The sequence below is a fragment of the Cetorhinus maximus genome, chromosome 6 (assembly GCF_964194155.1).
Source record: "Cetorhinus maximus chromosome 6, sCetMax3.hap1.1, whole genome shotgun sequence".
Classification (NCBI taxonomy): domain Eukaryota; kingdom Metazoa; phylum Chordata; class Chondrichthyes; order Lamniformes; family Cetorhinidae; genus Cetorhinus; species Cetorhinus maximus.
The window spans coordinates 89,657,853-89,767,229 of record NC_135884.1 but is presented as its reverse complement, the minus strand read 5'-3'; the positions used below and the strand labels follow the sequence as shown (position 1 = coordinate 89,767,229).

The following is a 109,377-nucleotide window of genomic DNA, read 5'->3' as shown; positions in this document are numbered from 1 at the left end:
ATTTCTCTTTCGGCCCCGCTCTCTCCTGCCTGGATTTCTCTTTCGGCCCCGCTCTCTCCGGCCTGGATTTCGCTTTCGGCGTCTCTCTGTTGCTAACCAATGACGTCAATTACCGTCACCGGGGGGCGTTATCCCCGTTACCAATAGCAAGAGGAGCCGGACTCGAAGATGCTGCAATACCTTCAAGCAGAGGCCATGAAACCACTCAACTAGTCCTCTTGCACAGACCCACAATAGGAACACAAAGTCCCTTCAGCCTGTTCTGCCATTCAATCAGATCATGGCTAATCCGTGAACTCTTATGAATTTTGCTCCATCTGTCTTAATACCTTTGCTCAATAAAGACCTGAGATTTTAAATTAACAGTTGATCTCGCATCAAATGTCATTTGCTGGAGTTTCAAACTTTTACCACCCTAAGTTAGAACTGTTTCCCAATTTCACTCCTGAAAAGTCTGGCTTTAATTTTTTATACTATGCCCCCTAGTCCTAGATTCTCCGACTGACAGAAAAACTGTTTCTATCAACCCTATTTGATCCTCTTAACATGTTGAAAGCTTTAATGAAATTACCCATTAACTTAAACTCCAAGGAATACAACCCTAGTTTGTGTTATCTCTCCTTGTAATTTAAACCATTCAGGTATCATTCTGGTAAATGTACACTGCACTTCCTAAAAGGTCGAGAATGTATCCGATTATGGAAACGGGAACATATCACAATTGTTCATTGGAGGAACTCAAATGTATTCCTAAAGCACATTGTTGGACAGAAGGAGCTTTATACTCATTCTGTGGTGAACCATAGTCAAGATTCCACACCTTGAACACAATTCACCTTAGAAACAGAGGCTCAGGAAAGGAAATAGACCAGAAGGCATCAATACCGGGTGGTTTTTAGGATGGAAGATACAACAGTAAGTGTACCTATGAACGTGATGGGGGAAGAGAGCGGGAAGACAAAAGCTACAAAGATCTGAGAGAAAGTGTAAATAGTGACATTCACAATGCTGATTCCCTAATTGAACACTGCATTGGCAATCATCAGATCATAGAAAAGTTGTGTGGGGAATGAACCTGTCTTTGTGTGCCTTTATGCATAAGTTTGAGGAACAGAGCTTTACTCAGCAAAGTGATTGTTGCTTGCCAATTTTCTCCCAAATCCCCATTTACCCCCCACTTCTCAGGAAGTCCTGTTCTACAGTGCTCTTCAATGTCTTGCTTAAATGATTATGTTTAATATAATTAAGCACCAGGAAGCTATTTGACAGCAGTGTACACCACAATCAAGTGCAAGTTTGCATTTGTGGCACAGCCTGCTAAAGTTATAAACAGCAAGCACCATGACAAGATTTTCCCTTTTCAATTCCAGCTTTATTGTGTCCAGTTGTAGCACCTCTGCTGCCACCCTGAGATCACAGAAGTTTGCAGAACCTGGGATCATACAGGCCTGTGTGGCTCAGCATTTTGCATAAAACAGGAATACTTTTAAGTGTCCAAAATAGTTGAAGTATTCCATTCTATAGCATCAACATCCTCACCTTTAGCACACAATATAAGTAACAGCAGGGCCAATCATTGCAGGGCTGTGTGTGTAAATTACACTTTCCAGGTCTGGAATATGAACTATCCCATGAAAACCCTATTACTGCATGTGTTGAACTGCATTACCATAAGTGCTATTTATTTGTAAAATTAGGGATAAGTGTGTTTACAGAGTACCAAATACTGAATGGGGTATGAGGTCAAGACATGATTAATTCAACATTTGATATAAACAAACTTCTTACTGAGAAGCAGTTTGAAGAAAAAAAGGACAATATCCATTTTGGACAAACCAGAAAATGCATTTTATTTAAATAATTTCATAAAACAAAATATGGTAATAGTGCTTAAAAATATGTAAATCAAACTGTATATTTGAAACTATCTCAAAGGAAAAGCATCACAGCAAGGCCTTTTGCAAAGTCTTACACTTTCACTCATCCCTGAGAGAGTGTTCAGTACAATATGAAAAGGCTCGAAGAGACTGCTCCTTTACAAGTGCACAATAAAGTGTTCCTACCACAATTTACATCAGGTTTGAGTTCAGTAAAAAAAAGTCAAAAATATAAGTAAAGACATACCATTCACATTGCACTTACATTTGAAGGACCCCTCCCCTTCAAAATAGATCTACAAAGCTAATGTAAAGGCGGTATCAGCATCAAGCAGTTGCCATCCCTACCTACCCATAGTCATGTGCAGGGTCTGAAAAACAGGTCAGAATACTGTTCCTTTGAGTATTCACAAAAATAAAATTGGTTAAATTTACCTCAATTCCATATAATTTTGGTTGTACTCAATTTCTAAATGTTGGCCATAGTTAGTCCGATGGAAGAGAGAAAATGTTGGAATTTTATTTGTTTCAAAAAGCAAGATTTTTGGAAAAATGCTGTGCCACTACTTATTTATAACTGCAGTGATTATTTCATGGTAAAGTGTCCAGTCAAACGAAGCAGGGACCACAGTACTCCAAGTGTTTTAGTGTATAATCGGCAGTCATTTAATCTGGATGTCTACATGTTGGAATATTTAGTAGGATTTAAAGGTCAGTACCCCATTATTTGAGATAATACATTTGAGTGAAAATCAAAGTGTGTATTCAAAATATACTAGCTAAAAAAAAAATGGGTGGGGAATAAAAAAAGCAAATTCTGTAATTTGCACGTCTGATTATAGAGATTAAACTGAATGCAAACGTGCAATACTTTATTTAAAATTAATGCTCAAGTTGCCAAGCTGTTACATGATCAGTACCATAGATCCTACATAAAACACCGTACAGCTGGATAAAGCACTTCCAACCGCCCCCAAAGATTCAAAACCATAAGGGCATTTCTGGCAAATCACAGCCAGATTTCCAATGAAACAGATACATCCCTAATGGACAGGATGCTGGCTTTCATGTTTTTCATATGCTACTTACATGTTTAATTTACATGACAAATTATGAGAATGCATGTGGTTGTAGAGGGAGCAGCATGCATGTTTTTAAAGGTAGCGAGTTCTGGGAAGGATGGGTTGAAGTTGCTCAAACCCATTAAAAACAAACCTGGGCTTAATTTCTTAGTGGGAATACTGAAAATTACACACTCTTTGTAACTGGTCATCACAATGCCCCAATCCATACGACTTCATTTCTAGCTAACCAACTGAGTAGAAATCAAAAGCTACTCAATCCACAGCCACGACAAGTGACTTGAAACTGCCTTAGACAGCCAGCTTCTGACAAATACTACTGACATGAACAGTTGGGATGCATCAAATTACAGAAATAACAGTTCAGATAACATGGGTCATTTGAAACAAAGAACGCAAATAAAAATCAGAAACAGAATCAAAACCTTCTTGTTCCAAAAAGGCATGGAAGCTTTGTGCAGAGATGAGACAATTATTGCATATGACCGGCAGAAAAGGAAAAGGAACGGGTGTATGCTGTAGGTATAAAATTGTTCCATGCTTCTTGTACGATGGGAAAACCATGAAGAAACTAAATTGACTACTGAACACCATGGCGCACAACCTGTCAATTTTCAGCACAATTTTGCTGATGGGCCCCAAGGAGCAATGCTGTAGTACCCAATGAGTTTTTGGAACCAGACAGCCTTTCATAATCCACCATAGGCAAACCTGCAGACTGCATACATTCCGCAGTTGAAAAGTTTAAAAGCAGCCTCCAGACACTTACAGCTATTTTTTCTTTTTTTGCAGGTAAAAAGCTGTTTATTGTTTTCACAAAGGCTGTATAAAAAAATAACCGTCCATGCCATTTCCCACCCAAAATACTGTTGAGATCCGGCTCCATTAGTGTAGCCACAGTACATGTGATAGTATAACTCCCCAGCTCAATGGCATGACTTTGCAGAGTGGTTTGGGATGCTGCTCTCCCTGCTCTTGCTGCTGCAAGAACAGAGCCAGACAAGTGATTCAGAAAATATCAAGATTCTAGGTGCCTGATGTTGAATCATCAGAACTAGGAGTCCTGTCGTTGCTGGAGACGTCTTTCGGCTGCAGCTGCCAAGGTTCGACGCCGCAAAGTAAGAGAGTCTGTGTTGAGTGGTGGCTCAGAGGACATGCCTCCATTAGATAAATATTCAGCTTCATTCTGGTTCCTATTTACGTACCGTCTGTGAGAAAATAAATTTACAGACTGTTACAATAAGCAGTAATTTCCATCATCCCTCTCCTCCCATGGATCCCTCTACACGAGTCTTTTCCAGACATGCAGATGGTCAGATTTCTAAACTTGATGTGCTCTTAAACATGATCAGGCAGCCTAGAGGTGGATCACTGAGCACTGTCAGCAGGTATGGCAGCACTCCACTGACCCGACCAAATCAGAACACTAATTTTTTCCCCACTCACTTTCAACAGCATCTGAGGATTGATTCTTTATTAAAAATCTTAATATTGTCCATAAGTGCTAAAAGTCACAGGATATCATATCATGACAAGTTTTGCATCCTAACCAAGTGCACCTATTCACCTTGACATCAAGAAGTGTTGTAATACTTGTATGCAATTGTATATTTTGTTTCAATTCTGTAAGCAAATCAATGCTATTAACTGAAGTGCAATCACTCTCCATTCTCCCCCACTTGTAAATACAACAATGTATTACTAATCGATGTACTGCGTGTTGACATAATGGTGAGATGCAGCTTATTTTAAAGATATCTTATGCAAATTATTCTTCTCCAGACTAATCATTTCCTTGGGAGCAAGAGTGAACAGTATGTAGGTAAAAGATATAGAGTCAGGACATGTCCAACATGTGCAAATTAGTTGCCACATTTCCTACAAAAGTGACTAAACTTCAAGAGTACTCATTGGTTGTAAAGCAGTTTGGAAAGTCCAAAGATCATGAAAGGTGTCATACAAATGCAAGTTCTTTCTTTCTAACATTGAGAAATTAATTACTTGATACCTTTACTGTTTAATGTTATGCAATTGTCTCATTTGAGTTTATAGCAGGCTCTTTAAGACACTCCTTAAAACCTAGCCTTTTAACCAAGTTTTTTGGCAATTAGCCCTAACATCTCCTTCGCTGGCTCCATGTCAAATTAATTGATAATGCTTCTGTGAAGCCTTGAGACAATTTACTACATTAAAGGTATAATATAAATACAAGTTGATGATCAATTCTTTTTTGAATTTATTTTTAATGTGCTATTCATGAATGTTTCTGGGACGGTCTAGGTAGGAATAAGTATTTGCTTTAACAGCCCAGAACTTCAGCCTTTGTGATTTCCTCTTTAGCTGTTGTCACCAGTGAAATAAATCTTTTCTCTCCTTGCAGCAAACAAACTTTGTCCAATACTTGATCGCAAAAAGATTTTACACAGGAAACAGGTGACAAAATTGCTTGTTGCAGAAGATTGGAACACAGGCTGGCTCAGGCCCACAGTGCATGGGTTATGAAGCTGCTGAGCGTCAAGATTAAGAATTAATTTTTTTTTAAAAAACACTTGTTAATTTGTCTAATGTGTCTAATAGCAGGATTAGATGTCCTGTTGCTCACCACAGCATTGCTACAATTCAGTGAGGTTTAGTTTTCATTACTTTTCCAGCCATTTCTTCATTTACTACCACTTGACATAATGCACATGAATTTAAAGGGGCTCTGTTCAGCATTTTAAAAATATGTACCGAACAATCTTGAACAAGAAATAGGAACAATCATTTAATCAAGCTTGTTCCACCGTTCAGAGAGATCATGGATGATCTGTGACTTAACTTCATATACCCCATAACTCTCAATACCCTAGTTTAACAAACATCTATTCATTCAGATTTAAAATTAACTGACCCTGCATCAACTGCCATTTTCAGAAGAGTATTCCAAACATCCATCGCCCTTTGCGAGTGTGACCCACCTTCATTCCTGAAAGGCCTTTCAGACTGTGCTTCCTGGTCCTAGGCTCCCCAATCAGCAGAAATAGTTTCTCTATTGACCCTATCCGTTCTACTTTATCTTGAAAACTTTGATAAAAATCACTTAAAATTCCAAAATTGCCATGCTATTTTATGACGCTCGGAGTCCAGGTATCAGTTTGGTAAATCTATGCTGCATTGCCTCCAAAGCCAATATATCCTCCCTGAGGTATCTTTCCATCCTCATCTTTCTCAACCTGTCTGCAGCCTTTGACATGGGTTGGCTACACTATTTTCCTCCAATGCCTCTCCACTGTTGTCCAGCTGGGTGACACTGCTCTCATCTGGTTCCATTCTTACCTACCTAATTTTAATCACCAGAATAATTTGTAATGGCTTCTCCTCCTGCTCCCTTTACATCTGGTAGCCCCCAAAGATCTATATTTGGCCACCCCTGTTTCTCATTTATAGGTTGACTGTCGGCACCATTATCCAAAGGCACAGCCTTATTCACATGTACCCCACCATCACCTCCTCTCTAAACTTGTCCACTGTAGCTAAATTATCAGATTCCTTATCCGGCATTCAGTACTGGATGAGCAGAAATTTCCTCCAATTAAATTGGTGAAGACCAAAGTAATTGTTTTCGGTCCCCGCATTACCGACTCCATCCAACTCCGTAGCCACAATCTGAGATTAAGTCAGTCTGTTTGCAACCTTGGTGTCACATTTGATCCTCAGTTGAGCTTCCAACCTTATATCTGTGCCATCATTAAGACCACCTATTGCCACCTCCGTAATATCACACCCAACTTCACCCTTGTCTCAGCTTAACTGCTGCTGAAATCATTTATGCCTTCATTGCCTCTAGATTTGACTATTCCAATGCGCTCCTGTGTGGTCTCCCACATTTTACCCTCTGTAAACGTGAGGTCACCCAAAACTCTGCTGCCCATGTCTTAACTTGCACCAACTCCCATTCCTCTATCACCCCCTATATTGACTCCTGGTCAAGCAACATCTTGATTTTAAAATTCTCATCCTTGTTTTCAATCATTCCATGCTCGCCCCTCCCTATCTCTGTAACCTCCTCCAGCCCACCAACCAAGGTATCAGCGTCAGCTAATTCTGGCCTCTTGTGAATCCCCAATTTTAATTGCTCCACTATTGGTGGCCAGGCCTTCAGTTGCCTCGATCCCAAGCTCTGCAATACCCTCCCTACACGTCTCCACCTCTTGACTTTGCTTTCCTCCTTCTAAGACACTCCTTAAAACCTACATCTTTGACCAACCTTTGGTCATTTGACCTAATATCTTCTTACATGGCTAGTGCTGTACTTTATAATGTTCCTGTGAAGCACCTTGGAACATTTCATAACATTAATTGCATTATATAAATATAACTTGCTGCTTGAGCCCCAAGCTGAACATAGTACTCCAGGTGTGGCCTAACTTTGTATAGACATAACAAATCATCTACCCTCTGGCATGCTACTCCTTTCAATCTAAAGGCCAGCATTTTATTAATTAGCCTTTTTGATTATTTTCTGTACCTGTCCGTGATACTTAATGATCTGTGTACATGGGTCCCCAAAGCTCTTTGGACCTCTATTGTTTTCGCCATGTGCAAAGTATGTTTATTTACCCTTTTTAGGTCCAAAATTGGATGATCTGACAACCTGGTTGCATTGAAATCCACATGTCTCATTTGCCCTTTCACTTAACCTATTAGTATCCCTGCAAAATTTTATGCTTCTATAAACATTGTTTACAATACCAGATAACTATGTAATCTGCAAAGTTGGATATGTTTTCTTTCTATTCTATCATTTAAGTCATTAATAAATATGGTAAATAGTTGAGCAGATCCCTGGAGGACGCACTAATTTCATCCTGCCAGTTAAAGTACTGCCCGTCACCCGATTCTGTTGCCTGTCTCACAATCATTTTCATAACTAGGTTAATAATTTGCTTTCAATTCCATGAGCTTCAAGCTTAGCTAACAGTCTCTTATGAGACACCATATTAAATGCCTTCTGAAAATCCAAGTAACATCCAAACTCTTCACTGCTTTAGTCACCTGCTCAAAAAATTCAATCAGGTTTGTCAGGCATGACCTATTTACAAATCCAAGCTGGCTCTCAAAACAGCTAAAAACATTCACGGTGTTCAGTCATACACTCTCACCTTTTGTTAAGACAACAATGTAATCATATCAATTAAACATAACATTAGGACCCAAAATAACAGATTAACATTTTCAAATGAGATTAGTTTTTTTCCAAAATTGCTCAACAATCCGATACATGTTGGACAAGTATCCAGGTATTCCCCATAATGACCGAATGTCCTACTGGTTATCAATCAGGCCCTAAACACAAATTTCTCCCACCCCTTAATAGCCCCCTACCTCCGAGCTTGAAGCAGTAGTTCCTCTTTACGCTGCATTAACATTCGTTGTCTCTCATCAGCCGACTTTGAGAAGCGACTTCCCCGTGCCTCGAAGTCTTCAGTTGGAACATCAATTTGTGGAAATTCAGCGCCAGTTTCAAATGTCTCTTCCACACTTTGGCTAAGTTCAAGGGCTGGATGCTCAGTCTGAGGATGTAAAGAAGACACTGCCACATTAACCATGTACAGTGACATTCAAGCTGATTCATAGTAAAACTATAATTATGAAAAGTGCAGATAAATGAATGAACACTTTGTTGGAAAGCTCAAATCTGCAGAAGCCACTAACATGCAAAGTGTTACTGTAACTGCAGTTTTAACTTTTATTTCATCTGAATGCATTGTCAATGACTTGAGTAGGTGAAAAATGGTAGGCTTTGCCTTGCACTATGTGACAACTTCGCAAATTTGAATCAGCTATTACGCTAGATGCAGGACCAGGGATCTTCCTCTATTATGGAGGCCTGAACATTAAGAAAAGTCAATCGAAATTAAAAGGAATGAGTTAATCAGACTGACAAAGTGTGTCAATTATTTGTCTTCATATTGTTAGCCTTTGTTTGTTAAGTAGGGAAGCATGATTTAATTTTAAAGTAGTGACAACTTAACTTTTGAACTGAGACTGACCCTAATGGACCGGTAGGTTTCAATTTGAAATAACCACAAACTTAGTGAGAGAAGGTAATTAAAACATGCTGGTACATTATGCTTCCTAAGCTTCAGGGAATCTGTAAACAATTACATGGATACAAGGTCAAAAAATTAGTCCTGCAACAGGAAAACATCTGTTTAAATTTTATTTAAGGTTGCAATAGAACATGGGAATTAGCTGTTGCTGAACAGTAAAGGATCAAAGGCACACTGATAATTAAAGATTTCACTTAGCCCATCAGCAATTATGTGCAACAAGGGTGGTATTTTTGTTGACAGCCAAATAGAGGAGTTACACTGATCTCATTCGCTCAACAAAAACAGAGCTCGTTACTAAGAAAACTGGTTTAATACCTCAAGTTATTGATATGGTACAGGTCCTTATAGAGAATATTCCTAAGAATGTGGAAAGCAAGATGTTTGATGTGAGTGAAAATATAAATCAATAGAGGTATTGTTAAAATTATCCATTAGTCACTACTCTTCAGTCTAAAGTTGTGATGCTATCTCATGTGAACATGGATGTGATCAGGTCACAAAGGATTACAAAATATTTACAGCACAGGAACAGACAAAGTGGCCCACTAGGTCCATTCTCTTCTTTATGCTCCACAGAAGCCTTCTCCCACTGTTCTTCATCTAACCCCATTATATATCCTTCTATTCCTTTTACCCTCATGTGTTTATCTAGCTTCCCCTTAAAGGCATTCATGCTATGCGCCTCAATTAATCCTTGTGATAGAGGGTTCCAGATTCTAGGTACACTCTGAATGAAGCAAGTTTTCTCAATTTCTCCACTGAATGTATCAGTCACTGCCTTAATATTTATGGCTCCAGGTCTGGTCTCAATTATATTGAACTACTCTATTGAGTTATCAGAGTCTTCTTCTGGAAACAAGCCCAAGCCTGTTCAAATCTTTCCCAATAGGTATAACCTCTCGGTTCTGATATAATTCTAGTATACATCTTCTCTGCACCTTCTGCAGTGCCTCGCTGTGCTTTTTATGAAATGGAGACAAAAATGGTTTGCAGTACTTCAATTATAGTCTAGCCAAGGTTCTATGCAAGTTTAACAACTTCTCTGCCTCTAAAAATGAAACCTGATGCTTTGATTTTTTTTAAAATTGCCTTATTAACTTGTGCACCTACTTTAGTGATTTGTGTATCAATCCCCAGATTCCTGTTATTCAACCCCATTTAGACATTTATTTTCTGAGTGAGACACCTCATTCTTATCAAAATGTAGTAGCTCACACTTAACTATATTGAATGGCAACTGCACACCCATTCTGCATGCTTACTAAAGTCTTGCTGCATTTTGTTACGCACTCCACCGTATTAACCAAATCCCCACAAATGTCATCCGCAAATTTTGCAATTGTACTCCAAAACCTTTCTGTAACTAGTGGGCAGTAGGTCCAGCACCAACCCTATTGAGCTTTCCACCATTTGCTAATCTGGTTAAACTACCATTAACCTCAATATGGTTTGTGTTTTTGGGCAACCTTGCTAACCATTATTCCAACTCCACATTTTCTGATCCTATTCATTAATCTACTATGTGATACTTTATAAAGACTTCTTCGGAAATCCAAATACATTTACATCTACTAAATTATCCTCAATTATCAAATAATTCACATATAAATTTGCTATTTCTTCCCTAACTTCCTTTAATACGTGCAAATACAATCCACCCAGGCTGGGATTTTACCTTCCGAGTTTGAATAGTTCATCAATTATGCTCTCATCTTACATGTTTTTTGTTTACATTTTCTTCTAATGTCACATGCACCATGTTAGTCTCCTCAATTAAATAATTAGTTAATATTTTGTCATGAGCTTAACACGTGTATCGCTTTATGCTATCCTGATTTTTCTATTGTTACTTGCATCTTTAAAATACCTTACTAATTATATTCCGTGATAATTTAATTTCATACTTTTTCTTGACCTTGCTAATGGTTTTATTGACAGCTTTCCTAACCTGTTTATATTCCCTTTTATCATCTCTTTTGTTGTCTATGTACTTTGTGTATGCCTTTTACTTTAGTTTCAATTTTACCCTCATTTTTTATAATCATCCATAGTCTGTCAATACTGTCTAGTTTGCCCTTGTTTTTTTTAAATTACTTGTCAAATGTATTGATCAACACTAAATATTTCCCACTGTTTTATTCTTGTCAGCAAATTCTCCCTCATTCTATTCTCATCCTGTAGAATCAGCTTTTTCCCCCAATTTATTACTTTGGTCTTTGTCTTACTTATGCATTTTCAATCTTTAATTTAAACCCTATAATGTTGTGGTTGCTACTGCTAGATGCTCTTCTACAATTAGTTCAATGATCTGTTCTGGTTCATTTCTCATATCTAGATCCAGCAATGTTCTAACTCTAGATAAGAAACGAGTACTGCACAAAACTCCAACCCTGTAACGTTTTTGCTACTTTCTGCCAGTTTTTTTATGGATAGTTAAAATGGTCCAGGATTATTCTATGCCCTTTATTTATTTCGTAAGGTCAATGGACTAGTAATCTAGAGACCCAGGCTAATGCTCTGAGGACACGGATTCAAATCCTACCAAGGGATCTTGTTGACAAAATGTCAACAGCATCTTGTGGAATTTACATTCAGTTAATAAAAAAGAATCTAGAATTAAAAGCCGGTCCCTATAATAGTGGCCATGAAACCACTGCAATTGGTGTAAAAACCCCATCTGGTTCACTAATGCCCTTTAGGGAAGCAAATCTGCCATCCTTACCTGGTCTGGCCTACATGCAACTCCAGACTCTCAGCAATATGGCTGACTTTTAAATGCTCTCCGAAATTATCTCGCAAGCCACTCAGTTGTATCAAACCGCTACAAAGTCAAAAATGCATGAAACCAGACTTGGCATTGACGAGGTACCAAAAACAACAATGACACACCCAGCCCTGTCGACCCTGCAAAGTCCTCCTTACTAATGCCTGGGTACTTGTGTCAAAAATGGAAGAGCAATCCAACAGAATAGTCAAGCAACAACCTGATATAGGCATACTCTCAAAATCATACCTTACAGACAATGTCCCAGTCCCACCAACAGAACAAATCCACTAGAGATGGCAGCACAGTAGTATAGTCAGGAGGGAGTTGCCCTGGGAGTCCTCAACAATGACTCCTGACCGCATGGAGGCTCATGGCATCAGGTCAAACACGGGCAAGGAAACCTCCTGCTGATTAAAACCGACCACCCTCCCTCAGCTGATAAATCAGTACTCCACCATGTTGAACACCAAATAGAAGCAGCACCGAGGATGGCAGGGTACCGAATGCACTCTGGGTGGGGGACTTCAATGTCCATCACCAAAAGTGGCTCAGTAGCATCACTACTGACTGACCTGGCCAAGTCCTGAAAGACATAGCTGCTAGACTGGGTCTGCAGCAGGTGGTGAGGGAATCAGCAGGTGAGAAAAAACATACCTGACCTCATCTTCACCAACCTATCTGTTGCAGATGCATCTGTCCATGACAGTACCAGTAGGGGTGACCAGTACACAATCCTTATGGAGAAGTAGTCCTGTCTTCACATTGAGGATACCCTCCATTCTGTCTTGCAGCATTACCACTATGCTAAATGGGATAGATTAACAGGTCTGGCAAGTCAAACTGGGGCATCCATGAGGCACTTTGGGCCATCAGCAGAATTGTATTCAACCACAATCTGTAACCTCATGGCCTGGCATATACTCCACTCTATCATTACCATCAAACTGGGGGAGGTGGGGGAGAACAACCCTGGTTCAAAGAAGAGTGGAAGGCATGCCAGGAGTAGTACCAGGCATACCTAAAGACGAGGTGTCAATCTGGTGAAGCTACAACACAGGGCTACTTGCATGGCAAACAGTAGAAGCAGCATGCGATAGACAAAGCCGAGTGATGTTAGAATCATCTCTCTCAAGATTGAATTTGTCTTTTACAAAATGGAGGGACATGGTATGATCTGGGCATTTAAAAAAAAATCTCAGGTTAGCATCCAAAAGGTCATAAGTTCACCTTGGAACTGTCAGGGAGCAGGCCTCTTCCAAGAAACCACCTGTCCTTTATGGTACTTGAGGAAGATCTGGTTATTTGTTTTGAACTGCAATCACTAATTGATGGAGAAAAAAAAACTGAAAAAGGTTGGCAACTTACTGGAAATCACATTGGAGAGAGGAAAAAAACTTGAGCCTGCTTGTTTTGAATGTAGTCTTGTTGGGGTACAAGCTGATGAAGGAAGGCTACCCTAGCTGGCTCGCTCTCTCTACCTTGCCTAAAATTGTGTGTAGCTATGAACCGGTATCCAGAGAGCCCTCATCTGAGTGTAACTAGTCTGAATTTGGACCTGCAAAGCTGGGACCAGCTGGTGAAAACTTCCAGACATCCACCAGGACCAGCAGCCCATCTTCACACGAGGGAACTCCAGGTCGACAGCGTTGAGATCCTGTGGACTTTATCCTTTATTTTATAATGCCCAACCTCCAAAGCCTATCTGCAGAGAGACTCTGTCCTTTGTTTGGCTGTGTGTGTTGTTGTGTGCACACACGCTGGTGGAATTCTTTAGGAAGAGATAGATAGTTAAACATTTAAATTAAATTAATGGGACGCTTGCAGAGTAGTGGAGCTTGATAATTCACGCACTCCTCCCATCCCGGTTATAATATAAATTGGGAGCACTTGCAGGATTTGAAACGCGGACCATCAATTAAAGTGATTGGACGCGGAATAATAATTGGTAAGGGTTAAAAGGATGGAGACCTGGTTGCTTATATATTGGTAAACTAAAATGGTGGCTGAAGTTGCTAAGACTTTTCAACAGATAGAAAATGTAACCCTGACTGGTTTACAAAAAGTAACTAAGACTCAGCTAACTGAATTGGTAAATAAGTTGGAGTTAGAATTACTCGTAGGGGCAAGGAAAGCAGACATAGTTAAAGTAAAAGTACGGCATTTGAAATTGGAAGAGATACCAGACAGACCACGTACTTCAGGGGGTGAGTCAATTGAATTGACGAAGATTCAGTTGCAAATGAAAAAACTTGAATTAGTGGCAAACAAGAAAGAAAAAGAAAGAATTGGAACTGTAAAGGCTACAGGCAAAAGAAAGAGGAAGGGAAGGAAAAAAAAAAGAGTATTTAGGAAACTGGAACTGGAATTTCAGGCAAGGGAGAAGAGTAAAGAAAGAGAGGCAAAGGAGAGAGAGGAACAAGAAAGGGAATACCAGCTTAGAAGGCTGGACTTTAAAAAAAAAAAGAAAGGCCTCAGATGCTGAAGGTTCTGATGATGAAAAAACCTCCAACCCAAAGCCCAGTGTGGAGATGTTTAAATTTGTGCAAGCACCACCCGCCCCACCCCCAAAGTTTGAGGGAAGGGATGTAGAGGCATTCTTTATTTTGTTTGAAAAGGTGGCTAAGCAAACGAAATGGCCAAAAGAAATCTGGATATTGTTCTGACAGATTAGCTTGGTGGGTACAGCTCATGAGTTTTATGCATCACTGTCAGAAGAGGTTTCTGAGGATTAGAATGCAGTAAAAAAAAAGGCTATTCCACACGCATACGAGTTAGTCCCCAAGGCATACTCCAGGTCGACAGCGAAATTTCGGAATATAGGGAAACAACCTGGACAGACCTATATTGAATTTGAGAGGGTAAAGCAGAGTAATTTTGACCGTTGGATACAGGCAACATATAAAGCTCTTAGGGAAATAATTTTCTTGAAAGGGCTTTAAAATTCACTTTCTCCAATAGTTAGAACCCATGAAGACCACAAGGTAGCAAAAGCTAAGCAGGCAGCCACAATGGCAGACGATTATCAGCTGGTCCATAAATCCAAACCCTTTTTCTGTTACCCCCACAAACCTGAGAAGGACAGGCGGTGAGGAGGTGAAAAGAAGGCAAATAAAGGGAAAAGAAGGGACAGTTGGAAATACCCCAGAAACAACTCCTCAGGCAAAAAAGGAAGGTGCGAGGGTGGAAGTGATATTCGAAGGCCTAAGTGTTTCCATTGTAACAAGGTGGGATTATGTTCGTGCAGAGTGCTGGTGGTTGTGCGGGAAATCCATGGGACTTATTGAGCTACATAAGGGTGACTCAGGAAAAGGAACCCTGACTGAAAATACAACAGATCAAGTTGTAGTGTTAACCGCAACTGTGAAACAGAGTGTGAATACTGCTGAGAGTTCAGGAGAGGTGAACAAGATACATGAGAGTTATAAAGCATTTTTGTCGAGGGGGAAACTAACCCCTTATCCCTCAAATGAGACAGCTAAACCTATAATCATACTGAGATACACAGGGAGCCACCCAAATACTTTTGCTGGGGAAAGGCATAACTTTTCCACCAGAGAGCGCATTAAAAGCCAAAGTTTTAGTCAATGGTTTTGGTGGGGAGCATATACCCATATCTTTTTACTGGGTGCACCTGGAGTGTGACCTAATGTCTGGGGCAGTGATGATAGGGGTTGTTCAAAAGTTATGTGTAAATGGAGTTAATTTATTCCGGGGAAATGATTGACCTGGAGCGAAGGTGGTAGCTTCTCCCACAATTAGAGATAGCCCAAATGAGGTTCAAGAGACAGCAGTTACAGGAAAAGGTTCCAGGGATTTTTCCTGTGTGTGTGATGACCGAAGCAATGGCTAAGCAAAGTCCATCATCGAAGGCCAAAGTGATAACACAGACAGATATTTGGCTGGCTAAAACTTCCTTTAAAGACTTAGATAATCTGAAAGAGATGTTTAACAATTCTTTCCTAATTGAGGTTCAACAAGCTGATCCAGAGTTAAGAAAGATAGCATAATCAGCCCAAACTGTCACTGAAGCTGAGGAAGTTCCAGAATATTATGGTCAAAATGGAATTCTAATGAGGAAGTGGAGGCCTCCTCGCAGACCTGCAGATGAGGAGTGGACGCTTGTTCGTCAGGTAGTGGTACCACCCAAATATTGTAAAGAAATATTACAGGGAGCATGTGAAATTCCGAAGGCTAGACATGCGGGGATACAGAAAACTCAAGCATAGATAAATCTGTAGTTTTACTGGCCAGGTCTTCATGAGATGTGTGCAGCTTTGTAAAACATACTATACATGCCAGATGGTAGGAAAGCCACAACATGAAATCAAACCGGCACCCTTAATTCCCATACGAGTTTTTGAGGAACCATTCAGTGGGGTAGACTGTGTGGGACCATTACAAAAACAAGAGCTGGACACTAGTATATCCTTACTATTATGGGTATGACAAATTGATTTCCAGAGGCTATCCTTTTAAGGATAATTACAGCTAAAGTACTGGTAGAGAAGTTAACCCATTTTTTAAAAACTCTATATGGATTACTGATAGAGATCCAGTCGGATCAAAGTTCCAACTTTAGAGAGTTACCATCAAACTCTCAAAACAATGATCAAAGCATACTGTCATGAATATCCCCATGATTGGGACAAAGGGCCAAATGAGTCTACTGGTTTTAGCCCTTTTGGCTTAATTTACAGAAATTAGATAAGAGGCCCTCTGAAATTAATCAAAGAGAAGTTTTTAGGAGAGAAGGACAAATCCTCTATGTTAGATTATGTACCCATGTTCCAGGAAGGCCTCATGGGAGCCTTCAAAGTGGCTCAAAAACATGTTAAAATTTCTCAAACAAAGATGAAAGAACAGGCAGATAAGCAAGCTATGACCGGAACATTACAACCAGGGAATGAAGTGTTAGCATTATCGCCATTACAGGGGGAACCTCTGAAAACATGGTTCAGAGGCCCATACAAGATAATTAAGAGGGTTAGTAAAGTAAATTATTTCTTAAATACCCCAGATCACAGGAAAAAGAATCAACTGTCATATCAATGTTAAAACGATACCATTGTAGGGAAGCAGATAGGAAAGAGCAGGTATGTCAGGCCGTAAGGTGATAGTGGAGGATGAAAGAGACAGTGAAAGTGAGGTAGAGGGAGACTTCGACAGTTCACAAATTGAACCTCCTACTATCTGGTTAGCTAACACTGAAATATTAGGACAGTTAGATGCCATATTTTCATATTTAGGAGGTAGGACAACGAGAGGATCTTGTGAGGTTACTTATAGAATTTAAAGGAATCTGAAGGGACAAACCAGGGTCTACAACGTCAGCCACATGATGTGGATGTGGGGATCTCTTGAGCATTCCAAATTTTAATTATTCCACCATTTGTAGCCATGCCTTTAGCAGTCTAAACCTCAGCTCTGGAATTCCCTCCCTAAACCTCTCTGCCCTCCTTTTAGATGTACCTTAAAACCTTCCTTTGAACAGGCTTTAGGCCATTGACCCTTATATTGTCTCATGCAGCCTCGTGTCAAATTTTGATCTTGATCTTATCATTCCTGTGTACTTTGAGATGCTTTATTACGTTAAGAATGCTATATAAATACAACCTGTTACTATTATTATGCATAAAAACCATACTTTAACACACATGCATTCCACTAATGAATCACAGCACAATTGTTTCAATGCTGGAATCATTTGTCCCTCAACAAAAGACAGCATAAGAATTAACAGGGGAGGACCATCCACAAGGTGACACTTTTGAAAGAATGACATTGTATTTTTTGGCATCTTAATTCAGACTTGCATGAATTAAGGTTTATAAATCAACATTTAATGGGAAGTAAATATTTAGCATTTCATATAAAAGAGCATTTATCTGAACTCAGTCTCACTGAGCCTTAAATTTTCCACAAATTAAAGCAGGGTGTTTTGAAAAAGAAAAGCTAAAACATGAATAAGTGTAGAAATTCAGGATTTATTTTTGGAAGGCCTTAGACAGTTGACAAGCAAAAGAGTTGCAACACAGGATGCCTTCTATTCATATTTGCCATGTCAAGTTTCAAAGGGTAAAATTACTAAAACCTGAAGGAACTACATTTTTAATTACTTGATTACAGCTTTGGTTAAACAGGCCGTGTCAGTGCCAATAAAGGCAGGTCTCAATGAGTGTCCAATTTCAGAAAATGGTTCTATTTAACAACAGTCTATTACATGTAAGAAAGCTCCACATCCTAAATCTGTTGTAAATTTGTGCTTGGGATACTTAGGCAATGTGCTCAAAGGCAATTGGTTGTAAGTAATTGTGGATCGGTCTTACATTGTGCACAGTCGTTAAAAGCTTATGGTTTGACTTCCTGTACAAGGATAATGTCATTTTCAAGGTGATATGATGTATCATGTGAGCTGCAGATAGCTGATGAAAATTCTCCATACATAGCAAATACCAATTTTAATATCTTTTGTCACCTTAAATTTAGTTGATCAGAGTTTAGTTTGGACAATGCTTAACGCAATACAATTGTGCAAGATCAAGAAAAGAACTGCGCAGGCAAATAAAGATTTCTTGTAAACACATAACTGGATTATCCTCCCAGCTGGTGAATACCAACAGAACATCAACTAAAAGGAGAGAAATGTTTGAGATAAAAGATGTGGCTGGAAAAAGTTAAGACATTGCTTTACAATGGGCTCTTTGGTGCTAGTGGGCTGCTGAAGCTTGGCAATAGTGAACAGGCACTAATGAAGACCCTGAACAATTTAGGAAAGTTCAATCATGCGCTAAGGGTGCCTGACCACAACTGCTTGCAATTGCAAAAATAAAGTGGAATACTTTTTTTCATATTGGAATACTAAGATAAAAGACTAAGGTCACACAATGCAGGATACCACCAGGCTGAAAATTGTAAAAATGAAAAGGTAATTTAGATAGTGCTGAGTGACACCAAGCTTAGCTTTTATAAGCCTGAGGATTGCAGGAGGGAGAAAAGACAAGAATGGATAGTATTCGATGTCCGGTTTTGACAATGTTTCTCTAATACATGACAAACCCATTTGATGCAAATATAGGAGTTTCAGAGGGTAATTCAATCATTAATATTGTGAAAAGCCAGTCAGTAAGAGCAGATTTTTGAAAAGAATGCATTATATACAATGGGATCTGTCTTGATTTCAGTGCAATGTCAGATGAGGGAGGAAGAACATTGTACAAGGTGGTATATCTGAAATTTTGAAGAAGCACTGATTATTAGAATATCAATTAAAGAAACCAAGACCTCATCCATCAAGAACAGATTTTTATTACATCCTGCCCCATTATGAGAGAGGTGCTTGAAGAGTTTCCTCCTACAGAAGAGCAGTATTCCAAGTCTTGCATAATAAAGGTGTACTACAAAATATGATTTACCTGTTCTTCACTGTTTGACTCGCCTGAATGACCATCATTCTCTTCCACAGCTGGACCATTCAATGCTGGTCTACTTTCTTGGCGCTGTTGAAATGCATTGAAGGGGGCAGGGAGATGAGCAATGGACAACAGAAGTTTAAATTAATATACTATTAAATAAATACATGTAAACAAAAAAGACTAACCTGCTGGGGAAAAGGGACCTGAATTCTTCCTTCCAGTATGTTATCAGTGGTGATTTCTATGGAACGCGTTAGCTGTAGATCCTGGAGGACAAGGTGATATGGAACCTGGGGAAACATCTCTTGGATCTGATGAGCCTGTAGGGAGTAACGATGCAATAATTACACTTGAGAAAGGCTACACATTTCCGTAATTCTGCATTAACCCCTCACCACTGGGAAATAAATCTACCGCACCAAATTAATACCTATGGTGGATATCATCAAGACGGTATTTCCTTGTGCAAACAATTAGACATTCAATTTTCAATTAACAGTGCCAGCAGGAAAGCTGCAAAGTCTGATGTCTGTGGAGAATCAAACAAATGAGAGGCTCAATAAAGACAGAAGTACACCATATTTGACGATCTTCGGATCAATTTATCTTTATCCCATCTCAGTGGTCTTATCACAAATTTGCTCAAGATAAAGCTGCTCAACAGGATACCACAGCAAAGAGTCAGTTAGTTGACAATATCTAGGTCCACAACTTAAACAGATCTCCAAATATTAAACTAAACAAATGTGGACCTTGATGCTCCAACAGCACGGGTTCAACATAAAACATATACCCTAGATTGACTCAATCAGTAGCTCAAAAGCTTAAACAGAGCAAAAGGTTGACTAGAAGACACCATTATGTGTACCGATATCTCACGTGTTAACATTTAGGAAAATAGGCCTTTTTTTAACAACAGTGTAGTTAAAGTCACAATCCTGTGGAACGATCATAATCCTATGGATTTTATTTGATGAGGAAATTGAAAAGGCAGAAAAAACACAATAGTAATCTCCATGCTATAACACACTGCTTAGCTAAGATTGGAAGCAGCAAAAGGCAGAGAGCTTACAGGCTTTTTCCATGTTTTTCTTATTACCCTACGCTGCAAAATATTCATATAGCAATCTGTTCTATGTCACTAAGACACCACAGATGCCAGGCTCATTACTGATTGCTACTTCAGGAAATAAATAATGACATAACATCGTGTATTCTTCAGTTGGACTTACCATAGCGTTTAGCTGAGAATTGTTCACCTGTGCAATGCCAAGGATATTTGTAGTATGCATTACTTCTACTGAGAAACTAGGCAGCCAACTGGCAATCCGAGATCCTGGAATGTATCAACAGCAATAATCAGGCTATCAAATTTATCGGAGCACTTCGAGGATGTAACAAGCAGAGTGGATTAAAGGGGAACCAGTAGATGGAGTGTATTTGGGTTTCCAAAAGACATTTGATAAGATGCCACATAAAAGTTACCGCACAACAGCTTATGATGTTGGGGGAATAATATATTAGTATGGAGAGAGGGTTGGCTAACAAACAGAAAACAGTCGCAATAAATGGGTCATTTTTAGGTTGCCAAAATGCAACTAGTTGGGTGCCGCAGGAATCAGTGTTGGGGCCTCCAACTATTTACAATCTATATTCATGAGTATTGCTGAAAAAAAGACATTTTTTGTCAAAGCTTTTCGTCTTGCACTCATCAGGACAATTCACCAGAATACCAATGTAAGGGAAACAACAAATTTATAATGTCTCAGAAGAGAGTGCCAATTGGTTGGCAAGTGGACTCTGATTGGTAGAGTTGTTGCCATGGAGAATGCACCAGTTGGTGAAGGACAGTTAGCTGGCGAGCATTTTTCAAATTCAAAGTTTAAAATTTTGAACAATGTCTCCTTTCTCAGCAATACTTAAGTTCTGTATTACCAAACAACTATCTATATCAATAACTCGGAAAAAGGTAGAGATTGTATTGTAGCCACATTTGCTGATGATACTAAGATAGTTAAGAAAGCAAGTTGTGGGGTGGATACAAAAAGTCTGCAAAGGGATGTGGATAGGTTAAGTGAGTGGGCAAAAAATTGGCAGATGGAGTATAATGTGGGAAAATGTGAGATCACTTTGGTGGGGAGAATAGAAAAGCAGGTTATTTAAATGGAGAGGCACCGCAGAATACTGCAGTATAAGAGATCTGGGTGTCCTTGTACATGAATCAAAAAAAGTTAGAATGCAGATACAGCAAGTAATTAGGAAGGCAAGTAGAATGTTGGCCTTTAATGCAAGGGAGATGGAGTATAAAGATAGGGAAGTCTTGCTACAACTGTACAGGGCATTGGTGGGACCTCACCTGGTGTACCGTGTACTGTTTCAGTCCCCTTACGTAAGGGCAGATATACTTGCATCCTAAGCAGTTCAGAGAAGGATCACGAGACTGATTCCTGGCATGAAGGGGTTGTTTTGAGGAAAGGTTGAGTAGATTGGGCCTAATCTCATTAGAGCTTAGAAGAATGAGAGGCAATCTTATTGAAACTTAAGATTCTGAGTGGGCTTGACAGAGTAAATGCTGGGAGGATGTTTCTTCTTGTGGGGGAATCTAGAACTAGGAAGCACAGTTTAAAAATTAGGGATCTCCCATCTAAGACAAAGGAGGAGGAATTTCTTCTCTCAGAGTCATTAGTCTTTTGAATTCTCTTCGATAGATAGCAGTGGATGCTATGTTGTTGAATATATTCAAGGCTGAGTTAGACAGACTTTTGATCTACAAGGGAGTCAAAGGTTATTGGGGGCAGGCAGGAAAAGTGGATTTAAGGCCACAATCAGATCAGCCATGATCTTCTCAAATGTTGGAGCAGGCTTGATGGGCCAATTGGCTTACTCCTGCTTCTATTTCGTATGATCTCATTCAGTTTTATGCTATAGTTATTTTTATAAGATTGTGGAGTGTTTGCATCACACACAAGAGATAGGCAGGAAGTAATTAACAGGTTACTGTGATACAAATCAAGCCGGGGTCCTGAGAGTGACTGACAAGCTAACAGCATTTTCCAATATAGTGCCTGGATGCATGGCGATTTTTAAAAAATATTTGTTCATGGGACATGCACATCGCTGAGAAAGCCAGCATTAATTGCCCACCCTAATTGCTCTCAAGGTGGTAGTGAGCTTCATTCTTGAACCACTGCAGTTCATGTGGTGTACATACGCTCACGGGGCTGCTAGGAAGGGAATTCCAGGGTTCTGACCCAGGGACAGTGATAGAATGGTGATATGGTTCAAAGTCAGGATGGTCTGTAACTGTACCCTTGTTCTTCTAGGTGGTCAAGGTTGCAGGTTTGGAAGGTGCTGTCAAAGAAGTCTTAATAAATTGCTGCAATGCATTTTGTAGATGTTACACACCTCTGTCACTGTGTGCTGATGGTGGAGGGAGTGAATGTGGTGGATGGGACGCCAATCAAGTTGGCTGTTTTGCCTTGGATGGTATTGAGTTTCTTGAATATTTATTTAGTTGCACTCATCCAGGCAAGTGGAGAGTCCTCCATCCTGATTTGTGCCTTGTAGATGGTGGACAGGCTTTGGGGAGTCAGGAGGATAGTTACTCACTGCAGAATTCCTAGCCTCTGAACTGTTCGTGCAGTCACTATTTATATGGCTGGTCTAATTAAGTTTTGAATATGTATAAACAAAATGCACGGTGAAGGAGACATACTTCACTTATGTACCAACCCCGTTCTACTGCCAACTGTGACATCTTTAAAAACATTTGACCCAATCACAATTTACCTTAAGCAATCCCCTTCATAGGTTAAACATGGCTCCCAAGCCAAGTTATGCACGTACAATATTGCGTATAATTTTGTTGAGTCCTATGCAAACAACATAAGTGGGAATCAGAGTGCTTAATTCAGCTTGTATCTACTCTTGGGAAAATAAATGTGTTAAGCACCTGCAGATCATATTCTTGCTCAGTATTAGCAAGGTGAGGAGATTGAGGCACTCACTCATTTCCAGGGCTCTGCCCATGTTTCAGGTTAATTAGCAATTCCAATAGCGTAGACAGTCTCATCCACTCATTTAACTTGGAACAGCACCCAGCTTTCCCTTCACATCTTTAATTTCTAATGTGCGACAAATTCTTTAAAGCCTGTTCCAGTTCTTTCCCTCTAACATGGTCAATGTCCCCGTCCACCAGCAATTAATACCAAAATATATATTGCATCTCCTTTAGGATTCATTTCCTGTACTTAAGTTTTTTTTTGATGAATGAAACGTTACTTCTGTTGCTCCAATCTCCTAAATTACTATGTGGTAACTAATAATTCGGCAGCTCTTGGAGGATTAAAAAATGTATACAAGATTATTGGAAGTGCTTATTAAACATGAGCAGTTTACCATCAAAATGGAAGAAATGGTTGTGATGGTTAAGATGTGGCCTGCCCTCCACAACTGGTACAGGCCCGATATTCTCATCAAGGTTGTCTCGCTGTCGAGGCTCGCCAGCATGGTTGTCTTCATTAATATTGAGCGACATTCTGCAGGTGGGACAAGAGGTATCCTGCTCAAGCCAGGAACGCAGACAGGAGCTAGTGATGTAACCACAGATGAACAGTCACAGTTGGTACTTAAAAACCTTACAAAGAGTATACAATACACCCACCTTAAATACGAAGTTACTTGATGGGTCCTGAGGCATTGCTAATATCAAATTGACAAAGATGGAATATAATCTGTGGTAAATTCATGGAGATGTAGACCACATTAATGCACAATGATACATTTGTAAATAGCAAAATAGGTGCTCTCTTTTAAAAAAGAAAAAGTTAAGAGCAAAAGGGCATTTAGCTTATTAGACTCATTATTCCTCTAGTGCTCTTACTAATCTGGCATCCATCCATGTACTGAACCCCCTACCATGTCTGCTTCCATTGTCTTGAAGTTAGTCCAAGAGTTAATACTCTTGGAACAATGCTTTTTCCCTAAAACTTGAAATTTATGCCCTGTAGTCCTCTTAATCTTTCCAGAAAGAAACACTCACTCACTTATCTATATCTTGTATAACTTAATTAGGTCATTACTTAACCAACTCTCTGGCCTGCAGAGTTTAAGCTTCTGTAATCCTTTGTCAAAGCTCATTCTCTTTTAAATTGTGGATTGCTCATGTTACTCTCTTCTGTATTCTCTCAGGGAAAGGGTAGTAACTTGCGTTTATACAGCAATTTATCAGGTGTCTCAGTGCTTGAAATGCAATTGATTACTTTGAAATAGAATCATTGTTATTTGGATAAAAGTGGCAATCATTTTGACACAAAAGCCCAACGTCAGTAGAAATCTACGTTCGTTAATTTAGTCTCTTCCTCATTATCCCAACAAGTACCTCCATTACATTGATTTTAGACATAATACAATAATTGGATACAGGTCAACAATTTCCTCGTTGAATACAGTTAAGTGATTCTATTTTAACTTCATCTTTAATTACTCTGCCAATCCCGACCATTACAGTTTAAATCTGCTCCCTAACCATCATTTCATTGTTTTCATATTAAAAACAATTCTACTGTTTTATTTGCAAGACCCAAGTCCAAATAAGATTCTGCAGCAAGATTTAAGGTATTATCCTAAGCAGTCGCCTTGTACTACATCTACTAATTCTGATTCAGGTCATCATACTTCGATTAAGATACCCTGTCTGTGTGGAGTTGGCTGTCATCACCCATCATTACTACATTACCTCTGGAATATTATCCCACTGCATAAAATTGTGTCACCTCATTTTATACGTCCTGGATAATAGAAATCAAATGTCAACCTTGTCCTTTTTCCTCTGTGACTTTGTAATTTTATTTGTGATAAGTTTGCATAGCATTATTAATAGAGTAGGAAGTAACACAAAAATGATGGTTGTAATAAATTGCTGTATACAAACCTTCTAAAATCATATGAAATTTATTGAATATTATAGAAATCTTATAAAGAAAGCTTCCATAGCAGCTTGCGGTGTGAAAAAAACAGGATAGGCCTGCTATCTCTGCCAAGGACATGTCTCCAGTACAGACATTCCTGATAAGTTTGGATATCATGACCATATGTAAAACACCTATCTGAGAAAAAGGTTACAAACAGATTCTCGAGTAGGGGAAAAAAAAAACACCAGACAGAAAAGAGCTGTTTGCAGTGATCCATGCTGGCCTGACTTCTTCAGAGGAAGGCTAAGGGAGACAGAGAGCTTCCGAGTACCTCGGTTAGCTCTAGAAGAATGAACTTAAGAGAAAGTGGCTACATACAGAACAGACAAGACACTTTAGCCCCCAGCTGCAGAAATCAGCTTCATCTATCATTTGCCCTCCAGGACTGGTAAACCATCCTCACCTGTCACAAATTATATGCTTTTCCTATTTAACTTATATTTAAACTGTTGCTTGGTGTCAGCTGTGGCTCAGTTCATAGCACCCTCGCCTTTGAATCAGAAGGTTGTGGGTTCATGTCCCACTCCCGGAAACCAAGAACTGTGAATGTACTCGAAAGAGTTGATAAACTACATAAGAAATTGCTATAAAATCACTAATGAGCTCAACCCCCTTTTTTGGTAATCTTAAGACTCCTTGTGCTGCAAGATGGAGAGGAGAGGAGTACAATTAACGTTTCGAGTTCATCAGAACTGAAGAAAAATAGAAATGTCATTTCTATTTTTCCTCAGTTCTGATGAAGAGTCATATGGACTCGAAACGTTAACTGTATTCCTCTCCGCAGATGCTGTCAGACCTGAGGTTTTCCAGCTATTTTTACTTTTGTTTCAGATTTCCAGCATCCTTAGTATTTTGCTTTTATCTTCTTATTATAACATTTATGGGAATGAGTTACACAACTGTGAAATCCAATATTAGGAAGGGGAAAAAAACAAAATCTCTTTATAGCTTTGTAAATTACCTAGAAATTACTGCAAAATCTACAAATCAAAATAATTCTCTCCACCCTTGATTTCTTCCTATTATCTCCAAATGCTGACACCAGTTGGATTCTGGTCCCAAAGGCACCAAACTAATGACAATCACTCAAATCATCATTTGCAAATTCGGTCCTTAAAATCCAAGCTATTTTACCATGGGAACACTACAATCAAACCCAATACAGTCCATAAGACATACACGTACAATTGGAGCTCACTGTGCAACGACTGAGTAGGAACCATTTCCAACTCCTTCTCTCCTCTAATAGCACTGAGCCCAGATTTAGCAAATCCACTGCTACCCTTGCTCAGTACTACACAAGAGGTCCATGTAACCAGAGTCACCACGGGAGCTGGCAACATTAACCTGCAGCGATTGGAATTAACGTGCAGATAGACAGGACACCCCTACGCAGTTAGCATCTCAGTTTACAGTCTTCATCATGCAGTCTAAGGATACTGGAGTGGTGGTGAGGTCCCTCCATGTAGGAAGAGGATGAGGAGAGATTTTAAAACAAAAAGCTAACTGCACTCATAAGTACACCCAAGCAAGTGAGCAGAAGCTTAGCAGCAGCTATACCCAATTTCATGATGTATGGGGCCTGAATAAAGGGAGGTGGCTGAATTGAGGCAGATGAGAAATAAATTATTGAACGAGGAAAAATAAAGAGATAGCATCTAGCAAAACTTTTTCCACAGTTGTGATATAAAAATCTGTCCAGCCCAATCTATTGCCAATTATAAATGGTGGATAACATACTTGTGAAAAAGGTGGCCACATGGTAGTTTGCGTGCAGACTGCATTGAGTCCCAGCAGATGGCACAGTCATCATTATTGGAAGCCAATTCTTCAGGAGTGGCAGCTGCAAACCTGTCAAATAAAGAGTTAGTTCATGGAATCAGTACTGTAAATTCTGGTGGGTCTGTACAAACAATGTCCCACATCATTTTGGACAATTTTTAAAATTTAAAGAAAGCCACAGTAATTGTGACAGCTCCTGATCCACATCCTCTCCATAGCCCTACCACCATGCATTATTAAAAATAATTTTTGTTCTAAAAGTTTACCAACTGCTCTGCTACCAGGTCCAAATTTACTCAGACTAACTGAAAATAGTATACTGGATTGCTACATATGATGCGTACTTACAACCTTCTTTTGAAACTTGCAAATGAAAGCTGGGAGTCTGACTCCAAACTCAAACATGATCAAAGATCATGAAGATGATGCAAAATCCAAAATAACATACATGTTTCAAATGCGGATGTAAGGAGCTATCTGAAAACATTTAAAATTTGGTGGATTATTTGAGTTTATATTGAATAATTATTTCATATTAAATCAATTGGGTTTATTATGCAGTCCCATCTATTGCAATAAGCATCAGAAATTGTGCTGCAGATGGTGGAATAGGTCACAGACAATGTACTTAAAAACTGAAGTTGTTGTGTGAATAAAGATCAGAAAAACACACACAGAGCTGTGACTAATGTAAAATATTTTATGATAAAAAATGCACTGTGTAAATGGTGTCACATCTTCCCTGCCACACAGAGAGACCCTTGCCCCCTTCCCCAACCTTCTGTACCACACAGAAATGAACCTGCTCACAGGATTTGTAAATACGGTCATTATTTTCCTTCTCAGTGACGTGCCAAACCCTGATTCCATTATTTCTGTACAAAAGTAAAATTCTATGGATGCTGGAAATCTGAAATGAAAATAGAAAATGATGGAAATACATAGGTCAGGCAGCACCTGAAGAGAGAAACTGAGTTAATGTCTTAGGTCAATGACCTCTCATCATTCTTCTGTTAATTCTGTTTCTCCCCAAAATTGCTGCCTAACCCAATGAGTACTTCCAGCATTTGCTGCTTATTCCATTATTTCTGTCTGTAAACTTTTAAGTTCTAGGAATGATCACCCAACCCCCACCATCCCACTTGTACTGCCTAAATTGAAGCACACACTTGTCCCTTATTAAACAGTACTGCAAATCCTACTGCCCAAACTTAAAAACCAGATGTGTCAGACTGCACCCCGAGGTAATAAAAGTTACAGTTTTGGAAGGTGCCATCGAAGTAGGCTTAGCGAGTTGCTGCAGTGCATCTTGCATATGTGCGTCAATGGCAGAGGGAGTGAATGTTTAAGGTGGTGGATGGGCTGCCAATCAAACCGGCCATTTTGTCCTCGGTGGTGTCGAGCCTTGAGTGTTGTTAGAGCTACATTCATCCAACCAAGTGGAGAGCATTGTATTGCACTCCTGACAGATGGTGGACAGACTTTGGGGAGGCCAAAGGTGAGTTACTCACCGCAGAATTCCCAGCCTCTGACCTGCTCTTGTGGCCATAGTATTTTGTTGATAGTGGGGGATTCAGCAATGATAGTGCCATTGAAGGTCATGAAATGATGGCTAGCTTCTCTCTTTGTGGAGATGGTCATTGCCTGGCACTTGTGGGGCATCATCGTTACTTGCCACTTAATAACCCAAGCCTGAATGTCGTCCAGGTCTTTCTGCATATGGTCACAGACAGCTTTGGTATCTGAAAAGTTGCAAACGATACGGAACATTGTGCAATCATCAGTGAACATTTCCACTGCTCACCTTATGTTGGAGGAAACATAATGATGAAGCAGTTGAAGATAGTTGGGCCTAGGAGGCTAACATGAGGAATTCCTGCAGCAACATTCTAGAAAGACAAGGGCAGCAGATACATCAGAATACCAACACTTGCAAGTTCCTCTCCAAGCCACATGCCACCCTGATTTGGAACTATGTCACTGTTCCTTCTCTGCTGCTGGATCAAAATCCTGGAACTCCCTTCCTAACAGCACTGTGGGTGTACCTATACCAGCTGGACTGCAGCTGTTCAAGATAGCTCGTCACCATCTTCTCAAGGGCAATTAGAGATGGGAAACAAAAGCAGGCCTTGCCAGCAACACCAACATCCCATGGGAGAATGAAATAGACCACCCCTGCTTACAATTATTTCCTTGCCATTGCTCTCCCACTGCCCTCCTTACCCTCATCAACTTTCTGCTTCCTCTCATGCCTGCAGTGGAACAACCAGCATTTCTGCAGTTCTCCCACAAGCAGCAAGATACTTCAAGGCACCACACAAAAACTGTGCACATGCAGTAGAGGGAAAACTGAAAATGGTTGAGAAGATGGGCAAGGAGAGGTTTATTAAATCTGGGAAGGAAGGGAAAAGGGAAAAGAGACAAGGCAACTGTATCAGAGGGCAAGAATAGAACTATTTGAAAGTGAGAATTTAGAAGTTAACCTACTGAGACACTGATAACAATTGGAGCTTGTATAAGATAGAGATGATGGAAGGTGGAACTTGGTGAAGCAGAGGTCATGGGATGCAGCAAATTTGACGTGCTCCAATTTGAGGGCAATGGAAGGAGGACCACTGGGGCCCATTAAAGAAGTCGACCTTCAAGGCGACTAAGTCACTGATTAGGGTTTTGGTAGGAATTGGGGGGTAGGAGCCAATATTACAGGGGTGAGAGAAAGCAATCTTGTACTGCAACAAAAAATGGGGATTGGGAAGATGATCAGCATCATGTCAAGCAGCAGACTTGAGTTTCTGCATCTTCTTACTCAGCCCAAGGTGGAAATCAAGGCTAAACTATAACCATTGCCTTAGGGTTAGTAATGGTAAGGTTCAGGCTGTGAAACTCATGGTAATCATATCCAGCACCATACAAATCTCAAGGAATTAAGCTGATTTATCCAATATTTGAGAGGCGAAACATTAGTATATGCTGATATAAATCTTAGTCCTCTATTTCCTTTTGCAGGTGAAATCAATATCATCCAAAAGACAATCTTGAAAGATCTCCCCTCCTGTTAATTTTAGCTAACCGACTCAACAAGACCTACTTAAAATATTTAGTATTCACCTTGCCTCCATGTTGCCCACTACACGCAAGTAGTTCTTGTGGCGCTTCAGCCTGCGCTGCACTTCATGGAAAAGGTAGCGAAGCTGCATGAATATCACCAGGCTTGCCATCGATAACCATATATTTCCGAACAACTGGAGGGGAATATAAAGGTGACATTACAAATAATACTGTTCCCAGCAGTGCAAGGTTGCACAGAAAAAAAACTCAAGGCAGAGCAAACAAATGCCTGCATCCAGAGATATAAGAAAAATACTTGAAATGCTGTGGGTCAAATCAGCATTTGAAATAAATTTAAAATATGTTAACGCTTCCAGCACAGACACCAAGGAATCTATTCTGACAAAGAGTCAGAAAATATCTTACCTAGCGCTTTTGGAAAACACTGAAGAACGTGTGCAATGCTTTTCCAAGTGTTGTAAAATCTCTCCCCGTGAGTTTACTGTGTTATCTGTGACTAAAAGATGCCTTATCCTAAATAAAAGCTTGGGCCAGTGCAGCTTTTAACCATTGTAATTCGAAAGTGATGCAATCAACAAATTATTCTCATAATTTTAGAAATAACAAAACACAAGTTTGAACAAATAAAACTGGACTCAAATGGAATTGAATTAGACTGGACAACAGGTGCCTGTTCTGACACTGAATTAGATAATGGCTGATCTGTATTCTAATTCTATCAAGCTACATAGGCTCCATAACCTTCAATACACTTGGCTGGCAAAAATATCTTGATTTCAAATTGAATATTACTAATTGTGCTACAATCTACTGCTTTTTTTATGGAGATTTTCACATTTTGGATTGCCTTTTGCATGAAGAAATGTTTCCTAACTGCCCCCCTCAATGGCCCAGCTCTGATTTTAAGGTTATGCCCCCTTGTTCTAGACTCCCCCACTAGCAGAAAAAAAATTCTATCTACCCTATCAGTTCCTTTTAAAATCTTAACATCGGGAATCAGAAATCAATGATAATCAGATGGAATCTTTCAAAGTAGTCAACCTCAGCAGGTCCAGTGCTGGATAATATCACTAAATGGACATCTGTTTTTCCAATTACCACATAACTTTAGAATGTTATTTAAAAGAGATTATCTGTACTCTCACTGGGAAGACCCACCTCTTCCTCTTGAATATTTTCTGCTTGATACTTCAACTCAGTTGGTAGAGTCCAAAAAACAGTATTTCATGCAAAAGCAATGCTTCCACCCCGCCAAAGAACGCTGAAAAGGCTGTGGGTAGTTCTATACATCTAGCATCATTGTACCACTGCCAGGAGACCACACATGTGAATATAGGTCCTTTTTTAAAGCATTTGTAAACAGCATGGACCCACAGGTAAATATAGCTTACGCCTCCAGATTATGTACTTTCCTAAATGTCTATCATGAGCAATAACTTTCAAAGTAACTTGTATTCTTGGCTAAGATAAGGTACTCACTGTGAGAGACAGTTTGATATAGGCCACCCTTCCACCTCTGGGGTGCCTGGGCAATTTCTCTCTTCAATTGCACTAAATTAATACAGTGCACAGAGTCCTACTTCTTATCATACTTCATTGGTAATTGCCGAATGTAAACAAGTTATACTGATCAATCTCTGGTCCAATCACTGACTTTTGCTGACATAGCACATTTCAGCCAGGGTGGTAGAGGGGTGCTACTGTTTGCCTCTAAGATTCTGAATAGCAAGGTGAAAACCAGTCAGCCTTACATGTGGATGATAAAAGGACACAGAATCAAGTTTAACCCAAGCTCCTGAGCTTGGTCTGCATAAAGCGCTGTGCAAATGCAGCCCACACTGTCTTCACCTGTCACCGCGCAATTCAAATTGCAGGAACTTCATTTTTTTTTAAAAACTGCAATGGATAGCTGCTGCTGGCTTATACATTCAACAATCCAATTCTTGGAGAAATTATGCTGTAATAGTGTGGCAGCTCTGCTGTAGCAGAATTTCAAGATAACAGGCATCCCACTGCTTAGCCGTAACCATGGTCTGCTGCATGTGCGAGTGTACTCAATGCAAAAACAGGGTCTGCACACCAATCTCTGGGGTCCAAGCAGAGCTAAGTACTACCCACCAACATGTGAATGTGATGCATCAGGTCCACTGACAGCAAGTTCAACTCCATGACAAAATCAGTGTAATAAACATAGGTGCCTTTACTCTCCCAGGTTCCCTCATGATTCAGATCCCAGAGATGGATAGAGTACCTATAACAAAATATAACAGAGTTCACCACAGAACAAAAGAGTCTAGTCAATAATAAACAAACGTTCAACACACATTTCCATTTCAGTAACTTTTTATAATTCATTCATCGGATGTGGGCATCACTGGTGAAGCCAGCATTTACTTATTGCTTATCCCTAATTGTCCTCAAGAAGGTGATGGTGGCAACTGAGTGGCTGGTCAGGCTACTTCAGAAGGCACTTAAGAGTCAACAACATTGTGTGGGTCTGAAAAGACATATAGGCCTGATACCTGAAAGACATTGGTGAACTAGATGCATTTTTACAAGACGCCAGTCATTTCATGGGCTCATACTGCCTTTCCATTCCAGATAAATTAACTGAATTTAAATTCCCCAGCTCCCATGGTGGGGTGTGAACTCATGTCAGCAGATCATTTATTGGTTTCGATCTCTGAATTACCAGTCCAGGAGAATAGTCACTTTGCTATCATTCCTGTAGGCATATTCCAAGTAGTTTCCTTAATTAACAAACTCACCAGATTCACGTGTGTAAGGTACTTGCCCCTAAAGCCTTCTCTGCTTAGTGCTGAGGAACTGAATTTTTTCATTCCATGCTCAGTGATAGCATCAAGCATGAGCCAGTCCATAGTAATACATACAGCACAACAGAAACACATTGGTCTGACAAGGTGTCTCAACTTTAATCACCACAGAGTACACCCCTAACAGGCAATAACTCCACCTTGTTAAACTATTTTGAAGTCTCAGTTTTTACTATTTGGACACAATTGGAGCAGTTTGTACATCAACGACGAGCACTTATTTGCAGCTGGACAGAGGACAGTACTTACATATTAAAAAAATCTCCTACAATGTTTTCTTTTCCCCAATCATCTAAACTGGCAATGACAGCCCTCTGATACCTCAGGTGATCATCCTTCAAGAATGAACCTAAACAGTGGGTACTGGCAGACTGTTCACCTATCAAAATTGAGCCTAATCCGATCATCACCAAGCCCCTACACATGCAAATTTTCTTCAAAAAAAAAAGTAACTAACAATCAAGAGTAGTAAGCTTGAGTATCAGTCTCCTGAGGTTTGGGGCACTGAGGCCAACTGCAGTATCCCTTCCACCATCCTAGCTGAGACAAGCTAACTCAGCACAGAGCAAAGATGTAACTTGGGGATTTTATGGTCCTCTGCCTCAGTCTCACACTGCCTTTACCAACAGAGATCAAAGGAAATGGAACAGTTCTAATTTGATTGAATTAGCACAAGAAAAAAAGAAAATCACCTCAAGGAAGAACAGCATTCTAAAACCCTGCATCACCAAGCATTCAATGATTGCTTTATACTTTAGCCACATGGCAAGCAATGTACATTGTAGTTTTTTTTAACTGGACACATCCACCAAATAACCTTCTACCTACCTAAGAATAACATGCGCTGTCCGGACGGTCACAACAAGGCACTGGAACAGACAGAAGAGGTTAGCGATCTGACAATGCAGCACTGGACAGAAAAACTGACAAAACAGAAAAGGATACCAGAATACATTTACTGCTTATGTATTATTGTTGTTGTTTTTGATGTAAAAATTTATATCAAGTAAAACAAAGGACTTGGAAAAAAACTCTCATGGCTTCAGCTGTCATTACTGTGGAAACAGTCTTTACTTCCACACTAAGTGATCACTGCACAAAGAACAAAGTAATTATCATCTTACCTCAGCTGCCATGAAAGACAGCGTATGCATTCCATGTGAATATCCAACCAGTGCACAAACCACAGCCAGAGCGCAACAAGACAGCAACATGGAAACCAGCAGGGCCAAGACGCGGATGTGGCTACTCATTGGAGTAGTCGGAGAGAAAGACAACTGGATCAGGAGAGAGTGTTGCAATGTGGTAAGAAAACTAAATGAGAAAACAATCAAAGTTTTTTCTCCTAATACAAAGTAGTGTACTAGAAGAGGTGTAGTGCCAATAGGGCAAGTTACTCCAAGAGGCTCCAATAAATTTTAGAATCCTTGTCACAAAGGCACAGATAAAACATGATCAACTGGAATGCAACACAAATATTAATGCCCCGTTGGGGCTATTTGGAGACTGGTACAGCACCTGCCTGCCACACAAACTCCAAAATCAACACTACATTTGGTAGTCAAACTCAACTCTAGTCTGCTCTGTTCTAAACTGTTTTTGACAGTTCCCCAGAGGAAAAACAGCTTGGCCCTCAAAGCAAATACCATTGATGCTGCTTGTGGTCAGAGCATTAGACAAATAAAGTCTTGTTATCTCAAGATTTTAAAACATTAAAATTTCAGTGCTCATGAGAGACTTCATACTTCAGCACTTGAAACATTCCAATATAAATTACAGCTTAACCATGAAAAAGTTCAATTTTCAAATCTCCATGATTTACACAAACAGGCACAGCAAGCATTTCATAGTCCATCACTTGTAGAATTTATTCAATATTTAAGTTTTGGGTTTTTACCACCCGAAAACTAGTTGAGAATATTTACTCAGGGAATGCACGATTTAGGCATAAACATGATGGGATTTTGTATGAGTTTCCCAATCCACATGAAATAAGTCTGAAATAAATAAAATGCAATCTTGTGAGCAGATATGTGGGCTGAGTAACAGCTCCAAAGCAGAAGCTTTAAACATGCATTGTAACATTTCCCTTCATCCTCCTGCCCTCAAAGGAAATACTATCAAAGCACATTTTATTCAGTGTATCCACTGCCATCGTGCTCGGGATGGCAATAGATGCTGTCAGATTGACACCTTACATAGTCTGTGTGTGGTGACTGTTAATTCAGAGTAGCTAACAATTTGCTTAGGTTATTGCTTATGACATGGGGTGTGTGTTAATCGTTGCAATTTAAATTGCTGTGGGTTTGTACTTTAAGTAGAGCAACCTTTGTGTTGACCAGTAGAACACTCCCTGCAGCTGCACTGTTCAAGTTGTATCAGCAGTTTTAAGGGTCAACTCACATATTCAAAGCGATCTTTGCATAGCTGGACCATGAGGTGAAGGAAGACAAGAACAGCAAACCAGAGACACCACATCACCACTTCCTCAACTGTTTGAACATTCAGCACACCAAATATGAAGATAAACTTGTAGAAGATGAAGTTCCAAAACTTATCCTTCAGGTGCTGCAGAGAGAGAGAGAGAGAGAATACACACATTAATCATAAAGGAAGTAAATGGCTCAAAATAGCTGCACATATTACAAGAAGCACATAAGTGAAAAATTCCACTGGTTCCAGATCTAATTAAAAATTACAATGTTCAACACACCAGAAAAGCTGCCACACAGCAACATAGTGCTGGAGTTCTGTCTGTGCTACTATATGATGGATACAAAAGGTTCTAATATACAAACCATAAAATGAAGAACAATGGGTATAATTTATCTGGGAGTCTGAATATCATCTTAAACCTTTGTTTATATAGCCTTTTTTAAATCAAGTTTATTCAGTGTGTATAATTAATTCATCAAGTATAATGGGCAGAAACTTGAACCTTGGTATACTAAAGGCTCCATTAGAACATTTTTATCCTTCTTCACTAGGAGCAAATGCCATACGCTTGCGCTGGGACTTGTGCTCAAAACAGCTGCTGATCTGAAGTGGCTATTGTCGATCTCTGCAAATTAAGTCATGCTGTGCATTGCCACCGAAAACTACAGCACGACACCACTTAAAAGATTGACATTAGTGGTTACTGGCGAGTGAAGATGCTTTAGACATTGAAATACAAAGAATAGCTGAACAAGCCAGGCTAATGATGATCACCCCAAATAATGCTTGCTCTTCACAACTGAAACATGTTTGCCATCAATCCATCTTTACTTCTTACTTGCTCAGAATGCCTAGTGAACTCAGTCAGGCAACCTGTTATTTATCCTCAATCACAGTCTCCCTTGTCAATATGATACACTACTCAACAGTGAGACTGACCAGCAACCTGTCAGACATGTCTGTCAGTGCAATTCAGGAATCCGTTGCCAAGATGAGACACTTTTACCTCTAGGAATATGTGTATCCCTGTAGTTTTTCTTAGCTGGGCTGTGGGATATAAGCTTGTAGAAAAACAGACTGAAATTCATGGTGTGGTAACCCCTGGGGTACACAATGCTTTGCACAGCATATCCTTGGAGACAAAATAACTCCCCCCTCTATTACAATGTTGGTTTCCAAATTCTCCATATTACTTGTTTTGCATGTGATAATTTCTACAATCTAACTTGCAAAGCTCAGGGGCATGAAATGTTTTAACTAGATTACTGATACAAGGGTCTTGTAATAAATACAAATTTGATGCAGGCTTCAGTGGGGCATACTGTTGGATACATAAACTCGTCTGTACCAATCCATAAGACATCTGTTTAAAGAGTGTTCTATACAAATTATAAATTATAAAGTAAGATTGCTTTTATGTGTTTTGTATAATTCTCAAACTATGCCTTAGCAGTAGAAATTAGCAGCATGTGACCTACACTATAGCAAATTTTAATGGATAGAAAGACAATTTGATGTCACACCCACTGATTTCATAAATACTAGCTATAACAATTTTAAAATATTGGCAGGATATTTAGTGGAAATCTTAACTGTGTTGATTTTTTTAGGCTTAGAAAGGCAAGCTGATGTTGCATTAGCGATTTCCACTGATATTACTCTGCACTGGCATTAGAAAAACATATAAATTCCAATACTTAAACAACTTACATTTATTTAGCATCTTTAACATAGTTAAATATCCCAAGGTGCTTCAGAGGAGCAATATCAGACAGAATATGACACCAGGCCACAAAAAAATGACAGGAGACCGAAAGAGGAGCCGAGGCAGGGATGGAGACAGGATATGGAGTCAGAAACTCAGTTCAGGGTCAAATAGGACACTGAGGTTGTGAATATTCAGGTTCAGCCACACTGCAAATAAGGGGAATGGAATCAGTAGCTAGGGAATAGAGTTTGTGGCAGAAACAATGAGATTATCACAAAGCCACTGGCTCCTCCAAACGTGTCAGAAATGCAGGAAGACCGGGATGTCACATGGTTGAGCCAGGAAGGTGTAAAGCAGCTTCAAACTTTACTTGCTCCTGCACCTGTCTGCCCATTGTACAGGCTCCTTACCACGGGCTAGCAACCCTGCTTCACAGACACTGGCAACTAGGCCAAAAGTGAGGGTGGGGGAGTGGAGCTCTGTCTCTTTGTGGAGGGGAAAAGCGAAGGGAAGAGGGGCTGATTATTGTGTGGGGCAGGGGGGTGGAGGAGAGAGGGTCTGATTTCCATGTGTGGGCAGGGAAGGGAAGAGGGGCTGATTATTGTGTGGGGCAGGGGGGTGGAGGAGAGAGGGTCTGATTACAGCGCGCGCCTTTGGGTGTCGGGGGGCGGGGGGCAAGTGGGGCTGATTATTGTGTTTCGGAGGTGGCAACAGGGGCTGATTACAATGTGTGCCTGGCAGTGGGGTGGACAGTGGTTTCACTGAGTTTTCTGTCACTGGGGAATATGGAGAGGGGGAGAGGCGCTGATTACTGCATGTGTGTATTTCTGGGGCCGGGGGGTGGTGGGGGGGGAAGGAGAGAGAGAAAACCATCTTTGAACTAACCTTTTTTTTTAAGTATTTCAATTAGCAAATGGGTATTCCCCTGCTTACAACAACTCGAGGGCACAGATTCAAAATAATTGGCAAAAGGAATATAGGTGATGTGAAGAAAAATCTTTTCACCCAGAGGGTGGTTGGAGTCTGGAACGAACTTCCTGAAAGGGTGGTAGAGGCAGTTTGATCGAGGTATTCAAAAGGGAATTGGATTGCTACCTGAAAAGAAATGATGTGCAAGGTTATAGGGATAAGGCAGGGGAGTGGGACTAGGTGGAATGCTTTCAGACAGCCAATGCAAACTCGATGGGCCAAATAGCCTCCTTCTGCATTCGAAAGATTCTATAATTCTGTGATGCAGCATCTTTAACATAATGTAATTAATTTAGCGTAATTAATGCAATTTAATGAAAATTAGGTAGAGATGGTGACTTGGTGGTCATGTCACTGGGCTAGCTATCCAGAGGCCCAGGTTAATGCTCTGAGGACAAGGGTTCAAATCCTACCATGGCAGCTGGTGGAACTGAAATTCAATTAATAAAATCTGGAATATAAAGCTAGCCTCACTAATGGTGAGCATGCCAACTATCAGTTGTTGTAAAGACCCAAGTGGTTCACTAATGTCCTTTAGGGAAGGGAGTCTGCTGTCCTTACCTGGTCTGGCCTACAGGTGACTCCAGGCCCACAGCAACATGATTGACTCTTAACTGCCCTCAAATGGCCTAGCAAGCACTAGGTTCGAGGGCAATTAAGGATGGGCAACAAATGCTAGCCTTGCCAGCGATGCCCGCATCCAATGAAAGAATAAAAAAAACCCCATGGTGCTGCTATAACACATGGGATTACAAGGAAGCAAAGAAAGATCCATTTCTTCTTGCAGTCTTAAAAGGCAACCCTTACCTGTCTTTCACTGACCCGCAGCGTCCCAAAGACCATGTACTGGATCAGCTTGCCAATCAACATGAGAAAACAACAGGCTGTATTCACCAGCACCTTGCAAATTAAACAAACATCACAATGTTATTAAGAACAGGGCTTTACTCTAACTGGCAGTGCTCCAGGGATTCAGGATGAACCATTTTACAACAAATTCATGAAAAGAGATAGCAGTTAGCATTCAAACCTTGGTTACTGTTTACAGTGCAAGATAATGAACTTAACTCCGACATTATAATGTAATCTTCAAACGCTGGAGTGATGTCGAAAAGAGCCAAGAGTTTAATTGCCAAGAACTATATAAATGAAGGAGACACTTGTGATTTTCAGAATCACAAGTATTAATGACAGTAAATGGCACAGATAGAAAATTCAGAACAATGCTGCAATTTAAGTGACAGTGAGACAAGGGCACACAAGCTCAAACTAGCAATGGCAACCAAATTTGCATTGATGTTCAGGAGTACTACTTCGTACGAGAGTGATTCAGAGTTGTAATGGGCTTCCAAATTGGGTAATTGAAGCAAAAGCCCTGTAAAATAATGGGGTATTGAAGGTTTGCTTTCTGGAGGATCCAAGTTTGCTTCTTTTCTCATGACCTCCCTCAGCTTCCTGGGCTGTCTAACTGCATTGATTAGTGTGCCGAGTGGAATGCAATGCTGGAATAACCTTCAATCTCAGACTTGAGTAATGCATGGAGAAGATCTGCTCTTTCCTGATTAGAAAGCATCTTGCACAGAAGGATTATGAAACTCATCAAGGAATGTATTGAACGGTTCTGTGGCTTGAGCTTCAATACGCTGATGGGGTGCACAATAGTAAAAAAGTTAGATTTTTCATGTTCACCTTAGCTGGTAGCAACTTGTGCATTAATCTACTGGAATATTATTCAAATCACATTCTCTTTCACCCCATTCCTGCTTTTTCAGTGACGAGAGTTAGAATGGGACAGTAATGCATGGAGGCATTGGGAGCTCTAAAGCAATGCCCTGCAACCCACCCAACTAGTTTGTTCTCAGCTGTAACAAAAAGACTTGCCTTTACATAGCGTTTTTCATGATCACCAGGTGTCTCAAAGCACTTTACAGTCAATGAAATACTTTTGAAGTGTAGTCACTGTTGTAATGTAGGAAATGCGGCAACCAATTTGCGCACAGCAAACTTCCACAAAGAGTAATGTGATAATGACCAGATAATCTGTTTTCTATGATGTTGATTGAGGGATAAATGTTGGCCAGGACACCAGGGATAACTCCCCTGGTCTTCTTTGAAATAGTACCATGGAATCTGTTGTAAGGATCAGCCCTCAAAATCTAGCCATGTATATGCACAGACAGGTAGTTATAGCAGTATTGACAGAACCAGTGGGAATTATAATTCATTACACCTTTCCAGGCAGGGGTGATATGTCAAAGGGAAAGTTAGGAAGAAAACAGGTGACGGAAAAGGAGAAAATGTAGGAAAAAAAGTGTTAAAAATTACTTGCTCCTCAAAGTCAGGTCTAACATTTCTATTCACTACAGATTTTATCTAAAACAGTATCTTAAAACTCAGAAGCACAAAATGTTACTCAAGGTTTTTGAGTATTGCAATTTCTGGGCAATTTGGGAAAAACATACATGAAAATCAGTGTAAAAATGCTTTCCACAAAAGTGGACTTCCTTCCTGGGGTACTGTTTATTGGGCCTGAAATTTCCTAATTCCTAGACCAGCATTTATTGCCCATCCCTAATTGCCCTGTTCAGAGGGCATTTAAGAGTCAACCACATTGCTGTGGGTCTGGAGTCACATGTAGGTCAGTCCAGGTAAGGAGGGCAGATTTCCTTCCCGAAAGGACATTAGTGAACTAGATGGGTTTTTACAACAATCAACAATGGTTTCATGGTCATCATTAGTCTTTGAATTCCAGATTTTTATTGAATTCAAATTCCACCATCTGCCATGGCGGGATTTAAACCCAGGTCCCCAGAACTTTACCCTGGGTCTCTGGATTACTAGTCCAGCCACAATACCACTACACCATCACCTTGAAGAGATCACTGGAGCAACACAAGTATGAAGAATCCAGGTTTTATTTCATGAATCAATTCTTCATGCTGCAGATAATCTTTATATAATTGGCGGAACTAGCAATCAGACTTGAATAATGTTCATTGAGTGGTCTGCCAACCTGTAAGCAACTGGCAGCTCATTACTCCGTTGCCTCATCTCACCATTGCATCGTGAACAGCTACACCAACTAACTATCGAAGTTTATCAGCAGGACATGAGCGCAAATACAAGTCTGAAAAAGACGACATCCTGAAGTCTATGGATTTTAAGGAAACCAACCCATCAGGAAGAGTGCTGCTATAGTATGGTTGAAGGCATTTTTGAATATGTTTCACTCTCAAACCATTTTAAGATCAGTTAAGAATCTAAAATTTAAATTTAAATGACTAACAAAATAGGGTCATGGTAAATAGATATGTGGTTTCGAGGCTAGGCTTGCATTAAGAATGTTTGCCCTACTTACAATGAGCAGCTTCCTCTCTTTCAATTAGCCCTAAATTTAAACTGTCCTATTTCCTAAAACTTCTACAAATGAATTTTTGATCTAGCTACTTGGAAATATAAGAGCAGCAACAGTTGATTTTCTTCTTGGCCTCATCCCCTTACTATGGGAGGACAAAGGTAGATAAAGGTGGAAATTCCATAATGACATAACATGGGGAATTTTACATTTTGATTTCATGGACCAGATCTACCTGGGCTGATTAATAGTTATGCTACAAGTGAAACAGTAAAACCAAAACAAGGAACTACTGGTACCAGGAGAGTGGAACACTTTCAGACTTATGCAATTATTAGGGCCGAGGTAGCATCTATTATCTTTGGAGTTGGCTGAGACATTAAAAAAACAAGCCAACAACTGAATAAAGTTGATGTTGTTCTGGCTACTCCAGTAGCAACACCTGTACAAAGCTCTATGTCTTTCTAAGGCAGTCCACTTTACACCCAAATTCCAGTGAGTTACAAAGCAATAAACAGAAGAATTGACATTATAAGCAGATAACAATATTGAACTGTTGCATTCATTCCTTTGGCACATAAAACCACAATTTTTTGCTAATCACTCAATCAACTGATTTTATTACAATCAATGGCCACAAATGTGGCTTATCACCTCCATGGTAAACAAAATAAATCAAAACAGTATATAAAGTATTTAACAATTCCATATTATATTAAGAATTAGAAACAATTTCAAGAAAGCCAACTCATTATGTTGTCCAGAGGACATTCAATCCTCACTCTTATGATTCACGGCTGTAGGTCACTGGTAAAAGCAAAAGGCAAAAGATGGACAGGAAACAAATCAGGCTGGCAAGCTTCAAGAAAGCTCTCATGAATTTTTGTACTCTATCATCCTTGGCAAAAGTTGCTCCCCTCCTCTCGTGAAGGTGCAAAATCTTTCTATGGTACAATTCCATAGTGCCTAAAGCATTCCAGTAGATTGGATATTTATGCAATGTGCATGCATGTGCCAAAGCAAACCTGACCGCTATGAGGGAGTGCATACCAGTAACTCAGTGTGGTTTCCAAGATTTTCACTCATTGCAAGGGAACACCTCATATCTCCTGGAAATTGGGCCAAGCACGTAAAAGGAAATTTCTAAAACGTGGTGTAACAATAGAATATCTTCACATGTTGGCCTTAATTATTCTTCCAAATCAGTTATGTTTTGATCCCTGTGGAGACCAATAACAACAAAGAATCAAACTTCCCAAACGAGCCCAACGGAAGAAACCAATGGTCAACATTTTACTTCTCAAAACTTTTACTGTAACAATCAACATAAATTAACAGGCAAACTCTATTACTAGAAGCTATAAATTACACTTTAAATAGCCAATACAAAAAAAAGATAGATTTCACAGAATTTGCAGGTAGCCCCTTTAGCATATGTTACATTAATCTCAGCCATGAAGTCTAACAAAACACTTTTCTTCCCAGACAGAGTTTCAGTCCCTTAGTTAACAGAGGAGTTAGGCCTAAAGTCCCATCCAACAACAGCTTTACCATCTCAGGGTTCCAAGGGTGCAACGTCCACCAAAAGCACACCTTTCTGGAACCTTCACAGCTCTGCTTCCGGAAACAGCCTTCTCGGCTTTCTTCCCAAGCTGTGCCACAACTTTCCGCCTGTCCTACACTCACAGACATTCCACAGTCCGTCTGAAATGTTCTTCTACTAGAAACTGAACTTTGAAGAGCCCTTTGTCTGTTCAGACCACTGGCTGAAATAGGCCTCTCAGCCTGGTGTTTTTTTCCTCCCCACTCCCCCCAAATCAACTTCCATTTCCCTAGTGACCTAAGCCACAGGTTGATTTCTCAGAAGTCTGATGTCACAGTCAGGAACTCCAATTAACCAGCCCCTTCCCAGAAACCTGGACTTGGTGCCTGTTTCAGTTAGGGACTGTCTCAAAAAAAAAACACAGGCTTTGAAACCGCAGTCAGTGCAGGTAACAGCTTGCAGACTAGCGATTTCATCACAGTTACCACTGAAGAAGGAGCTCAAGTGGCTACGTTGGTAGTGTGCCTGCCTCCGAGCTGGAAGGAAACAAACCATTGAAGAAAATACGTACGGATTCAAAACAAATTTCACTTCAATTGGGGTATGGATGCCATATCTCCATCTTTCAGTTAGGGAGCCTACAACAAAAGACAGACTGAAATAGGAGCATCAGGCTACACTGAAAAAATGGCCATCAGGGATTCAGAAATCAAAAACAACTTCCGACAAGAAATCAGCAAATTTCATTTCTACAATAAAAGCAAAATACTGCAGATGCTGGAAATCTGAAACAAAAACAGAAAATGCTGGAAAAACTTAGCAGGTTTAGCAGTATCTGTGGAAAGATAAACAGAGTTAATGTTTTGAGTCCGTATGACCCTTCTTCAGAGCTTCATTTCTATTTACTTCTCATGTATGCAGGAAGATAATTCTTTACATTAAGGAAATAACATTGAAGGAAGAGCATGAAGGAAAAGGGAACGGTTAAGAACATAAACTGCATAAGAGTTCTGGAAGCAGGTGAGTTGGCAAGTTGAAAGGATCTGGGCAGGGAGTTCTAGCGACAGTCAAGTTGTTAAACAAGTGACCACCAGTTGTAGAACTTGAGGCCAGCAGGGAGGAGTCAAAGAGTAGCCTCGCGTCTAGAGAAGCAAAAGATGTGTCGGTATTAAGATAGATTCCAGTGAGGTCACTGAGGAATTCAAAAGCAAGGGCAAAGATTAGAAGTCAGATTACTGAGATATTAGGAGCAACTGGGGCTTGGAAAGGATGCAAAGAATGAAACATAGGACTAGGACTTTGTGTGGATGAAAATGTGGACTGTGGCATTTGAATCAATTGCAACTAGAGGATGGTTGAAGCTAGCTGGGAGAGTGTTACAATGAAAGGGCTTATATTTTGGCAAGATGGGACAAAATATATGAGTGGTATTAGGCAGTGCTTTGAAAGTAGAATAAAGCATTCTTGTTAACACTGTGGACATGGGGGGGGGAAACCAAGTTCAAAGTCAAACAGTTCACTAAAATTCCATGCCTCCTTCCTCAGCCTGAGGTGACAGCTGATAAAACTGATGCAGTCAAGGCCAGAGACAAGCAAGTGCTGAGAGTGTTGTATAGGTTAGCTTTTGTCTCTCCAACATTGAACTGGAAAAATCATAACTCATCCATCTCCTGATGTTAATCAGGCAGATGGAGTGAACAACAGTGGCCTTTGGACTGATAGGAGAGATATAGATGTATAATTTTGCGCCAACATACATATGGAAGCTAACCCCACACAAAAATTGGTCAAATTTGCCAAACTGTATCGCCAAGAGTAGCATGCAAAAATAAATGAACTTGTATTCGCAAAGCATCAGAGATCTGTCAGAAACATTTGAACTGTTATAGGTACAGCTACTTAGCTTAAAGTGTTTTTATTTGGTGTGTAGGCAGCAGTTATTCTGCAAAGTCCCACAACCAGAACTGAGATAAATAATGTTGCTATGTTGATTGAGGGAAAACTGCTGATTGTGATACAGGGTAAGCTCTGTGCTCTTCTTTGAATAGTGTTAAATGTTTCCAATGGAGTATACATCAAAAATGTCCCTTCAGAAGTGTTAGCCTAGACTGTGTGCTCAAGACTTGGCCCTAAAACTAAAATTACTGACGCAGAGCCTAGAGGACCATCAACTGAATTAAACCAGAGTGAAGGACTGAGAATCAAGGATGGAGGCACATCAGAAATTGCCATGTGGAGAAGGTTGAAGGTAGTACTGGAGGCAATGTCAACAAAGCGAAAGATTTGAATGGATCCCAGACAGTACTACCAGACAAAATTGAAAGAAATGGGGAGTCACTAATGAGATGATGAAATGGCTAATGGTATCAAAGTTGGCAGAATAAGGAGACTGATCTACTATTTGTCACATGAAATGTTATTTCTGACATTGACTAGTGTGCAGCCTTGGTTCTGTGCATGGAGTAAAAGCCAGTGAGCATCTTAAAAAAGGAGCTGGGATAAAATAACGAACATAGTTGCAAGCCAATGACAATTGCAAACATTTCAGAACTCTGATGGGAAAAAAGTTGAAAACAGGGATGTCAATGGATTTTATGGAGACAATGGTAATGACTTTCTCGACGACCAGTTTGATAATGGTGGTTTTAAGAAGGGAATGACAATGACAGTTTTGAAAGAGATAAGCATATCAGAGGAAAGAGAAGTTGATGGCATTTGCAAGCATGGGGCTAAGGGCATGAAATCAGATCAGGAGAGAAATCAAGCAGCTGGGGCAGGGGAGAATCAAGGAAGCAACTGGTAAACTTTGTAGATGAGAGTGTATGCTGAGCACCCTTGTAACCAATTAAATCCTATGGGCTGAGTTTTGGATTACTCAAAATAGCTTTAGATCGCTAACTCTGAAGCACAATTCTAGCTTTGCTTATTTCTGTACTTATTTGCAAACTGTTCAACTGTAATTGCTGCCAGTGCATTTTTTCTCGCACAGCTAACATTAAGTCATGAGAAATCTGTTTCAGAATGTTTCAGGTTTCATTGTTAATTAACTTTCTGAACTGCTTTCCTCTCAGTAGTCTGAGGGGAAACTCAGGCCATCTACAGATATGGGGAGTTGCAGGCATTAAACATTCCAATGCTCTAGCTAACATACTACAGTACCATCTGCATGAGTTTGAACAGCTCTCTTGCAACTGGACATAAAACCTAATCCAAGAACTAAAGTACTGTGTACAGTACCTGCACATGACCCAGCAGATACTAATACTTGGACAAATTCCAATCTAAGAATAGTTCTAGTACCAGAATGCTAATGAGAAAAAAGATTAAACCTGTGAACCGCTCAGGTGCAAAGTCAGAAATGAGATGAATATGAACTTGGGTCACAAGATGTCTTCCAGGGACAGGTGCATGTTTCCGCGCACCATGTAACCCAAGTTAGGCTTAATTTTGGAATAGGTCTGAACACTAACTCGGAACAGGGTTCCCAGCATTGTACAGCACAGCTGCACCTTAACAGGCTAATCCTCTGGGTTCAAACCGTGGTTTCAGTTTTAAGGCCTACTGTGCCAAGAGTCAAACTGCAGTGGACAAAATTACTGCTGCTAGCAGGAAAATATCTTCAGCTCATATGCCCCTTCACCACATCAAAGCACAAGTGCACTCAAGCACACCTGCTCTATGCTTTGCAGAAACAAACAGCTCAGTATATGTATAACATACATTAGGGACTGGAATGTTATGTAAAATAAAGCTGTCACGTTGCACCAAAAATAACACAAGAATGCAACACCTGAACTATGCACTAAGTGCTGTCTCAGTTTATTTTATGTAAAATACTCCCTGGTGTACATTTAATGAACACATTAATTCAAAAAGATTATTCTTTAAAATGCAATTTTTATGATCTCTCAATAGTGCCAAGTATTGCTTAGTCATATTTCCTTAGACACTGGGCACCCTCTGACTGGCAGCTTTTTATTTAAGTATCTGGTGTAATGGGGGCATCACAATAGAGGAACGGAAGGCCTGCCTTGTTTTCTCCTCCTTAATCCAAGGGCAATTATAGGTTCCAGGCTACCAAATGACTGAGATCAGTTAATTCAGTGTAAATTGGAAATCAAACCTGGGATCTTCCTGGTCTGTATGGCTAAACTACTCTGCTCAAACCTCAATTGAGGGCCACCACAACATGCATCTATTCACAACATTATTTACTTTTTACAAAAACATTCTGAAGGCACCTAACACAGATTTAAGGGGCACAAGTGGCAATTCAAATTAGGCAGCCTAAAGTTGTTCAAAGAAAACGAAGCAATAAAATAATTACATTAGGAGGGCTTAATTTCTGGAACTGAACTGAAGATCATTAAACCAGTAGTTTCTGGTACAAACATGTACCATAAAATATTACATTGAAATAACTGGTACAGAGTTAAGGTTGAAATTCAGTCTTGGAGTTGATTTATAATTTTTACTGATGACAACAAAAACAGAAAATGCTGGAAATATTCAGCAGATCTGGTAGCATCAATGCAAGCAAAACAGAGTTAACGTTTCAGGTCTGATGAAAGGTCAGGTTTCCAGCATCCGCACTATTTTGCTCTTGCACTACTGCAGTAGACAACATTGCCAACTAGCTATTTGGTTGATTTTTTTTCTCTGCAAAGATGTACAGCACAAATTTCACTTAGCAACAAGTTAATACGGGCTGCAGAAGTTTAAGTTAGTTTACTGCAACATTAATCTTCAAAGTCAGAAATGAAAGCATACCCCATCCACTATAAGAAGCAACATTTAGAATTCATAGAAAATTGGATTTAAATTTGAAGTAAATTGTTGGATTAAATTCTATACATGATCAAGAAAATGGCATTAGATCTAGAACTATTTGAATACATTACAAACAGCTCCATTACCAATTTTTGTCCAGGAATAAGCCACCGTACTCTCAATTCGCAGTAATCCCCCCCTTTAAGTCAGTGAATGGTCTTATTCCCAGCATGCAAAAAATATTTGATGTAAACTGAACACGTGTTAGATTTTGCTTTATTATAACATTTTAATTTACAACAGAAAGGAATATGGAGGGTTAATGTACTCAAGGAATGCAAAGCAAGTAAGGGTGGACCAATATTTTTCAACCATACATGGTTGATGACTTAGATGAATTTTAATGACAACATTTGGTGAATTGTCAGCTCAAACAGAAATTCATATGTATGACCTGATAGTCATTATGTGGCTACAAGGAAACAAAAGCTGGGACCTGAATATCCAAGGGTATGTGACATTTAGGAAGTAAAGGAAGCTGGGAAAAGTTGGTGGGGTAGCTCTGTAATTAAAGGCGGCATTAGAACTAAGGTTATATCTCATGGTATTGAGAGATGGCTTTAGTTCTAAAGATCAAGGCATAGAATCAATTTGGGTAAAATTAAGAAACAGGACAGGTCAGGAAACATTGGTGAGAGTTGTTTATAGGCCACCAAACAGCAGTGGTAATGTAAATCACAGTAGAAATTAGGAAATTAGAGGTGAGTTTAACAAGGTTAATACAGTAATCATGGGGGATTTCAATCTACATATAGAGTGGGTAAACAATTAGTACTAATATTGTGGAGGATGAATTCTTGGAATGTATGCAAGATGGTTTTCTTGAACAGTACGTTGAGGAACTAATTAGGAAATGGGCTATTTTAGATCCAGTATTATACAATTAAAAAGGGCTAATTAATCTTGCAAAGGACACTTTAGGAAAGAATGGCCACAATATGGTAGCATTTTACATTAAGTTTGAAAGTGTTGTTGTTCAGAGGCTAGGGTCTTAAATCTAAACAAAAGAAACTATGAAGGTATGAGGGGCAAATTGGCTATGGTAGATTGAGAAGCTATGTTAAAAGGTATGATGGTAGCATTTAAAGAACTAATACATAGTTTATCATAAAAATGCATTCCTTTAATGCACAAAAACCCACAAGGAAAGTGTTCCAACTGTGACTAATGAAAGAAATCAAAGGTTGCATTAGATGAAAGGGAGAGTATAAAGTTGCCAAAAAAAAAGGCAAGTCTGAGAATTGGGAGCATTTTACAATTCTGCAAAGGAGGACCAAGAAAAAGATTAAGGAAGGGAAAATAGAATATGAGAGTAAACTGGCAAGAAACATAAAAATGGACTATAAAAGCTTCTACAGGTATGTAAAAAGGAAAAGATCAGCAAAAACAAATGTGAGTCCATTACAAGCAGAGTCAGGGGAATTTATGATGGGGAATAAGGAAATGACAGAGAAACTAAACAAATACTGAGTGTCTATCTTCTGTCATGACACAGCAATTGGTAAAGGCTGAGTTGTTTAAATCCCAGAGGGAAACTTAAACAACTGTCATAACCTATGACAAAGGCAAAATACTGCAGATGTTGGAAATCTGAAACAAAAACAGAAAATGCTGGAAAAGCTCAGCAGGTCCAGCAGCATCTGTGGAGAGAGAAACAGAATTAACATTTAGAGTCAGTATGACCCTTCTTCAGAGCTGAAGAAAAGTGGAAACGTGATGAAATTTATACTGTTTGGCGGATTGGGGTGGGGGGGCGGTGTGCAGGTGGAGCCGAATAGAAGGCCAGCGATAGGTGGGGACAAAGGAGGGATTAACAAAGATATCATGAGCTAAAGGACTAAGGGAGTGTTAATGGTAATGGTTAGTGCTAAAAAAGGTGCTTTAGTGGCATTAAAGGTAAGAAAGCAGAACGTGATAATAGCAGAACAAGGGTAGCACTGTGCAAAAGAACAACATGGAACAAGTAACAGGTGGCCCTTTTGGGGATGGGGTGGGGGGAAAAAAATGGATAGAACATGATAAATGAATAAAAATAAAGTGGATAAAAAATAAAAATGAATGTACAAAAAAAGGGATTAAAAAAGCTTGTGAGGATGGAGGAGAGAGTTCATGGTCTGAAGTTGTTGAAGTCAACGCTAAGTCTAGAAGGCTGTAAAGTGCCTAATCGGAAGATGAGGTGCTGTTCCTCCAGTTTGCATTGGGCTTCACTGGAACATTGCAATAGGCCAAGGGCAGACATGTGGGCATGAAAACAGGACGGTGTGTTGAAATGGCAAGCAACCGGAGGTTCTGGGTCATGCTTGCAGACAGACCAGAGGAATTCCGCAAGGCGGTCACCCAGCCTGTGTTCGGTCTCCCCAATGTACAGGAGACCACATCAGGAGCAGCGGATGCAGTAGACCAAATTGGAGGTGTAAGTGAAGCGCTGCTTCACCTGAAAGGAGTGATTGGGCCATTGGACGGTGAGGAGAAGGGAGGTAAAGGGGCAGGTGTTGCACCTTCTGCAATTGCATGGAAAGGTGCCATGGGAAGGGGATGATGGAGTTAGGGGTGATGGAGGAGTGGACCAGAGTGTCAAGGAAATGGCAGAGAATGATCCTTTGAATGCGGAGGCTGCTGGGATGACAAGTGAAACAACCTATATTTTCAATTGTTATGTTTGAGATGCAACTCTGAATTCAGGAACAAAATCACCAAGCCTCAGAGGTTTCTTATATAAGACTAAATTAAACATTTATTAATTTAACAAATTAAACACATACACATGTCAACAAATTACTACAATAACAACTTTAAACAAATCCCCAAATTAATCACTCCCAGGTAAATCTTCAACAAGGCAACAATAATCCATAAACTTTAAACAGGCACTAAAGCACATTTAACCTGATGAATTCAAAATGAGGTTCCTTTCAATTTGGCCCCTTTGCACAATTGTAGGCTTGTGGGCTGGTTAGACCTACATGCCTCTGACTCTCACATTTATACGTAGCTTTTCCTTTGAATGCAAATTTTCCATTGTATTGCTAGGCTTTTTAAAAAATTTTACCTTTCCAACAATAATCCTTTCATTCCACCAATTTTATTAGTAATATAAACACATTGCTTGGTGAGTCCAGCTAGCTGCAAGATTTTACTCCCACTCTTGAATGCTTTATTCAACAAATGTAAACGTACATTTTGCTTTCTCCTCCTTACATTTATCCAATTAGCATCTCAAAACTACTATACATCAAAGCACCCAGACTAGCTGTCTTTAATCCATTTAAGCCACACACAGACACAGGCCCTACTACAAGTTCATGTTTTACTAACCCACCGCGCACTATCCCCTGTACGTATTACGCTATTACATTACCAGGACCATGGATCAGCCAGACACAGACGCACGCGCGCGCACACACACACACACACACACACACACACACACACACACACACACACACACACACACACACACACACACACACACACACACACACACACACACACACACACACACACACACGTGTCTTTGGCATCAACAGAAATCACTCCAATCCAGTGTCCAGATTTTTTTAAAAATGTCCAATCTTCCCTTTAGGCTTCAAACTCTTGATAATGCATCTGCGAACAGATTTTCTCTACCCGCAACATGTATCTGTAAATTAAATGGCCGTAATAATGGAATCCACCTGAAAAGTCGTGCTTTTGTCTCAAAATTTGTCCAAAAACTTCAAAGGATTGTGGTCTGTATAAACAATTGTTTTGTGAATTATTTGCAACATAAATTTCAAAATGTTGCCAGGCTAACACCAAACCCAAGGTCTCTATTTCAATCGTTGAATATCTTCTCTGTTGTGCATTCAGCTTCTGTGAAAAATACCCTATCGTTTTTTCAATTCCAGTGTCGTCATCTTGTAACAGTATGGCCCCAACGCCTATATAACTTGCATCAATGGCCAACTTAAATTGCTTGGCATAATTGGGTACTACCAAAACTGGTGTCGTAGTTGATACAGTTTTCAAACTATCACATGATTTCTGACACTCGTGTCCATTGAAACTTCTTGTTCTTTTTTAATAATTCAGTCAGTGGAGTAACCACACTGCTAAAATTTGGTACAAATTCCGGTAAAACCCACTCATGCCCAGAAATCTCAAAACTTCTTGTTTTGTTATAGGCACTGGGAAATCCATGATAGCCTTGACTTTCGCATTTCTCAGAGCCACCTTACCATGTCCAATGGTATGGCTTAGAAATGTAACTTGCGCTTTTGCAAATTCACTTTTAGCCGAGTTCACCACCAAATTAGCTTCTTGTAATCGAGAAAATAATTTTTCCAGATGTTGTAAATGCTCATCCCACATCGAACTGAAAACTATTAAGTCATCAATATAAACAGCACAATTGCTTAGATCTGCAATTACTTTGTCAGTCTTTGACATGTCGTAGGTGCATTCTTCATACCAAATGGCATGACTTTTAACTGATATTGTCCATTTGGCATCACAAAAGCAGATATCTCCTTTGCTCTCCCCAACAATGGGACTTGCCAATACCATTTTAGCCAGTCAATCTTTGTGATAAAAACCTGAGAAATAATGGAGAATCAAGGAACTAGTGTAAATGAGGAAGTGCAAGATATTCATGCAACAAAAAGTACTAGAAAAATTAATGGAACTTAAAAGTAGTAAATCCCCTGGACCCGATGTCCTACATCATAGAGTGTTGAAAGAGATGGCTGCAGAGAAAGTAGATGCATTGGTGGTCATCTTTCAAAATTCTATGGACTCTGGAAAGGTTCCTGAAGATCGGAAGGTGGCAAATGTAACACCACTATTTAAGAAAGGAGGGAGAGAGTAAACGGCAAACTTCAGATCTGCCAGCCTGTCATTAATAGTAGGGAAAATGCTTGAATCTATACTAAAAGATGCGATAGCAGGACACTTAGAAAATAGTAGGAATGGGCAGAGTCAACATGGATTTACAAAAGGGAAATCATGTTTAACAAACCTGTTGGGAGTTTTTTTGAAGTTGCAACTAGCAGAATAGATAAGGGATGTGATATGTTTAGATTTTCAGAAAGCTTTTGATAAGGTCCCACACAAGAGGTCAGTAAACAAAATTGGAACATGGGATTGGGGGGGGGGAATATACTAGCATGGATTGATAACTGGTTAACGGACAGAAACACAGTAGGAATAAATGGGTCATTTTCAGCTTGGCAGGCTGAGACTAGTGGGGTACTGCAAGGATCAGTGCTTGGGCCCCAATTATTCACAATCAATATCAATGATTTGGATGTGGGGATTGTTATGACACAGCTGATGGTAAATGCTGAGCTGCTCAAATCTCAAAGGGAAACTTGAAACAGCTGCCACAACTGCTTTGCAATTTGTATAAATTTCAAGATTCGTGCCTTGAATTCAGTAGTAATAAGACCAAGTCTTGTAGGCTTCTTACAAAACTAAATTAAACCTTTATTAATAGAAGAAATGATTCTAAGCACATACAGACATCTACAAATTACTATGATAACTTCTAAATCCCCTAATTAATCTAAACACCCAGTTACACTTTTGTTAAGGCAACAGGTAAGACACAGATTTTAAAAGACCCAGGCAAAGAAACAATACCTTGAACAATCCAATTCAATGAGTTTTCTTAACTTCAGTTCTTTGTATACAGCAGCTTGAGGCGGAGATGCTGGAGGCTTTTTCACACTTGTTTTAGATCTTAGAATGCCTTCCCTTGCACACAGCCTTCTCTCCTTTGCCCATATATTCCCCTTTGAATGCAAATTCCCATTGTTTCACTATGTCTTTGGACTCTACCTTTCTAATAATAAAAATCTCTCATATTACCAATTTTACCAGTAACCTTTGGGAAAAATGGAAACTTTAACTTCTCCTGGTTGGGTGTAATATTGCACTCCTCCTTTGAAATCAATCTAGTCTGGTTTATTTAAAAATGCAAACGTTCCCTTTACACCTATGTTTGCCTACTTAACATTTCAACCCTAGCTTATCTTCTGTTACATCAAAGCCTTCAGACCAAGCTGTCTTTAATTCAATTAACACACACACCACCACGCCAATATTACTTTACTTTATAATAAATTCCAATGATATTATGAAAATTATTATATCTTCCTGACAGGGATTAAATATAATATTTCCAAGTTTGCAGATGACAAAACTAGGAGGAAGTGAGAGTTGTCAGGAGGATGCAAAGGTGCTTCAGGGGGATGAGAGGTCGAGTGAGTGGGCAAAAGTTTAGCAGATGTAATATACTATGGAGAAATGAGGTTATCTACTTTGGTATAAAAAACAGAAAGAGAGTATTTCTTAAGTGGTGAGAGGCTTGGAAGTGTTGGACTTCAAAGAGACTTATGTGTCCTTGTTCATAAGTCACTGAAAGCCAGTATGTGGGTACAGCAAGCAATTAAGGTGGCAAATGGCATACTGGTCTTTATTACAAGAAGATTTGAGTATAGGAGTAAAGATGTCTTTCTGCAATTATTCAGAGCCTTGGTAAGGTTGCACCTGAAGTACTGCGCGCCGTTTTGGCCTCCTTACCGAAGGAAAGATATACTTTCCACAGAGGGAGTGCAACAAAGGTTCACTAAATTAATTCCTGTGATGGAGGGATTGTCATATGGAGGAAAGCCTATATTCTCTGGAGTTTAGAGAAATGAGAGATGATCTCATTCAAACATACAAAATTCTTACATGGCGCAAGAGGATAGATGCAGGAAGGGTATTTCCCCTGGCTGGGCAATTTAGAACCAGGGTGCACAGTCTCAGAATAAGAGGCAGGCCATTTAAGATGGACATGAGGAGGAATTTCTTCACTCAGAGGGTGGAGAATCATTGGAATTCGCTACCAGGGGGCTGAGGCAGCTCAGTCTTTGAGTATGTTCAAGACTGAGATCAATAGATTTCTACTATTAAAAACATCAAGGGATACAGGAATAATGCAGGAAAAATGGTAGATGGAAAATGAAGATGATGATCAGCCATGATCTCACTGAATGGCTCAAAAGGCTGAATGGTCTACTCCTGCTCCTAATTCTTATGTTCTTATTATAGTTGAAAAATGTTTGGTACTGCACCAAAGTATTTGGGGTCAAATTTCAATGCAAGAAACCCCAAATGTCCTATGTCGGGCTAGAAATCTGAAACAGATATAATTTATTTCTTGAATAAATGGGACATGTGACAGCACTATCTGAACATAACAGGTTAGATGAGCAGCATTTGTTGCAAGCAACAAAAAAATTCCAAACCTAGCTAAATTTCCTCCCCTGAAATTTCCAACTCAAAATAAAGTGACCAGTCTTAGAAAACTGATAGTTTTGTGCAATTGAACACTGAAGACTACTACCATCACCTTTGACCCCCATCTACCCTTACCACTGTTTTCATCTCTCTCCCTGGCCATTGACTCAAGTTGAGCCAACTTGCTCGGAACCTTAGGATTCTGTTAAATTCCAAGCAGAGCTTCTGACCCCATATTCTACCCAATCACAAAGATTGCCTGCCAACACCCACCTCAGCTCATCTACTGCTGAAAGCTTCAACTATGATTTTGTCACCTCCAGATTCAACTGTAGCCATGCTCTCCTAACCATCCTCCAAATCTACACCCAATGTAAACTTCAGTTCACCCAAAACCTTGTTGCCCTTATCCTTTACTATACCAGATCCTGCCCACCCATTATTCCTGGCCTCATTAGCATCCATTCCCCAAACAACTCAATGCCAAATTTCTCATCTGTCTTTACATACCTTCACGATTTCAGCCTGTGATTCTAACCTCCTCCAGGCCTAAAACCCCCAGCCCCCAAATACCTCATTTCTCTGAACCTGTCCTACAACAACTGTACTACCCCTTCTCCCATTCTTGCCACTTCATGTTAGCAGCCATGCCATCAGCAGTCTAGGCCAATGCTCTATAATTTCCTCCACACCTCCCTCTCCTCCTTTAAGACTTCTTAGACCAAAGTCACACAACCCAAGTTCCTTCCTTTGCTCAGCGTCAATTCTTTTTCCTAAGTACTTTGGGATATCTTTTCGATGTTAATGGTGATATATCAACCTAAGTTAGTGTTGGTGATTAATTACTGATGAGGCATTATCATCCTTGATGTGGTGGGGGGAGTTGGGAGGCGGGGGAAAGGTGGGAGAGAGAAGCGAAAAAGGGAGAAAGGGAAGTAAGCAATGGGTCCAAGTCGCTCAGAGGATACATCTGTGAAGAAAGTTCAAACCAAATCAAACCTTTGCATCAGATCTGGCAATTCAACACTTGAGCTACAGCATTCAAGAGCACTGTTGTTGATTAACTTTCATAGCTTACTAATGGAAACTGGAAGGAGACACCCATAATTGAAAACTGGGATTCTTCCCACGCAGTTAAAAATAATACTGCAAGCCAATACCCTACTGCATGAGGCAGTTCTGACTGGATAAGCAGCAGCATGTTCACCAATGCTTTACTGGTCAGGTATGCAGTCTTAACTGATTGAAAAATAGTACCCCTGCAAATGCTCAACCTAAGTAAGGACTCTTGCCAATCAGTACATGGCTTAGTTAATGGGGGTATTTCCCAATTGGAAAAGACCATACACAGGTTATTGACCCAGCAGAAACTCACCTGCAGATTTTTCAAACATGGTTTAGAGATTAAACAAAGTTGTCTTTCCGTTTCAGATGACCAGCTGATCAAAAAGAAAACCCCTCCAATAGCAGCAATTGGCAAACAATCTTTATAAGCTTCAGTTAATTATATTTATCTTTGTATTGCATTACAAAAGCAATGAGAAATGCTGCTGGCACATGCCTTCCAAAACAACACAAAAGCAACTCGTGTTATTGTTTTACAATGATTGTAATATATAAGCAGGCAATCTACGTTTTAATCACAAACGCTGACTTTTTGAGGTGTTGTTCTCTTTGATTCGCAATATTTTGAATTATTCCCAACTATATGAATAAGTGTTACAACTAAATGATTATACCTTCTAATGTAATTCCCCCAGGCACTGGAGAACAGATAGGCATATATAATGGCATACTTGGAGTTCTTGAACAACATAGTCCAAAATAAAACTAATCTTGGAGAACCAACTATTTGCCATCAGTTTCAGCAAATCATTAAGCCAGCTCCAGCAACAAACAACTTCAGCTGAAAATGATCAGCCCTTCAAGGATTCACTTTCACACCAACTACTTCCTCAGTATACTGTTGCCATTACAGTGCTCAATTTAGCACAGCTATACTCTGGCCATATAAAACCTGACAAATTGAACTGCATGTGCATTTTCCTGGAATAGCTAATGAACCTAAAATAGCAAGGAGTAGGGAAAGGCCAATTAGCCCACAAATCTGTTTCTCCTGCACACTTATCACCCTACACAATCATTGACTATCATACTTACTTAATCTTCTGCTTAGATATTCCCTAATCACCAATGGTAATTTAAAAGTCTTAAATATTTAATAAAGTCCAACATTCATCCTTGGACAATTGTTACATCCTTCCCCCAGCACTACAGGAACTATTCTGTCTACACGCTTTTTAATTGTATTACTTTATACTTAACCATAAACTTTCAATTCTGTCCTCTAAATCTTAGAATTATGTAGCACAAAAATTGGCATTTGACTCGTTTCTCCTATATCATCTCTGAAAGAGCTATATATTCCAATTCTCCAGGCCCTTTATTTTAAAAAAAAGCTGTTTAAGAAAAGTCTAGAGTCTCAGTTTAATTTAAAAAAAACAGCTTCATCAACTTGTTCCACTACTTCCAAAGATTTGAGTGCCTGAATCATTATCTCTGTTTCTCTGGTGTATTTGACTTCTCCTTATCCTTCCTTCCAAAATGTAACGCCCTGCTTTAAATTTCATCAGGCACCCATTTGCCCAATTCAGCAAATTATCCATGTCTTCCTGAGGTCATTTAGTCAAAGCTCACCATCATACTTCCTATTGTTTTCCAAGCCCTCTGAAAATTTCGACATTGTGTCCCCTATACCCATGTGCAGACCATTCATGTACCTTGAAAAGAGCAATGGTCCCAGCACATACCCCTAGGTTCAATTTTTTTTATATCCTACCAGTCCAAAATACTCAATGCTTCCTTTAAAATAACTTCCTACACATACTGTCATGTAATGTAACTTAATTTTAAGCCTAAAATGTGGCAACTTATGAAATACCCTTTAAATTCCATATACTCAACATGCTCCAATACTTCCTCAAAATAATTAATAAATTTGCCTAGATTTCATTCGAAGAATCTTTTCAGTACATCGTATATTCTGGCGAGGGGTGAGGCAAGTTCATCCGGTCTTAATTGCTGCTTGTTAATATTCAACCCAATTCCTCTAGTTTAGCAATCTCAGCCCAAGTCAGACGAATAACCTTCATGTTAGGGTTAGCAACTACATTTCTCAATTTTTAAAGAACTGTATCACACCTACCAATCTTTTGCTCATGCAAACCAGTTTGGGCCCAATAATCTCCACTCAATTTGAGATTTAGAAACATCCTTTCCTTCCTCTGATCCCCTTCTGGTGCAACAATTATATTTTTAACGTTGGATACCAAAGCCTGGCTTCACAAATAAATCTGTATAATTTCTGAATAACTTTTTTGAGATCTAATCAAAATCCTAGTGTTTGTTTCGGTAGCTGATTAAATCTTCAGATTGGAAGTTTAGTGAGCAATTATAATCCCTTTCATATATTTTTCCACTAGACATTTCTTCAAATACACGTTTATTATTCCAATTTTAATTCCTTACATTATATGTTGGCACTAAATCCATAAACATCCTCAAACCTTCTACTTAATTGATATAAACTCCTTAAATGCTGTTTACCTATTTTCCTTGCACTCTGGTGTCTAAGTCTGCGCTTTCAGAAGGGAAGGGAATACACAACTGCCCGTCAGATGATTAAAAGCTCTGCCAAACTGCAAATTTTAATCATTTTTTAATCATTTTTCTTCCCACTACCAACGCCACATGCTGGCTCTCAACAGAGCAACCCAGTCCCATTCGCCTGCTCTGCTCTATCCCCAGAGGCCTGCAAGTTTCCCTTAAGTACCCATCCAATTTCCTTTTTGAAATCATTGATCACTTCCACTCCCACCAACTTCGTAGGCAGCAAGTTCCAGGTCATGACCATTTGCTACGTAAACAAGTTCTTCCTCACATTCACCCCCCAATCTCTCACCAAAACCTTAAATATGCATCCCCTACTCCTTCAACGACCAACTAATAGGAACAGATTTTCTTTGTCTGCCTTATCCAAACCTGTCAATCTTGTACACCTCTATCAGGTCTCCCCTCAATATCCTTCACTCCAAGGGGAATAAGTTCAGCTTCTCCAACCTAACTTTGTAGCTCGTTCCCTCATCCCTGGAACTATTCTGGTAAATCTTCTCTACACCCTCTCAAGGGCCTTCATATCCTTCCTATAGTGTGATAATCGGAACAGGACACAGTACTCTCATTGTGGCCTATATTGCCTTTGCCTATTCCTTCTGCCAAAATGTATCACCTCATAATTCCCTGTAGTAAATTCCATCTGAAACTTGTCTGCCCATTCTCCTGACCTCCTCTTACAGTCAATTGGTATCATCCTCACTGATTGGTACATGTCTAAGTCATTAGCAAACTTTGAAAATTTTATGCTGCATCCAAGTCATTTATATACATCGAAAAAGCAGTAGTACTAGCAGAGACCTTTAATGACTATATATACTAAATGGGTCAAAAGTTTGGAATGAATTCATGTAACGCCCCATTGTTTCTTTCTTAAAAGTTATATAATAGTTTAGAAGAGCAGTTAATTGCTCATCACAATGCAAGAACCTAAGGGCGTAACATACAGGAACAGGAATAGACCATATGGCCCCTTCAGCCTGCTCTGCCATTCAATAAGATCATGGTTGATCTGATCTTGACCCCAACTCTATCTGTTCCCCAATACCCTTGACTCTCCTATGCTTCAAGAATCTGTCCACCTCAGCTCTGAATATATTCAATGACCCTACCTCCACAGCTCTCCAGGACAGAGAATTCCAAAGATTCACAACCTGAGAAGAAATTTTTCCTCATCTTCTAATCACTCAAATCAAGTCTTTTTGTTCTGGCAGACAGATGGTAAGTGCCAAGCTGCTCAAAACCCAAAGCAGAATTTGAAACCAACTGCCGCAACTGTTATGTAATTTGTATATATTTTGAGGTACATGCCCTGAATAGGACCACCAAGTTTTATAAGATTCTTACAAAACTAAATTAAACCATTATTAATAGAAGAAATTATTTTCAGTTTATGACATAGATCTACAAATTACTATAACAACTTCTAAATCCCCTAGTTAATATAACTCATAGTTACACTTTCGTCAAGGCAACATTAAGACACAGACTTTAAAAGACCCAGGCAAAGTAACACACAATACCCTGAATAGTCGATTTCAAAGTGGGTTTTTCTCAGTTTCAGTTCTTTGTAGACAGCAGCTTGAGGCTTAGATGCTGGAGGATTTTCACACCTGTTAGGTCTTAGAATTCCTGCCCTTACACACAGCCTTCTCTCCTTTATACATATTTTCCCCTTGGAATGCAAATTTCCATTGTTTTACTGTGTCTTTGGACTTTACCTCTCTAATAATAAAAATCTATCATAGTACCAATTTTACCAGTAATCTACTTCTTAACTTCTCCTAGCTAGGTGTAACATTTCACCCCCTCTTTTGAATTCAAAGTAGTCTGGTTTATTTAAAAATGCAAATGACCCCTTCACACCTCACATTCTAAAACTTCGTCCATGTTTACCTCTTAACATTTCAAACCTAGCTTATCTTCTGATACATCAAAGCCTTCAGCCCAGCTGCCTTTAATTCAATTAAATCCCACACACGCACACAGGCAGCCTATTACTCTACTTTACAATAAATTCCAATAACATTATGAAAATTATTATATCTTCTGGACATCCCCTTCCTTATTAAAAAATGAACTGTTGTAATTTAAAAAGCCACCTTCATTTTTTGAACCCATCTTACATTACCTCCTATACTTATTACACTATTACATTACTAGATGCATGCATTAATGTAATATATATACAAATCATTGGTATTAACAGAAATCATTCCAGTCCAGGGTCCAGGTTTTAAATGTCCAATTTTCCCTTTAAGTTTCAAACTCTCGACAATGTATCTGCAATCAGATTTTCTCGACCCACCACGTGTACAATCTGTAGATTAAATGGTTGCAGCAACAAACTCCAATTGAATAACCTTGCACTTCTGTCTTGAATTTTGTCCAGAAACTTTAAAGAATTGTGATCTGTATAAACAATTGTTTCTGACTAATTATTTTCAACGGAAATTTCAAAATGCTGCAATGCTAACAGCAATCTGAAAGTCTCCTTTTCGATCGTTGAATACCTTCTTTGTACATTCAACTTCTGTGAAAAATACCCTATTGCTTTTTCAATTCCACTGTTATCGTCTTGTAACGGTACAGCCCCAAAGCCTATATTGCTTGCGTCAATGGCCAACTTAAATTGCTTGGCATAATTGGGTACTCCCAAAACTGGTGTCGTGGTTAATACAGTTTTCAAACTATCAAATGCCTTCTGACACTCCTGTGTCCATTGAAGCTTCTTGTTCTTTCTCAATAATTGTCAATGGAGCAACCACACTACTAAAATTTGGTACAAATTTCTGATAAAACCCACTCATGCCCAGAAATCACAAAACTTCTCTTTATGTTGTAGGCACTGGGAAATCCACAATAGCCTTGACATTCGCATCTCTCGGAGCCACTTTACCATGGCCAATGATATGATATAGCCTGGATACGCAACTTGTGCTTTTGCAAATTCACTTTTAGCCAAGTTCACCACCAAATTAGCTTCTTGTAATCGAGTAAATAATTCTTCCAGGTGTTGTAAATGCTCCTCCCACGTCTGACTGAAAACTTCAAGTCGTCAATATACACAGCACAATTGCCAGGACCTGCAATTACTTTGTCAGTCTTTGAAATGTTACAGGTGCATTTTTCATACCAAACAGCATGACTTTAAACTGATATAGTCCATCCGGCAACACCAAAGCCAATATCGCCTTTGCTCTCTCCAATAACGGTACTTGCCAATATCCTGTTAGCAAGTCAATCTTTGTGATACATTTTGATTGTATTGAGCAAGTAGGACAATCTTCCAAACGTGGTGTAGGATATAAATCCGCTTTTGTCACTGCATTCACCTTTCAATAGCCACACACAGTCTGTGTTTCATCCGGTTTCAGTACTAGTACAATAGGCGAACTCCAGTTACTGCAACTAGACTATCATTTTGAAGCATGAATTCAATTTCTTTCTGCACTTGTGATAACTTTGCAGATATAATCTATAAGAATGTTGAACTTATCGAAGATGAAACCTGTACAGACACATTTGTCCTTCCCAGCTTATTTCCACAAATATCTTTGTGTGACCACAATAGCTTCCCCAAATCATTTTGACCATTGTCTGGAAGGTAACTCAATCTTACATTTAAATTTTCAAGTACCCCCTCATTATCCAATTTGATTAGAGGAAAATTAATTTCAGAATCCTGCATTATTTCTTCTTTCTCTTATGTATCACCACTTGTACCTCCTTTTTGTCCTCTTCCCCGCCAAAGAACTTTTTAAGCATATTTACATGACACACCCTCTGCTTCTTTCTTCATTCTGGAGTATTTATTAAATAATTGACTTCGCTCAATTTCTTTTCAATCCTTTAAGGTTCACTAAGCCTTGCCTTAAACGAATCACCCAGTATTGGTAACTGAGCTAGTACTTTCTCCCTAGCAACAAAACTACGAGCTGTATCTTTCCTGTCTGCCTTCACTTTCATCACTTGCTGTGATATCTTTAAATGTTTCCTAGTCAATTCACATGCTCTGTCCAATCTCTCTCTGAAGTTTAATACATAATCCAGGGCAGTAGTTTCTGAATTTTGACCCACCAATTTCTCATGAATCAATTTCAGAGATCCTCTCACCTTATGACCATAAACTAGTTCAAAAGGACGAAAACCAGTCAATGCATTAGGAGCGTCTCTAATAGCAAATAACAAGAATGGAATTCCCTTATCCCAATCCTGTACATAATCCTGGCTATATGACCTCATCATAGTTTTTAAAGTTTGATGCCATCTTTCCAAAGCCCCTTTTGACTCAGGGTGGTAAGCTGTTGATTTAAACTGTTTTATCCCCAAACTGTTCATTACTTCCTTAAACAGCTGTGACATGAAACTTGAACCCTGATCTGATTGTATTTCTTTAGGTAAACCATGTCTTATAAAAAATTTAGTCAATTCTTCCACAATTTTCTTTGTTGTAATATTTCTCAAAGGTATTGCTTCAGGAAACCTGGTAGACACATCCATTGTCAGCAAGTACTGATTTCCGCTTTTAGTCTTAGGGAGGGATCCTACATAATCAATCATGACCCTAGAAATTGGTTCTTCAAATGCTGGAATAGGGATTAAAGGTGCCAGCTTAATCACTGCTTGTGGTTTCGCTATCACCTGTTTTGTGAGACATATCCTACAGAGTGTGACTACATCCCTTTGCAACCCAGGCCAATAAAAATATTTTTGTATTTTCGCCTGTGTCTAATTCCTAAATGTCCCCCCATTGCAATTTCATGAACAATTCTCAATCTGATTTCTATATCCAAATAGTATTACAATCTGATGCACCTCCCCTCTAGCTTTCATTTGCTGAAACATGATAAGGCCTACATTTTATAATTAAAACATTACCCTTAAGGTAATAACATTCTGGAATACATTTTGCCTGTTTCTGAGTAAGCTGTCTGATATAACTTTTCTCTGCGTATCCTTTTTCTGTAACTCCATTAATTGTCTTGAGTTAAACACCTCAGCTGCATTGTCTTCCAGTCTTTCTTCATGAACAACCTTATCAAATACTGTCAAGTAATTGGACTTCCACACCTTCCCTCTGCCTTTGAACTTCCTGTTCTTCTAGTTTCAACCTATGAGACTGTGATCTAGTTATCAGACAATTTCGAAACAATCCAGGATGCTTTCTGCAACACTTCCATTGAAAACACTTCTACAGGCTGCCTAACTACCACAGGCATCACCCACATCTGTGATCCAGCGATATCATTACCCAAAACAAACTGGACCCCTGCAATGGGCAATCTTTCCACTATTCCAACAATCTCCTCATCTGTCTTCCACTTACTCTTTAAACATACCTTCCACAAGGGAATAGGTTTATCATCACCTGCTCCTGCAATACTCCCTCTGAACAACAAATGTCACTATCCCACAACATTAAGGATTGACTAGCCCCCCGTGTCTCTTAAAATTTTAAGATCTTTACCTACTCCACCCTGTACACATGGAAAGATTTCTCCTTCACACACACAATCTTTAAACATTTCTGCAACCTGCTCCTCAGAATTCTGAGTAAATTGTGAACATATTCCCACTTCTTTACCTGTCACTGATTTTTCCTGTTTTACCTGTAGACAAACCAATGTTTTTTCCTGTGCCTGAACCTCAGAACCCACAGTGCGTTTACTTCCAGAGCTTATCTGTACTCCAATAATTCCAATAGATTTTCCCTGCAATTTCCTACATACTGGCTTTGTGTGTCCAACTTTATTACAATGAAAACACCTCAATTTTCAAATGTCACTTTTGCCCTTAGCACCTTCCTTTTTATATTGAAAAGGACTTCCTGGGAATTTCCACCTACTCCTTCTCTTCCCTGACTACCCACCCTCCTTTCACCTTCTCACTTTGTATCCTTTCCTGATTTAAAAGGGCGACGAAAAAAAGGTTTTCAATCATCAACTATCTCTGCTGTTTGTCTTACCATTTGAACCCTCTGTTCCGCCACATGAGTTCCCACTACTGAAGGAATTGAATCTTTTAAATTATTCCAAAAGAATTACCTAAGAGCTGTACATGCTGTCTCTATTTATAATGCCCCTAGCCACGTCAAAATTACTTCGTTTTACTCTCTCAAACTCAGTATAAGTTTGCCCAAGCTGTTATCGCAAATTCCTAAATTTCTGCCCGTAAGCCTCAAGAACCAACTCATATGCACTCAAAGTAGGCTTTTTTACCACAACATAGTTCACTGACATTTCTTCTGACAGTGAAGTATAAAGATCATGTGTTCAACCCACCAACCTGGATTGGAACAACAAGATCCTGTTTTCCTGTGGCTTGGTTTCCTGGTTTTTCTGTTTAGCTATCTTCTCAAATGAAATAAAGAATGCTTCAACATCTCTTTCCTCAAACTTTGGAAGAGCTTGTACAAATCTAAACATCTCCCCACTGGGTTTTAGGTTAAAGGTTTTTTCATCATCAGAACTTACCTCAGAACTCTTCTTTTTAAACTTCCAGCCTTTTAAGCTAGTATTCCCTTTCTCATTCTCTCTTTTCTCTTTCCTCCTTTTCTAACCTCGCCATTTCTAACTCCCTTTCCTGTTTTCTTTCTCTCTCCTGCCTTTCTGCCTCTTCCCTTTGAAATGCTCTTTTTCTCTGTCTTTTTCTGCTGCCTCTATTTCAAGCTTTTTTTCCCAGTTCCTTTGCTTCTTCAAGTTCAAGATTCTTCGTTTCTAACTGAAGTCTCACTACCTCCAGCTGTGACTCACTGGTGTCAGGTATCACTTCCAAATTTAAATGCTGTGCTATACCTTCAATTATGTTTGATTTCCTTACCCCTGCAGGTAATCCCAATTGTAACTTATTTGCCAATTCCACTAACTTAACTTTATTTACCTTTTGTAAACCAGCCAAAGTTATAACTTCAACTCCCAAACAAGTCTTGGCAACTGCCAAAGCCATATTGCAGTCTCAACACTTAAAAAAATCACACCAACTTTAGCTCCTTGTACTCGTAACCTTAAGATTCACCAGCTCCAAACCAATCAAGGAATTTCAAATATGTCCCGCAAAAAGCCCCCAATTTCTGTTATGGTAGGCAGATGGTAAATGCCAGCCTGCTGAAATTCCAAAGGGAAACCTGAAACAACTGCCGCAACTGTTTTTCAATTTGTATATATTTTGAGATGCATGCCTTGAATAAGACCGAGTCATAGAGGTCTACAGCACAGAAAAAGGCCCTTCGGCCCATCGAGTCTGCACCAGTCAAACAAGTACCTAACTATTCTAATTCCATTTTCCAGCACTAGACCCATAGCCTTGTATGCCATGGCATCGCAAGTGCACATCCAAATACTTCTTAAATGTTATGAGGGTTTCTGCCTCTATCACCCTTTCAGGCAGTGAGTTCCAGATTTCCACCACCCTCTGGGTGAAAAAATTCTTCCTCACATCCCTTCTAAACCTCCTGCCCCTTACCTTAAATCTATGCCCCCTGGTTATTGATCCCTCCACCCTATCTATGCCCCTCATAATTTTATACATCTCAATTATGTCCCCTCTCAATCTCCTCTGCTCCAGGGAAAATAACCCCAGTCTATCCAATCTCTCCTCATAACTAGAACTCTCCAGCCCAGGCAACATCCTGGTAAATCTCCTCTGAACTCTCTCTAGTGCAATCACATCCTTCCTATTATGCGGATTCCAGAACTGCACACAATACTGGCCTAACCAGCATTTTATACAGTTCCAGCATAATCTCCCCGCTCTTATATTCTATGTCTCGGCTAATAAAGGCAAGTATCCCATATGCCTTCTTAACCACCTTATGTACCTGTCCTGCTACCTTAAGGGACAGGTGGGCATGCACACCAAGGTCCCTCTGATCCTCGGTACTTCCCAGAATCCTACCAATCATTGTGTATTCCTGTGCCTTGTTTGTCCTGCCCAAGTGCATCACCTCACACTTATCCAGATTAAATTCCATTTGCCATTGATCAGCCCATCTGACCAGCCTGTCTATATCCTCCTGTAATCTAGGGCTATCCCCCTCATTACTTACCACCCCACCAATTTTCGTATCATCCGCGAACTTACTGATCAATCCTCCTACATTCAAGTCTAAATCGTTTATATATACCACAAACAGTAAGGGACCCAACACTGATCCTGTGGAACCCTACTGGACACAGAGTCTTATAAGTTTCTTACAAAACTAAATTAAACCATTATTAATAGAAAAAATTATTTTCAGTTTATGACATAGATCTACAAATTACTATAACAACTTCTAAATCCCCTAGTTAATATAACTCATAGTTACACTTTCATTAAGGGAACAGTAAGACACAGACTTTAAAAGACCCAGGCAAAGTAACACACAATACCCTGAATAGTCGATTTCAAAGTGGGTTTTTCTCAGTTTCAGTTCTTTGTAGACAGCAGCTTGAGGCTTAGATGCTGGAGGATTTTCACACCTGTTAGGTCTTAGAATTCCTGCCCTTACACACAGCCTTCTCTCCTTTATACATATTTTCCCCTTGGAATGCAAATTTCCATTGTTTTACTGTGTCTTTGGGCTTTACCTCTCTAATAATAAAAATCTATCATAGTACTAATTTTACCAGTAATCTGCTTCTTAACTTCTCCTGGCTAAGTGTAACATTTCACCCCCTCTTTTGAATTCAAAGTAGTCTGGTTTATTTAAAAATGCAAATGACCCCTTCACACCTCATATTCTAAAACTTCGTCCATGTTTACCTGCTTAACATTTCAAACCTAGTTTATCTTCTGATACAAAGCCTTCAGCCCAGCTGCCTTTAATTCAATTAAGTTCCACACAGACATAGACACAGACCCCACTATTACTCTACTTTACAATAAATTACACTAACATTATGAAAATTACTATATCTTCCTGACATTTTACAGTATATTTCACCAATTTCCCTGAACATTTAGTCCTTAAACTGAAACCGTTCCAACATAATTCACAGAATACTTGAAACCTTGGTCACACTTCAATCATAGTCGGGCACCTTTTGAAACTTAAATGGACACATAATGAACCCAAATTGAATGACAAAATGGGTCTCAGTTTTTACTGAATCGAATCTTGTGCACAGCAAGTTTATAAAGTCAATAAGGCGTATTTGTTTCAAAAGATAATGCTAACGTTCCTTGCATTATTCATTCAGGCAATTTAAGGAGGTTGATATGCAGGTTGTTTTAAAGCAAAATCCCGTCCTAATGACATCTAAAGGGCAACAAAATACAAACAAATACTCCAAGTGCCAATAACCAAAACATTTGTTCCATCCCAAAGTAAAGGCACACACGTTCAGTGAATTATGACCCGAACGTTCAGAAACACAAACCAGTGACAATAAAAACAATGCGTTTTTCCGTTATTAGCTCCCATATTTAAAAATCTTCATCGAAAAAGCGTTTCTCTGTTACCATTTTAATCACACATCAAGTTATTAGGAGAAATCCAAAAGAAACAACTCCTCTTCCTAATAAATAGTTCCCTCCCTTAAAAACACGGGGCTTGGTCAGAAAGTCCTCTCATTGTACAGACTTCCATGGGTGAAGCGGGACAAACACTTACCCAAACGCACCAACCATCTGACACCAAGAACCAGGCCATCTCCAGCGCCAAACTGTGGCCATCGGCCCACTCAGGTCGGTTCGTTGATCCCAGGTCGCCTTCACCATGATCCAGAAGCCCGTGTTGGGCGACGTTTGCCCCGCCCTCCCGGCCGCTGCTGCCGTCGGTTGGCCGCTCGCCGCTTATAACGTCGCTTGGGGCGGCAGCGCCGAGGTCGAGCGGCTGCTGGGTGGCAGTACTGGGCTCTCGGCCCGGTGGCAGGCTGAGGTGCGAGTAGGCGCTGAAGAGGCTGGCGGCCAGCAGCGCTGCACTCAGGGCCGTGTAGGTCCGTAGGCTGGGCCAGGGGAAGCGCTCCAAGAAAAGCAGCGGCATGACAGGGCCGATCTGGCTAAGGGGTGCACTGCCGTTATCCCAGTGACCAGACGCGCACGCGGCCGCGAGATTCCCGTTAACTCTCGGCCGCCCGGAGTTTTCCCGTTCTTCCTCGAGCTGCTGACTCTCCAGCGATACCGGTGACGTCGCCAGGGAGGGGGAAGGGGAGGGGCGGGATGTCTGGGTACAACCGGAAGTGACTATATGAAACGTCATCACTGGTCAAAGAACATCCTGAAGGGTGCTCACCATGCTGTCATGGAGATGGTTTCCATGGTTACTGAGTCAGGTAGTCATGCCTGGAGTCATCAATCCAGCTCGTTGAAAGAGGCTACTAACAAAAATACTGGTTGCACTTGGATTTCCAGCATCCGCAGTATTTTGCTTTTATTATACTGGTTGCACTTGATACTCTTGTGGTAAATCACCGAGTTACAGAAATGACCCATCATATGCTAAAGCAGTTATTAAAAGTTTAATTTATAGTTGCTGGTAGCCTCAGCTCACCTGCTGCTGAAACCCTCATTCATCTCTTTGTTACCTCCAGATTTGACTATTCCAATGCTCTCTCAGATAGCTTATCATCTACCACCCTTCCATAAACGTGAGCTTATCCAAAATTCTGCTGCCCACTTGCACCAAGTTCCGTTCACTCATCACCTATATGCTCCCCGGCCTACATTGCTTGTTTGAAGAGCAAGTTGGAATGTGGTTGCACATCTTATGTTCCCTGACCTCCCAGCCCCGAGCCCGAGTTCCTTTTCAATCCCAGCTCAAGCTCGAGACTTCTTTTCTATTAGGACCATGTCTCCCATTTCCCAATTCCTCATTGGCCTGAGACCATTGCTGCCTCCCAGGCCCAGGCTTGAGTTCCTCTCTTTCTTGAATGAAAAGGAAATTGAAGAGAGAGAGGGATATGGAGGAAATGGTTGAGTTACAGAAAGATTCAGCAAGAACAGCAGAAAAAAAGAATCAGACAAGCAAAGAGATGGAGGAGTGGGTTTTCTACAACTGACATCCTAGTAAAAAGAATGGCGTGCAGCAGCTACGCACCAACACATGCTTCTAATGGCTATTCCCTTCATAACGTCCAGTTCACGAGTAACTACTCCACAAAAGTTCTTGGCATTCATCAACCATCGTGAACTCACAGCGTGGAGTGTGGCTCTTCAAGCACACCTGCAGCAAATTAAGAGGTTGCAGCACCCATTTAAAGGTTTGGACAGGAGCAATTAAATTCAGCCAAATTTTTTTTCAGTGAGCGTATGGAGCATCACCGGTGAAGGAAATGCTGCTTTCACAGATGCTGCTGTAGTGCTGCTATTTCAGGATATGGGTGAAAAAAGGTTAGTCCTTTTCAGTCTTGCATTACAGCATCTCTACACAAGCAGTGCTGAATGCCTGGGTGAAGGTGCTATGAAAGTTGGAAGATGTCTCCAATACTTAAGGACGTGGCAGCAGACATAAACAACATTTGACAACCTGAGAAAATATGCCAAGGTAAGGCCACACACTACTTTTATCAAGTAGATGGGCAAAGTATAAATACCACATGGCATTTTATTACAGCACATTACACATTTAATCTGCCCATTGAAAGCACACAGACAATTTATAGCTCTTTCAATGCCTAACATACACAGCCATACAACAGAAGGTCATAACTTCCAGCTGCAAATGACTACAGGAATTCTTGTCATCATTATATTTTAAAGATATGCACCCAAACAATCCTTCCACCAATCAAATCATGTGGCATGATGCATGTACTCAAGGAAATACAAAATGCACATTGGGGCATTTGGGTATCACTGTCTGTGCTTCTGCCACTTATCAAAATTACTTTTTCCTACAGTACATAGTCACAGCAGGAAGCATATCCACATTAGGGGTGGAACCTGAAATTTGAAGCTCCTGAATGCCTTTGAAGAACCAACATTCAAAAATATCTGTACTGTGAGCATAGAGGGGGAAGGGAAATCAGAGTACCTATATGTCATCAAGCTCAAAGCTAGTATCAACAGGTTCCCGTATTTTCCTAACCAATTCTCACTGTCACAAAGACATACACTCAAACTCAATATCAACACAGAGTACATTACCAAGAAAGTACTAGTATTGCAGCCAGTACTATAATAGATGTTCTTTTTACGTTTCAATAACCATTCCCACAGGAATAAGTCAAAGATCACGAAGCCAGCACTTCACAGCACTCTGCATTACTCATTCTGACATGTTGCAAGCACCAGCTCATAAACCCACCATGGGGACAGGGGAATTTAGATAGCGAGCTTCAGTGAACTCAGCTGGTAGTACTCTCACCTCTGAATCACAAGGTTCTGGGTTCAAGTCCCACTCCAGGGCTTGAGAGTATAAATCAAGGTTGATACTCCAGTTCAGTACTAAGGGAACACTGTCAGAGGTGCTGTCTTTCAGATGAGACATTAAACTGAGATCCCATCTGCTTGTTCAGGTAGATGTAAAAGACTCCATTGCACTATTTCGAAGAAGAGCAGGGGAGTTACCCCTGTGCAAAAACAAAAATAAAAATACCTGGAAAAACTCAGCAGGTCTGAAAGCATCTATGGAGAGGAACACAGTTAACATTTTGAGTCCATATGACTCTTCAACAGAACTAAGGAAAAATAGAAGAGAGGTGAAATGCAAGCTGGTTTAAGAGGGGGATGGGACAAGTGGAGCTGGATAGAGGGCCAGTGATAGGTAGAGATTGCCAAAAGATGTCATAGATGAAAGGACAAAGAGGTGTTGACGGTGGTGATATTATCTAAGGAATGTGCTAATAGGTGACATTAAGGGTAGAAAGCAGGACGAGCCAAGTACAGATAGCCCTAGTGGGGGTGGTTTGGGGGGAAGGGATCGAAATAGGCTAAAAGGCTAAAACAATGGATGGAAATATATTTAAAAATAATGGAAATAGGTGGGAAAAGAAAAATCTATATAAATTATTGGGAAAAAGGGGGATCGGAAAGGGGTTGGGGATGGAGGAGAGAGTTCATGATCTAAAATGGTTGAACTCAATATTCAGTCCGGAAGGCTCTAAAGTGCCTAGTCAGAAGATGAGGTGCTGTTCCTCCAGTTGCGTTGAGCTTCACTGGAACATTGCAGCAGGCCAAGGACGGACATGTGGGCATGAGAGCAGGGTGGAGTGTTGAAATGGCAAGCGACCAATCGTGTCAGCCTGTTCCTGCCCCACAGAACTCATTTCTTGCTATCTTGACTCCATTCTCTCTCCCCTTGTCCAGTCCCTTCCTACCTACATCCGTGATTCCTCTGACACCCTACATCATATCAACAATTTCCAGTTCCCTGGCCCCAACCATCTCCTCTTCACCATGGACGTCCAATCCCTCTACACCTCCATCCCTCACCAGGATGGCCCGAGGGCTCTCCGCTTCTTCCTCGAACAGAGGCCCGAACAATCCCCATCCACCACTACTCTCCTCCGTCTGGCTGAACTTGTTCTCTCACTGAACAATTTCTCCTTAAACTCCTCTCACTTTCTCCAAATAAAAGGTGTGGCTATGGGTACCTGCATGGGCCCCAGTTATACCTGTCTCTTTATGAGGTTTGTGGAACATTCCTTGTTCCAGTCCTACTCTGGCCCCCTCCCACAACTCTTTCTCCGGTACATCGATGATTACTTAGGTGCTGCTTCATGCTCTCGTCGGGACCTGGAAAAATTTATTAATTTCGCTTCCAAATTCCACCCCTCCATCATTTTCACATGGTCCATCTCTGACACTTCCCTTCCCTTCCTTGACCTCTCTGTCTCAATTTCTGGTGATAGACTGTCCACCAATATCCATTACAAGCCTACTGACTCCCACAACTACCTCGGCTACAGCTCCTCACACCCCGCTTCCTGTAAGGACTCCATCCCATTCTCTCAGTTCCTTCGCCTCCATCGCATCTGTTCTGATGATGCCACTTTCAAAAACAGCTCCTCTGACATGTCCTCCTTCCTTAACCGAGGTTTTCCACCCACGGTGGTTGACAGGGCCCTCAACCGTGTCCGGCACATCTCCCGCGCATCCGCCCTCACACCATCCTGTCCCTCCCAGAACCATGACAGGGTCCCCCTTGTCCTCACTTATCACCCCACCGCATTCAAAGGATCATCCTCCACCATTTCCGCCAACTCCAGCATGACGCCACCACCAAACACATCTTCCCTTCACCCACCCGGCGGCATTCCGCAGGGATCGTTACCTCCGGGACACCCTGGTCCACTCCTCCATCACCCGCTACACCTCAACTCCCTCCCACAGCACCTTCCCATGCAACCACAGAAGGTGCAACACCTGTCCCTTTACTTCCCCTCTCCTCACCGTCCAAGGGCCCAAACACTCCTTTCAAGTGAAGCAGCATTTCACTTGCACTTCCCTCAATTTAGTCCACTGCATTCGCTGCTCCCAATGCGGTTTCCTCTACATTAGAGAGACCAAACGCAGACTGGATGACTGCTTTGCAGAACACCTTCGGTCTGTCTGCAAATATGACCCAGACCTCCCTGTTGCTTGCCATTTCAACACTCCACCCTGCTCTCATGCCCACATGTCCGTCCATGGCCTGCAATGTTCCAGTGAAGCTCAACGCAAACTGGGGGAACAGCACCTCATCTTCCGACTAGGCACTTTAGAGCCTTCCGGACTGAATATTGAGTTCAACGATTTTAGATCATGACCTCTCTCCTCCATCCCCAACCCCTTTCCGATCCCCCTTTTTTCCAATAATTTATATAGATTTTTCTTTTCCCACCTATTTCCATTATTTTTAAATATATTTCCATCCATTGTTTTATCTCTACCTTTTAGCCTATTTCGATCCCTTCCCCCCACCCCACCCCCACCAGGGCTATCTGTACCTTGCTCGTTCTGCTTTCTACCCTTAATGTCACCTATTAGCACATTCCTTAGATAATATCACCACCGTCAACACCTCTTTGTCCTTTCGTCTATGACATCTTTTGGCAATCTCCACCTATCACTGGCCCTCTATCCAGCTCTACTTGTCCCACCCCCCCTTAAACCAACTTATATTTCACCTCTCTTCTATTTTTCCTTAGTTCTGTTGAAGAGTCATAAGGACTCGAAATGTTAACTGTGTCCCTCTCCACAGATGCTGTCAGACCTGCTGAGTTTTTCCAGGTATTTTTATTTTTGTTTTGAATTTCCAGCATCCGCAGTTTTTTGCTTTTATCTTAGAGTTACCCCTGTGTCCTGGCTAATATCTATCCCTCAATCAACATCACAAAACAGATTATTTGTTCATTACCGCATTGTTAGCCACATTTATAAATGCTGGTGGAATATGGATGTTATTCTGTGATGTTGTCAGAATCAAACAGAAGAAGCAGCAGTTGGAAGCTCAGAGTCACTGTGACTGAGGTGGAGCAGCTCATGTCCTTCCTTGGTGGGAGAGGCAGAAATTTGCATCTCAATAGGTCCGTTTATAAAAGGAGATTGAAATCTGAGCCTTTATGGAGTTATTTGAGATGATCCAAAGCACCCTGCAAGATCTACAAACAACTACGAATGAGTCAACCAGCGGCTGTGAGGTTATACAAAAAGCCGTTTTGCGGAACACCTGCGGTCTGTCCGCAAGAAAGACCCAAACCTCCCTGTCGCTTGCCATTTTAACACTCCACCCTGTTCTCTTGCCAACATGTCTGTCCTTGGCTTGCTGCATTGTTCCAGTGAAGCCCAACGCAAACTGGAGGAACAGCACCTCATCTTCCGACTAGGCACTTTACAGCCCTCTGGGCTGAATATTGAATTCAACAACTTTAGATCTTAAACTCCCCCTCCCCCCATCCCCACCCCGTTTCTTTTCCCCCCCACCCGCTTTTTTTTTTCAATAATTTATATAGATTCTTCTTTCCCCACCTTTTTCCATTATTTTTAAATCTAAAACTAAAACCTTTAGTCTTTCCACCCCACCCCCACTAGAGCTGTACTTTGAATATCCTGTTTTCCATTCTTAATTAGCACTTTTCTCAGACAAAGACCACCACCTTCAACACCTCTTTGACCCTTTTGTCTCTGACATCTTTTGATTATTATCTGCTCACACCACACCCTCAATGTGTCTCTTCCCCCCCGCCCCCCACCCACCTTAAACCAATTTATATTTCTCCCTTGTTGAAACTATGCTGCAGTTCTGCCGAAGGGCCATGGAGGCTCGAAACGTTGACTAATTTCTTCTCCGCCGATGCTGCCAGACTTGCTGAGTTTTTCCAGGTAATTCTGTTTTTGTTTTGTTTTGGATTTCCAGCATCCGCAGTAGCTTTTAGCTTTTTGTTTTTATACAAAAAGCCTGCAGTCCATCATGGAGGCAACTCCAAAACCTGAACTGACCAGTAACATTAATGTCGAACAAAAACAAAAATACCTGGAAAAACTCAGCAGGTCTGACAGCATCTGCGGAGAGGGATACAGTTAACGTTTTGAGTCCATATGACTCTTCATCAGAACTAAGGAAAAATAGAAAAGAGGTGAAATATAAGCTGGTTTAAGGGGGGGTGGGACAGGTAGAGCTGGATAGAGGGCCAGTGATAGGTGGAGATTGCCAAAAGATGTCATAGACAAAAGGACAAAGAGGTGTTGACAGTGGTGATATTAGCTAAGAAATGTGCTAATGGGGACATTAAGGGTAGAAAGCAGGACGAGCAAGGGACAGATATCCCTTGTGGGGGTGGGGTGGGCGGGGATCGAAATAGGCTAAAAGGTAGAGATAAAACAATGGATGGAAATACATTTAATAATAATGGAAATAGGTGGGAAAAGAAAAATATATATAAAAATTATTGGAAAAGGGGGATCGGAAAGGGGGTGGGGATGGAGGAGAGAGTTCATGACCTAAAGATGTTGAACTCAATATTCAGACGAGAAGGCTGTAAAGTCCCTAGTCGGAAGATGAGGTGCTGTTCCTCCAGTTTGCTTTGAGCTTCACTGGAACATTGCAGCAGTAACATTAATGTATTCATCTGTGATACTTGTTCAACAATCTGCCTTCTTTGAAGTAATACCTGCATATGCAAAAAAGAAGCATTAATAAAGCACCCTTCACATTCAAAGGACATCCCAAGTGCTACAAAAGTAACAAATTAGATTCAAAGTGTCATCACCATGGTTAAGTAGGCAAATACAATGGTCAATATGCAGACAGTGGGGTTCCACAAACAGAAATGACTGATCAGTCAGCAATTTTTAGTGGTGCTGGTTGAGTGTTAAATGTTAGCAACGATTGTGGAAAAATCTTTGGATAGGTCCTATGGAATCTTTTATGTCTGTCTGAACAGGCAATAGCCAGGGGTGGGGAATAGAGGTTGTGGAAGAGGATAAGAGACAATAGCTGCACTCCTCCGAGGTTTAACTGGAGAAAATTGTGGCTTATCTGAGACTGGAGATGTGACACAGTATGGTAGCTCAGAGGTAGTTGAGGGGTTGAGAGAGCTGAGGAGATGGAGCTCAGTTTCATCAGTCAACATGTAAAAGTTGATCCTATGCCTGCAGATGAAATTATGGCCACAGCTGGATAAGACAGGGAAGTGTTTTGGGGCACAGGGTACCAAATTCCACCATACCCTTTGTGTGAAAAAGTGCTTCCTGATTTCACTCTCAAATGGCCTAGCTCCAATTTTAAGGTGACGTCCCCTGGATTCGGATTCCCTCACCTGAGGAAATAGTTTTTCTCAATTTCTGTCTTGGGACTCACCATGCAAGATAGTTATGCACCCTTGCCTCCCTTGCATAGTCTGATCCCGCAATAAAATCGGGGCTAATCTGTCTATGTCCCTTTTTAGCTTACTGCTCCTCCTAACATAATGTCGTCTGTAAACTTGGATATGCAACTATTTAGCCCTTCATCCTCGTCATTGATTTATGTGCCCAGTACTCCAAGTGTGGCCTAACCAAGGTTCAATACAAGTTTATTATAATTTCGCTAATTTTCAATTCTATCCCTCTAGAACTAAACCTTGATTACTGTAACAAGCAAACACTTTTCTGGGGTGGCTAGAGGCTGCTTTTTCACAGGTTTGTTTCACAAAGTCCGCCTTTCAAGATCTCACATGGCCACACCTCATTCAGCTTTCCATCTTTCTTTAAATGTATTTTCTCCCTTTTGATCTGTAAATCCCATTGTTTCACCCTTTCTTTGGAAGTTACTTTTCCTGGAATATAAAAATCATTCATGTTGTCCTTATGGCCAGCACTTTCTTGAAAAATAAACTTAAGAACTTTGCCTTATCTATTTTGCCAGTTGTAAAACATCTTATCATGTCCCTTTGGAATTCAAACAACCTCTCAACTTATCTTCAAATTAAAATGTTAGCTCTAACCTATTTACCTATCTTACTTAGCTCATCCATTTCCATTTCAAAAATGCCTGTTTTTACACTTAACTCCTTTGATGATTCAAACCTTGCAGTATGACCGTCTTTAGCTCAATTAAATTAGTCACACAAACATACACACACAACACAGCCCCCACAAGCTTTTTTTAAAATATCCCACAGTAATGTTAGCAAAAAAAAATATTTCCTGTACAGGAATGGGACTCACTGGATTGCTGTACATAGAACAGGCATAAACTCAATAGGGCGAAGGCCTCCTGCTGTGCCATAATGACTCTATGACCTCTATAAGTGGGGCCAAGGCACATTCTTGGGGCAGTCTGGAGGTAACGGTATGGAGGCAGGAAGAGAAGCAATAGCTTTGTCTTTTGGCTACAATCTAATAGGTAAGAGTGGTACCACATGAGGGCATATTCCCACTGCATTGCACAACAGAGATGTTGAGGGATTACGTTTGCACCCAGCACTTTTTGGTACCATTACTGGACATTTTTTAAGAATCTAGACATTCAGTGAGTGCGGTCTATGTGAACCCAGGGGTACGCAAACATAGCTGCCGATATTCACACAAGGTGCCACGAACAGCAAATAATAACCAAATAAGCTGTTCAAAAGTTTTCTTTAGCTCAGCACCCATTTTTTAAAAATCATGTTTTTTTGTGAAACACTTTGAACATTTACCCTAAATAAATGCAAGGCGTTGCGCTTTGAGTTTTAACCATGAGGTTTTTTGAAGTCATTTGGAACAGGGTTTGGTTCAAAATGTAATCTGAAAGACGTCACTCGTTTTAATGCAGCCTCTCAGCCAGGTCTGCACTAACACTGAAAGAAAAGGTCAGCCTAGGAGAAAGGTTGCAACGACTTGTGTGTGTGCCAAACCCCCTCTGAATAAAGTCCGTTTATAAGAATGATGTGCAGCTAAAGCAAAACCTAGCCTTCACTCCTGAGCAATGATTCACACAACACTGATATACCAAAAAGGAACAACATGCAGCTCTTCTCATTGATTGGCCGGACGGCCTCTCACGTGAGTCAGCGGCTTGGCGCTTTCTCTGACCTGGAAGTGAACTACTGACCCGGAAGCGTAGAGAGCGGGTTAAAGCGCGAATACCCGTGTGTGAGGCCGGTCCCGGTGCTGTGGCCTGTGCCTATCTCCAGCCCGGTATCTGTTGTTATGTCTGTGGTTCCACCGAGCCGCTCACAAGCCGGTTGGCCCCGCGGGGTTTCTCAATATGGGAACAAGTACCTGCAGGCCAAGCCGCTGACCCTGGAGAGGACCATCAACCTGTGAGTAGCTAGCAGATTTAATGTACTGGCCGCAAGCCTCTACCTAACTAGAGTCATTGTACTTTAAAACTATGAAAAAAAACAAGAACTGCAGCCAGGTTCCCAGGATTGAACACAGCGTGGAGCTGAGCAGCCCTTACCCCGAGTAATATCTCCTGATGTGTAGATGTTCGTGTATTCGGCTCAGGTCACCGCAGGTTGACGAGTTTTTCGGGTGTCATTATCTGTAGTTAGTATCTTGAGATTTTGTGTATGCGTTTAAATATGCACCAGTCTGAGTTGTGAGCACTTGAAGATTCCGCAAGTGTCTGATTTGTATGTTATTGATCTGTCGGTATCTAGTCACGCACCTGCAAGCCTGTCATAGTTTATGTGCGACTTTGAACGGGAACGGTTTGGAGTGGGTATAGAAGCATGAATGTCACCAGATGCAACTCTTTCGAGTACAATCACAGTTCTTGGTTTCCGGGAGTGGGACATGAACCCACAACCCTCTGATTCAAAGGCGAGGGTGCTATGAACTGAGCCACAGCTGACACCTCTCACCAGATGCAATGAGACCAGTGGAAATGGCCCAAGCAATTGAGAATAAAGTGGGAGTACTTTTGGAATTCTTTAAAAAAATCTTCAGCCAATTCGGGTGTCTTCAGCCCTGAAGAAGAGTCATACGGACTCGAAACGTTAACTGTTTTTCTCTCCACAGATGCTGTTAGACCTGAGTTTTTTTTTCCAGCATTTTCTGATTTTGTTTCAAGAGCCGTAAACTTTGCTGCTCTGGTTTAGCCTGGCCATCTGAATCACTACCAACCACATCCCATCCCAAGGGTGAAAAGATTTAGATGAAGGTGATTTATGTAGGTAATTAAAAAAAAATATTGTGACTGAAAGGACTAGAGGAAGAGGAGTAGCTGTGATGTTTTTTTTTGGGGGGGGAGCGGGTTGGGGGCGTTGTAACATGGTTTGGGTGGTAAAATAAATGCTTAATTCAAATTCCCAAAACACACTTTAATGTGCACATTTAACTTGTGCATCCTATTATGTATATTACCTGATGCAAACCTTCTTGATGATGGAAGATGGTAAGCATATCTCATCTGTGGGCCAAGCTTATTTAGTAAAGCTAATTTTCTCTTTATAATGTAAGTGATACTGTATGGGGTCATGAAGTATTTTCTGGCCAATAGCTATAGAGGAATATTCAACCTCTCAATGAACCAAAAGGGAATCATCAGGTCTGCAATCTTGAAAGACCCAAGTATCACAGTGACTTTTTGGACTTTGCAAAAGAGGAGCATGCACTTGTTTTTTTTTTGTACTCTGTATGCACTTGTATTCTTTAGAGTCACAGTACTCAAACTATGCATTCACTTTAAAAACACATCTATCTATCTGCAGTCAGTCAAGAGGTGGCAAAAGGGAGCAACCATCCTACCACCTCTCCCCTGTCGGTAACATCTGGCAGTTGTTTGGCGCATATGTTACTTGCCACTTATCAGCCCAAGTGTAAGCGTTGGGGCCTTGCTGCATCTGAGCATCACTCTTTATTATCTGAGAAGTTGAAAATGCGACTGAACGTTGTGCAGTCATGAGTGAACATCCCTATCTCTGACCTATTCATGAAGCAGATGAAGATGGTTGGGCCTAGGACTTAAGGACACTTGGTCCTTCAGAACTGGACGAAGGAATGTGCATTTTAGGATGGTTGGACAGTTGAGAGAAGTGGGGGTGGTGCAGGAGAATGTATATGAGTAACTTGGTTGATCTGTAATCTTAGCTATATGTACTTTCTGTACAGCAAGGGGTGCTTATATGGAATATCATGTTTGGGGGTGGGGTGGGGTGGTGATGGGAAGGAAAGGTCAGAATACAACAAGGCAGAGTCAGAGCTTGTGGTTGCTGATCTCCCTTCCCCTCCTTTTCTTGGAGTGACAGCAACTCCAAAGTTTTTGCTTCTGTTTTGATTTTTAAAAACTGCTCCATTTGCAGTTATGACTTTTTTGTTTTTGTTTCTCATATCTCCTCCATTGTTGAATTTTTGTGTATTGTTGGCATCACCCTATCCAACAATCTTTTACAGTTTATTCAACCCAGAATCTGATTCTGTGAATAGTATTCTCTGCCTTTCCATTACTATTTTTAAAAACCCTTAAATGTGTATTTTTCTTTGTGATTCTAATAAAGGCTTGCACACTTGAATTGTCAAACTTTTTTTTTTCTTACTGAACCTGCTGTGTCTTTCCAGTATTTTCAGTTTTCCCTTTTAGTTTTGATAGTGCTGCATGACAAACTAGAGTAGCAAATACAAATGCAAGCTTCTTCCTGTATAATATACAAGCAATCTGGTACTCTACAAGCCATAGTCCTGGCCTATGACCCAAAAGCGCTTTATGTTCTGACTCTCAAAGGTTAACATGCATGTTTAGGACAAAGTTTGGGGTTCAAGATTAGAGTTAGAGCTTGCTGTGTAGTTTAATTGTAGCAGTTGTCTAGCACTATCCTTAAGGTTGTGAGCAAGAGTGCCTCTGAGTGTCAGACTGGGAAGCACAAACAAAGCTGTCCAATTTTTTTTGCTGGTCACTCCTGCATCAGTTGATCTTGGCTGGGGCTATAGAAAAGGTACTACAATTGACTTGAAAATGATCAGGTGTTTTAACCCACAAGGTTATAAAAGCTGACACACGTGAATTATAGATGTTACTTGTGAGCTACTTGATGGACAGTACAGAAAGCTGCCTTTCAGCCCATTAACCCCTCTAATGACTCTTTGGAAGAGCAATCCTATTAATCCCATCCTGCAGTCCTCTCTCCATATCCCTGCAAATTTATCCATTCCCTTTTTAAAAAATTTATTGTTAAGTCTGCTTCCTCCATCCTTTTGAAACAGTGCATTTCAGATCACTGCATTATAAAACTCATCTTGCTTCTGGTTCTTTTGCCAATCCCTTAAATCTCTATTTTAAGGTCACTAGTTCTTCTGCCACTGAAAACAGTTTCTTCTCAGTTACTCGATCAAAGCCACCATGAATTTTGAAATTTAAAAAAAAATTAAATATCCCATCAACCTTCTTGGCCTAAGGAGAATAATTCCAGCTCCTCTGGTCTCTGCATGTAACTGAAGTCCCATAATCTCTAGTACCATTCTAGTGAATCTACTGCACACTCTAAGGACTTGATGTCCTTCCTAAAGTGTGGTCCCTAAAAGTGAGCACATCCATAACCTAAAAATAAGATGTCTATTGTTTTCTTCCAAAGCAAGGTTTAGCTATTGGCTTTGCTCTGACTACTTTTTAGGTGTGTACATGATTGTATGGTAGTTGAATGAACGTTTGCTGTATTGGGTTAATTCAAAATGGAAATCACATGGTCTTCAAATTAACTAATCTATTTAGTGGTGGGGAAAGTAGGATTTGATGCAGCTGCTCAACTAGTGCTAGGGTAGACTCTAAGAAAGACAGCAAACATTAGAAATCCGAATTTAGAAACTCAAATGTTCTGGATGTTGCAGGTCAGTCAGCATCTGTGTTTTTTTTAAAGTGGGGAAATGACAGGTTAATAATCTGGATTGTGGCCCTTTTTTCATGTGCTATATAGAAATACTGTTCTCATACTTTAATTTGAACTTCCTGCTTCCTTCTGCTTTTAGTTTGGGTTGTGTAATTTGTTTAATTTATGTATTGCTTTTGAATGATTGCCTACTAATTAGCAGCTTGGTTTGTTTGGCAGCACTCTAGCTCAGACAGAAGGCTGTACATCGAGCATCACTTGAATATATAATCTAGGGTAGCACTTTACAGTGCTGAGGGCATGTTGCATTGCCAGAAGTGCCATCCTTCAGGTGAGGCATTAAAAAGTGAAGTGGTGCCTACTTTTGGTGAAAAGGTTGCAAGTTCTCCTGGCCTGTTCTGCATTTCTCAGTCAACCAACCCCACCAGGAACAGATCACCCACTCCTTCAACTTTGTTATGGGCTCTTATTTTCAATTTGCTCCTCAACTCAATAGTATTATTAAATCAAATGTTATTTGTTTACTAAATGTACAGTGCATTAGTACTTGAGGGCAGTTTTGGAAGAAAACCTGATTGGTTGGGTATTGAAATATTCTACAGTTTGGAGCTCGTGTTTTTTCTGTCAAATCAGAAATTTTATACATTACTGATTTGGGACCGGCATTTTATTCTGCTTTGAATTGTGAATGGAATAGATCCAGATCCTGTTGCTGAGTTTCCGTTGCATAGGATTAGGCCTTCTAAGGAGGTGACATGTCCATGCGTTCTCCAACACCCCCCTGCTGAGAACCTAGGCCAATGAATGTATGCTGAATTCGGCTCCATCCTTGTTTAGAAAATGTTCTGTTTTACTACTGTATTTGTCTCTGGATATGGCATTTATATGTTCATTACAATGTGTAACTATACTGTGGGGAATCTCTTTTCAGATATCCATTGACTAACTACACCTTTGGTACCAAGGAACCCTTGTACGAGAAGGACTGCTCTGTGGCAGCTCGGTTCCAGCGAATGCGGGAGGAGTTTGAGAAGATTGGCATGAGGCGCACTGTGGAGGGTGTTCTGATTGTGCACGAGCACAGACTGCCTCATGTACTGCTGCTGCAGCTGGGGACAACCTTCTTTAAACTGTGAGTATGGACAGCAATTGGCTGTAAAAGATCCCCCAATTTTGAAGTGTGAATAATCAAACCCTTGGGTAAACTTCCACAAATGTGCACTAGGTGCAGTTAGTAGTTGATTGCATTGCGCTGTAAGAGAGCATTTCTTTTGGTTTTCCTTTGCCAATGATCTTGCCATGGATCATCAGGGTAAATGCTGACTAAAAGTTAACAAAACAACTTGAATTTATATGATTCCTTTTTAATGTAGGAAAACATCCAATGATGAGTCAAAGGAATGTGAAAAGACAAAATTTGCCACAGAGCCATAGGAGGAGACATTAAGACAGGTGACTAAAGGTTCGATCGGGGTAAATTTTCAAGGAAGTTCTTAAGTAGTTGAGCGAGGTTTCGGGAGGAAATTCAAGTTCAAGGTCTAGACTGCTACAGGCACAGCAAGCAACAGTGGGTGAAGGGAGTAGTGGCAGGGGTGTTTGCACAGGAATCTAGAGTTGTAGAAAGATTAAAGCTGGAGGAGATTTAAGATCAGATGGGGTGAAACCATGGATGGATTTGAACACGTGGTTGAGAATTTTCAAATTGGCACCTAGGCCACCAGCAAATTAATGTAGGTCATTGAGCATTGGGTTGCTGGGTGAACAACACCGAGCATTTCCTAACAATCTTCCTATGGTGTGGGAGAGAGGGGAGGAGGTGGCTGGAAGCAGCTTTTGCTTCCCAATAAAGCATTAAAAATACAGTGAGTCAGTCATTTATGAAGAGATGACAGATTGTGATATTTAACCCTTCAGGTGGGTTAATGCTAGAGACAACATAATCTGTCTTCCCATGCTCACTGCTGTGTATGACAGGTTAGCAGTGTTATCACTTTACACTGTATAAAACCTTCCAAAATGATAGAGGTGAAATTTGCTTTAACTGTAGTCTTAGAGTATGTCCCTTCATTTCCCAGTTGTGCACTGTGTGCAAACAGGTGTAGTGAGCTGGCTATTTATAACCTTCCAACTGCTTTGAATTCAACTTGTCCAGGTAGTATTAACCCTATTCCTGATGGTTTTGGTTCGCAGCAAACAACTGGATATAATCTGTTCTCAACTTGCATTCTTGCAGGAGAATGCATATTGAGAATGTAGATGTTGTGATGCGGAAGGAATGCGCTATCTAGACTAGGATTCCTCCTCCTTCGGCAACCATTCCCTGAGAGGGCATTGGCAACAATGGACTTCCATTAGATTGGTCCATGATTATGCTTGGCAGAGCACTGTCGTGGTTTGTTGTTGCCTTCTGCAGTATGGCTGACAGGAAACACTCCCACTCTTTACCACCTGCCATCCAATGTATTGGAAGCATTTACAGGCTGATAATCAACCTGACGTGGGACTCGAATCCGGAGCTTCTGGCCCAGAGTTGGGACGCTACCACTGTACCACAAGATTTCCCTAGACTAGGATTAAGGGACATGAACCTGTTTCACCTGACTAGAATGTTTCTTGTGGGTACCAGTTTTCCATAATGAGGAAAGTTTTCACTGTTGAGACATTGGCATCTTTCAAATTGCTCAAGATTTTGGATGCGTATTAAATACACTAAGGAGGATATGACATGCATGTTTTATTTTCTGGAAAATTTCCTCTCCTGCAGGCATTATGTTCCTGTTGGGGTGAAGTTCTGCAAATATGTTTGCATCTTGCAAGTGAAGTGATCATTGTTAGCGGGAGCAATCAATTTTCCCACAGCAGGCAGCACAGCTGAATCCAGTCCTTATCTTGCCCAATGTGCATAGCTCTAATATCAGTCACTGGACTGGAGCCACTGAACAGGGAATGGAATCCTTTTATCTTTCTCCCTAACCCAGGGGGGCTAAGGCCAATTGCATTCTATAACTCAGCAGAAAATGGGGATAGTTGGATAAATTTGCTGCTCATAAACTATTGAAGGAGACTGGCTTTAAAGGTTCACAATGAAACTGACTAACAGTGAATCTAAAGTAATGTAACGGTGTAGAGTTTATTCTCTCTCCAGGCTGCAGACTGACCAATTTCTGCCTTCAGGGTTTTCAAGATTGGTAAACAGCTTACCCATCTTTTTTAACTTGCCTCCTAGGTTTTGTTGCTTTTGCATTATAACAGCCTTTCTGTGCTTTTGTTTTGTGGGTTTAGGCCTGGTGGAGAGCTAAATCCTGGAGAAGATGAGGTGGAGGGTCTGAAACGTCTCATGACAGAGGTATGGAACCTGTGCTCACATAGTTGTACTCCACTTATTGGGTGGTGTATGTGCTAAAGGATCAGCTGGTCAAAGTCTGACTAGATTTAATCTCTGGTACTGTCATTAAATCAGAAGATTAAATAGAACCTGATTAGTGCTGCTTTGTCTACTTGTCTATTCCTTTGAGTAGCTTGGGCTAGATTAGAGAGTTTATGGAAAATTGCTGTCTGCTCTAAATCTCTGTACCCCTTTCTGTGAATGGTTTGCTGGCAACCTAATGAATGCTGTTTATGTTTAAAATGGGCCTTTTGTTTGTATTAACCCTTTTGCAACTAAGTAGGGGAAGGGTAGAATGAAAGTAGAGGAGCAAAATGAGAGAATCTTCACAACAGTTGATAATTTTGATTTTTGTTTAGAAGCTAAGTCATTATTAAATGTATTATGATCTGTACAACTGTAGCAAACTCTTTTCTGGGAGAGGGGATGGAAGGCTATCCAAGTCATCGAGTCCAATAAAGCCAGCAACTTTGAGTGGCTTAAAAAGGATGATGTTCTAACATGATTCAAGGAGGAAGTAATGCACCTGTTGAGGTTTTGGAGTTGGGGGAAAACATGTGTTCAACTGTGCATTTCCACAGATTTTGGGACGCCAAGATGGTGTGCAGCAAGACTGGGTCATCGATGACTGCATCGGGAACTGGTGGCGACCTAACTTTGAACCCCCTCAGGTGAGTGCAGAATTTTATCCTCTCGTTGGGGATGACTCACTGTTGTAAAATGAGCTTCAATCCATTGCATGCCATTGTCATTGTAAAATGTGATGTGAAGCTCTGCGTAGATAGGCTTGTGTGGTACTTTCTGGTTTCTTGATATTGAACAAAATTGTTACAGCTTAAGTTAATGTTTTCCTACTTAGCCTTGTTTTCTGGAGCTCTGTAGCTGGATTTGTTTTCACTGGATAGTACACAGGCAGGAAACAATGGATGTGAACTTTTTTAGCTACGGGCTACTGAAATGATGCTTATAGCCGCTTGTGCTGCAATTGATATTAAAAATCAAATAAGTGACTCTCAATAAGAAGTCTTTTTCTTTGAAGAGAATTTCCAATGTTTCTATTTGTCACCTGTCCTTCCAGTTACCTGTGCATCTGTTTCGCAGCAGCTGAGAGAGTTGGATTTGATTGTTGCAGAGAGGAGTAAACACCTGGCAATCTTCCACTTTTTAACAATCATGCAATTTAAAATATTTGAAAACAAATGCAATTTTAATGGAGTTTTCTTCTACTTGATCTTAGTCTACATTGATGGACTCTTGGCACTGACTTTTCAGGATATGTTGCTTGTTTTTTTTGTCCCTCCCCCTCACCCACCTTGTCTTGGGGTGGTTGCCTTCATGCACTTCTCTCCTTAGCATTTCAGCATTTCCTTGCTGGCTGATTTGTAAGAGTTTCCACATGGGCTTGCTTCAGTTTTCACAAGGTCCACTGGTGCTGCCTCTATAATGCAAATACAGATTATATCTGTAACTTGGCCTCAATCACCATACACAGTGTATCATTGATGGCTTCTCTACATGGAGTCATTTCACCCTCGACGCATTGTCACTAAAGCACATTAATTTGTCCCTCCTTTCTCTCCACATTCTCTTTACTTACAAAATTTGGCTAAGTAGTAATTTGGAATGAAACCGTGTTAGATAATTATCTATTCTCCCCTGCCTGCCACAAATGTGGACTCTTGAGGGCCAAGTACAGCCTTCCTATTGCATGAGGTACATGGTGAAAACCAGGCATGAAACCCCAGGTTCTCCTTGTTCTGTAGGCATTGATTGAATAGATTACTTAAGCTACTTTTTTCCTGGACTTTGGTAACTTGATCTTTTCTTTGCACAGCCAAGATTTGAAAAAATGTTTAGCTGAAACCACAAGGAATGTTTCTGGAATGCCATTCACCCATATGAGAGCAATGTGTTTGTAGAAATTGTTCTCTACAGCTATTTTAAGTCATGGTGTTAACTTTTTAATATGGTATAGTATGTTGATCAGAATTATTTTCCTGAGAGCAATTCTGCTATTCCTGCTTTCTCCACCTTAATCTTCATATCTAATATGTTGAGGTTTTGGTACAAACCAGACTGAGGGGACATGATTAGTAAAACAGCATTCATGCTGAAGAGGTTTTGGCATTATGTGAGGTGTGTTTTTATCCACTATTGATGGATGGTATTAGTTAATTTATTCCCTTCTGTAATCAATGGATAATATAGAAGCACACTCCTGAATTAACGATCTGTGGTGAACTTTTTTTTACTGAGATAAATCTCTAGCCTAACCTGCATACATTCTGTTCTTAATATATTTTTTTCCATTTCCTCCAGTATCCCTACATTCCAGCTCACATCACGAAGCCCAAAGAGCATAAGAAACTATTCTTGGTGCAACTTCAAGAGAAAGGTATACAATGAGACAGAATGTGTGTGTAATGTGCCTGGGCATGTGATTGCATTCACATGTGATCTGGTACTTTAACTGAAGGTGCTCTTAAGATGAAGATATTGATCTATGTTTTAGAAATAAGCTTGCATGAAAAAAATATCATTCGCATCCTGAAAGTACTTCACAGCAAATTAGTGGTCTGGCTGCTGTACTTGCTCACATTACAATTTGTGAACAGCTAGATCCAACAAACAGTAATGAGATCAAAACAAAAACAGAATTACCTGGAAAGACTCAGCAGGTCTGGCAGCATCGGTGGAGAAGAAAAGAGTTGACGTTTCGAGTCCAACATGACCCTTCAACAGAACTGAAGTATAGTTAGGAGAGGGGTGAAATATAAGCTGGTTTAAGGTGGGGGGGCGGGGGGAGAGAAGTTGAGGGTACAAGCAAGCAGTGATAGGAGCAGATAATTAAAAGATGTCACAGACAAAAGGATCAAAGAGGTGTTGAAGGTGGTGATATTATCTAAGAAAAGTGCTAATTAAGAATGGATGGCAGGATACTCAAGGTACAGCTCTAGTGGGGGTGGGGTGGAAAGACTAACAAGGTATTAGTTGTAGATTTAAAAATAATGGAAATAGGTGGGAAAAGAAGAATCTATATAAATTATTGAAAAAAAAACAAAAGAAAAGGGAGGGGGAAGAAACGGGGTGGGGATGGGGGGAGGGGGAGTTTAAGATCTAAAGTTGTTGAATTCAATATTCAGCCCGGAAGGCTGTAAAGTGCCTAGTCGGAAGATGAGGTGCTGTTCCTCCAGTTTGCGTTGGGCTTCACTGGAACAATGCAGCAAGCCAAGGACAGACATGTGGGCAAGAGAGCAGGGTGGAGTGTTAAAATGGCAAGCGACAGGGAGGTCTGGGTCTTTCTCGCGGACAGACCGCAGGTGTTCTGCAAAGCGGTCGCCCAGTTTGTGTTTGGTCTCTCCAATGTAGAGGAGACCGCATTGGGAGCAACGAATGCAGTAGACTAAGTTAGGGGAAATGCAAGTGAAATGCTGCTTCACTTGAAAGGAGTGTTTGGGCCCTTGGACGGTGAGGAGAGAGGAAGTGAAGGGGCAGGTGTTGCATCTTCTGCGTGGGCATGGGGAGGTGCCATAGGTGGGGGTTGAGGAGTAGGGGGTGATGGAGGAGTGGACCAGGGTGTCCCGGAGGGAACGATCCCTACAGAATGCCGCCAGGGGGCGGTGAAGGGTAGATGTGTTTGGTGGTGGCATCATGCTGGAGTTGGCGGAAATGGCAGAGGATGATCCTTTGAATGCGGAGGCTGGTGGGGTGATAAGTGAGGACAAGGGGGACCCTATCATGTTTCTGGGAGGGAGGAGAAGGCGTGAGGGCAGATGCGCGGGATATGGGCCGGACACTGTTGAGGGCCCTGTCAATGACCGTGGGTGGAAAACCTCGGTTAAGGAAGAAGGAGGACATGTCAGAGGAGCTGTTTTTGAAGGTAGCGTCATCAGAACAGATGCGACGGAGGCGAAGGAACTGAGAGAATGGGATGGAGTCCTTACAGGAAGCGGGGTGTGAGCAGCTGTAGTCGAGGTAGCTGTGGGAGTCGGTAGGGTTGTAATGGATATTGGTGGACAGTCTATCATCAGAAATTGAGACAGAGAGGTCAAGGAAGGGAAGAGAAGTGTCAGAGATGGACCATGTGAAAATGATGGAGGGGTGGAGATTGGAAGCAAAATTAATAAATTTTTCCAGGTCCCGACGAGAGCATGAAGCAGCACCGAAGTAATCATCGATGTACCGGAGAAAGAGTTGTGGGAGGGGGCCGGAGTAGGACTGGAACAAGGAATGTTCCACATACCCCATAAAGAGACAGGCATAGCTGGGGCCCATGTGGGTACCCATAGCCACACCTTTTATTTGGAGGAAGTGAGAGGAGTTAAAGGAGAAATTGTTCAGTGTGAGAACAAGTTCAGCCAGACGGAGGAGAGTAGTAGTGGATGGGGATTGTTCGGGCCTCTGTTCAAGGAAGAAGCTAAGGGCCCTCAGACCATCCTGGTGGGGGATGGAGGTGTAGAGGGATTGGACATCCATGGTGAAGAGGAAGCGGTTGGGGCCAGGGAACTGGAAATTGTTGATGTGACCTAAGGTGTCAGAGGAATCACGGATGTAGGTGGGAAGGGACTGGACAAGGGGAGAGAGAAGGGAGTCAAGATAACGAGAAATGAGTTCCGTGGGACAGGAACAGGCTGACACGATCGGTCTGCCAGGACAGTTCCGTTTGTGGATTTTGGGTAGGAGGTAGAAGCGGGCCGTCCGAAGTTGGGCGACTATCAGGGTGGAAGCTGTGGGAGGAAGATCTCCAGAGGAGATGAGGTCAGTGACAGTCGTGGAAACAATGGCTTGATGTTCTGTGGTGGGGTCATGGTCCAGGGAGAGGTAGGAGGAAGTGTCTGCGAGTTGACGCTCAGCCTCCGCGAGGTAGAGGTCAGTGCGCCAGACAACAACAGCACCACCCTTGTCAGCAGGTTTGATGACAATGTTGGGGTTGGACCTGAGAGAACGGAGTGCAGTAAGTTGAGAGAGAGACAGATTAGAATGGGTGAGAGGAGCAGAGAAATTGAGACGGCTAATGTCACGCCGACAGTTCTCAGTGAAAAGATCAAGAGAAGGTAAGAATCCAGAGGGAGGGGTCCAGGTGGAGGGAGAATATTGGAGGTGGGTAAAAGGATCCGTTAAACGGGGAGAGGACTCCTGCCCAAAGAAGTGAGCACGGAGACGAAGACGGCGGAAGAAGAGTTCAGCATCATGCCGAGCCCGAAATTCATTGAGATGAGGGCGTAAGGGTATGAAACTAAGTCCTTTGCTGAGCACTGAACGTTCAGCATCGGAGAGGGGAAGGTCAGGGGGTATAGTGAATACGCGGCTGGGGCTGGGATTGGAAGATGGGGTGGGGACGGAGGGACAAGCAGGGGTGGAGGGTCCCAGATGGGTGTTGGTGTCGATGAGTTGTTGGAGCTTGCGTTCCTTAGCACTTGAGAGAAAGAGAAAAAGTTTCTTGTTGAGGCGTCGGATGAGGCGAAGAATAAAATGAAACTGGGGGCACGCGCAGCTTTGAAAAAGGGTGCGGCGGTGCTGCTGTAGGGAGAGGTCGAGTGTGTTCATATGGCGGCGCATGGCACCGAGTGCGGATCTCAGAATGCGACGGGAATGCTACATCCGTGATTCCTCTGACACCTTATGTCACATCAACAATTTCCAGTTCCCTGGCCCCAACCGCTTCCTCTTCACCATGGATGTCCAATCCCTCTACACCTCCATCCCCCACCAGGATGGTCTGAGGGCCCTTAGCTTCTTCCTTGAACAGAGGCCCGAACAATCCCCATCCACCACTACTCTCCTCCGTCTGGCTGAACTTGTTCTCACACTGAACAATTTCTCCTTTAACTCCTCTCACTTCCTCCAAATAAAAGGTGTGGCTATGGGTACCCACATGGGCCCCAGCTATGCCTGTCTCTTTATGGGGTATGTGGAACATTCCTTGTTCCAGTCCTACTCCGGCCCCCTCCCACAACTCTTTCTCCGGTACATCGATGATTACTTCGGTGCTGCTTCATGCTCTCGTCGGGACCTGGAAAAATTTATTAATTTTGCTTCCAATCTCCACCCCTCCATCATTTTCACATGGTCCATCTCTGACACTTCTCTTCCCTTCCTTGACCTCTCTGTCTCAATTTCTGATGATAGACTGTCCACCAATATCCATTACAACCCTACCGACTCCCACAGCTACCTCGACTACAGCTGCTCACACCCCGCTTCCTGTAAGGACTCCATCCCATTCTCTCAGTTCCTTCGCCTCCGTCGCATCTGTTCTGATGACGCTACCTTCAAAAACAGCTCCTCTGACATGTCCTCCTTCTTCCTTAACCGAGGTTTTCCACCCACGGTCATTGACAGGGCCCTCAACAGTGTCCTGCCCATATCCCGCGCATCTGCCCTCACGCCTTCTCCTCCCTCCCAGAAACATGATAGGGTCCCCCTTGTCCTCACTTATCACCCCACCAGCCTCCGCATTCAAAGGATCATCCTCTGCCATTTCCGCCAACTCCAGCATGATGCCACCACCAAACACATCTACCCTTCACCGCCCCCTGGTGGCATTCTGTAGGGATCGTTCCCTCCGGGACACCCTGGTCCACTCCTCCATCACCCCCTACTCCTCAACCCCCACCTATGGCACCTCCCCATGTCCACGCAGAAGATGCAACACCTGCCCCTTCACTTCCTCTCTCCTCACCGTCCAAGGGCCCAAACACTCCTTTCAAGTGAAGCAGCATTTCACTTGCATTTCCCCTAACTTAGTCTACTGCATTCGTTGCTCCCAATGCGGTCTCCTCTACATTGGAGAGACCAAACGCAAACTGGGCGACCGCTTTGCAGAACACCTGTGGTCTGTCCGCAAGAAAGACCCAGACCTCCCTGTCGCTTGCCATTTTAACACTCCACCCTGCTCTCTTGCCCACATGTCTGTCCTTGGCTTGCTGCATTGTTCCAGTGAAGCCCAATGCAAACTGGAGGAACAGCACCTCATCTTCCGACTAGGCACTTTACAGCCTTCCGGGCTGAATATTGAATTCAACAACTTTAGATCTTAAACTCCCCCTCCCCCCATCCCCACCCCGTTTCTTCCCCCTCCCTTTTCTTTTGTTTTTTTTTCAATAATTTATATAGATTCTTCTTTTCCCACCTATTTCCATTATTTTTAAATCTACAACTAATACCTTGTTAGTCTTTCCACCCCACCCCCACTAGAGCTGTACCTTGAGTATCCTGCCATCCATTCTTAATTAGCACTTTTCTTAGATAATATCACCACCTTCAACACCTCTTTGATCCTTTTGTCTGTGACATCTTTTAATTATCTGCTCCTATCACTGCTTGCTTATACCCTCAACTTCTCTCCCCCCGCCCCCCCACCTTAAACCAGCTTATATTTCACCCCTCTCCTAACTATACTTCAGTTCTGTTGAAGGGTCATGTTGGACTCGAAACGTCAACTCTTTTCTTCTCCACCGATGCTGCCAGACCTGCTGAGTTTTTCCAGGTAATTCTGTTTTTGTTTTGGATTTCCAGCATCCGCAGTAGCTTTTTGTTATTATCTCAGTAATGAGAGCAATGTGTTTTTTAGTGTCATTGGTTGAGGGATAATAAACTTTGGCCATAGCAATGGAAGTCCTCTGCTGTTCAGCACATAATTCCATGTTATTTTTTGAGCATTCAGACAGGGCCTTGGTCAATCTCTCCTCTCAGGGTAGTGTCCTCAGCCCCACCATCTTCAGCTGCTTCATCAATGACCTTCCTTCCATCTTAAGGTCAGAAGTAGGGATGTTCATGGATGATTGTATAAATGTTCAGCACCTTTCGCAACTCCTCCGATACTGACGCAGTCGATGTCCAAATGTAGCAAGACCTGGACAATGTCCAGGTTTGGGCTGACAAGTGGCAACTAACATTTGCAACACAAAAGTGCCAGGCAATGAACATCTCCAACAAGAGAGAATCTAACCATTGACCCTTGACATTCAATTGCATTAGCATCTTTGAATCCCCCACTATCAACATCCTGAAACTGACTGGACTAGCCATATAAATACTGTGACTACAGGAGCAGGTCAGAGGCTAGGAATCCTGCAGCGAGTAACTCACCACCTGACTCGCCAAAGCCTGTCCACCATCTACAAGGTACAAGTCAGGAGTGTAATGGAATAATCTCCACCTGCCTGGATGAGTGCAGCTCCAACAACATTCGAAGCTTGACACCATCCAGGACAAAGCAGCCCACTTGGTTGGCACCCCTTCCACAAACATTCACTCCCACCACTACCAATGCACAGTAGCAGCAGTGTGTACCATTTACAAGATGCAATGCAGGAAATCGCCAAGCCTCCTTAGACAACACCTTCCAAACTCACGACCACTACCATCTAGAAGGACAAGGGCAGGAGACACATGGGAACGCCACCACCTGGAATTTCCCATCCAAGCCACTCAGCATCCTGGCTTGGAACTATACTGCTGTTCCTTCACTGTCGCTGGGTCAAAATCGTGGAATTCCCTTCCTAACAGCACGGTGGGTGTACCTACACCACATGGACTGCAGTGGTTCAAGAAGGCAGCTCTCCACCACTTTCTCAAGGAAAATTAGGGATGGGCAATAAATGCTGGCTATCCAGTGATGCCCACATCCATGAATAAATATTTTTTTTAAAAAGGCATTTCTGGCAGGGCAGTGCTATTTTGGCATTGCATTAAAATCAGCTTATGTGCACACGTTTTTTGGGAAATGACATGAGCGTCTGATTTTTTGGCTGATGTTGACGTTAACAAAGTCTGTTCCAAACATAACTCCCAGCATCCATTAGCCCCACTGTAAAACAGATGCCATTTGGCCCAGCAGTTGGTGCATGTAAGTCATGGTAATATCTATCTGAAATAATCTAATTTGCCATTAATTTTGAGTGGGTAAGATATGGGGAATTTTCAAAGCATCGGTGTTAGAATCATCAAAAAGCATCATTCCAATTAAAGAAAAGAGGAACAAAATGGATGACCAATGAAATATTGGCCTTGATGGAGCACAGAAGGAATGTAAAGCAAACAGATCAACAGAAATATCAGGAATTGATAAAATGAAACAAATGTATTGATGAGAATTAATTCAATGTGAATGAGTAGAAAAATGTAAAAACACAGACTCAAGAATAAAGACATTAGGGAAATCACAGGAAAAGTTGAGTGTACATCTTGCAGATTCATCAAAGATAAAACATGGCCCCTTTCCATGATAACTTCCCTAAGTGTGCTAGCAAGATGGACCAAATACATATAAGACTTCATTGAAGACAACTGCCAAGGAGAAAAGCCAACAATTAAGGAAAACATGGACGGTCCAAAGATCATGAAGTAAGAACATCAATAAATAAGATGAAAAACCAAGCCAAAGGTCTAGATGAAATGTCACTGAACAAATTTAATGTTTAGGATACTTGGAATAGATAAACTGACTCTCATCTTTCATGAAGTTTACGACATGGGAGAAATCCCAAAGGGCTTGAGTAAATCAATACTGATTGTGCTTCCAGAGCAGTTGAATGAATGTGACCTCCATTGAACCATCAGTCTGGGTAACATTACTAAGATCCTCCTTCGAGTATTGATGTATAGGGCCAGGAGCAAGATAAAGCCAGAAATTTCAGCTCTTCAGTGTGGTTTTGTAGAACACAGAGGAACGAGAAATGCTTTCTTTATGGCATACATGCTATCTGAAAGAGCCATAGAGATGAAAAAAGATGTATTCATGTGTTTTTGTTGACCATAGCAAGACATTTGATAAGATGAATCATGAAGAACTGATCATGTTAGAATCTCTTGACCTTGATGGAAAAGATCTTAGTGATAAATTTTTATTGGGAACAAACAAAGTGGAGAACTATCTAAGTGATTTTGTGAAGATAAGAGGGGTCAGACAGGGAGTATTTTCTCCCCAGATTTGTTCGGATTGTATAGTGAAAATATTCTTAGCGATTGAAGATCTTACTGGATTATTATATTAAGGTTGTGACCTCCAATTAAGACACACCAATGACCCTGTTCTTATTGCTGATGCTGAAGAGAAACTGCAAAAGATTTTGTTTAGAGTGGTGGGTGAAAGTGAGAAGAAAGGGCTGAGCAGATTTTGTAAGAAAATATAATGTCTGTTAGTGTCCAAAAAGAAAATCGTGCCAGAAGGTAAGATCATTGAGGAATGTATAGTTCAAACTGGTAACAAATGTTATTACCTAGGAAGTATGTTAACACCTGATGGAAAGTGCGACTAAGAAATAAGATGAAGGATTGGAATGGCTAAAGGTTCATTTCAAAAACTGAGAGATTATGATCAACTCAAAATTAGCCATGAAAACAAAGCTGTGAATCCTGGAATGCTACATCACTAGATTCCCTAGATTTGGAAGGTTCCAGTAGATTGAAAAATAGAAAATATAACTCATTTTATTCAAAAAGGGAGACAGTCAGAAAGCAGGGAGCTACAGGCCAGTTGGCCTAATACCTGTCGTAGGGAAAATGTTAGAAGCTATTTTTAAAGATGTTATAGCAAGGCACTTGGGAAAAATTCAAGGCAATCAAGCAGAGTCAACATGGTTTTGTAAAACGGAAATCATGTTTAACCAATTTATTGCAGTTCTTTGAAGGAGCCACATGTGCTGTGGATAAAGGGGAACCAGTGGATGTACTGTACTTAGATTTCCAGAAGGCATTTGATGAAGTGCCACATTGAAGGTTATTGCAGAAAATAAAAGTTCATGGTGTAGGGGGTAATATATTGGCATTGATAGATTAGCTAGCTAACAGGAAGCAGAGTTGGCATAAATGGGTCTTTTTCCAGTTGGCAGGATGTGACGAGTGATGTGCCACAGGGATCAGTGTTGGGGCTTCAACTTATTACAATTTATTTATATTACTTGGATGAAGGGACCGAAGGAATGGTTGATAAATTTGCTGACGACAAAAAGATTGGTAGGAAAGTAAATTGTGAAGAGGATGTAAGGAGGCTATAAAGTGACATAGGTTAAGTGAGTGGGCAAAGATTTGGCAAATGGAATATAATGTGGGAAAATGTGAAATTCTTCATTTTGGCAGGAAGAATAAAAAATGCTTATTATCTAAATGGTGAGAGATTTCAGAGCTCAGATTCAGAGGGGTCTGCGTGTCCTTGTGCATGAATCACAAGGTTAGTATGCAGGTACAGCAGGTAATTGGGAAAGCTGATAGAATGCTATCATTATGCTTCAATTGTATAAGGCATTGGTGAGACCACATATGGAGTATTGTGTACAGTACTGGTCTCCTTATTTTAAGAAAGATCTAAATCCATTAGAAGCAGTTCAGAGAAGGTTTACTAGACTAGTGCTAGGAATGGGTGGGTTGTCTTATGAGGAAAGGTTGGATAGGTTAGGCCTGTATTCAGTTTAGAAGAGTAAGAGGTAACTTGATTGAAACCTTTAAGATCCTGAGGGGTCTTGACAGGGTGGATGTGGAGAGGATGTTTCCTCTTGTGGGAGAATCTAGAACTAGGGGTCACTTTAAAAATAAAAATAATTAAATTTAAGACAGATGAGAAATTTTTTGCAACTCTTCCTCAAAAGGCGGTGGAAGCAGAGTCTTTGAATATTTTTAAGACAGAGCTAGGGGGTAAGCAGGAATGTGGGGTTGTAGTTACATTCAGATCAGCCAATATCTTAATGGCAAAACAGGCTTGAGGCTCAGTCAGGAGAGTTCTTTTGGTCTCAGATTTAATGGTAAGATCAATGGTAAAAGTGATAGGGGTAAACAAAGAACGAGCTTTTTAAAGAGTCTTGCAAACTGGTTGGATGTACCACCAATGAAGGCAGTCCACTCCTTTAGAGCAAGATTAACATGGAGGTCCATGGTCACCAATGCCCTCTTAGAGCATGGTACCGAGAGAGAAGATATGGGAGATTGGTGTTGTATGATCCAATTGGCTTCTTCCTTGCATTTTTCTGAGTTGTCACAGTGTGCTTTCATATTTTAAAAAACATTTTTTTTGTCCTTCCATAGAGACTTTGGCCACACACAACCCCTCATCTCAGATACTGTTTTACAGATGCCCTCTGACACTTCCCCCACAAGTGGCAAACATTTTGATGTGTGTGACTGTCTGAAGACTGACTTGTGGAACATCACAGCCAAGCCCAATCCTCTTCTCGCTTGTTATGCATACATTTTCCTCAAGGTCACTATGCTAGGAGTGATGGCACACGGATTCCATCTCCTATCTCCTTCCTACCCCAGGGTTGCTGCCTTAGCTGGGATCAGACAGCTCAGCATCAATTAAATGTTGGTTTTCCCTGTTTTTGTTTGTGCTGAAAGATGGTTGCTCTATTGTTTTTTGTTAACTGAGCCTAAACGTATTCTCTAGTCAAGATCCACCTTCTGTTACATGTCATATAAAACCTTGATGAAGCAGGGCACCTTACATGTACCATTTTAGATTAGATGTTTTTTTTCCTGGTACACATCAGCTCAAATTTTGTGGCCTTTGCTGGAAGTGATCTTGATGGGGCCTTGGTGAATGACATGGAACATTGATCCTGTCCTTAGCCAACAAGGTTCAATGTTCTGAAAGAAACAGGAATGATTGAGGAGAGTGATTAAATTCAAATCATGTACAGTAAGGAAAATAAAGATTGCATTGAAAAGAGACAAAGGAATGCTATATGCAGGAATGATACTCAGTAACTAAGTTCTTCCCTTTCCAGGCCGGAGGGGGTTATTGCTGTTGCATTATCTCATAATGAAAGGGTACTTGAGCTTTAACTTTGATGCAAGGTTTAATGTGCAATTTTAGTAAATTGTGAAAAAGGACAGATGTCGGGGATGACCTCCCACATGTGCAGCACGAAGAACTGTGGCATAAAGTAAATAGCTTGTGTGTCTCTGCCTTTAATTTTCTGGCTGATATGCATGTTAAGATTGAGGGGGCTTTCCAGGCTAGGCACAAGAGTTGCTTCCCCTGGGTGGTATTTGGAGGACCAATTTTAAATAGCCACTAATGAATCTAATAGGGAAATCGAGGGAAACCCAGGAAATAGTTAGAAGGAATGATTGAGGAAAATAACAATGCACATATATGTAATGGAAACTTAAACATGAGGGAGAAAGGAATAGAGGCTTTTGCTATAATTAGGTGAGTGCTCAAAGTGAGTTTTGCATGGAGTGTAAGTATCAGTATGGATCTGTTGGATGGAATGACCTGTTTCTGTGCTGAACATTCTATAATAATGTGTGTCCTGAACTTGCTGTTTTCCTGCAAGGCTTGGGCTGGTATCTTTACTAGCTAAACCACTAGGATCGCTATTTTAATGGATGCATTTGCTGTACTTGTCATAGCTTTGCTTCTGGTAGTCACTAACATCTGTGTTTGACTACAGCTCTGTTTGCAGTGCCGAAGAATTACAAGCTGGTTGCTGCACCGTTGTTTGAGCTTTATGACAATGCTCCGGGTTATGGACCCATCATCTCCAGTCTTCCTCAACTTTTGAGCAGGTAACATAGGAATATAATTCCTGCACGCTACTGCTTCATTGAGACCTATAGATCATTTGAAGCTTATGTGGTTGGGCTGAGGAGCACTTTTTTTTGTCATTTTGCTTTGAGAAGGTCTGAAGCAGCTTTTTATAGAAATCACCTTGATGAACCTGTGAATAATAAATTTGCCAGTCATAGATCTGATCTGTACTGACTTATTTGGATCCTTGTACGTTAAAAATAAACCTGGAGTGGAGGAGGGGCACAGGAAAATTGAGAAACATGTTGCAGTTTTGTCTCTGTCAACATCTTTTCCTTGTTTACGGGTTAACGGTTTTTGTGGGCAAATTGAAACCTAATTATACTTTGCCCTACTTGGATAAGGGATAGGAGTAGGCAATTTAACCCCGTAAGCCTATTCCACTATTCAGTGATGTCATGGTAGACCTGTGACCAAACTCTGGATACCAGCCTCTGCCCCATATTCCTTAATACCTTGCCAAAATTCTTAGTGACCTCAGATCGATTGTCAATTTTAAGATCAAATCATAGAGTTTCAAACTTTTAATGTCCTTTCTGTGCAGAAATATTTCCTAATTTCACTCCTGGAAGCCTGGTTGTAAAGTTTTAGACTATACTCCTTTGTCTCAGACACCCTCTGCCGCGCGCCCCCCCCCCCGCCCCCCACCTCAAACACCACCTCAACCGATGGAAATAGTGTTTCTCTCTACTCTGTTGCCCTCCAATATCTTGCAAATATCTTGAAATTTTGAACACATCACCCCTTCTAATGGGGAATATAACCCCATTTTGTGTCATTTCTGCTCACAATTTGGAGCCCAGGTCAGTCTGGTAAATCTATGCCACAATAGCTCCATTGTCATTCTTTCTTCCTAAGGTGTGCCACTCAAATGTGCTCAGGACTCATTGTAGTCTGTCCAGGGCTTTGCATATAGTTGTTGCATAACTTTCATTCTTCACCACCCTGTGCCCCCCCGCATCCCATTCTTGCTGTTTTTCTGGGCCCCTAGAGAGAGACCCTCGTTCCATTAACCTTTTTTCAATATTTTTTGTGCCTGTCAAATGTTTTAAACTATCATATTGACAGACTAAGAACGAAACCTGATTGAAGTAACTTACTGGAGAATGTGTAGGATGCTTGTGTCAGATCTTTTGGGCAAAATATATTCTAGCTGACCACTTTTTTTTCTGAATTGCTGTGTTCCAGACTTATTTGCAAATCAAATTTACACAAAGCAAAATAGGCAACCTAAATTGCACTGTATTTATGACCAAGGGGGAGGCAATGGTGGAGTGGTATTGTTGTCATAATCCAGAGACCCAGGGTAATGCTGGTTCAAATCTCGCCACAGCAGATGGAGGAATTTGAATTCAATAAAACTCTGGAATTAAAAGTCTAATGACCATGAAACCATTGTCGATTGTTGTAAATGACCCACTAATGTCCTTTTTAGGGAAGGAAGTCTGCCGTCCTTACCTGGTCTGGCCTACATGTGACTCTAGACCCACAGTAATGTGGTTGACTCTGAAATGGTCTAGCAAGCCACTCAGTTGTATTAAACCGCTACAATGCCTCAAAAAAGTAATGAAACCAGACGGACCACCTGGCATCAACCTAGGCACCATAAAAGACAATGGCAAACTCAGCCTTGTCGACCCTGCAACGTCCTCCTTGCTAACATCTGGGGGCTAGTACCAAAATTGGGAGTGCTGTCTCTCAGACTAGTCAAGCAACAACCTGACATAGTCATCCTCACAGAATGATATCTTACAGATAATGTCTCACCCAGGGATGGTGATGGTGGTGTCTAAGTCCTGTTCCACCGGAAGGACAGACCTAGCAGAGGTGGCAACACAGACGGGAGGGAGTTGCCCTGGGAGTCCTCAACATTGAGTCCGGACCCCATGAAGCCTCAGGTCAAACGTGGACAAGGAAACTTTCTGCTGATTACCACATACCACTCTCCCTCAGCTGGAGGTTTCCCACCCACGGTGGTTGACAGGACCCTGAACCGCGTCCGACCTATCTCCTGCGCCTTTGCGCTCACATCTTCCTCTCCCTCCCAGAACCATGATAGAGTCCCCTTGTCCTCATTTTTTTCACCCCACCAGCCTTTGCATTCAAAGGATCATGCTGTGCCATTTCAGCCAACTCCAGCATGATGCTACCACCAAACACACAAGTTTCCTTCACACCTTCCCACCCAGTCAGCATTCCGTAGGGACCGTTCCCTCCAGGACACCCTGGTCAACTCCTCCATCACCCCCAACAACTCAACCCCCTCCCACGGCATCTTCCCATGCAATTGCAGAAGGGGCAACACCTGCCCCTTTACTTCCCCTCTCCTCACTGTCCAAGGGCCCAAACACTCCTTTCAATTCACATGCATTTCCCTCAATTTGGCCTACTTCATTCTCTGCTCCCAATGAGGCCTCCTCTACATTGGAGAGACCAAACGCAGACTGGGTGACCACTTTGCGGAACACCTTCGGCCTGTCTGCAAGCATGACCCAAACCTTCCTGTCACTTGCCATTTCAACACACCATCCTGCTCTCATGCCCATGTGTCCGTCCTTGCCCTGCTGCAGTGTTCCAGTGAAGCTCAACACAAACTGGAGGAACAGCACCTCATCTTCCGATTAGGCACTTTATAGCCTTCCGGACTTAACATTGAGTTCAACAACTTCAGACCATGAACTCTTTCCATCCGCACCCCTTTTTTGGTCCCCCTTTTTTCTAAATTCATTTTTATTTTTATTTCCCACTTATTTTTCATTGTTATTTTAATTTATTTCCATTTTTATTCATTACTTTATCCTCAGCTTTTAACCTTTTTGATCTTTTTTCCCACCACCACCATCCACACCCCCCCCTCACGAGGGCCATCTGTCACTTTCCAGAGTGCTTACCTTGGTCCGGCCATTATCCCATTCTGCTTTCCGCTCTTAATGTCACCATCAACACCTCCTTTAGCCGGTACCACCACTATTAACAACCCTTTGACCTTTTGTTTATGACATCTTTTGCAATCTCTCCTTTGCCTCCACCTATCACTGGCCTTCTATCTGGCTTCACCTGTTCCACCCCCACCTTAAACAGTATATATTTCACCACATTTCTACTTCCCTTTAGGTCTGAAGAAGAGTCATGTGGATTCAAAATGTTAACTCCGTCTTTCTCTACACAGATGCTGTGAGACCTGCTGAGTTTTTCCAGCATTTTTTCTTTTTGTTTCAGATTTCAGCATCCGCAGTATTTTGCTCTTAAGCCAGGGGATCAACCCTGGTTTAATGAGTGCAGGAGGGCATGCCAGGAGCAGCACCAGGCATACCTAAAAATGAGGTGTCAACCTGGAGAAGCTGTAACACAGGACTACTTGAGTGCCAACAGCATAAGCAGCAAGCGATAGATAGAGCTAAATGATCCCATAGCCAATGGATCAGATCTGAACTCTGCAGTCCTGCCACATCCAGTCCTGAATGATAAGGGACAATTGAACAACTCGCTGGAGGAGGAGGAGGCTCCATAAATATCCCCATCCTCAATGATGGGGCAGCCCAGCAAAAGCATTCTGGCTGAAGCACTTGCTACAATCTTCAGCCAGAAGTGCAGAGTAGATAATCCATCTCTGCATCCTCCGGAGGTCCCCAGCATCACAGATGCCAGTCTTCAGCCAATTCAGCTCACTCCGCGTGATATCAAGAAATGGCTGAAGGCACCGGATACTGCAAAGGCTATGGGCTCTGACAATATTCTGGCAATAGTATTGAAGACTTGTGCTCCAGAACTTGCCATGCCCCTAGCCAAGCTGTTCCAGTACAGCTACAACACTGGCGTCTACTTGACTGTGGGAATATTGCCCAGGTATGTCCTGTACACAAATCCAACCCAGCCAATTACCGCCCCATCAGTAAAGTAATGGAAAGGGTCATCAACAGTGCTATCAAGTGGCATTTCTTTAGCAATAACCTGCTCACTGACACCCAGTTTAGGGTTCCATCAGGGCCACTCAGCTCCTGACCTCATTATAGCCTTGGTTCAAACATGGACAAAAGAGCTGAACTCCCAAGGTGAGGTGAGAGTGACTGTCCTTGACACCAAGGCTGCATTGGACCGAGTGTGGCATCAAGGAGCTCTAGCAAAACTGGAATCGATGGGAATTGGGTAAAACTCTCCACTGGTTAGTCATACCTAACACAAAGGAAGATTGTTGTGGTTATTGGAGGTCAGTTATCTCAGCTCCAGGACTCCTCAGGGTAGTGTCCTGGGCCGAACCATCTTCAGCTGCTTCATCAATAACCTTCCATCGTAAGGTCAGAAGTGGGGATGTCCGCTGATGATTGCTCACTATTCGTCAGACTCCTCAGATGCTGAAGCAGTCCATGTCCAAATGCAGCAAGACCTGGACAATATCCAGGCTTGGGCTGACAAGTGGCAAGTAACATTTGCGCCACACAAGTGTCAGGCAATGACCATCTCTAACAAGAGAGAATCTAACCATTGCACTTTGAAGTTCAATGGATTTCCTATCATTGAATCCCCACTATCAACATTCTGGGGGTTACCATTGACCAGAAACTGAACTGGACTAGCCATATAAATACTGTGGCAATAAGAGCAGGTTAGAGGCTAGGAATCTTGCGATGAGTAACTGACCGCCTGACTCCCCAAAACCTGTCCACCATCTGCAAGGCACAAGTCAGGAGTGTGATGGAATACTCCCCACTTGCCTGGATGAGTGCAGCTCCCACAACACTTGAAGCTTGACACTGTCCAGGACAAAGCAGCCCACTTGATTGGCACCACATCTACAAACATTCGCTCCCTCCCACCAATGTACAGTAGCAGCAGTATGTACGATCTACAAGATTCACTGCAGGAATTCACCAAGGCTCCTTCGTACCTTCCAAACCCATGACCACTACGACCTAGAAGGACAAAGGCAGCAAATAGATGGAAACACTGCCACCTGGAAGCTCCCCTCCAAGTCACTCAGCATCCTGACTTGGAAATATATCATTGTTCCTTCACTGTCACTGGGTCAAAATCCTGGAATTCCCATCCTAACAGTCCTGTGGGTGTACCTACACCACATGGACTGCAGCGGTTCAAGACAGCAGCTCACCATCGCCTTCTCAAGGGTAACTAGAGTTGGGCAATAAATGATGGCCCACTGAAGTCCACATCCTGTGAATGAATTTTTTTTTTAAAAAAAAGATGCATATGCCCTTTTTTAAAAAAGGTGCTTGTACAGCAGCTTGTAATATAACCATTGCATTAGTGGAGCTATCTTCTTCTCAGCACACAACCTGCAGTCTTTATGGATACAATGGCATCCTTGGAATAAAAGTTTTGGCTTCAAGTCTCTGAGCTAAAGGTGCCAGAATGTATTCCATTGTTTGCTGCTAGCCTATTTATCCTGTGAACTATTTGTGACTTAAAGCCAATTTTTGGACTGTTTAAACAAACAAGTGAGTTACTAAGTCTCTGGATTCTGGTAGCTGATGTCTTGAATGGTTCCTTTTTCATTTTTCTCCCCCACCAGCTTTCATATATGGGACACAGCAGAAATTGGTGCAATCATTAACATTTTTAAAGGTGCTGCTCCAGCCATCATAGTTTACTTTATAGCATCATTTGTTTAAGGCCCCTTCACAGGAACTATCATCCTTTTGTCTTAAGGACCTCATTACTTGAAATTATGTAAAACTGAGGAGAGACATTCTGATTTGGGCTACCCCTTTAGATCACCCAGACGCTTGCTGTCGATGCCCTGCTTCAGCAAATTCAGTTCATTGTATCTTGTGGTGTACCTGGTTAGTTGACTTTTTCCTGCACACTGAGGTGAAAATTTTTGCTTTGTAAATTGCTGTAGGTGCAAGCTGATAACAGAACGAGGGGGTCAAAGATACACTTTGGCAAACAGGGCAATGAGATTTAAGGATTGAGAAATAGACGAAGGGTTGAAAAGGAGGGTGAGTTAGTGGGTGAATTCAATGTCAAATCTGAAAGGGATACAAAGATTAGTTGAAAAAAATTAATTTTATATCAATAACTGAAGGAACAGGACTGTGCACTTTTAATCACTTTCTGAGCTAGAGGTTGATAGTTTTCCGTAAAATCACATTAAACAGGTACTTGCATGATTAAAAATTAAGTTTAACTTGAGTTTTATGAGCAATTAATATGCAAATTTCAAGGGAATTTAGCTTTCCTGAATTGAGTAGCACAAATTGTCCAGCAGCTTGTGGCAATTCACAATTTTAGGGAATATCTCTTCTGCACCAAAAGTTGCTGGACAATTTTCACACTAAGCACTGTGTGCCAATTGTACATTTTTTCAGAATTTTGTCCCCATAAAGAGTTGGAATATTTGCATGAGCTGAGGGAGAAGAAGACCTCCAGCAAAAGGTATCCACCCCCACCACCCTCTGTTTCACAGTTTGTTTTGTCATGACTTTTATTTTCTGCCAGGAATTAGTTGACTTTTAAAACCATTCCTATGAGTAAAGTATAACTGACTCTTGGAGATTCCAGTTTGGATCAAGTTGGCTGCTTCGGTGCATACAATTGGGCAACCTCTCAAGTCTGAAATCTAATGCAGTTTTCTTAAAAGGATTTAATCAATTAATGGCCTTGTAATTCATTGCATTGTTCATACTTAAAGGAGAAAATCATTCCTTTCATTGCAGTAACTGTTTGCATTTTTCAATGTACCACAAACTCTAACTTTTTTTAACTTCTAGGTTTAATTTTATTTATAACTGAAGTTTATGAACATCTCGGACACAAGATCATGATGGCCATGTAAGCCCAGTTTCCCTGAGCATCATTTAAGCGTGGCTTCCATCAGTCATGGACTTAATCAGTTCTTCAAACCCAAGCCAGCGGCATTTTGCAGCACCCGACTTGACTTGGCTGGTGCTCTGTTCAACTCTACGATAAGTGAAGACAAGGAACTTAACTGGCCCTTTTTTTTATAAAGAAATGTTTCTTTCTGCTCGTGTAATTGTTTGCATTTTCTACTTTATTAAATGGATAAAAATACCTTTTTTTTTGAGGGTTTTAATTGGCTAAAATTCATGCGGTTTTTTATATTCCACCCTGTTCATTTTGACTTCAACTTTGTAATTGGAAGTAGCACTCAAAATCCAGTAGGATTGGTAATTCACTGAATGGATTCTGCTGCTTTGGTTTCTGTGGTTGAAGTGTTTTACTCATAATCTTTGGAGCACTAATTTTCTAGTCCAACTTCAGTGTCCTACAGATTTGATCTCGTTTATGATCAGATCTGCGACTAGTGGCTTTACACTGGTTGGGATTTTAACTCTTGCCTGTTTAAACATTAATTTCATTCCATATGACTAAGGTGTGTAAATGATCAGACTGCTGCTTTATGGTCCTGTCCAAATTGCTGTAGTGTCTGCTGAGTATAATTTAAATTGTATGAAGTATTTTAATTTTCAGAAAATTGTAATGTTCAGAATCGGGTACTGCAGTAAATGTAAGATTGCAGGCAGGCTGTTTGCAGATTTTCATGAACTTGTGTCAAAGTGTATTCAAAAAAAAATCAAGGATGAAATTTTTTAAGTTACAAAAGAGAGAACTTCAATTTGAACTGGACTAAAGTTAATAGGATTAACTTGGGCTGTAAAAATTGTAATCCTGAAGGTAGTGCACCATGTGCAGGCCTAGAGTTTTTGTCTCCAGTTGGTGGTGGGTCCCTAGTTCATTAGATATCTATTTTGTGCAGGAAATCAGTTGAATTCCTTAGCAAGAGATGTGTGATGAGTTAGAACATGGGGAATTTTAGAATTTTTATGGGCTGCAGTAGTTCAAGGATGAAGCCACTGTGACCTATTTGGTGACAAATGTGGCCTTGTCTGTACCATCCACATCCCAAAATGTGGAGTGAAGTATCTTGCTCCACTGTCTAAATGTTAGACGTCTGGCCTATTATGTTGCTGTGCATCATGGTAGTGTTGCACATCATAATGACAGAATGGAATGCTAGAACATTACCTCTGGCAGATGCTAGATACTATTTAGAAGTACTGTCACTAGGAATGCTATTGACATTTATAATTCCTAACTGGGTCAAACTGCACTGAAAATGCTGCATGCAATTATACAGTAATGTGTTGCCTTAAAGTTGGTTGGTGCCAGGATAAAGCTGTATAAGGATACTGAAGTAGCGAAGTGTGAATAGGTCTGTCACTAGTGGGAGTGATGAGAAAACTAGCTTGTACTGTTTAAATAGTGTAAAGCACTTGGTTTAAATAGTTTCATCAAGTACCAGTGAGATTATCATTGGTCTCTTGCTGTAACTTTGGCAATCCAAGAGAAATGATAAACAGCTCCTTACACTTTTTTTTTCTTTGTGGTTTTTCTCCCTCTTCTCTCCCCTGCCCCCATCCCCAACTCTCAAAAAAAAAAAGAAAAAGCTCTGCTCCAGTTTTAGCAGAGTAGCCTATGGAATTTGACAATTGGTGGGGGGGAAAACCACTTATGTATTAGTACCAAAGTGCTTGAGCTACATCACACAGACTTTGTCTATTATTACTAATACTGTACCAGCTGACAAGTTTAATGTAAATGTTGGTCAGTTTTTTTGAGACTGTTCTTCAGAAGTACAAATCTGTTGAACCCATATCTAAACCCCTTTTACTCTTAGGTCTTGTACCTTGTGCTCCTCTGACCAATTTACATTCCTAAAAGTCCCTTTCTAGACATATTGGTGTACTAACCAGAAATGATTGATCTAGAATGGTGAAGCTGTTGGGTTTAGCCAGCTGGAACATTTTGTAACAGTGCAGTGAAAACTACACAACCCAGCCTCACAACCAGCATCCATCCTCCCAGCTGAACTGTGCTTCTCTGGGAACAGCACAAAATAAATTGCTTCTATGTTTCAATAGTTACTGCATTCTGATCAGCCCATGTATTTCAGTGATGTTTTCTCCTAAAGGGTAGAGTTTATTTGTCTTTGTGGTGGTAGACTTTTCTGTCTGTGTCTCTCTCTCTCTCTTTATTGAAACTGGGCTACCTTTAAGTTACTCTTGGATCCTATTTTAAGAAACATTTCGGTGAATTTCGTGGAGTTATGGATACAGAGAGAGAGAGAGAGACTGAAATCCAGTGACCAAAAGGCCACATGTCTAGTATTTACATGAAATGCTTGCTATTGCCTTAAACAGTAACAAACAGAACATGAATTTTAAAAAGGCAAATGTTATTAATAAATATTCATTTTATTAAAGTTGAATCGATTAGCACTTTCATAGACCTCAAGAGAATGGAGTCTTGGAACCTTGTGATCTCAAACCATGGAAGTGAAATTTGTTTTGCAAACCCTTCTTGGCATGAAAAGTGACCAATATTGAACTTGTTCTAAATTAGGCCGGCAACCAATTTTACCAATGTACCGCCTCAACATTGAAGGTGAAAATTAACACCTGCCCCCCTCAACATGCACACAAGATGCTTGTGCTGTTTCACACCATTATTCCTTAGTTTGGCTACAATAAATGTAACAGTATGATGTATAATCAAATACCAGGAGATCTTGTGGTGCAGTGGGTAAGTTGGCTGGTGTGAATCAGATTGGTGCCAACAGCATAGGGTTTGATCCCCATTCCTGGGGATGGATTTGGGACCTGTGGTGGAGATCAGTGCTGTGGGTTGGACTTGTACTTATGAATTGAATACCCTAGGCCTACACTCATAGCTCACATCTTTGGATAGTTTTCAGGTTCTCATCTTTTCTCTTTCTTTATCACGTTTACTTCTGCATACACTGCATGTTGGACTTGCTGTTTAGATTTTGATGTTTTCTTTGAATCCGTGAGCTGTAGAGTGGCGTAGGTCAGCTTGTCATCTCTGCCTCTTCCTTTAATCTGTGAAAGTAAAATTTAATATCACCTGTTAGTCCATTGTCAACTCTGCTTGTGGCAATCTGGGTTTATAAAAAGGTTGTAATGGAATTTTCTCTCAATTGTCAACTTCACTTTAGAGTCATTTAGCAGCTTAGGAGGGCGTAAGGCCCATCAAGGCTGAAGGCGCTCTCTGGAACAATTCCATCAGTTCCATTGCTCTACTCTATCACTGTAACCCTGGAAGGAAATTAACTTGGAAGTGCCCATCTAATTTCCTTTTCAAATCACTGATTTCTGCTTCCACCACCCTGATCATTACCCCACACGGAAAAGATTTTCCTCCCATCCCCCTGCATCCCTTGCCCAAAACCTTGTCCTTGTACCAGCTAATGGAAACAGTTTTTCTTTGTCTACCTTCTCTAAATCTGTCGTCATCTTGTACATCTGTCACATCTCCCCTGAGTCTCATTTGCTCCAAGGATAATAACCCCAGTTTATCCAACTTCGTCATCTTGTACCTAAAATCCCCCATGCCTGCAACCGTTCTGGTACATTTCCTCTACACCCTCTGACCTAGGAGTAGGAGTAGACTACTCTTCAGGCTCTTCAAGCCTGCTCTGCCATTCAATAAGATCATGGCTGACCTGATTGTAACCTCCTGCCTACCCCCAATAGCCTTTCACCCCCTTGTTAATCAAGGATCTATGTAGCTCTGCCTTAGAAATATTCCAAGACCCTGCTTCCCCTGCCTTTTAAGGAAGAGTTCCAAAGACTCACGACCCTCAGAAAAATTCTCCTCATCT

At 41.0% G+C, this 109,377-nt stretch overlaps 2 protein-coding genes across 3 annotated transcripts; one reads left to right on the top strand and one right to left on the bottom strand.

The window, feature by feature from the left end:
* Positions 1 to 1,822: 1,822 nt before the first annotated feature.
* On the bottom strand, positions 1,823 to 68,791 carry amfra (autocrine motility factor receptor a). 2 transcript variants are annotated; one of them, XM_078544003.1, is made up of 14 exons: positions 68,262 to 68,791; positions 38,811 to 38,903; positions 35,294 to 35,458; positions 34,015 to 34,167; positions 33,719 to 33,759; positions 32,175 to 32,307; positions 30,096 to 30,229; positions 26,946 to 27,056; positions 23,632 to 23,822; positions 20,466 to 20,569; positions 19,419 to 19,553; positions 19,234 to 19,317; positions 8,324 to 8,511; positions 1,823 to 4,167 (listed from the first exon to the last, which is right to left on the bottom strand). In XM_078544003.1, the coding sequence occupies exons 1-14, from the start codon at positions 68,631 to 68,633 to the stop codon at positions 4,014 to 4,016; spliced, it is 2,058 nt and encodes a 685-aa protein (XP_078400129.1). In that variant the 5' UTR covers positions 68,634 to 68,791; the 3' UTR covers positions 1,823 to 4,013. The 2 variants fall into 2 exon arrangements, with proteins under 2 accessions (XP_078400129.1, XP_078400130.1); XM_078544004.1 differs by lacking the exon at positions 19,234 to 19,317.
* Positions 68,792 to 78,075: 9,284 nt separating this feature from the next.
* Positions 78,076 to 105,746, top strand: nudt21 (nudix hydrolase 21). The gene is made up of 7 exons (XM_078543999.1): positions 78,076 to 78,297; positions 82,733 to 82,933; positions 85,084 to 85,147; positions 85,768 to 85,857; positions 87,506 to 87,581; positions 98,581 to 98,695; positions 105,446 to 105,746. Exons 1-7 carry the CDS (start codon positions 78,185 to 78,187, stop codon positions 105,465 to 105,467), a joined length of 681 nt encoding a protein of 226 aa, XP_078400125.1. The 5' UTR covers positions 78,076 to 78,184; the 3' UTR covers positions 105,468 to 105,746.
* Positions 105,747 to 109,377: the final 3,631 nt, after the last annotated feature.

What these genes read in the sequence shown, in the direction of transcription:
- amfra (XM_078544003.1), bottom strand. Translation starts at nt 68,633, where the DNA reads ATGCCGCTGCTTTTCTTGGAGCGCTTCCCCTGGCCCAGCCTACGGACC. An exon ending in GCAAAGATCGCTTTGAATAT is followed by an intron (nt 34,168 to 35,293) that starts GTGAGTTGACCC and finishes CTCCTGATCCAG; the next exon opens with TTGTCTTTCTCTCCGACTAC. An exon ending in ATTCTCAGCTAAACGCTATG is followed by an intron (nt 19,554 to 20,465) that starts GTAAGTCCAACT and finishes TACTCCCTACAG; the next exon opens with GCTCATCAGATCCAAGAGAT.
- nudt21 (XM_078543999.1), top strand. Translation starts at nt 78,185, where the DNA reads ATGTCTGTGGTTCCACCGAGCCGCTCACAAGCCGGTTGGCCCCGCGGG. An exon ending in TGAAACGTCTCATGACAGAG is followed by an intron (nt 85,148 to 85,767) that starts GTATGGAACCTG and finishes GCATTTCCACAG; the next exon opens with ATTTTGGGACGCCAAGATGG. An exon ending in GGTGCAACTTCAAGAGAAAG is followed by an intron (nt 87,582 to 98,580) that starts GTATACAATGAG and finishes GTTTGACTACAG; the next exon opens with CTCTGTTTGCAGTGCCGAAG.